The sequence below is a fragment of the Oncorhynchus clarkii genome, chromosome 26, assembly GCF_045791955.1.
Source record: "Oncorhynchus clarkii lewisi isolate Uvic-CL-2024 chromosome 26, UVic_Ocla_1.0, whole genome shotgun sequence".
Lineage (NCBI taxonomy): Eukaryota > Metazoa > Chordata > Actinopteri > Salmoniformes > Salmonidae > Oncorhynchus > Oncorhynchus clarkii.
In genome coordinates, this window is record NC_092172.1 from 20,876,739 (window position 1) to 21,020,917 (window position 144,179).

At 44.0% G+C, this 144,179-nt stretch overlaps 5 protein-coding genes across 5 annotated transcripts; 1 reads left to right on the plus strand and 4 right to left on the minus strand.

The window, feature by feature from the left end:
- Nucleotides 1-28,899: 28,899 nt before the first annotated feature.
- Nucleotides 28,900-35,098, minus strand: LOC139385136 (protein phosphatase 1 regulatory subunit 3E-like). The gene is made up of 2 exons (XM_071130213.1): nucleotides 30,036-35,098; nucleotides 28,900-29,807 (listed from the first exon to the last, which is right to left on the minus strand). Exon 1 carries the CDS (start codon nucleotides 34,748-34,750, stop codon nucleotides 33,827-33,829), a length of 924 nt encoding a protein of 307 aa, XP_070986314.1. The 5' UTR covers nucleotides 34,751-35,098; the 3' UTR covers nucleotides 28,900-29,807; nucleotides 30,036-33,826.
- Nucleotides 35,099-39,382: 4,284 nt separating this feature from the next.
- LOC139385043 (ATM interactor-like) lies at nucleotides 39,383-52,553 on the minus strand. Its single transcript, XM_071130081.1, has 4 exons — nucleotides 52,262-52,553; nucleotides 46,605-46,730; nucleotides 46,046-46,245; nucleotides 39,383-44,499 (listed from the first exon to the last, which is right to left on the minus strand). The coding sequence occupies exons 1-4, from the start codon at nucleotides 52,490-52,492 to the stop codon at nucleotides 42,720-42,722; spliced, it is 2,337 nt and encodes a 778-aa protein (XP_070986182.1). The 5' UTR covers nucleotides 52,493-52,553; the 3' UTR covers nucleotides 39,383-42,719.
- Nucleotides 52,554-52,866: 313 nt separating this feature from the next.
- LOC139384686 (centromere protein N-like) lies at nucleotides 52,867-56,336 on the minus strand. Its single transcript, XM_071129511.1, has 10 exons — nucleotides 56,033-56,336; nucleotides 55,801-55,846; nucleotides 55,645-55,704; nucleotides 55,408-55,481; nucleotides 55,094-55,267; nucleotides 54,876-54,977; nucleotides 54,707-54,761; nucleotides 54,458-54,567; nucleotides 54,248-54,371; nucleotides 52,867-53,156 (listed from the first exon to the last, which is right to left on the minus strand). The coding sequence occupies exons 1-10, from the start codon at nucleotides 56,201-56,203 to the stop codon at nucleotides 53,068-53,070; spliced, it is 1,005 nt and encodes a 334-aa protein (XP_070985612.1). The 5' UTR covers nucleotides 56,204-56,336; the 3' UTR covers nucleotides 52,867-53,067.
- Nucleotides 56,337-56,787: 451 nt separating this feature from the next.
- Nucleotides 56,788-62,891, plus strand: LOC139384885 (COX assembly mitochondrial protein 2 homolog). Its single transcript, XM_071129784.1, has 4 exons — nucleotides 56,788-57,133; nucleotides 57,773-57,884; nucleotides 62,254-62,325; nucleotides 62,424-62,891. Exons 2-4 carry the CDS (start codon nucleotides 57,804-57,806, stop codon nucleotides 62,505-62,507), a joined length of 237 nt encoding a protein of 78 aa, XP_070985885.1. The 5' UTR covers nucleotides 56,788-57,133; nucleotides 57,773-57,803; the 3' UTR covers nucleotides 62,508-62,891.
- Nucleotides 62,892-63,838: 947 nt separating this feature from the next.
- On the minus strand, nucleotides 63,839-102,229 carry LOC139385159 (chromodomain Y-like protein 2). The gene is made up of 7 exons (XM_071130244.1): nucleotides 102,004-102,229; nucleotides 90,868-91,534; nucleotides 78,141-78,358; nucleotides 69,015-69,187; nucleotides 68,356-68,566; nucleotides 68,050-68,193; nucleotides 63,839-67,196 (listed from the first exon to the last, which is right to left on the minus strand). The coding sequence occupies exons 1-7, from the start codon at nucleotides 102,025-102,027 to the stop codon at nucleotides 67,038-67,040; spliced, it is 1,596 nt and encodes a 531-aa protein (XP_070986345.1). The 5' UTR covers nucleotides 102,028-102,229; the 3' UTR covers nucleotides 63,839-67,037.
- Between the last annotated feature and the right edge of the window lie 41,950 nt (nucleotides 102,230-144,179).

A 144,179-nucleotide genomic window follows, 5' to 3' on the forward strand; every position in this document is an offset into this window, starting at 1 on the left:
AATGCACCCACAAAGACACACACACATACACACACACAAACAGAGAGAGAAAGACACTGCGTCTCTTCACACACATGTACACACACACATTCAGATAGCCGTATAGATCTGCTGACAGATGAGAATATGTAGTCAGTGTCTGTTGTCAGGTAAAGTCAATACTTAGAGTATGTACCGTACTGCAATAGATCTGTTGATGACTGTGCAGACGTGTTCCTATACAGGGTTTGCAGTAGATTGTTCTGCAAATAATTATTTATCAATGGAGGCATTTGGCACTTAAGACAGACTGCAATCATTTGTAATCAGTCATATCTAAGGTAAAGCTGAGGAGTGATAATGTGTTCACATTTTATAATGAAAAACAAATCAATGTTCAGTAATGGTTGTTATTTCCGTTGTGTTGGAATGGGAATATGAAAAATACAGTATATTCCTAGATATAAATGTAAACATATCAAATAAATTGACCCATTTGCATTAAACCTGAATGAGAACTCTCATCATCATCTTGTTTCCATGGAAATGAACTCATTGGTAATAGCCTACTGACTTCCATTGACTGTGAAACAACATTGCTTCCTCAGATGACTGCAATAACAGCTTGGCAGTGGGATCACACTCTGCAAGCCCAATGAAGGATTACAGCTGTGCACACTGCAGCTAAACCACTGACATGCTAGATAGGATAACACTGTTTGGCTTTCACCAATGGGTTTCTGTTCTGTTCAGGCTGTTGAGTTTGTCATAAAGCATGGCCCAGGTTCATTTACCTCTGTGCTGACTGAGATGGACTCTCTCACAGGAGTTATACGCTTGACAAACTGCTGGGGGGGGGTGAATACAGTTGGAAGCAACCAATCATTGGGCTTGGTTGGATAACAGACATTAATGCTGGAGATATCAATGTCGCCTGGATAGTTTGCCTGTGGAATCAGTTTAGAGAGCTGCAGTTGTGAAAGAGCAGCTGTTTGGTGATGTTGAGGTTATTCACTGTAAGCTAAAGGGTAAAACAGGAAGTGGGGGAGAAGACATGGTTTTTCCATTTGCAGATGTTCAGTAACTCAGAGTCTCTGTTTCACAACAGTGTGACAGAGCAGCATGCCAGGGCAATAAGCTCAGGGCGAAACCTCCCCTTATCCCCCCCAGAAATATCTGATGCAATACTCAAACGCAAACACTCAAACACACATGAGGACAGGGCAGAGGCATCACCTGCACCTCCTCGTGAGCTTTGTGCATCTTGGGAATCACTCTGAGATGCACACACTCTATCATATTCTTTGGAGGAAATTGTCATCACGAAGCACATTGATGCCACTGTTGCAATATTACTACAGAAGTAAGCATCTGCGTCTGGACACAGCATACTCGCCACTTATCAAGTACATAGTCATGCTGTCACAGCAACTTCAATTATTACTGCCACTTACAGTACTCTGCTATACCTCAGAACAGATCAAAGATCTGCAGTTACCACCATTAACACTCACTGTTCTAAGATCAGTGGTACTCTACAAAGAGCTAGACCAAGGCTGTGGTGTTGTGTCACTCTCTGCACCATGATATATCTGGAGCCCCCCGTCTGCCAGTCTGTTAGCCCGTCTTAGCCTCTGGGCTCAGGTGCTGGGTGAGATTACAGAGATATCCTCCTGGCTGATCTGTCTGTTCCCTCCCTAGGGCAGGCCAGCTGAAATAACACTGCACACAGACTACGCTATAGCCATCCTGAATCCCCATGAAGACACCGGAGCCAAAACCAGAAGCTCAGCATTCATCTCTAGCCAAAGACCATTCCCAAGTACTTCTAGCTCACATATGAGTTTCTAGGGACTGAATATTGTATTTTGTGAATTTGACAAGGCTATGCGTATAAGTAATACCATGCACATAATACTCTCACTGGCTGGAAGTGTAGCATTACATGTGCTATTTAAAATGCGCAGGCTGTATCCCATCTGCTCCTTATGATGGAGAGGTGACACATACACACATACACAACCAGATAGTTTGAGAGCTAAGCTGCCAGCATGACCCTCCATTGACCCTCTTACTGAATATAGATTCATAGATATGGAGGAGGTTACCGTAGCAACGGTGACATTCATTTAGCGAGAGAGAGGGAGATTATCTGTGTGTGTTCGCGTGTGCGTGGCCGTTCATGTATGACCTGAGTGTGTATGTGTCTTGGAATCAAAGATGTGACACCCCTGTGGCCATTAGAGATGCACCTGGGGACCTCTGGGGTTCAGTCACCACAGTGAGAGGGAGAGAGTGCAATCACAGTGCTCTGATTGTAAAAGACACCTGCCTGTGGACGTCTGTGTGATCTCTCCATGTAATGTGAATATCAGAGGACTAACCATCATATCTCTGATCTTTAGCAGGTAAGGTGTCTCTGCAGCATTGCTATTATGGTCATCATGGCCTACTGTTCATTGCCTCTCAATTTTTTTAATTTAGTTTTTTATTTAACTAGGCAAGTCAGTGAAGAACAAATTCTTATTTTCAATGACAGCCTAGGAACAGTGGGGTTAACTGCCTTGTTCAGGGGAAGAGTGACAGAATTTCACCTTGTCAGCTCAGGGATTTGATCTTGCAACCTTTCGGTTACTAGGCCAACACTCTAACCACTAGGCTACCTGCCAATCAAGGACAAATGAGCAGTGAACTGTTTACCAAAAATAAATATATCAATTGGTTTTATAGTATGCTTGGTAAGTGCTCATATACCAGGGAAACTGACCAGGGAAACTACAGTGATCTGGTGGCTCAGGTGTTGTACAGTAAGTGTGAAGTTGGATGTGTGATGTGGTCAGGGACATAGACCTATCTCTATGGTGATGTCACCACCGTTCACAGCCTTCCCCACATGCCTTGTTAAATTTGGAGAGAACAGAGAGCAGATGGAGCCACAGTAGGCAGGGGGAAAGAGAGGAGAGAGAGAAGGGGGCAGAAAGAGAGAGAGGAGAGAGAGAAAGAGAGAGAGAGAGGGGGGCAGAAAGAGAGAGAGGAGAGAGAGAAAGAGAGAGAGGGGGCGGAAAGAGAGAGAGGAGAGAGAGAGAGAGGGGGGCGGAAAGAGAGAGAGGAGAGAGAGAGAGAGGGGGGCGGAAAGAGAGAGAGGAGAGAGAGAAAGAGAGAGAGAGAGGGGGCAGAAAGAGAGAGAGGAGAGAGAGAAAGAGAGAGAGAGAGAGAGGGGGGCGGAAAGAGAGAGAGAGGAGAGAGAGAAGGGGGGGGGAGGGGGAGGGAGAGAGAGGCGGAGGGAGAGAGAGAGCGGGGGGAGGGAGAGAGAGAGAGAGAGAGGAGAGGAGAGAGAGAGAGCGGTGTTTCTGTTCTGTGTCTCTCCTCTTCTGTACAACATCTGCTGTGGTGAACAGGTGTTGCAGAGCTCCAGCTCCCCAGGCACCGCTCTGCTGTCTGATGGCCCAGCAGGGGAACACCTACAGAGGCTTTTATTGGTTGTCTTCCACCCCCTCCCCTTCTCTCTCTCTCTCTCTCTCTCTCTCTCTCTCTCTCTCTCTCTCTCTCTCTCTCTCTCTCTCTCTCTCTCTCTCTCTTGCACTTTCCCCTCTTTCTGTCTTTCTTTTCTCTCTCTCTCTCTCTCTCTCTCTCTCTCTCTCTCTCTCTCTCTCTCTCTCTCTCTCTCTCTTTCTCTCTTGCACTTTCCCCTCTTTCTGTCTTTCTTTCTCTCTCTCTCTCTCTCTCTCTCTCTCTCTCTCTCTCTCTTGCACTTTCCCCTCTTTCTGTCTTTCTTTCTCTCTCTCTCTCTCTCTCTCTCTCTCTCTCTCTCTTGCACTTTCCCCTCTTTCTGTCTTTCTTTTCTCTCTCTCTCTCTCTCTCTCTCTCTCTCTCTCTCTCTCTCTTTCTCTCTTGCACTTTCCCCTCTTTCTGTCTTTCTTTCTCTCTCTCTCTCTCTCTCTCTCTCTCTCTCTCTTTCACTATCCCCTCTGTCTGTCTTTCTTTCTCTCTCTCTCTCTCTCTCTCTCTCTCTCTCTCTCTCTCTCTTGCACTTTCCCCTCTTTCTGTCTTTCTCTCTCTCTCTCTCTCTCTCTCTCTCTCTCTCTCTCTCTCTCTCTCTCTCTCTCTCTCTCTCTCTCTCTCTCTCTCTCTCTCTCTTTCTCTCTTGCACTTTCCCCTCTTTCTGTCTTTCTTTCTCTCTCTCTCTCTCTCTCTCTCTCTCTCTCTCTCTTGCACTTTCCCCTCTTTCTGTCTTTCTTTCTCTTACCTACTCTCACCCCCTCTTGTTTTCCCACCTTTCTTTATTTGTGGTGGGGAAAAAAGAGAGGTTCAGGGAAGACATTTGGAGGCAGTGATGCTGTGTCTGATGACTAAGCCCAAGAGACCAGGGCTCTCGCCTGCTCCTCTCTCCCACTCTCAGGCACACATTCCTGGCTATAATGTTCTCCAATCCACTGACTGCTTAAGCATCTGAGACCCAACATACATTGCCACACTGGTGTGACATACAGTGCCAGAAAGTAGTTCAGTAGTAGTACAGTAGTACAGTTCAGAAAGTATTCACACCCCTTGACTTTTTCCACATTTTGTTGTGTTACATTCTGAATTTAAAATGGATTCCATTGAGATTTTTGGGGTCACTGATCTGCACACAATACCTCATTGTCAAAGTGGAATTATGTTTTTCGGAATTTTTACAAATTAATAAAACATTTTAAGTTGAAATTACTTGAGTTAATAAGTATTCAACCCCTTTATTATGCAAGCCTAAATAAGTTCAGGAGTAAAATGTGCTTAACAAGTCACATAATAAGTTGCATGGACTCGCTCTGCGTGCAATAATAGTGTTTAACATGATTTTGAAGGCTGTACAGAAGAAAAAATATTCCAAAACATGCATCCATAAGTAAAGGGGTATAAATACTTTCTGAAGGCATTATATGGACACGTGTGAAATATGCTAGCATTCTCAGGCTAACAAGAGTCATCCACAGGAGGTTGCTGGCACTTTAATTGGGGAGAACGGGCTCGTGGTAATGGCTGGAGCGGAATCAGTTCAACGGTATCAGACACATGGTTTCTATATGTTTGATGCCATTCCATTTGCTCCATTACAGCCATTATTATGAGCCATCCTCCCCTGGAGTCATCACAGGAACCTTCGAAGGAAAGGATCTACATCCGAATGACATTTGACACATTAAAAATAAAGAAGTTTAAGTTGTTTGCCATTCTTATACTGTATATTTGGTTTGTCTTTGAATCAGGTCCACAACATCTACTAGCCATTCAACTTCAACCCCAGTGAAAGGAGTGGATTGTGAATAAACTGATTTTACCAGGAGAGGGCAGCAGTGAGTGAACATCAGCATGCTAACCCTGGAGAATATTGTGACACACATGCAGGAACTTGCACTCACACACACCTAAAACAACAGAGAGTCTCAGACCAATGAGTCGCTCTGTCCCTTTTAATAGATCACATGCTTTACCTGAACAGATGGCATCAGGTTAACCATCTGAATAAGCAGCAGTGCCCTCGGTCACATCAGAGTTATTGGACACACACACACACACACACACACACACACACACACACACACACAGGGGAGTGTGTGCCAGTTGTGAGGTATGTGTTAAGATCCCCTCTTTTTAAATCTTATGAATGAATCATGTAGACTGGCTGTGATATGTGCAGCAGAGCTGTGTGTGGGCCACAGGCCAGAACACCACTGGTCACACTCACACTGCACGTGACCCAATCTGTGTGATAGGAGAGGGGAGAGAGGGAGGGAGAGATAGAGAGGGAGACAGAGAATGAGAGAAATGTGGGTGACAAACGGGGGTGGGGGGGTGGGGGGGGGGGGTGGGGGGGGCAAAACAGAGAGAGGGGGGGGGGGGGGGGGGGGGTATCGAGAGAAGAGATGGAGAGGTGTACTGTATATCTGCAGCCAGGCCGTGATACAAGTCAGTATTCACCATCCATGTCTGAGGACGTTGGGAGGTGATGTTGAAACCGGCCACCAGGGGCAACAGTGAGCGCTGTTACCTTCAAGTAGGTTTTGGTTTTGCTGGGCTGTTGTGGACAGGGATGGTGGAAAGCATCTGCCGCTGATTCCAAAGTTTGCAAGTTTGAATGTAGCGATAGAAAGTTGACGTTTGGAATAACTTCAAAATGTTAGATTTGTGAAACACGGATGGACGTCTAACTCTGACGTGAGACTGTGAGAGCTGGTAGCTGTTTCATTACTATTTCATGAGAACTGTCAGTGTGGAAGAGGTGAAAAAATGATTGCTGTCTATCAACAATGACAAGCCACCGTGGTCTGACAATCTGGATGGAAAATGACTGAGAATAATAGCAGACAATATTGCCACTCCTATTTGCCACATCTTCAATTTAAGCCTACTAGAGAGTGTGTGACCTCAGGCCTGGAGGGAAGCTAAAGTCATTCCGCTACCCAAGAATAGTAAAGCCCCCTTTACTGGCTCAAATAGCCAATCAATCAGCCTGTTACTAACCCTTAGTAAACTTCTGGAAAAAATTGTGTTTGACCAGATACAATGCTATTTCACAGTAAACAAATTGACAACAGAATTTCAGCATGCTTATAGGAAAGGACACTCAACAAGCACAGCATTTATACAAATGACTGATGATTGGCTGAGCGAAATTGATGATAAAATGATTGTGGGGGCTGTCTTGGTAGACTTCAGTGCAGCTTTTAACATTATTGATCATAGTCTGCTGCTGGGAAAACGTATGTGTTATGGCTTTACACACCCTGCTATAATGTGGATAAAGAGTTACTTGTCTAACAGAACACAGAGGGTGTTCTTTAATGGACGTCTCTCAAATATAATCCAATTAGAATCAGGAATTCTCCAGGGTAGCTGTTTAGGCCCCTTGCTTTTTTCAATTTTTACTAACGACATGCCACTGACTTTGAGTAAAGCCAGAGTGTCTATGTAAGCGGATGACTCAACACTATACACGTCAGCTACTACAGTGACTGAAATGACTGCAACATTCAACAAAGAGCTGCAGTTAGTTTCAGAGTGGGTGGCAAGGAATAAGTTAGCCCTAAATATTTCTAAAACTAAAAGCATTGTATTTGGAACAAAACCCTAAACCTTAACTAAATCTTGTAATAAATCATGTGGAAACTGAGCAGGTTGAGATGACTAAACTGCTTGGAGTAACCCTAGATTGTAAACTGTCATGGTCAAAACATATTGATGCAAGAGTAGCTAAGATGGGGAGAAGTCTGTCTATAATAAAGCGATGCTCTGCCTTCTTAACAACACTATCAACAAGGCAAGTCCTACAGGCCCTAGTTTTGTCGCACCTTGACAACTGTTCAGTCGCGTGGTCAGGTGCAACAAAAAGGGACTTAGGAAAATTGCAATTGGCTCAGAACAGGGCAGCACGGCTGGTTCAGAACAGGGCAGCACGGCTGGTTCAGAACAGGGCAGCACGGCTGGCTCAGAACAGGGCAGCACGGCTGGCCTTTGGATGTACACAGAGAGCTAATATTAATCATATGCATGTCAATCTCTCCTCGCTGAAAGTGGAGGAGAGATTGACTTCATTACTACTTTTATTTATAAGTATTGACATGTTGAATGACAGGCAGGCACCGAGCTGGCACACAGCTCGGACACCCATGCATGCCCCACAAGACATGCCACAAGAGGTCTCTTCACAGTCCCCAGAACAGACTATGGGAGGCACAGTACTACAAAGAGCCATGACTACATGGAACTCTATTCCACATCAAGTAACTGACACTTTATGGAACAGCGGGGACTGTGAAGCAACACAAACATTGGCACAGACACATGCATACACACACACACACACACACACACACACGATAACATACGCACTATACGTACACATGGATTTAGTACTGTAGATATGTGGTAGTGGTGGAGTAGGGGCCTGAGGGCACACAGTGTGTTGTGAAATCTGTCAATGTATTGTCATGTTTTAAAAAATGTATAAACTGCCTTAATTTTGCTGGACCCCAGGAAGAGTAGCTGCTGCTTTTGGGGATCCATAATAAACACAAATACAAACTGTTCTGAGTGCTCTGGACCTCAAGGCAACATGGGTCTCACATATCACTGCCTTCCAGCATAGGAGTGATACCAATAACACATGCAAACACACAAACACACAAACACACACACACACACACACACACACACACACACACACACACACACAATGCAATGAAATGGATGCATACACACACACACACACACGTGCACACCGTTCAAACATTCTCACACGCTAAGTCACAGTAATTTCCATGTTCTTCACGCACTGTTAGTGATCAGCGCATGATGAATAATTCCATGAGCATCAAGATGGAGGAGGGAATAAAGATATGAGTGTCCGTGGTGACAGCAGTCACATTTTGCTGAGTCACTCACATCTCATGCCCCAGACATCAGATGGGGGAGGGAATAAAGATATGAGTGTCCGTGGTGACAGCAGTCACATTTAGCTGAGTCACTCACGCCTCATGCCCCAGACATCAGATGGGGGAGTGCACTGGAGATTATGTCATCAACAAGATCTAGACTAAAGCAGACATCTCAGACTCACACGCACACTCACACGTGCACACACACTCACACACACGTGCACACACACACGTGCGCACACACAATAGTCCGGGTGGCCATTTGATTAATTGTTCAGGAGTCTTATGGCTTGTTAAGAAGCTGTTAAGAAGCCATACCAGGCGGTGATGCAACCGGTCAGGATGCTTTCGATTGTGCAGCTGTAGAACTTTTTGAAGATCTAGGGACCCATGCCAACTCTTTTCAATCTCCAGAGGGGAAAAAGGTGTTGTTGTACCTTCTTCAAGACTGTCTTGATGTGTTTGGACCATGATAGTTTGTTGGTGTTGTGGACACCAAGGAATTTGAAACTCTCGACCCGCTTCACTACAGCCCCGTCGATGTGAATGGGGACGTGTTCGGCCCTCCTTTTCCTGTAGTTCACGATCAGCTCCTTTGTCTTGCTCACGTTGCCCTGGTACCACACTGCCAGGTCTCTGACCTCCTCCCTATAGGCTCTCTCATCATTGTCGGTGATCAGGCCTAACACTGTTGTGTCTTCAGCAAACTTAATGATGGTGTTGGAGTCGTGCTTGGCCACTCAGTCGTGGGTGAACAGGGAGTACAGAAGGGGACTAATTACACACCCTGAGGGGCCCCCGTCTTGAGGATCAGCGTGGCGGATGTGTTGTTGCCTAACCTTACCACCTGGGGGTGGCCCGTCAGGAAGTCCAGGATCCAGTTGCAGAGGGAGGTATTTAGTCCCAGGGTCCTTAGCTTAGTGATAAGCTTTGTGGGAATTAGGGTGTTGAACGCTTAACTGTAGTCAATGAACAGCATTCTCACATACAGTACCAATCAAAAGTTTGGACACACCTACTCATTCAAGGGTTTTTCTTTATTTTTACTATTTTCTACATTGTAGAATAATAGTGGAAAAATTAAAACTATGAAATAACACATATGGAATCATGTAGTAACCAAAATTAATAAACAAACCAAAATATATTTTACATTTGAGATTCTTCAAAGTAGCCACCCTTTGCCTTGATGACAGCTTTGCACACTCTTGGCATTCTCTCTCTCTCTCTCTCTTACTCTCTCTCTCTCTTTCGCTCTCTGTCCCTCAGTGTTGGTAGAACTCTCCTGTGTACCCAGACATCAGCAGACGTTGTAAATAACTGGGCCTGGCACACTGCACTGGAGGAACAGTGCTGGAGTCACACTCATAAATAATGAATTGATATAGACAATTCTCACATCCTCCTGGTCCTTCCAGACACACGTACGCCTGCTCATAGGTACGTAGTTGAGTGCACTTATACACGTACTGACCACTTCCGTATTGAGCGAGTCACTAGTACTTTCTGCTTTAGTTTTTGCTTGTAAGCAGGAACCAGGAGGATAGAATTGTGTTCAGATTTGCCAAATGGAGGGCGAGGGAGAGCTTTGTATGCGTCTCTGTGTGTGGATTAAAGGTGGTCTAGAGTTTTTTTTCTCTCTGATTGCACATGTGACATGCTGGTGAAATGAGGGAAAATAGATGTTTGCAGTCCCCGGCCGCTAGGAGGTCCGCTTCTGGATGAGCATTTTCTTGTTTGCTTATGGTCTTAAACAGCTCGTTGAGTGTGGTCTTAATGCCAGCATCGGTTTGCGGTGGTAAATAGACGGCAATGAAAAATATAGATGAAAACTCTCTTGGTAGATAGTGTGGTGTACAGCTTATCATGAGGTACTCTACCTCAGCAATACCTCAAGACTTCCTTAATATTAGACATCTCACACCAGCTGCCATTGACAAATAGACACACACCCCCACCCCTCGTCTTACCAGACGTAGCTGTTCTGTCCTGCCGATGCACAGAAAACCCAGCCAAATGTGTATTATCCATATTGTCGTTCAGCCACGACTATGTGAAACATAAGATATTACAGTTTTTAATGTCCTGTTGGTAGGAGAGTCTTGAACATATATCATCCAGTTTATTCTCCAGTGATTGCACGTTGGCCAATAGAATGGATGGTAGAGGCGGGTTACCTACTCGCCGACCAATTCTATCTCCGGCCCATGTATTTCCATATTTGGGGATTTGGGCCTGGTCTCGGAGAAGCAGTATATTCTTCGCGTCGGACTCATTAAAGAAACATTCTTCTTCCAGTTCGAGGTGAGTAATCGCTGTTCTGATAGCCATAAGCTCCTTTTAGTCATAAGAGACGGTAGCAACAACATTATGTACAAAATAAGTTACAAACAATGTGAAAAAACACACAAAATAGCACAGTTGGTTAGGAGCCCGTAAAACAGCAGCCATCCCCTCCGGCGCCATTCTGTAATCTTTTGGGCAGTCTAAGAAAGCGCTGGTCTTCACATCCTATCTGAATAAGTAATATAATATTCCATTGGGGTGCCTGTGGCTGAAGGATAATTATAGGTATAGAGACAACCTTTGCCAGCCTGGGTGAGGGATGATGACGTCACTGATCTCTCCTCTGATTAACTTATCCTCTGATTAACTCCTCATGGTCTCGCTCTGGATAGGAGTGCGTGTTTGTGTGTGTATGTACAGTCATATGTGCATGTATGTGTGTGCATGTGTACGTGCATGCATCATGCACCCGTGTATACGTCCACTCAACTACGTACCTATGTGCAGGCGTACATGTGTCTGGAAGGACCAGGAGGATGTGAGAATAGTCTGGATCAATTCATTATTTATGAGTGTGACTCCAGCACTGTTCCTCCAGTGCAGTGTGCCAGGCCCAGTTATTTACAACGTCTGCTGATGTCTGGGTACACAGCCGCACTGAAGAGTTCAACCAACCCTGAGGGACAGAGAGAGAAAGAGAGAGAGGGAGAAAGAGATAGAGAGCTGTAACAAAGAACAAAGCAAAAATATATACATGATCAATTACAAATCTTAGAATCAGCTATTAAAGACTACCAGAACCCAGTGGATTCTCCAATTATCTTGAATTAACTACAGGACAATATACAAACCCTCCAACCCAAAAAGGCCTGTGGTGTTGATGGTATCCTACATGAAGTTATGTAATATACAGACCACAAATTCCAATTGGCTATATTTAAACTCTTTAACATGGCCTGGCATCTTCCCCGATATTTGTAACTAAGGACTGATAACCCCAATCCACAAAAGGGGACACATATTTGACCCCAATATGCGACAACAGCAACCTTGGGAAAATCCTCTGCATTATCATTAACAGCAGACTTGTACATTTCCTCAGTGAAAACAATGTACTGAGAAAATGCCAAATTGGCTTTTTACCAAATTACCATATGACAGACTGTAATGCTCCGGGTGTCGTGGGTGTGGAGTCAAACGCAGGAGACAGAGAGTGCAATGATGTGCTTCTTTAATAGCACCAACGCACCACAGGGTACTCACAATAGTAACGGCCCCAAACACAGGGAATGAAAATGTACAACTGAAAATGCACGACCAGGCACTAACACTACAACAGAGCCGAAGGTTTACAATGAATAATCCCGCACAACAACCAGGCGGGCCGGCTGTCTAATAAAGATAAACTAATCATTATAAACAGGTGCTACCAATAAACATACAAGGAGGGGGAGGAAAGACAATCAGTGGCAGCTAATAGGCCGGTGACGACGACCGCCGAGCGCCACCTGCCCGGGAATGGAAACCACCCTCGGTCGGACTCGTGACACAGACCACATATTCGCTCTTCACACCCTAATTGACAAACAAACACACCAAAACAAAGGCAAAGTCTTCTCATGCTTTGTTGATTTCAAAAAAGCCTTTGAATCAATTTGGCATGAGGGTCTGGTATAAATTGATGGAAAGTGGTGTTGGGGGTAAAACATATGACATTATAAAATCCATGTACACAAACAACAAGTGTGTAGTTAAAATTGTCAAAAGACACACATTTCTTTCCACAGAGCCGTGGGGTGAGACAGGGATGCAGCTTAAGCCCCACCCTCATGCAGCCGATTACAAAGAAACAGGAGAAAAACAAATAAAAGTTATAAGATGCTCAAGGGGAAGAACTAACTGCCCAGAATGAAAATAGCTGACCACTCCCTCCCACACTGTGTCATGACTCGTGCCATAATTTACTGACGAGGGAGAGGGAGAGTGAGGGGGAGATAGTCAGCGCAATATATCCTGGTGCAATATTTATAGCCAGGCTGCTGGGGCTAGAGGTGAAGACAGCATAATTACTTGAGGCTAAACAGGTCCCAGACTGTCGCAGTGAACTGTGTGTGTGTGTGTGTGTGTGTGTGTGTGTGTGTGTGTGTGTGTGTGTGTGTGTGTACGTGTGTGTGTGTGTGTGCGTGTGTGTGTGTACGTGTGTGTGTGTGTGTGTGTGCGTGTGCGCGTGTGTGTGTGTGTGTGTGTGTGTGTGTACGTGTGTGTGTGTGTGTGTGTGTGTGTCCATACATGCGTGCATGTTGGTCGAGACAGGAGGAATACCAGGTAGTGGTAAAGTCATGGTACCACAATGTCTACTGCTCTAATCCAGTTCTCCACAACAACAGTCTACATAGTTAACCGTCTACACACAGAGCCAAGCAAACTTTGACATTAGCAGATGACAGAGGATTCATAGCCACACCACAGACCTAATATGATTGGACCTGTTACGTGTCCTGACTTTGCAAGTGTTTGTGTTATATTAGTAGAATTGTGTCTCGTTGTTATTGCTTGAATGAGAGAGTATTACTGACTCACACAAATCACACAAGGACAGTTATCGAAGGCATTTCCTCTGGTATGAAACCATTTCCTTTCCTCTGGTATGAAACCATTTCCTTTCCATCTCACAACACTGACCCTGGATTTCACACTAAAGGACATTCTGTCATTTTTACCTCTGAATGTGGTGTTGACAACACCAGAGCTGTGAGTTTGATTTCCACATGGGCCACTGTTACTTCAGATGAAAAACATCTAAATGGCCACAAGATGAAAAACGATTGATGATTGCAATGACAAGCCTGCTTCCTCATGTCTTGTTGTTCTCTTTACAGGGGAGTTTTCACTGGCTTCAGAACTGGGCCTATCCATAAATAGAGTACTGGAATTGAATCCTGTGGAGGGGAGGATGCCTGGAATCACTAAAGGCTTAGAGTACAATGGGAACAGGAAGTACGTGTGCTCCCCTCCTCACTGAATAAGTGTGTGTGTGTGTGTGTGTGTGTGTGTGTGTGTGTGTGTGTGTGTGTGTGTGTGTGTGTGTGTGCGTGCGTGCGTGCGTGCGTGCGTGCGTGTGTGCAAGCATTATGTCTGAGTGCATGTTAGGTAACAGAGCCTGTGGTGCAGCCGAGGGAGTTACCTGTGTGTTTGTGTGTGTGTGTGTGTGGGGGGGGGGGGGGCAATAATGGAGCTCTACACAGAGGGCAGGCAGACACTCCCACTCCCCAAATAAACACCCTGACTCACTCCTCGTGATACACTTGCCTTTACAGTAGAATTATAGGAATATACAATTACTTTCAGCACTATTTTACATATTGCTTAGCTGACATTCATAAATAAAGAGTGTGCTTGTTCACATCTGGCACCTTGAATGACTGTGGTAAACTGATGAGGTTTACTGTAAACACTTTGGGGTATTAAAACAAATACTACATTTACCAATGAAGGAAAATACTTAAATGAGATGTCAGAGGCTGAGCAATAGCACAACCAATCACAATTACCAAGCTGTGAACCTAGAGGGGAGCGATGTAGAGAAGGAGGGATGACGAGACCAGACGGAGAGGGGGTGTGAGAATGATTCAGTTTGACTGCCGTCAATCCTTATACCCATCTGTGTGTGTGTGTGTGTGTGTGTGTGTGTGTGTGTGTGTGTGTGTGTGTGTGTGTGTGTGTGTGTGTGTGGTTGCGGTGAGATGGCGAGACAGAGAGGGGGCATCATTAGGAATGGTTAGAGAACAGCTGAAGATACCTCGTCAGTTGTACAACTGAATGCTTTCAACTGAAATGTGTCTTCCGCATTTAACACAACCCCTCTGAATCAGGAGACAGACATGCAAAGCTACTGAAAGATACTGAGCACGAAGAGGTTGAATGAGACATACAGTACATAATTGCAGTCTATTTAAAGATGGTCAGCTAGCTCAACGAGGACTCTGTAAACCAACATGTGCTTCCGAGGTCCTCTACGGACCAACTAACACATGAATGAACATCTGCTAGAGTAGCTACCATATGCACCATTCACTGTGCCTGACAAGCTTGCATGACACATACATAACCACAATGATACGAACTGAATTAGATTACCTCGACAAAACTGTGTGTGTCCAAATCATGTCTTGAACAGCAGACTGCCAACATACACTATACAAACAAAAGTATGTGGACACCCCTTCAAATGAGTGGATCCGGCTATTTCAGCCACATCTGTTGCTGACAGGTGTATACAATCGAGCACACCGCCATGAAATCTCCATAGACAAACATTTGCAGTAGAATGGCATTACTGAAGTGCTCAGTGACTTTCAACATGGTACTGTCATTGGATGCCACCTTTCCAACAAGTTTCTGCCCTGCTAGAGCTGCCCCGGTCAACTGTAAGTGCTTTTATTGTGAAGTGGAAATGTCTAGAAGCAACAACGGCTCAGCCACCAAGTGGTAGGCCACACAAGCTCACAGAACGGAACTGCCGGGTGCTGAAGTGCGTAGCACACAAAAATCATCTGTCCTCGGTTGCAACACTCACTACAGAGTTCCAAACTGCCTCTAGAAGCAACGTCAGCACAAGAACTGTTCGTCGGGAGCTTCATGAACTGGGTTTCCATGGCCGAGCATCCACACACAAGCCTAAGATCACCTTGCGCAATGCCAAGCGTCGGCTGGAGTGGTGTAAAGCTCGCCGCCATTGGAGCAGTGGAAACGTGTTCTCTGGAGTGATGAATCACGCTTCACCATCTGGCAGTCCGACGGACGAATCTGGGTTTTGCAGATGCCAGGAGAACGCTACCTGCCAGAATGCATAGTGCCAACTGTAAAGTTTGGTGGAGGAGGAATACTGGTCTGGGGTTGTTTTTCATGGTTCGGGCTAGGCCCATAGTTCCAATGAAGGGAAATCTTAATGCTACAGCATTCAATGACATTCTGTCACATATACTCCCTCTCCGGCCTCTAGGTCATCAGGCTGCTGATTATCCTGTCACATCGTCTCGCGCACCAGTTCCTCATGACACTCACCTGGACTCCATCACCTCCTTGCTTATCTTCCCTAAATCTGTCACTTCCCTTGGTTCTTTCCTCAGGTGTTATTGACTCTGTTTCATGTCAGTGCCTTGTTTGTGTTTCATGTTTATTGTTTTGTTTATTTATTAAAACACTCACTCCCTGTACTTGCTTCCCGACTCTCAGCGCACTCGTTATACATTCTAGACAATTCTGTGCTTCCAACTTTGTGGCAACAGTTTGGGGAAGGCCCTTTCCTGTTTCAGCATGACAATGCCCCCGTGCACAAAGCGAGGTCCAACTCTTTTGGGATGAATTGGAACGCCGACTGCGAGTCAGGCCTAACTGCCCAACATCATTGGCCGACCTCACTAATGCTCTTGTGACTGAATGGAAACAAGTCCCGCAGCAATGTTCCAACATCTATTGGAAAGCCTTCCCAGAAGAGTGGAGGCTGTTATAGCAGCAAAGGGAGGACCAACTCCAACTTTTGGTCATGTAGTGTACCATGACCACCTAACATGCACATACCTCTGGTGTGTGGGAGGAATCTTGACTCAGTAGTGAATCTTGACTGGGTAGCAAATGTCTGTTGTGATGCAGTTGCTAAGGCTTGATGATGAGTTGATGATTTGAATCAGGTGTGTAGTGGACAAAAACTAAAATGTGCTCCCATTTGGGTCCCCGGGACCAGGACTGCATAGGGATAGAGGTACACTCTAGATCTAGCTGTGGTGGGTTGGCCCAGTGTGCTGTAGGCAGCAGAGGTACTGAAGCTAGCGCTGAGTCAGCCATAATAACATGGGATCTCAATATATACTAAGCATGAATAATTCAACCAGGAGTCATGTGTTGCCATGGGCCTGGCTTGGCAGGATCATTAAACATTCACATGGATGAAAAAACACCTCTTCCTGCAGTAATCGCTCCTATTCAGGTGGCTGGGGTGTAGGGTCTATGCATATTACAGTGTATTCACATCCTGGTTAAAGATGAGCAAAAATGACCGTATAAAATACATCATATAAATACTGAGCTATATTGTATGCTTATAAGAAAAGGGGAAAGCAACATTATTTTATGCTAATACAATTCCTCAGAGAAATGTTTTTTTTTACCAATCGACGCCAAACCCAGCACTGGTGTGCGTGCAAAGCACCACATCCAATCCAAGTGCCAATGACGTTTAGCAAACTCCAGGCGTTTACATTTGTTCAATGACATGACAATAGAGCTCTTTGGCCATGCACATCAGTGGTGGGTGAGAATGCACGAGCAGAAAATAACCCAGTACCTACTGTAAAATATGGTGGTGGATCTTTGATGTTATGGGGCTATTTGGTTCTACTGTTGCTGGGGCCCTTGTTAAGATCAACGGCATCATGAACTTTACCCAGTACCAGGACATTTTTGCCAAAAACCTAGTTGCCTCTGCCAGGAGGCTGAAACTTAGCCCCAAGTGGATCTTCCAGCAAGACAATAACCCCAAGCCCACATCAAAATCCACAAAGAGACAGTTAATTGGCTACAAAATCCACATTTTGCAATGGCCATCTTCGTCTCCAGACGTGAAATCCATTGAAAACCTGTGGTTTCAATTGCAGAGGACAGTCCAGCAGACAAAGGATATCAAGGATCGGGAAGGATTCTGTATGGAGGAATGGTCTAAGATCCCTCCCAATGTGTTCTCCAACTAATAAAACATTTTAGAAAAAGGCTCAGTGCCATTATCCTTGCAAGGTGAGATATTGAAAGATACTGAAAACAGGGGTGTCAATAATTTTGACCCCTACCTTTTTTGAGAAAAACATTTGCATTAGTAATTGTATTAGTATAAATTCATATAATTTCCTTTTTTTGTTGTTCCACACAATAGACATTAGCATTAAGTATTAGTATTAGTATAGTATTTGAATAATTTATACTGTTTTTTTGCTCATCTTTATCAACTGTGTCAATCATTTCAGTCCCCACACTACATGCATCTGTGCTCTGCATGTTTAAGCAGTAAAGGCCTGTGAGTAACAATCATTTCAGACCCCACTCTACATGCATCTGTGCTCTGCATGTTTTAGCAGTAAAGGCCTGTGAGTAACAATCATTTCAGACCCCACTCTACATGCATCTGTGCTCTGCATGTTTTAGCAGTAAAGGCCTGTGAGTAACAATCATTTCAGACCCCACACTACATGCATCTGTGCTCTGCATGTTTTAGCAGTAAAGGCCTGTGAGTAACAATCATTTCAGACCCCACTCTACATGCATCTGTGCTCTGCATGTTTTAGCAGTAAAGGCCTACGAGTAACAATCATTTCAGACCCCACTCTACATGCATCTGTGCTCTGCATGTTTTAGCAGTAAAGGCCTGTGAGTAACAATCATTTCAGACCCCACTCTACATGCATCTGTGCTCTGCATGTTTTAGCAGTAAAGGCCTGTGAGTAACAATCATTTCAGACCCCACTCTACATGCATCTGTGCTCTGCATGTTTTAGCAGTAAAGGCCTGTGAGTAACAATCATTTCAGACCCCACTCTACATGCATCTGTGCTCTGCATGTTTTAGCAGTAAAGGTCTGCGAGTAACATTTGCATAACCATCTTTCAAGACAAACACTGAGAAAACCTTCCTAATTATGAGTTGCATGAAATGTATGAGCTTGACGATCATATCTTTTCACATATCTGTCTATTCAACTGCCTAGCATCTAAATATAGCACTGAGGCTGTGGTGGTGCGATAACGTCACACTGCAGGGAGGCACAATCATCAGATGGGCACATTAAGACAGTGGTTATGTCACGCAGCACATTACTTTACGTCTGATTACCGCCCCATGATGAGAGACTGATAAATGAGCGCACACGCATGCAAGCATGGACATACACACACGGTCACACACACAAGTCATACACACATGCGTCACACAACCACACACACACCCAGGCACGCACGTACGCACGCACGCACGCTCACACACACACACACACACACACACACACACACACACAGACTGATATAGTACTACATTTGAGCATTCCTCATATAAAAAAATGCAGAGCATTCTATCTTGGTTTAGGGCGATGTGTAATGTTTTATAAATGAAGCTATATCATTTCCAGAGCCTTTTAAAATGTATGACAAATAAACGTAAATTCATGTCACACACCAGAACCAGGATTGGAAACACCTGGAATAAGGTATACAAAGTGACCTGCTGGGCCTGTTGTGCAGCTGTAAACTATCAGATTCCCAGCAACATGACCCTGCTTAAGCACCACTCCACACTCCCCTTCCCATCTAACTGTGAGCCAGCACAGGTCACTCACCACTTTGGGGAGAAGGACTGCCTAACTAAGCATGGGGGGAAGCACAAGGGAACGTGCCATGAATGTGACACATACATGATACACCAACATACAGTAACGTTATAGACCAGGCCTAGATAATGGGTCATACTGTAGGATTACACAGGATTATCTTCTTCTGACACCCTGAAGGTTCAATAACAACAGTCACTATACAGTATATACATGTACCAACACAATCCAATAGTGCACATTCACACATTCAATTAGTTATGTTTAATGAAGAATGATAGATGTTGACATTGAGGTATTGGATTGAACCAATATTGTCAATCAATGGTTCAATTGTTTTAATGAAATCATTGGGCTCCCAAGTGGTGCAGCGGTCTAAGGCACTGCTTGTCAGTGCTAGAGGTGTCACTACAGACCCTGGTTTGATTCCAGGCTGTATCACAACCGGCTGTGATTGGGAGTCCCACAGTGTGGCACACAATTGGCTCAGCGTCGTTAGTGTTTGGCCGGGGTAGGCTGTCGTTGTAAATAAGAATTTATCTGACCTGCCTAGTTAAATAAAAAATGTAAAAATATTCATCCCATCTCCTTCTGATGTGATGAACCACATGACTGAACACTGCCAGGGTTAGAGGTAGGGTTAGGATCAACCCATTCTGTCATATCCATATAGTGGAAAGACACCTTACTGTACTTCATGCTCTGGTTCTACATCAGCTCTCTAAAAAGCTTGTTGCCAAGATGTTCGAAAGAGGAACTTGAATCTGTAATGACCTTATGTCCATGAAGTGAATGGGTGATTTTGGACGGCAGGCTCTCTGTTAATTAAATCCTCTTGAAGCTAGAGGGCACTATTTTTATGTTTGGAAAAATAACGTTCCCAAAGTAAACGGCCTATTTCTCATGACCAGATGGTAGAATATGCATATAATTGACAGATTAGGATAGAAAACACTCTAAAGTTTCCAAAACTGTAAAATATTGTCTGTGGGTATAACAGAACTGATATTGCAGGCGAAAGCCTGAGGATAATTCTATCAGGAAGAGCCTCTTATTTTGAAACCTCTGTGTTCCTATGCATGCCTGTCCTCCATTTAAAGGGATATCAACCAGCTTCCTTTTTCTGTGGCTTCCCTAAGGTGTCAACAGTCTTTAGACATAGTTTCAGGCTTTTATTTAGAAAAATGAGCGTGAAGGATCATATTGCGTAAGTGGAGAGGTGGGGGCTCTCAGAGTGAGATGGTGCGCAATTGAGTGAAGCGGCCATTGTTCCTCCCGCTGTTATGGAAAAAGCTACACACTCGGTTGATATATTATCGAATATATATTTTAAAAACTACCTGAGGAATGATTATAAAAAACGTTTGACATGTTTCTGTGGACATTATGAAGACTATTTGGAATTTCCGTCTGCGTTGTCGTGACCGCTCTGTCCTATGGATTTCTGGGTATAAAAATAATCTTTATGGAACAAAAGGAACATTTGCTGTGTAACTGGGAGTCTCGTGAGTGAAAACATCCGAAGATCATCAAAGGTAAACGGTTAATTTGATTGCTTTTCTGATTTTCGTGACCAAGCTTCCTGATGCTAAGTGTACATAATGCTATGCTAGGATATCGATAAACTTACACAAACCCTTGGATTGCTTTCGCTGTAAAGCATAATTTCAAAATCTGAGACGACAGGGTGATTAACTTCTTGAGAATACTTGACACGCAGACGTCCCAAGTATGCCCCTGGAAATGCAAATGCGCTACGCTAAATGCTAAATGTACTCGTTACAACTCAATCTTTGATCAAAATTCACAAGCAGGGTATTGAATTAAAGCTACACTCGTTGTGAACCTAGCCAGCAAGTCAGATTTTTAAAATGCTTTTCGGCGAAAGCATCAGAAGCTATTATCTGATAGCATGCACCCCCCAAAATGCCAGCTCGACACGTAAACAACAGATTTTGCGATAGCCGGCGCTACCCAAAACGCAGAAATAAAATATAAAACATTCATTACCTTAGACGAGCTTCTTTCTTGGCACTCCTATATGCCCCATAAACATCACTATTGGGTCTTTTTTTCGTTTAAATCGGTCCATATATACCCAAAATAGCTTTGTATGGAAGTTGTGTCATTCAGAAAAAATCATCGTTTTTAAACGCTGCGTAATTTTTTTAAATTAAAAAAGTCGACGATAAACTTTCACAAAACACTTCGAAATCCTTTTGTAATCCAACTTTAGGTATTAGTAAACGTTTATAATCTATCAAAATGATTACAGGGCGATGTCTCTTCAATAGGTCTTCACTTCAAAAACAATGCCGTCTGATCTCTCCCTCAACTGCATCCGGGTGAAGACTGGGAAAATGGAGGTCAGACAGAAGGATTTTCCAACAATTAATTCAATTGAAAATTAGGACAATGGCGCCATCGTGCGGAATTTGTATGAATTGCAGGCAGATTCCCATTAAATTCTGTTCTCTTTTAACAACTGGTGGAAGTGACTTATGGAAATTATTTTTTGCTTTCAGAGAGCAGTTTTTCTTGCGTTTTTCAATGAAACACACGATCTGTTATAGTCACAGCCGTGATTTAACCAGTTTTATAAACTTCAGAGTGTTTTCTATCCACACATACTAATCATATGCATATACTATATTCCTGGCATGAGTAGCAGGACGCTGAAAAGTTGCGCGATTTTTAACAGAATTTTCAAAAAAGGAGGGGGTAGAAGTAAGATTAACAAAAGGCTAAGCTGTGTTTCAAAATATTGTACTTGTGATTTCATGAATATGAATATTTTCTAGTAATATTATTTGACTGTTGCGCTATGCTATTCAGCGGTTGCAGACAAACATTATCCCGCTACAGGGATTGGTAGCGTCAAGAATATTTTATATACTCCCTGCTGCTGACTCAATGTGATTTTTTTGTGATTTCTATTCGGATTTCCATTAGATGTTGAAGAAGCAGCAGCTATTCTTCCTGAGGTCCACACAAAACATAGACCATGTCCCATCTGCTCCTGCTCCTCCCCTCCGGCATATGACGTCACCAGAGTACTAACCACTGGTCCTGGGATTCATCATTACGCACAGCTGACACTCATCATTACGCGCACCTGTTAATCATTATGATTCACACCTGGACTCCATTATCTTCATCATGCTTCCCCTTTATATGTCACTCTCCCATGTTCACCCACCAGTTGGTATTGTTCGTGTGTATCAGCCTTCTGCCTTATGTTAGTGTCATGTTCTTGGTTTTGTTGTTTCATTAAAACGTATCACCTGCTTCCGACTCACCGCCCCATCATTACAGAATACCAACTCAAAATATGGAAGCAGCACGACAACTGGACATCTCCCAGATAAACGATGAACAAGGTTACCTTCTTCGTCAACACCATGATCAGCTGGCTCAACTGGAGAAGGCCACGGAAGATGTTCTCCGCAGTCTACAACGTCTCAACAGCAGAGGATATTCTAGAACCAGTCTACCCAACAAGTCAGCACACCAGCCCATCCAGCAACCCGCTCAGGTCAGCGATGCCCGTCTATCCCTCCCGGAGAAATATGACGGGACACCATCCAAATGCCGTGGCTTCCTCCGTCAATGCTCCCTCTATTTCGCACATCAGATGGGAGCCCCCACCCCCTAGAGGTCTAAGGTTGCCATGGTTATTTCTCTGCTGACTGGGCAGGCATTGGAATGGGCTACGGCCGTCTGGGAGGGTTGAGAGGAGGAGCTTGAGTCTTATGAGGGGTTCATGGCTCTGTTTTAAATGTATTTTTGATTAAATATATTTTCGATCATGAGCTTCTGCTTCAGCTTCAGCAGGGGAATCAGACAGCTGCTGTGTATGCGCTTACCTTCCGGACAGTAGCAGCTTCCAGTGGATGGAATGAGCTGGCGCTCAGCAAGTTACTTAGAAGAGGTCTGCGCGAGAAGGTCCAGATGGAAATGGCCTGCCGAGATGACAACCCCACCTTGGACACACTCATTGCGATGGACATCTGTCTGGATATCCTCCTCCTGGAGTGTCTGTATCTTCATCGCTTCTCTCCCTTAGTGAGTGTTTAGTGAGTGTTTGGGATCAGAGCCTGAACCCATGGAGGTAGGGGTCACACGCCTTCCCCCAGCTGGGGCTCTGTCTGTACTGTGGCCAGGGAGGGCACAAGCGCCAGCGGTGTCCGTTACTTCAGAATCTGGGCTCCACTAGAGCAGAAGGACGGTCACGGGATGTTACATCCCCTGGACCAGGAGTGAGTATTCCATCTACTGCTCTTCCTGTTAGACTTTTTGTAGTACCCATCACTCTGGCTGACTGGCCCTCATGCCCTGTGGAACCATTCGTCATCCTCACCGACCATCGGAACCTTGACTACATACGGACAGCGATGAGACTGAATCCGCGCAAAGCCAGATGGGCCCTCTTCTTCACCAGGTTCGACTTCACGCTGACCTATTGCCCAGGTTCTATGAACATCAAAGCTGATGCACTGTCCAGTATCTACAATTCGTGAGAGGGTTCTGTCCAGAGGGCACCCATGCTCCCGAGTCGTGGGTCCAGTGGTTTGAGATGTAGATGTGGACATTCGCCAGGAATTGTCCTCCCACGCCCATCTATTTTCCCACAGGGATAAGGGATCGGCTGCAGACCTGGGCACACACATCTATGTTCCCACTGGGATAAGGGATCAGTTGCTGACCTGGGCACACACAGCTGTCGTCGCTGGACATCCAGGTATTTCTCGCACCATCCATTCCATCACTGAGAAATACTGGTGGCCCATCTTGGTGCAGGATGTTACGCGGTGTGTCAACTCCTGTTCCGTGTGTGCTCAAACCAAGTCCCTACCGGAATGCTCCAGCAGGGAAGCTCCTGCCGCTTCCCGTGCCTCAGCGACCTTGGTGCCATCTATCCATTGACTTTGTTACCTTCTCCCTTCTGAATGTTTCACCACCATTCTGGTGGTAGTGTATAGATGTGCCAAGTCATGTTGATTTATCCCTCTTCCTGGTGTTCCCACTGCTCTCCAGGTCGCTGAGGCACTCTCCCAGGAGATTTTCCGGCATTATGGCCTTCCGGAGGACATCGTCTCGGACCGTGGCCCCCAATTCACATCCTGAGTAAGGAAGGCCTTCTTGGAGAAGCTCGGGGTCATGATTAGCCTCATCCGGGTATCGGCCTCAATCTAACGGGCAGGTGGAGAAGATGAATCAGGAGCTAGGGAGGTTCCTGAGGAGTCACTGTCAGGACCGGCAGGATGAGTGGGCACATTTCCTTCCTTGGGCAGAGTACGCTCAGAACTCTCTATGTCACTACACCACTGGGTTGACCCCCCTTCCAGTGTGTTTTGGGTTGCCAGCCAGCCCTGGCCCCATGGACCCCAGGCCAGACAGCGGCTCCTGCGGTAGATGGCCGTCCATCGTCAGAAGGAAAAGGCAGACACTCACCACAGTAAGAACCCTGTGTTCCATCCTGGGTATTGCGATCGACTCTCTACCATGAACCTCCCACTCCACCTGTCTGGAGAAACTGAGTCCCCAGTTTGTGAGTTCAAGGTTCTCCGTGGGGTCAATGAGGTGACATGCAGGATACAATTACCCAGTCACTACCGTGTCTCACCCATGTTTTCATGTCTTCCTTCTCAGGCCGGTGGTTCCTGGTACCCTAGCTGAAGCTGTACCCCATGACACACCTCCACCCCCATGGACATCGAGGCGTACGCTGTCAGAACCCTACTGGACTCCTGATGTCGTGGGGGTCAGCTCCAGTATCTGGTGGACTGGGAGGGGTATGGCCCAGAGGAGCGGTATTGGGTTCCAGTGGAGGACATTCTGGACCCCAACATCTGTGATTTCCACCTTCGCCCACAGACCCGCTCCTCGGGGTCATCCCCCTGGTCGGTGTCATTCTGTGGCTGGAGCCGCACATCGGGGGGGGGGGGGTGCTGTCACATCTGCTCCTCCCCTCCAGCGCATGACGTCGCCACAGTACTAACCACCGGTCCTGGAATTCATCATTACGCACACCTGGCACTCATCATTGATTCACACCTGGACTCCATTACCTTCATCCCCTCCACTTTATATGTCACTCCCCCATGTTCACTCACCAGTTGGTATTGTTCTTGTGTATCAGCGTTCTGCCTTATGTTAGTGTCGTGTTCTAGGTTTTATTAAAACATTTCACCTGCTTCCGACTCATGACCCCATCATTACAGGCCATGACAAAATACCGAACACTAATGGACAAGAACAGCAACACACATTTATACTAAGAACACTACGACTAACGAATGGAACTTATTTAAAAAAGGATAAATACATGATTAATCTTAAACATTCAAGTGCTTTGCCATGTAGACACTTTTAGGCTGTTGCAGCTAAAGAATAATGTTTGTCTCTTCAGTACTCGTTGTTCCTTGATGTGCTTTATTGTATTTTTAAAAATAGATTGTACTTCTAGCCTGAGGTAGAAGAGAATAACATAGTCATTGCTCTATACAGTATTGTCTCCCAGCCTCTGTTTTGGACTTGGACTATGCAGAGACGCCTGATTGCTTTTCTTGTGGGTATATATGGGTTTTTGAGCTGAGTTAACAGGCTGAACAGATCATTTCATTACTTTCAGCACATCAATACTTCTTACAAAGAGCAGCACTGATGTAGTCACTGTCACCCACCCTGAGCCAGCTCCCCTCTGGAATACACCTCGACATGTTTAACATCAGAAGCTTCCATTAAAGAACTGTCTATCCATGATATGGCAGATATAGCTTTTTCAATAACATGATGGTCAATATCAAAGGCTGCACTGAAATCTAACTGTACAGCTCCCACAATCTTGTTATTATCAATTTCTTTCAGCCAATCATTAGCCATTTGTGTCAGTGCAGAACATGTTGAGTGTTCTTCCCTATAAGTGCAGCACACTTATAGTCAGTTAAATTGTTCAGAGAAACAGCATTGTATCTGGTCAACCAAACAAATCCATAAGTTTGCTAAGAACTGGCAGCAAGCTGATTGGTCGGCTGTTAGAACCAGCAAAGGGAGCTTTACCATTTTTGGGTAGCAGAATTACTTTTGCTTCCCTCCAGGTCTGTGGAAAAACACTCTCCAGACTCAGATTATAGAAGTGGCAATATACAGTAGTCTGCTACCGTCCTCTGTCGCTTTAATCTAGGTTGTCAATGTAGCCCCAACTGTTTGGCTGCTCTGTTTGTCTGGTTCTCTGACTACTTGTGTTCTGATGCTGTCCACCAGACACTGCTGACTGATACACACTGAGTCAGAGCAGGCTAGGCTGAAGTATAATAACATGATCAATCATATAGTGATAGTGATGAATGTTTGGCTTGGTTGACGATTGCCATAAAACAACGTTCTAAACTCAGTTTATTCACATCAACTCAAAGGGGTGAGCTGGAGGTTACCTGTGACAAATTAAACTAATGTGTTTTTTAAGCTATTTCAAAAAAGGACTATGTACCCAAACCGACCTCTACACCCATTCCACACACTTTTGGATGTCATCTAGAATCAGAACTGAGCTTTTCTAACTGCCCCTTTACATTTAGGAGAGAGGAGACTGCACGCACACACACACACACACACACACACACACACACACACACACACACACAGACACAGACACACACACACACACACACACACACACACACACACACACACACACAGGTAGAGTTGTTGTCTGGTAAGAAGCAAGACAGCTTGACTGTTTCCTCAGTGTATACCCCTTCTACCACCATTCTCCCTCTCTTCTCTCGCGTCCTCCCTCATCATTAGTTTGTGATTAGCAAAAATGACAGGGGCTGAGGCCTCAGTTCAATGTGTCCTCATTCCTATCTAACTGGGTCAGAGTCAAGGGAATCAAGGATGGATATGCTACCTTATTTTATGGCATAATTACAACTGTATTAACTTCCAGTATTAAGATCCTGTCCTATAGTCTTTTACTACTAAGATTCCATCCTATAGAGTATTTCACTATTAAGATTCCATCCTATAGTCTTTTACTATTAAGATTCCATCCTATAGAGTATTTTACTATTAAGATTCCATCCTATAGAGTATTTTACTATTAAGATTCCATCCTATAGAGTATTTTACTATTAAGATTCCATCCTATAGTATTTTACTACTAAGATTCCATCCTATAGAGTATTTCACTATTAAGATTCCATCCTATAGAGTATTTTACTATTAAGATTCCATCCTATAGTATTTCACTACTAAGATTCCATCCTATAGAGTATTTCACTATTAAGATTCCATCATATAGAGTATTTTACTGTTAAGATTCCATCCTATAGAGTATTTCACTACTAAGATTCCATCCTATAGAGTATTTCACTATTAAGATTCCATCCTATAGAGTATTTCACTACTAAGATTCCATCCTATAGAGTATTTCACTACTAAGATTCCATCCTATAGAGTATTTTACTACTAAGATTCCATCCTATAGAGTATTTTACTACTAAGATTCCATCCTATAGAGTATTTCACTACTAAGATTCCATCCTATAGAGTCTTTCACTACTAAGATTCCATCCTATAGAGTATTTCACTACTAAGATTCCATCCTATAGAGTATTTTACTACTAAGATTCCATCCTATAGAGTATTTCACTACTAAGATTCCATCCTATAGAGTCTTTCACTACTAAGATTCCATCCTATAGAGTATTTCACTACTAAGATTCCATCCTATAGAGTATTTTACTACTAAGATTCCATCCTATAGTCTTTCATCATTAAGATTCTGTCCTATAGAATGGTGCTCCAGAGCAATCAATTTTTTGAGAGGAAACTAGTCGATGGAGAGCTAAATGCAATCTATTGAACAGATCAATGACTAGCTAATGAAATGTCATGGTAATATCATACGGCTGTAACTGGAACTCTGTGTGCCCTTGCATATAAAATAGATACCCTATACCATGAAGACATTATAAGAATATGCCCATCCATCAAAATTGAAAAAGTCAAGGACACCAAGAGTACTTGTTCTCTGTTATACAGCCTACATGTTAGAGACAAAATTGTGCCTGAAGCCAACCCTCCTGATCACAAGAGATCCCTCAACCTGTCCTCCTGCCCCCCAAAAACACCCATCGAACCCCACTCCCACCGAGAACACTGAGGGGCATGCCAACAGAGCTGATCAATTCACAAGGACATGTGTCTCGTCATGACTGCGGCGAGGGGCTTGGGTGGCTGACCACCGCAGCGCAGCAAGACATGCTATGGCCTACAGGACTAAGGCCCTGTGTGGATTAGACGGTCGTCTGATAAATGAGCCAGTCAGCTCAGAGCAGCCAGACAGCAGTGGAGCATTCAGAGGAGAAAATGAGATATCTCATAATACAATCAAAATCCCACCCTGCAGGGAAATGAATCTGTAGAGCTTTGTATTAAACCTGTGTCATCTCAGAGGATACTGTGACATTGATTCTAGTTGACTTAATAAAGCTATTGTAATGAAACGTTAAGGTAAATGGTTATTATAAACTGGTTGGTTAGAGCACTGAATGCTGATTGGCTGACAGCCATGGTATATCAGACTGTATACCACGGGTATGACAAAACATGTATTTTTACAGCTCTAATTACGTCAGTAACTAGTTTATAATAGCAAGAAGGCACCTTGGGGGTTTGTGGTATATGGCCAGTATACGATGGCTAAGGGCTGTATCCAGGCACTCCACGTTGCGTCGTGCTTAAGAACAGCCCCTAGCCGTGGTATATTGGCCATATACCACACCCCCTCGTGTCTTATCGCTTAACTATACCATATCATATCATCATATAGAAAACTACAACACGTTTTCATTTCCCATCACAAAGGCCTTTATTGCCGTTGTTTTAATAAAATATAGGCTACATTACAAACTCACCATAAAAATAACAGGGGTACTTCTGCCGTGCATGCAAACAGGCAGACTACAGTGATAAACATTAGCGCCAAACAACACGCCAGACACCAAGACACAACAACACAGACAGATGATGGATTGCAGTACTAAGGTTTGCATAGGTTCAAAAGACAAATACTGATAACCTTATAGGTCAAACCAAGGGAAATTCACTTCCTCCACTCCACATATGAGTAAAGTGAACTTGATTTAACCTATTTCAGATGTATAACATTTCACAGTGAGAGAGAAAGCTGTGTATGAAACATGGAGAACATCTTGGTTAGTAGCATTTCACAGGAATACGTGTAAAGTCGGAAGAGGCATACCAAACCAAATCATGCCTCTTTTCTTAGCTTTTCTACTTTCCTACTATGAACTTTGAACTTTGAGCTTTGAACTATGCACTATGAACTTTGAGTAGCTCAATATTACAATCATTAGTCACTCCTTTCAGACGTTTCAGATACTCAAAAGTGTATGTTATCTTTAGTGGCATGCATGCAACTCTTTAGCCTAAAGACCCCCTCAGCTTAGCCCCAGTACATACTGTCCAGTATGATTTGACTGCTCGACCTATTAGCACATGTTGATCAACCTACCATAACATCCCTTCACAGCTTAGACCTCTTATGTGTTCATTTCAGTAGGAACTCTAAACATAAGGCAATAGAACCATCTTTAGTCACACCTTATACAATAACCCTATCATTCCTGGGACCACACCCGCATTTTGGCATAAGGTTCAGTGGCGTATCGGAGTTTTAAAGGACATTTCCTGAAATTCTATTTTGTTCAGATCGTTTTTAGATTGGATTGCTATTGTACATGTATATTTGGAGTTACTTTGTAGTTCTGAGTTGGGTATGCATCCACCGTTTGTACATGTATATTTGGAGTTACTTTGTAGTTCTGAGTTGGGTATGCATCCACCGTTTGTACATGTATATTTGGAGTTACTTTGTAGTTCTGAGTTGGGTATGCATCCACCGCTTGTACATGTATATTTGGAGTTACTTTGTAGTTCTGAGTTGGGTATGCATCCACCGCTTGTACATGTATATTTGGAGTTACTTTGTAGTTCTGAGTTGGGTATGCATCCACCGCTTGTAATCCTGTTTTTGAAATGATATTACACTCCACAATATGGTAGCAGAAAGACATTCAATATGCGACACATAAAAACAGATAAACATCAGCTAGTGATCATAAAATGTGGTTACATTGTGTTGACAAACCCCATACTGTCTGTTTCTGGAAGCCTATCATCCTTCCCCTATAAAACATCTTTACCTCCATGACATATTCACAAAGTTAAATGTTTGAAATGATTAAATGATTGAAACAATTCATGAGTGAAATCATACTGTACTACATGTACACTTATCGAGAGAATATTTACAGTTAACAGAAATCATAAGCAAAAGCTACATGAGGAAAAATAACCATTATATTTCATCAGATTTAAGAACATAAAACAATCTCTGACAAGGCGTGATATCTTGTTAACCACAGTAGTCTTTGTGGAGATACAGCTGCCATGTGTGGAACTCACTGACTGCACAGACCAGCATGTTTCTGAACACAGTGAGGCCAACCAGCTGTCAACCAATGGTCATGTCTCAACTCAAGACTGGGCTACACAATTAATTGAATTCATGTCGAAATCACATATTGACATGTGCAATATCCATATTGCAAAAGAACCATATCATATGCAATATTTTTTAAACGCATCTCAGCCTTGAGTAACTTCAGGTTTTAGAGTTAACGTTTTTTTCTCCTCTTGCGGCTGCGTCGCACACACACTAAGCCTCGCCCCCTGTCACTCAAACAGCGCAGTTCCTCCCCCTCACTGTTAGATGATTGACTATAAATTTGCATGTTGTTCCGTTTGGTCAATGCAGTCAACAAATTGTCCCAAAACAAGAACGATGCTGCTTTCCACTTGCATCTTAATATAATTCAATATATTTCTATAATTCCAACAGTTCATCCAAATATTTTGATCTTCATCACACTTCAAATCGCAATAGCCATATTTGTTAAAAATAAAAATCGCTGTTTTTGCCAATATCGTGCAGACCTAGAGGTCGGTTAATGTCATGGTGGACGTGAGACTATAAATTTGGTTATTTTGGTCCAACCAGGCTCTACGGAGTTCCCATGGAGATATTAGAAAGAGCCAACCTCTGGACTCTGGAAACCAAACCACTCTGCTAAATTGTATGAGTCATTTGGACATGCTCAGTGGTCAGTCTATTTTCCATTTTCAATCTCAAGGGTTGAATAGTCTGGCCAAGCTCCCTCCAAGTGCTGGTTCATGTACACAGGCTTTTCTTACTGACCACCATAGCCAGACAGTAACTAACTACATTAAATAACTACATCTGTTAGTCTCAGAGACGCATTCCATTTTCCAAACAGATACATCTCCAAGTTGCTGATCTCTCAGAGGTGTCCTAATAAAAACAAAATATTGATTCATTCCAAGCATTCATGTCACAGAAAACTCCCATAAATTATAACCCAAATAAATACAAACTCGAATGTAAACATGCTGTACATCCTGTACACAAATAGACAAACCATTTGTGTAATGTGGGCTGTTGAGTTACATAACCTAAGTTTAGTTTGCCATCCATCCATAATGAGGTCTCTCACCTCATGTCAGGGGTGTCAAAGACAACCAGGTGAGAGGAGTTCCTTATTAGTTATTGACCTTAATTCATCAATCAAGTACAAGGGTGGAGCAAAAACCAGCCGACACTCTGCCCTCAGTGGAAGGAGTTTAACACATGCATTATGTGATGCCAATGTGCCAACAAATGAGTTCAGCATGAAGCACCAGTGCAATAGCATCAACTGTACGATATGTACTCCTACCAAACACTGCTCTTTTCTATATCATCAGCCAAGTCTAACATTACGACTTTGAAATCAGTAAAAGTAGTTCAGATGCTGTCATCACCATAGTTCTACTGTAAAATACAACATTGCACAGTGGAAGTTATTTACAAAATACTGACAATGAAATGCTACTGTTTTACTGGACTGGGTGTGTTTTAAAAAATGGCATGAGTTTGACTATTTTGGTTCTACTGTATTTCATAAAAAAATAATGTTTTGTTTTGTTCAACCTGAATAAAAGGAGAAAAACCTGGATTTTTTTGGAAGATCGTCAGGTCCACACTCTAGAAACGATCTGAGGTAAATGTATCATTTTCAACAGCAACAGTTGCATTTCAGGTCCAACAAGGAACAGAAACAAAAGTCCAACAGTATCTGTCTCTGTCATTTATCATTGTGTAATAACACTTATAAAATGGAGTAATATCCATGTGGGTACTGTATGGGTGAGGCAGTGGTGACTGACTCTGCAGTGGACCTCAGGGTTAGAGCTATCCTCAACTATTGTTTACAAGACACCTGGTGAATTATTGTGACTGGTTGAGATCAAGAGTGTCACAACAGGAACGTTGTAAAATATCACCTGTAATGCCATTAAGTTTAGGCAGATCTGTGATTAGTGGTGCTGGAAATCAATTAGACACATGCAGACTGCACTGCAGAGAAAAATCTAGTATAAGATCCTGAACAAAATGTTCTGTACAATAGTTTTTTTTTGTCAAATATACATGTCCTCTAGTTTAAAATAATGCGTATAGCATATGCATTATTTGGCATTTGAGAGTGGTAAAGATCCACATGTTATTATGTTAAATGTTTGGGGGTTATACCAAAGCATCCTAATAGGCTAGCCTACTGCTAGACTGTAGGGCTCCACTCTGACCCACAGTCTACTCTCCTGCTATTGGTTATCATCCTCTGGAGAAAAAATGATGGTGCATTTATAACCAGCGAACAAGGCTCGTGGGATGATTTCCTTTTTCTAACATCATCTCGTTGAGCAGTGTTATAGAGAGGGTTTAATAATTTCCACAACATTTAAATATTCATGTTCAAATAGTTATAAAACTGAATACACCCAATATTGATCAGGATAAAAGCACAGCAGCGTTCCCAGTTAGTTATAAGGGGTATTATAAGGCATTTCCAAGAAGATGAAAAGATGAGGAATTGGTAAGATAAATTACAATTTGATATTTCCTTTGTTGGTCCAGTACGAATATTGTTGTGACTGGGCCTCGGCCTGCCCCATCCGCTGGTTTTCAGATGAGAGAGAATCGGATTGAAATCCGGCATGAAGGGTACACAGGGGGATGCACGTGAGCACAGTCCCATGCTATCGGAAATAAACAAAGATAAGACGTGCGGGAAGCTGTCTTAGAATTTTTCATAACCATTTTCCTCCGTTTTTTTATAAGCAGTCGTTGACAGTTAAGACATCGCACAAGATGTTTAATAAAATAGTCAAAGGAGGGGATGGAATCGAGCATCGCTGCGTTTTAGAGAGGGATAGTGATGTTTAAATGGGGTATATTCCTGGCACGTTTTCAATGGCACGTGTCATTACATAAGAGTATAGTTGTGCCACACCAAAGGGCACAGGACTACAAAGCTCCCAACACCAAGGCTAATTATCATACAGCAGATGTACCTCCCGCGCCGGACACATAATGAAGGGCTTGTCTTTCAATCCAGTCAAATCTGTCAAACATGATGACATGAAACAAAACCATTGTGACCGTGGTGGGGGGGGAAGTAAAAAATGACTGAGTTTACAGCTGGACACGGCGGTTGGATCATTAACACAATGTGTAGAATCTAAAGTCGATGGTAGCCCTATTCTTCCTTATGGTGAAGCAGTGCCCGTTGAGAGATTGCGTGCTTTACACACACAGTGCACCGGTGAGAACGCCAAGGGCGCATGCAGGTTAGATGAAGTGAATCCAGCCATCCTCCCACTCACGGGGTGGAGAAATCTTAAACCTGTGGCGTCGCACTTTGTAGTTGACCCCGTTATTATTGTCCCAATACTCATCTCCACCAACGCAGTATCTTATGGCAAACTGGAATGTGCCTCCGCTCTCCAGAAACGTTGTTGGGGTGATTATCTTAAAGGAGAATTTGTCTGTCACGCCGTTGCTTGATTCTGGGACATATGATGCCAGACTGTCCATGAAGGTTATCCAGTTGTTGATTGAGAACCTCAAATAGACACTTTTCTCGAAAGCCATGTTCAAAACCCGCACGACGCCCGACAGACTGAACTCGTCGGCTTCAGCACACTCCAACAACACTTTTACTTCTTTCACTTTCTCAGTAAAGCCTGGTAGGGTCCCGGGGTTCTTGAATTGCAGCTCCATAAAAATTGACTGGGTGGTCGGTGCCCTGGGGAACTTGTCAAAGGGGTTCAGGTGGAGGGGACCCCTGTCGAATGTGGCCATTATGCGCTCCGGCACATCGGGCATGTCTGTGTCATTGAAGTGCTTCACAGAGGTGAGCTCCAGACCCAGAGAGTCGGCGAAACGGACCTTTTTCTGGCTGCAGGGACTCCGGCTGCGGGAGATCTCAAGCTTCGCTCTCTCTATGGGGGTCGGCAGAGACTTGCACCTCCGGCGCAGGTTCGGACTCTGCGGGGGTTTGAGGAAGGATTCCCGGCCTCTTGGTCTCTCATCCACCACATGGTGCATCTCGATGGGCTCGCTGGTTCCGTTCAGCTCCATCCCCTCCACGTCTTCTAGTCTCGGGTCTGCTGCCAAGCTCCCGAACAACCCAGCTATGCAGCTGTAGTTCCTCGTGAGGCAGTTCTTGGGAGGCAGCATGACCACGACAGAGCGCACAGCCTCGGTTTCCATAAAGCGGGAGAGTCGCTGGTCTTTAGTCGAAGTCGTCGTGATCAGAGACACTGAGAAAGGAACACACCGTCAGGTGTAAGAGATAAACACACGTATAGGCGCCGTAGTACCACGTCAGACTGTGACACTGCGCATTTCTGAACCAATAAACCAAGCTTCTACAAGTGCAGCTAGAACAACGCACCACAAAAACCAGACATGCCTTCCTAACGTCACTTTAGATTTCATTCACAGGCATACAAATTCGTTCATTATGAAAGAATATGAAATATGGGATTCCCGTATCACTGGACATTTCCAGCAGCATGGCCCAGTTAATGTGTGTGTGGCTGAGCTTACAGTGCACATAAAACTAGGGGACCGAGTGAGAGACATGACATTACAGTCATCAGGTTTGTGCCTGGCTGGACCACGATGTTCCAAATAGCACGTCCCATTTCTTGCCTGACGACTCATCCTGCTATATCGATTGCTTCATGGGGAAGAAACGTGAGTGGGCGTGGCGTTTGGCCGGAGCGATGTGGATGGGCAGCTGGGCAGCTAGGCAACTCACGTCGGCCATGAGCCAAAAACGCATAACTTCCTTTCTCAGTTTTTTTTTATACCGAAACAGAGGTGAGTGCCCACTTTGTTATTGTTTCAATCAAGGACTCTAGCTTTGAGAGTATACTCTAGATACCTGTAAATAACTTACATAATGTAACTGAGTAGGCCTATGTAAAGGACGTCACACTGCTTGCGAGTACCACGGCCGTCAAGAAGCGTCAACAGTCGGTGCCACGCGAAAAGATAACTGCTGGCGCAAGTGGGGACAGTTCAGGTTGAAGATTTTCCCACATCCCCATGTGCTACAGCTACTGTAGCCATACTATGAAGCATTGGCCAATCTGAATCAGTGCTAGACTTGGGTAGGAGCTCACCGGAGCTCAGTACCAGCACCTCAAATGTTCTACTGCTCGAGCTCCTGTTCATTTTATAGAATATTAGCTCAAAAGTGTTGTGGAGCTCGTGCACCTAAATGTAAACAGTACTCTCACCTAAAATGAATACCTGAACCTATTTCAATCAAAGTCAAGCACTGATCTGAATCAAATTCACTTAGGCCCATGCCCACTATTTTATAGCCTTACGTTATACAATATATATTATAATACTGTTATAATGGGCTATTTTGGATCATATTGTAAAGGACAGTTTACTATAGATTACATACATTTTAGGTGTAGTCTTAATTATAGATATTGAATGAAATAGTCAGCAACATAGTGGACAGACACCATGCTGTAAATCAAGAATTGTAACAAGCAGCAAATCCAGGTCTAGAAATTGTTACATTTTCTTAGATAACATGGAAATTAGCAATAATCTGTCAACTGCAATTTGTTTTCTCACGCCATTTTCCTCATCGTTTCCCCTGCGTCACTTCTGAGCGCCCTGTTGTAGCGGAGTTGTCACGGCAACGACGTTCTATCTCTTCACCAAACACTTCGTGGGCCAAGCACATCTTTGATTTTGTTTCAGGGCGTCTCCTGCAAAACTGTAATAAATATTTGATGACTATTCTATGTGACTGCCTATTAAGTTGAATGTAAAAACCTCAAGGAGCAAATGCTTGGATGGTATTGCTGAGGAAAATGTCGAACTCGATCCCCTTTAATGGTAAGTTGTCTCTTTTACAGCCTTGCTTCTGGCTTCAGGTAACAGAACAACATTCCTACTTCAGTTGCTAACGTTAGTTTACCTAACGTTAACGTTAGTAGCTAGGCAGAAATGTGAGGTTCTCTTGCTAGCTAGCTAGAATGTTTATGAATCCATTTAATGGACAGGTTTTGTAAACAGGGTCAACACGTTTGTTAACACTGAGTTAACATGTCATACAGTTGAGTTAAAGGCTACATGTCTTCAGATATCTTACAAATAGTTTTGCTTACAATTAATTACAGGTTGCTTGCTGTTTGTGTATCTCCACTTTTACCAACGAGCCTACAAGATGAGTGCCGAATTAGGGATGCTTTTTCACTCTCAACAGATTTCACCCTGAAAGGCTCATCTTCGAATGGACAAATTCAAGGAATGGGATCAGGCGCCTGTAGAAGTGGCTGAAGACAGAAGTGTGGCAGTCGAGTACACATGATGGGACTAGAGCTGCCAACTACCCAACAGGGTGCCCTTTTGGATATCAGCGATGATACCTCATCCAAAGAGCAGGAGCCATTTGAGTTTATCTGTCTCTCCAGATGGGAGGAAGCTGTAAGTAATCACTGTGGTTACTCTTTTATTTTTTGGCTAGATTGTGAATGATATCCAGCCATGTCACATTAGGCACCAGATACACACTCCAATTACATGTGAGTTAAGACAAAGTGAAAGTGTCAGTATGTTTATTCACTGTTTATAACTACATTCAATCTCAGAAATCATCTTAAAAGGTAAAACCTAATTTTCTCTAAGTTGCAATACACTGATTAAAATGGAATTACGTTTCCCTTAATGCTGTTGTGTTCGTTGTTGAGACAGATCCGGGGCTGGGGCAGAACTACTCCACTTGGCTGCCTGGTTCAGATCCAGAGGAGAGGAAAGAGGGTCAAGACTGGAGACACAGACCACCACTGCCACCTGTGTGTGGACCTTGTGAAGTTCTCGGATCCCCTTGACTCTGTGTCCAGCGTAACCCACTCCCCTGAGTCCTTCTGGGATTCCTCCCTGGACTCATGGGAGAACCCCCCCCCCACAACCCTGGGAGACTTCTTGAACAGACTCCACAGTCAAACCTCTAACATCTCTTCAGAGGAGTCCCCACCAGAGTCCTTCAGGTACCTTCAGAAAGCCACACAGCAATTGACACTCCAAGACAAGATGGTGGAGGACAAAGCTGGGTGTGTGAGATCAGTGACTCACTGCTGGGCTCTGCCCCCTCCCAGGGTCACAACCACTCAGCCTCAGAGTGTCCCATGACGCTGATCATCAACAGCTTCACCATCCTACCACCCGTGAAGGCCTCCCAGTCCAAACACCCTAGGGTCACCAGCCAGCTCGAGGGAGGAGGCCGGCCCGGGGCGCAGTGCCTCAGACGGGGAGACCGCAGCGGCTGGGTCAGACGGTGTCACGCCTGCTTGGGAGAGCTGAGGTGGTGTGGAGAGCCAGCAGTCGCCACCTGTTGTCTGCTTTCAGCATCCCCATCCCCAAGAGATGTGCCATACCCTCAGCACTGTCAGATCCTCTACCCCGCGCCACCTACCCTGGAGAGCCAGCAGTCACCACCTGTTGTCTGCTTTCAGCATCCCCATCCCCAAGAGATGTGCCATACCCTCAGCACTGTCAGATCCTCTACCCCGCGCCACCTACCCCCTGGACAGACACCTCAGACAGGATCCCCGGACTAGCAGTGCTCACAGACTACTTTGGACTGAAGACCAAGATTCTGAAGCATGCAGAGCCCCAACTGCCCATTCTGTTTGGGAACAGGGTGCCCATCCCAGCCTCTGCACAGAGACTACTCTGAACAGAGACTGTTACTTTGCACTCCATACTCTCTCCCAACCCAAAAGCTCAGTCTTTGTGGGTTTGTGATTAAAAATAAGCTTTCTGTGAAATATCTTCATATCTTTTACATGACACTGATGACGAATTCAACTTGGTCGTTTTAAACTACATGGAATTGACATGAGTTTACAGATTGCTGTTAGTTCTATTTGATTTATAGGCTATACCACCTCAGCCTCATTGTATAACCAGTTTATTCATGTGTTACATCCGTGTCAAAAGGTAGCATTTGGTCCATCATCACACATGCCATCACTCTTAACATCAGCAATGCAAAGTAGTCCAGATTGCTAGAATTCATTGTGCAGACATGTTATGGTCATTTGTTACCACTGATTATTCAGCGTGAAATAACTTAACTGTTACATGAGCCTTCCTTAATTACAAACCCTCCACGTACCTGGACATATGGAGTGACTCATTTTAAAATGGAGTGATACATTCATTTGTGTGTGATTTCAGTTCTAGATTTTGCATGTGCTTTTATTGTGGTGCTCACACTTACCCAGCAACTGTGCCTACTACTCTATGATGCTGAGCTCTAGGTCAGTTTCTTGGATTCCTGAATGTTAAACTGCAGACATTATTCTCCTCAGTGTGACAAAACATGATCTGAGCCATTACCAAAGCATGCTAGTGCACTCTAATGGAATGAGCAGTCAGTGATTGTAGTGTTCCAACCCATGTGAAGATGTCATTGGTAGCCTATCGAATTACTTGCTAGATGTGAACCACACTGTGACTCTGAGGGGCTGTGACAGCATAGGTGTGTGGGCGGTGAGATTAGTATCATATTCCAAATGACTTACACAATTACAATCCTGTACTCAAATGGACTGAGCATAATACATGTATATAGTACATTAACTTGTACTGCCACACAACCCAGGTAAAAACTACCTGACATTTACCGAAAAATAGCACATTGAGTGTGTACAATATTGATTATTGTGTTGTAAGTCAAAAGTAGTATGTGATTTAACCAGTAATAAAATATTTGACTTGGCTTTATACAGCACTGCATTACTGTCCTTTGATTTGAAGTATACTGGAACTAAGCTAGTACAAACAATCAGCTATTACATCAACTCAAACAATCAACCCTTTATGAAGAGTTTATTATGAGCGTCTGCTGAATAGCACCAACAAAACAAACAGCGAGAGGCAACCTTTATCGACCCTCTACACATTCAGGCAACTGAAATACAACAGATAAGACCGCAAACAGAAATGCAACTGAAATAACTTACATTGGCACCAAAGACTGCATGCACTCCCTACTGAGAAAAACCAAAGCACTGAAGTCAACACCCCATGTAGCACGGTTAGGATCAATTCCATCTCAATTCCAATTTTCTTTCAAAATGAGGAAAATTGGGAATTGGAATTTGGTTTACTTTCTCAATTGCCTGGAATTAAAATGAAATTGACTTCAACCCTGCCATGTAGTCTACTGTACATGTTTATTTTTAAAGCAAGGCAGTTTCTCCCCTCAGCGCTATTATAATCAAGTTGAAGAACGATAAATGAAATAGAAGTAGTGTTTTCAGTACAGCACAATACATTGTTATGACATGTGGTTGAGTATGAAAGTCTGTTATAAACTGGAATGAAACAGTCCTGTTTCGATTACTTTAAGATGCAGTGCAAAAACGAAGCCATGTTGTGTAGTATGGGCACAGTGTCATGTAGGCTACATTCTGCCGTTTCTGGGTACACTTCTTCACATATTGATAGTGTACCACAGTAGGGCGAATGCTGCCTTGGAAAAAAATACTGCATTGCATTCTTAGAACCTAGATGTGTAACACAAAACAGGACTTCTAACATATCTTGCAACAAAATGTTTTTGAAAGTAGAGGTACAGGAAATAAACATACTCCACATGCAAATTAAAAGACACTTGAGTTTTCAAAGTATTCTTCCAAGACACCCTCCACAAATAAATATAATGTAAATGTTAAATAGATTTTGATCCTGAACTTCGTCCTATCTCTTAAAGCTGCTTAGTGCATCACTGACCAATGGAAACATAACAAAATACAATGAAAAAGACTTGGTTTAAGACACCAACATAACAAAATCCAACATGGACAAATACTCAAAACTTGAAGAGCTCTTGTAAAGTTCACATTCAATAAAAATGTCTCAACAAATGTGTTTCTTGAAATTTGAATGGGGTGCATGTGCAAATGAGGTAAAATAATGTAATGATACCAACAGCTAGCTTTGACCAATAAGGTAGGCTTTAGAGTATAGTTCAAGAAAATGTTGATAGAAATTGTAATTTTGTCAGTTTATGTTCAGTAACGTTTAGTGGGGTTGTTATACAGTACCTTCAGAAAGTATTCACACTCATTGCCCCCCCCCCCCCCAAATGGTGTTACAGCCTGAATTTAAACTGGATTAAATTGAGACTTGTCACTGGCCTTATCACAATACCCCATAATGTCAAAGTGGAATTATGTTTTAGGAAATTTGTACAAATTAACATATGAAATGAAAAGCTGAAATGTCGTGTCAGTAAGTATTCAACCCCTTTGTTATGGCAAGCCTAAATACATTGAGTAAAACTGTGCTTAACAAGTCACATAAGTTGCATGGACTCACACTGTGTACAATAAGTTTATAACATGATTTGTTTTTTAAATGACCACCTCATCTCTAACTTCCACACACAATTATCTGTAAGATCCCTCAGTCAAGCAGTGAATTTCAAACACAGATTCAACCACAAAGACCAGGGAGGTTTTCCAATGCCTCGCAAAGAAGGGCACCTATTGGTAGACGGGTCAAAATAAAGAAACCAGACATTGAATATCCCTTTGAGCATGGTGAAGTTATTAATTACACTTTGAATGGTGTATTCCTAACACAGTTGCAGGAGAGGAAGGAAACCGCACAGGTACTTCCACATGAGGCCAATGACTTTAAAACAGTTAAGAGTTTAATGGCTGTGATAGGAGAAAATGGAGGATGGCTCAACAACATTGTAGTTACTCCACAATACAAAACATGTGGCAAGGCAATTCACTTTTTATTCTGAATACAAAGTGTTATGTTTGGAGTACCACTCCACATATTTTCAAGCATAGTGGTGGCTGCATCATGTCATGGGTATGCCTGTAATCATTAAGGACTGGGGAGTTTTTCCAGATAAAAAAGAAGCGTAATGGAGCTAAGCACAGGCAAAATCCTAGAGGAAAACCCGATTCAGTCTGCTTTCTATCAGATACTGGGGGATTAATTCACCTTTTAGCAGGACAATAACCTACAACACGAGGCCAAATCTACACTGGAGTTGCTTACCAAGAAGACAATGAATGTTGCCGAATATCCGAGTTACAGTTTTGACTTAAATCTACTTGAAAAGCTATGGCAAGACCTAAAAAAGGTTGTCTAGCAATGATCAATAACCAATTTGACAGAGTTTGAAAAATACTGAAAATAATAAATAGGCAAATGTTGCACAATCCAGGTATGGAAATCTCAAAAGACTTACCCAGAAAGAGTTGTAATTGAAAGGCGATTCTAACATGTATTTACTCAGGGGGTTGAATACTTATTTAATGCAGAAATATTCATTATATTTTCCATAACTGCTCAATTTTTTGTTCCACTTAGTTCCACTTTGTAACAACAAAATGTGGAAAAAGTCAAGGGGTATGAATACTTTCTGAAGGCACTGTATATGGTGGACATACACAATCACAACGTAATCACAGTGACTAGAGAGTAGCTAGATCCTCATAGTGTTTCTCTACAGTGTTGTATCACTTCAGCACACTGTGCTGCTATACACTTACAACCAGCTAATGAATAAGTCAAAGACCATGACAGGCTAGTCTGCTGACGCGGTGACCCAGCTTATAGGTGGGTGGCCCTGTAACAATAGGGCAATTCTACAAGACTGCACTTCACAATCACATGTCAACAATGGTAGTGCGGCAACTATTTTAGAGTTTCACGAGTATATTTGTGCCACATCAAATCTGCCAGAAGCCATTCAATAGCAGAATGATTAAGGAAAGGCTCAACAGGCATTACATACTCTCTTACAGCAAACATTAGTGCTCAAATTTTAAAACATTGTAAACGGACTAAACTGGCTTTTCAGACAAAATATATATATTTAAGTAGTAAGACGCGCAAATAAACATGTAAACAAGGATGGGAAATCATATCCATGAACTATAATAAAGTGCTTTCGAGCTAGCATGAGGGAGATGTCTGGACATGTTATCCTAGACATGCTACCCCTCTGTAGAATGTCCTAAGACTTCAAGAAGGCTCACTTCTACACCTAAACCTCCAGTAGTAGAGGGACAAAGACTGTAGAGGATGATGAGTAGGATCCCAGGACCTCCTGGACAGAAACCAGAACCCCATTGCGTGGACTGAGGAGGTGTGTGGGGGGGGTGGTAATTCAGCTGTTGGGTTTCTCAGAGTGCTGAAAGAGAGCAAACAGCTCCTCACACGTCTGCGTCTCCACCGAGCTGAAGTGGGACTCCATGTTCCAGGCCATGTCAGCTGACAGGAAGTCGTCCATGACTGTCTGGGTCTCGTTGCTGGTCAGGAAGAGGTTTCCGAGGCCCTCAGAAGATGCGTCGGTCACCGTCTGAGTCTCCGTGCTGCTCAAGAGCCTGGCCTGGTCCCCCTGGGACACGGAGGGAAGGGTGTTGGAGTTTGGTGTTGGTGTAAGCGGTCGGTGGAGGTCGGTCTGCGTCTCAGTGTCAGAGGACTCTGTGCTCATGGAGAAGCTGGACTGGCGCAGAATGTTGCCCAGGGGCATGTGGCCTCCGGCTTTCAGCAGGAAGTTGAGGTCCGTCTGGGTCTGGGTGTCAAACATCTCCAGTTCCAGGTCGCTGGCCTGGCTCCGGCCCGGCCCCTCACTGTTTCCCAGGCCCTCCAGGAGGAGGAAGTCTGTCTGTGTTTGGATATCCAGGACCTCCAGGGGTGTGTCGGCCCCCAGACCGCTCAGCTCGCTCTCCTCCGTCTGGGTCTGGATGTGGGCCGCGTTCAGGAATTCCTCAAAGTCAAAATCGATGCCCGTGTGCTGTTCCTGAACAGAGCACAGACCTGACCCACAGCCTATTGAAGAATCCATCTGCGTCTGGTGACCGGACAGAGAGTGACCTGACAAGATATTCTCCAAGTCGTTGAACAGAGCCAAGGTGGTCTGGGTTTGGTTGTCCGCCACGCTGCCCGACTGGAGATCGTCTGTCTGCACGCCAAAGCACATGCCCCCTGCTGACTTGTCGTGGTCATAGAGACTGTTACCGGAAAGGGGGTCGTCTACACCGTGGGTTCTGAAGTGTCCGTCTGTCAGTGCCGTCTGTGTTGAGACACTGAGGGAGTAACTGTCGAAGAGGTCTGAGCACATGGCCTGGTCCATCTGAGCCCTCTCTTCTGACCCAGCCAGGACGAGTCTGGTCTGGGTCTGCTTGGTAATGTAGGGGGACTGGGATGGGGAGGAATAGGGGCAGGGCAGCTGGCTGAGGGTATCTGTCTGCGCCCCGATGGTGGTGGTGGCTTTGGCCTTAGAGGGGAACGTCTGGGTCTCTACACTGACCGGCAGCAGGACCTGAGCACTCACACTAATATCTGTCTGAGAACACGATGAGACCGACGACTCACCAAAGGGGTACATCTCCGTCCCCACCCTGACCCCCATAGGCATTCTGGACAAGTATGAGATGTCTGTCTGGATGTTGGTGGAGGTATTGCTCCCCCTGGTTCCTCCGGAGTCATTGCCAGAGCCCACTGACTCCAGACTTACTTGCACCCCCATGCTGACAGGCCCCAGACTGGAGCGGGAGACAGGCGTGCTGCCCCTGAAGCACAGGGTCTTAGGGTCTAGGTGAGGCACCATGGACTGGGGCATGAGATGGAGGGTGCTGAAGGAGCCCTGGCTGTCCACAGCCAGCACCACAGACCTCAGAACCCCACTCTCTGTGGAGGGGAGGAGGACGGGGAGATGGGCCAGCTGCATCACAGGGAAATTCACCAGAGCCACTTCGGGCTTGGGTAGAAGGAGTTTCTGGAGGTGTTTAGGGGGGTTGTTGTGGCAGACCCTGTCTGAAGGGAGGGAGTCCTCTGAGAGTTCTCTGTCTGTTTTTATGATCTGACACATGAATTCACTGGGCTTGACTTTTTCTGCTCCACTTATCTGTCTCTCCATCTTCCGCTTTTTCACTGGTGGATACCTGCAAACACCGGGCGGAGGAGAGAATACGTCAAGCAGACAAAACAGCAGTAGGTAGTTCTAAAGCTTTGACGAACACTAATAAAAGCAAGGTGCAGAGGCAGCATCGTTGTGCAGTCAAATTCAAGGTCTGTTCTCAAGCCACGTTGTGCATGCAGGCGTTTGTCCCAACATGATCTGTTATTGAATAATGACATGGTTTACTGGATAAACTGCATGACACTTGAAGACGTTGAGCCTCTCTGCCACCACGTGTCCACACCATCTTTAAATCCCCTCTAACAGCATGTCCAACCAAAGTCTTTTTTAATAGAAACCCATTTGAATGTAATGTGTAGACTAATGCTTTTAGGAGCATCCACTGCCGATTCAATGACACCACATGGAAGTGACTGCAATATGCAAGGAGGAAGGATAGCCTACCAACTGAACGTTGGTGCCTTGCACAACGCATGTCTCAATCTGTCCATCTGGCTTGTCAAAATCCTCTGTTTCAGTGTCTAATTATTTGTCCACTTGTCTGTACCTCCATCCTTGGTACAGTAGCTAGTTAGTCAAGCATTTTGGAGCCAACTACTGAAACAGGCAGTAGACTAGAGGAAGAGTAGGGAAGCACGATTATTTCATCTCTTGAATTCCTCCTTAGTGGACATTACCGTACATTCTATTTTAGGGAGATTCATGTAGCATAAAATCATCATTCTCCACTGAGTCATGTGCATGCAGCGGTGTGTCACAGACTGGCATGTGAACATTTTGTGGGTCTGTTCCAGTTGATACAATGCTAATTTGCTAGTGAGAGCATGAGCTCAAGATAGCCAGGCAGGAAGAGAAACAGGCGAAGTAGAGAGATCATTGAAAGACGACGTGAACCAACCTCCATGCGTTGCTAATGTGATTTATGGAGGATGTTTTTTGCTGGACAATGTCTTGGACAATGCTGATATATGTCGGCTTTTGTGTATTTTTTATTTTAAATTGGCCAAAACCCGTCAATAACTTGTTAATGGAAACACTGCCCTCTAGTATGATATCCAGTACACACAGTGAACAAAACATTAAGAACACCTTACACCTTTGCCCTCAGAACAGCCTCATTTCGCAGGACAAGGTGTCGAAAGCATTCCACAGGGATGTCGGCCCATGTTCACTACAATGCTTCCCACAGCTGTGTCAAGTTGGCTGAATGTCCTTTGGGTGGGGAACCATTCTTGATACACACAGGAAACTGTTGAGCGTGAAAATCCCAGCAACATTGCAGTTCTTAACACAAACCGGTGCGCCTGAAACCTACTACCATACCCCGTTCAAAATCACTTCAGTATTTTGTCTTGCCCAGTCACCCTCTGAATGGCACACATACACAATCCATGTCTCAATTGTGTCAAGGGTTAAAAATATATTTTTTAACCAGTCTCCCCCCGTTCATCTACATTCATCTACATTGATTGAAGTGGATTTAAAAGCTGTCAATAAGGAATCAGACTGACCAGGTGAAAGCTATGTCATGGAAAGAGTACATGTTCCTAATGTTTTGTACCCTCTACCTGTGTTCTGTGGGGACCTCGTGGCCGGTCCTGTAGATATGTGACAGTAGCGCTGCTCTGCTGGCGTAGGGGCAGCCACACGTGCAGCGGTAGGTCCTCCCACAGTCCTCTATGTGGCGCCTCAGGTCCCACTCTGTGCTGTAGCCGTTGTTGCACTTGGAACACTTGTGCTTCTTCTCTGCATGCATTTTCATAAAGTGCTGGATAGAGCAGAATATACATCGGGCTATGAGAGGAAGTTACTTGTTACATGAACTGGAAAAATACAATAAAGGAATGTATTATTCCCTTCTTGTTCACTCCAATTTCCTAGTTATACTTCAAAAGCCTCTCTATTGAGACATAATTATTAGACACACTTTCCAATAATTTACAATCCCCATCCACCATCAGAATCTCAGGGGAGATCCAAAGCAGGACCCGAAAGTGATTAGGGGAAAACCCAGGAGGAAATGTCTGTCTCAGTCTTTTCATTCATTAGACAATCCGCATGAGTCTGACTCAGCCAGGCTATCTCTGTCATTATACAGATCTTACACTGAGTGTAGGGATGTGGTACCTGTTTAACCAGGGAAAACTGGGAGAAGGGTCTGTTGGGGCCTCGTGGACAGCCCTCTATGGGACAACAGTAGAGCTTCTGGGAGCCCTTCATGTCCTTCCTGATGGTGGGGTTGACAAGACCGTCCTGTGGAGAGAGAAGATGAATGATTAGACTGATATTAAAGGCTTAAGATTTAGTGTCATCTGTCAGCAGTGAAATAATGTAGGCTAACCAACCACATTTAGAAAGGTAGGCCATCAGACAACTCTCAAGACCGCTGAGCTAAAGGCTAGGCATTAGTTATACTTTAGTTAGAGAGAGACTAAAATCCTCTCTCTCGAAAACATCCAGCCGATGGACACGCCAATTATCCTTTGTAGAAAACCATATGAATGTCAAATACACAGACAAAGGTGATCCAGATGGAGGGTCCACATCTATGACTTTAAAAAGGTTCAGATGAAAGTTATTAGTTTAACAGCACATCGAGTTTGTGCTTTCCAGTGTGCTACATCACTCCACACTCCTGGCAGTCTCCAGATAGCCGTGCCGAAGCAGCTGTCAGCAGCACATTGTATTAACTCAATGAACAACAGCATGATGCTTATGTAAGAGTACAGCAGACACAGAGCTTGGTATGACTCACAGGCCAGATAGACCTCAGCATCGACCCGTGTGTACAGCCTAACCATCATTACTAGCACTGCAGTATTTCACTGGCCAAGGTCACTGGCCAAGGTCACCTAGCAGGCTACATTGACTGTGTCATTGGTACAGTACTAGTAAAAGAGACGTTTTGATGGAAGTTAGGCTAATATACATAAACATCCTGCATAGTGCTAAAATGATCTGTCTTCACAGTAAACAGACACAGTGTATCTTATATTATTGTAAAGGTTACGTCAGAGGCATACAGTTCCGTATAGGCTACTTGCAGCAGCAGATGAGCAGGTTAACATTCAGACGGTCTGTTCTAGGCCAGAGCACAGTCCCTGAGCTGCTCTCCATGACACTATTATGTCCCTTCCCAGCAGACAGACCAGGCACAGTGCATTGCCAGACGGTGATACTGGCAGGCAGGACAGAGATAGCTTTGTTTGTCTGCTACAAGACAGCCTGGGTAGGGTCTGCTGAGCAGCATCGCTGCTAGGAAATGCAAACTAAAAACATGCGAGTTAAACATGTTAAGTGACTCACTGACACCTTGCATACAGCCATTACACAAGAAGTGTGACTAGTCTAACACTACAACCTGCCTAGTACAGAAAGCTATTATTTGAGTACGATTTGTAATGTTCGGAAGTGTGTTAAATCAAATTGATTGCCGTGTTACACACACATCCAGCAGTTGGCCAGCAAATTTGATACGGCAGTTCAGCCGAGTTAAGGCACAGTGAGTGTCCAGTGACAAACGTGTTATAACTAGAGGTCGACCGATTAATCGGAATGGCCGATTAATAAGGGCCAATATCAAGTTTTCATAACAATCGGAAATCTGTATTTTTGGACACCGATTTGGCCGATTTAAAAAAAAAAGTATAGGCAAGTCAGTTAAGAACACATTCTAATTTTCAATGACGGCCTGGGAATGGTGGGTTAACTGCCTTGTTCAGGGGCAGAACGACAGATTTTTACCTTATCAGCTCGGGGATTCAATCTTGCAACCTTACGGTTAACTAGCCCAACGCTCTAACCACCTGCCTTACATTGCACTCCACAAGGAGCCTGCCTGTTACGCGAATGCAGTAAGAAGCCATGGTAAGTTGCTAGCTAGCATTAAACTTATCTTTATAAAAAAAAATCAATCAATCATAATCACTAGTTAACTACACATGGTTGATGATATTACTAGTTTATCTAGCGTGTCCTGCGTTGCATATAATCGATGCGGTGCGCATTCGCGAAAAAGGACTGTCGTTGCTCCAACGTGTACCTAACCATAAATATCAATGCCTTTCTTAAAATCAATACACAAGTATATATTTTTAAACCTGCATATTTAGTTAATATTGCCTGCTAACATGAATTTATTTTAACTAGGGAAATTGTGTGACTTCTCTTGCAACAGAGTCAGGGTATATGCAGCAGTTTGGGCCGCCTGGCCCATTGCGAACTGTGTGAAGACTATTTCTTCCTAACAAAGACAGCCGACTTCGCCAAACGGGGGATGATTTAACAAAAGCGCATTTGCGAAATAAGCACAACCATTGCATGACTATACCTACCCATAAACATCAATGCCTTCCTTAAAATCAATACACAGAAGTATATATTTTTTAAACCTGCATATTTAGCTAAAAGAAATCCAGGTTAGCATGCAATATTAAAACCAGGTGAAATTGTGTCACTTCTGTGTTCATTGCACACAGAGTCAGGGTATATGCAGCAGTTTGGGCAGCCTGGCTCATTGCAAACTAATTTGCCAGAATTTTACATAATTATGACATACCATTGAAGGTTGTACAATGTAACAGGAATATTTAGACTTATGGATGCCACCCGTTAGATAAAATACAGAACGGTTCCGTATTTCACTGAAAGAATAAACGTTTTATTTTCGAGATGATAGTTTCCGGATTTTACCATATTAATGACCGAAGGCTCGTATTTCTGTGTGTTATCATGTTATAACTAAGTCTATGATTTGATAGAGCAGTATGACTGAGCGATGGTAGGCACCAGCAGGCTCGTAAGCATTCATTCCAACAGCACTTTCGTTTGTTTGCCAGCAGCTCTTCGTAATGCTTCAAGCATTTCGCTGTTTATGACTTCAAGCCTATCAACTCCCGAGATTAGGCTGGTGTAACCGATGTGAAATGGCTAGCTAGTTAGCGGGGTGCGCACTAATAGCGTTTCAAACATCACTCGCTCTGAGACTTGGAGTAGTTGTTCCCCTTGCTCTGCATGGGTAACGCTGCTTCGAGGGTGGCTGTTGTCGATGTGTTCCTGGTTCGAGCCCAGGTAGGGGTGAGGAGAGGGATGGAAGCTATACTGTTACACTAGCAATACTAAAGTGCCTATAAGAACATCCAATAGTCAAAGGTATATGAAATACAAATAATATAGAGAGAAATAGTCCTATAATTCCTATAATAACTACAACCTAAAACTTCTTACCTGGGAATATTGAAGACTCATGTTAAAAGGAACCACCAGCTTTCATATGTTCTCATGTTCTGAGCAAGGAACTTAAACGTTAGCTTTCTTACATAGCACATATTACACTGTTTTTGCATTATTTAAACCAAATTGAACATGTTTAATTATTTATTTGAGGCTAAATTGATTTTATTGATGTATTATATTAAGTTAAAATAAGTGTTCATTCAGTATTGTTGTAATTGTCATTATTAGAAATAAAAAAAATCGGCTGATTAATCGGTATCAGCTTTTTTTGGTCCTCCAATAATCGGTATCGGGTTTGAAAAATCATCATCGGTCGACCTCTAGTTATAACCCAAATCATCTCTCTTTCTGCATCAATGAATACAACAGAACAAGCCTGGCCAGTGCGTAACAGCGGAGGCACAGTAAGCAGACTGTGCTTTCCTGACTCTGGTTGAGTAGCGTTAGCCCATAACTACCTTTATTGTCTATTTATGAAGGTATCTTCTGGCCGGGGGAGTTCTGTTAAGAGCCCCGACGTGAGTTCTGAATCTTAATATGCATGGCTTGCGATACGATTTTGGAAACATAAGTAACAAATATTTCATATCAGTGAGAGATCGTTTAAAAAAACTAAAATGTTAAATTATTAAACATCTTTAAATGGTTAGTGTTCCCACGCGGCCATAGCGCCATGTTACAGCCCTTGTATACGGAACACTGATGCGACCACCTGTGATAACTAGCTATCTAGCCTGCTCGAACATCTGCGTGTAAGGTAACTGAGGAGGAAGTGTAGTTTGAGGGCGTATGGATCTGTGCAAACCTGCTACAGTAAATGTATTTTACTGAAAGAGTATTTCTAATTGAAATGAAAGATACGTTCCATATGTTTTGAAAACCGTATCGCAAGCGATGACTGACGTTTCTAAATATTAAAACAGAGCGTTGGGATTGTAGTCACATGCTCCCACCGGTACTTATAGCAGGGAACCTTTGTGATAAGGCAGAATGCTTTGGGTTCTCAAAAGCAAGGGTATAGTTGCCTCTACTGGCAGCCCTGTCACAAAGTCATAGACATCTAAGACTACGCTCACTTGACACCATTTTGTTCAGATTGACATTGTTTCCTTCATGAACTGCTGCATAATGTATCTTCTCCTCCATCTCTCATTCTCCTGCATTAGGCCCAGTTGAATTAGTTCAATATTGAGAACAGTTAGCACTTGAGGAGCATGAAGTGCTTTTCAGACCTAATTCAAATTCAAACATTCACCTTTTCTTTTTTTTCCAAAGAGCTCAGTCTGTAGCAAGACAAAAGACAGTTAGATCCCAGCAGAGAACAGCATTCATTTGGGGGAAACTGGAATCACTAGGACTCCCACAGGGCAGCAAGACTAGGCGAGGACAGTGCATACATTTCAGTTAAAGAGGAGGACCATTGTCTCCAAGACATTTACTGTAGCCAGTATTCATATTTAGGCTAAAGACAGTGTGACATTAGTCAGACTGATTTGATTGCACATCTTGGGCTTAGCCCATCTTCTTCAGCCATATAAATATTAATTCACTGAGGGTTATTTTAATTGCTCGAATTTCCATAATCTTCTAGAAAACCAAATGACTCTCAATAATATTACAACGTTAGGCTATGTGGGCATGGAGACAAGTATATTTACATGCACAATAATAATTCGATATTAAACTGAGTATGGCATTAGTCATTTAAACACCTTACGCCGATTTAAGATTAGCAGAGTAAGGTCATAATCGAAGTAAACCGATTAAAACACCTGGTTTTCGGAGCAACCTTCGAATTAAGGCACGTAAACAGTTTAATCGGCGTTCCAGCGGTGTATTTGATCTGCGCATGTGCCAGCACCCGTAGCGCAAGCCTCCCTCATGCGTGAGTTCGGAAAAACTGAAAGTGTGCATCTTTTCACAAACATTATATGTCCTAATTCAATATCAAATCGTATTCTCAAATTAACATGGCCACTGTGGTAGAACGTTTATTTTTATTGCCGATTTTTTGCATTTATCAAAAGTCCCATCATCAGCATAACTTCAGATGTGTTTATGTAAACCGGATTATTTCTGAAATCGTTGTTCTTGCAAAGCATGTAAACGTTTTAAACGAACTATTATATTAATCTGAATATCCACAATGTTCGTGTTATTGTGCGCATCTAACCGTGTGGGTTTGAACATATATTTGTATGGCTGACATGTAAAGGCAGTACAAGAAAGCTAGTTAACTTAACATTAGCCAGGATAATCAGTCTCATACAGCCATGATCCTAGCCTAGGATGATAGTTCAAATGCTTTAAGCAATGTTTCACAATAGTAACCAAATAACGTTATCAGCAATATACAGTTGTAGCTAGCCAACTTCAAAGAACTGGCCTCAAACAGTGCACGATGACTTGCCGTTTTCCCAATAAGCATGCCTCTAACTACCTAACGTAACTAGTTAGCGATACAAGCCTCATGAACGGAAAAATATACGTTTTGGAATATGTCAGTAGCCTCTTTGGTTAGCTTGCAAATAGGCTAACAAGCTAGCTACCTTTACTCTGTGGGACTTCACGAGATGCATGTTCAGGGCTGGCGTGTTCGGTAAAATCTTGCCACATCCTTCTACGGTGCATAGGATATTGGTCCGCACTTCTTTGGTGAGCTCCATGATAGACGGTTTGATAATCTCCCGCGTCGGTGCAGGGGGCTCTTCGGTGCATTTTTGACTGCCCGTGGAAGCGTTATCGTTTCGGTATGCTTTCCCGGACGCAGAGGCAGCCATGTTTCTGTTGACAAGTCACCAAACCAACTGCTCCTCAGGCAGCAGAAAAGCTGCTGCAAACAAGCCAGGAAAATATGGTCCGGAAAATACAAGGACGCGGCCACTTCCGGGAGACCTTTCTTAGCAACAGACAGCCACTCCCACACAAGCGTCCTGGCAACATCAGAGGGCTGGCAAGTGGCAATATTGTAGCTACTTCTGTGATATATTACATATTTGCTGTACACTACTCAAGTAACACAAAGTAAAAAAATCCGTCCAATAACATTTATTAGAGCACAGATTGTAGTATATTAACCGAGAAACAATAACAAAGATTATTCGTATCAACACTTGGGTGAAGGACTCTGAAAAATGCACTAAATTCATCAACATAATTGCAGAAATGTTTTATTTGTTCATATAAAATAAGTGAAACAAATTACATAAAACAAAACAGATTACATATGTCAATTTATTTATTCTGAAACAGAGTGAATGGGTGAACAATGTGTTCTAAAAAATATGTTGAAAATGTCAACATTCAATACAAATATACACTACTTGTTCTGGTAGATCTTATAGTTAAACTTGATTTAAACTCCTTTGTCTGTGATAACAAAATAGTTTCTCCCTTTCTGTGTGATAGATGAGAGAAGAGGGGTGACTGGAGTTGACGCCATACCTGTAAAACACAATCACAAGCAATTACTGAGGGGATTCGTTTTTGCCCACCCTGTTCACGGGGTAGGCCGAGTTTACACAGCGTTAAAAGTGATTGGATTCGGGGGGGGTTTTAAAACTGGGCAGTTTATCTGGCATGGTAAGCAGGTGCCCCGCACGAAACAAAAGTGACGTAACACATGGAGTAATGAGTTAGGATTTCATGTTCACCTGAACAAGTGTTTACTATTGATAAATCACTGTCTAACATCCCAAAGAAAGCTAGTTTGAAAATTTGAACATAAATTTTTATGGAAAAAAACATGTTGTACGTTTCCGAATGATCCATCATGCTGCCATGTTGACAATATGACCAGGTTGCGCATATTACTGTTAAATTTGGGCAGGGTACTCTGCCCTCACCGGTTTTAGCCGGTCATGTGACTGGCCATAGCCTGGTTCACCCCGGTTGAGTCTAATCGAATCTACTCACTCAAAAGCAGACCCTCCGAAAAGCACCAAACAACTCAGCACATCTGTCTGGAGAATGAGATGGACACAGTGAAAGTCTGTCATGGTTCCTCTGCCCCCTTGTGGCGATGGACAGAATTGAATAAAGAAGTGGAGCCATATATGAGCAGTTAACTAACTAAAACCACATCAAATAAAACGTTATAATGCTGAGCATACACCTGGAAGACTTGACTTCTCAACCTGAGGGTATGGAACAGAGTGCAGAGAGAGAGAGAGAGAGAGCAAAGGGCTCCCGAGAGAGCGCAAAGGGCTCCCGAGAGAGCGCAAAGGGCTCCCGAGAGAGCGCAAAGGGCTCCCGAGTGGCTTAATGGTCTAAGGCACTGCATCTCAGTGCTAGAGGAGTCACGACAGACCCTGGTTCAATTCCAGGCTGTATCACAACCGGCCATGATTGGGAGTCCCATAGGGAGGCGCACAATTGGCCCAGCGTCGTTAGTGTTTGGCCGGGGTAGGCCGTCATTGTAAATAAGTCTTAGTTAAATAAAGGTAAAACAAAAAACTAGAAGATGTGGCTCTTCCCATTGACAGAGATTAAAGGGGATATTAAACAGCCCAGCCCCAGACATATAGATACTGTACCTGAGGACACACAGTGCCTGAGTGACTCTAGGAGGTTGGTGCTGGCAAACTCCACCACTCCTCTGAAGGGCTCTTCTCTGCCTGTCAACGTTTTGTTAGAGTTATCTCGGAACTTGGTCTCCAGCTGAGAAGAGAGCAGAATACATAGTCACACACAGCACAGTAGGCACACGAGGAGAAAGTAAACAACTATAGTTCAACTTCTTGCACCTTGTAGACAGCTTTTTGCAGTTGAGGTAGTGTCCCATCGCCAAAGGCCTCACAGGCCATCTGAAGTCGGTTCTCTGTATTCTCAGCCTGTTCTTTCTCTATATTGGGGTCTAAAATGAGAAAATAGTTTGTGTTTCACTGACATTCTAAGTCAATATTCTATTGATATCTAATTTGTTGTGGTTGTCACCATGATTCGGTTCATGCATACATTACAATTGTATTTTATAAGCAGACAACAAAACATACTTCTAGGGACAGGATTCTTTTCCTGAAGAGGTTTTGGATTTTTGGTGGGGAACACCTATGAATGAAGGAAAAGGTGCAGAACACAGAATCTCTATAGTTAGTTCTATAGGCTTTCCTTTGTTAGCAGTAAGCAGTGGGATGGTCATGATAAAGGCTTTTACAGGCCTACCTGTTGGTACTGCCTCATCAGTAGGTCTCTGATGGCGGTGAGGTTCCGTCCACTGAGGTGAGCGTCCTTCATAGAGCCATATCTTGTGGCCAGAACTAAGGCCTGTATGACAGAACTCAGTCTGTGAAACAGGAGATACAGACCCTAGAAACAGAATTCTAAGCATTGCAACATGACGTTATGAATCCCCTCAGGGGCAATTAGGAAAGCATCCTTGCCTGGTTTAAAAGAGGCTTATACTTTGAAGTCAAGCCCGTCACAAAGACATAAGGGGTCTGAAGATGGTGGACAACATATGTGGGTTTAAGGTGGTAAGGCTTTGTGAAGTTGTCCCCCCAGGCAACACGTATCCATATGGCCTCATCTGTGTGTTTCTTTATTTTAATAGACACCTTGGAAGGAAAGACAAACACAGGCATTGACTGAGATGGCACATGCAAGCACAGCAATTGAGGGACATTACAAGCCATTTTAATGAATGTTCGTTCTGTCTTTTCTACCAAGCATATAAAAAGATGGAAGTCATACATACATGGCTGATGAGCTCTGTGAGGTTGGCCTTGAACTGTTCCTTGAACTGTGTCAGCTCAATAGATGGTGCATCCTCTGTGAAGAAAAATATACTGGAAATTAACAGTAATGCTGATTAGGATACCTCTAATACCTTGGAACTCTAATATTGATTAGGGTCCACTTTCAAAGGGAACTTTGTGAGTGTCAGTGAAAGCACTTATAAATGTACAGCAAGGTATTAGAGACTTTCATTTACCCTCTGCATCAAGGAGCTGGAAGCCATGCCACATTCCCTGGTTTGGATTCTCAATGATATCTGGAAAGCATTGGTGAAATGTATTATCTATTACTAAGTAGACCATTAGCTACTGAGGGGGGAATTAGTTAATTCACACGGTCAAATAACACTTACAGATCATTTCGAGTTCTGTGATGTGTTTCACTCTCAAGCCATTCTCCTGGGAAAGATACAAGTAGAATATATCAGAAAGGGTTGATTGTATAACAAAAATGTGGATTACACTTAGCCCATGATGAGCTGTTAAAGTGAGTTAGATTAAGCTAACAAGTTAGCTAAAGAGAACATCACTAGAACGCTAGTTAGATAGATAACGTTAACTATATAGTCAAGCAGTTACATTTACCTCACAGAGAGCCAGTAGATGTTCCGTCAACACCCATTTTGGTTGTGTGAAGTCCAGCGAATGCAGGTCCTCCCTTGATAGATGATCCCACTTGCCAAGCATTGTCTGGAGCATTTGAGAAGGGATTCGTCGCATCAGACGTTGTAATATATGCTTTGTAGAGTCATCCATGCTTAAAATCGATGTTTTAACCAATTAAACTCTTAAAACGCATTAGAAAGCAAGCTAACAGCAGACACGCAAATCCAAAACAAACCCGCAGAACGAGAGTCAACCAATCGGATTCATTTGGTGGGTCAAACTTCCTGTTTCGTCATTTCCTCTTCAGATAACGTTTTCCACATATGCACATGCTTTAAAGGTGTTTAGATGTTAGTAAATGTGGTTTAAGATTGTCCTAAATTAAACCAAAAACGTGTAAAAAAAAAAAAAATAGAAAACTGACATCTGGGATTTTGTTTCGTAAAAATGTATTCGTGTTCCACTGCAATATGCGATGGCGCCGTCTGCTGGAGAGGCATAGATGCACAGTGTTTAGGATGAATTACATATGATGATATAGCTATAATGCATACATACTACAATCGTACATAAATATGTAATATAATGTGTTTTATGTTCCAGTCTTGCAATGACTGGAGTTATTTGCTGTGTGAAATTGAGGGAATGCCCACCCACATGTGATCGACAATTAATGTGATTGGACCACCATCCAATGGGAGCGGGTGTTGATTTGCTACTGTAATGTCAATCAGAGTGTAGTCCTTTGCCTTTACGAAAGATTGAGATAAATGTATATAGCTACCATCATGTCTTCCTTTTATCAAATAAATAGCTAGGTTTACAATCGAATGCTATGTCTGAATTGTTAAACACATTTTTCAAGATTTGTACAGTAGCTAGCTAGATGTAAATACATCGACAGTAACCTGGCAGTAATAGGAGTTAAAACAAGGGGTTGAAAGAACGTTGCATTTGCCCTTTAGTGGTATTTCTCGCTACTACTAGCCACTTGCAGCTAGCGACATTTGGTCAACTTGCGATCAACGATATATTATATTCCCGGAAGATAGATATCTCAATGATATCCCAACTGAACTGGTAATATCTTTTTTCAATTAGCTACCTTATTCTATTCACAGCTTTAAGGTAATTCCATATTCCAGTATATTTTGTTAGCTAAGTTACTTACAGTACTAGTAGGACTATAGCTGGAACAGTCTAACTAGCTAGCTAGTATCATTCAATTGAACAATTTTTGTTTCTTTGGCCCCTTTGCTGCATACACATTTGAGTCTATTTCAACCGGTCTCTGAATATGTAGCAAAGTCCATCTCCATACAACCACAACTTTATGACTTAATAACGACGCTGCCACTGCTAGCCTACTTGTTACAGTAGTGGCTGAATCACAGCTTTGAGATGAATCAGGATGAAAGAATGGGCTCTTATCATTGTGTCTGGCATTCTGTCCTTCATTAACCCACACAGGCAATGCTATCCATGTCTTTACCTGTATTAGTTTTAACCTGCCTACCTGTGTTTTACACCTGTTTTCTCTCTCATTGCAGGTAAGTGTAAACAGAAAACGGATCATCCCCATGAGTTTGCAGGATGGAGAGGGACTATGATGGAGTATAATTTAGAGTAGACAGTCATTACACAAACCCAAATCGTTAAATAATAATTTTCAGTATACATTGTAGTCACAAACATGGTTGGTATTGTATGTCTTTCCAGTATTGTTGGAGTGGTAAGCCCTTAACTCAGAATGCACTCTGATCTGTCGCCTCACCTGCACACGGATGACTGCAACATACTGATAAACCTGCTGAAACAGTGTCACACGGAGGTAAGATATTGTATACTTGCCTGAGAACCATAGACTGGGTCATTACATGTCATTTCAGCAAGCCTTTACACCCACCATCTCAGATTGTTCTTAAATCATTTCTGTAGTAGAACCAGATAAGATTAGCATTCCTGAAATATTATTTGTTGAAATGTATTTGATCTCTGAGAAATTAAGCTAATTGATTACTCCTAAATAGGACCTTTTAATTTATAGGATTCACATAATATTCAACAAATATAGTACCCAACATTCAATTTGGATCAAACTTCTTCCTACCATTGCGTAAAGACATAAGGAATTCAAGAAAATGGTCAAAGCCACCGACCCACCACTCCCCAGGACAATCCCACCCCAACAACCAGTATACAGTATCAGTTTTGCTGGTCTCTTGTGGTTCTTATCAAAGGCCCAGTGCAGTCAAATACGTGATTCTCCTGTGTTTTATATATATTTACACACTAAGGGTTGGAATAATACTGTGAAATTGTCTACGTTTTCCCCTCCCCACTTAGACCACTTCCAGACAGTCCTAGCTAAATTCTTGCTTGAGAGATTGCTCTTTGCTAAGAAGCTATTTTTGTTTCATTTTGACCATTTTAATGGAAAACAACCATAGTAAGTTGCTTAATTGGTACCCAGAAGTGATTTGATATTGATATAAAAACATCTGTATTGTACCTTTAAATGGATCACAGCATTTTCTTTGAAACTTAGGGTTGAAAACCAATAGCGTTTGCTCATGGTTAAAATATATAGTGTGGTACAGCCAGTCCTCCATGAAAGCAATTCAGTTTGTCCTTCTTTTAACAACCTAATGCTTCAACCCAACTCTCCATGAATAGTCCAACAAATGGCAGCTTTCTGAGATGTAGCAATTCTCATATGAACACTTTTCCTACAAGCCCAAAACTTGGGTTAGTGAGTAAAATGTTATGAGAACCCTAATAAAAGAATACAATTATTAACCTTTGCATGGCAGTCATGTTTTTCAATACAATTATTAGAAAACATCTCTGAATGTAGTGTGATTAGTGACATTTACCATTAAACCCAACCCAATACCATTAGCAATGCAAAAACGCTATACAGTGTGTGTTTAGGACTTTTACCATTGATGACCATGAGACCATAATATTTAAATAATTAGAACTGCTGTAGCCTAATGGTTTGCTTGTTCGCCAGGTGTGGTCTAACTAACCCAGACCTTTTTTGAAGGGAATAAATCACACACACAGAGGGGCCGTTTCCTGGACACAAATTAAGCCTAAAAGAAGGCCAAACGGAATTGCTTTCATGGACGACTGGCTTTAATTGTGAGGATGACCATACAATTTATTTTCACCATCAGCAAAAGATATTGGTTTTCTACCCTAAGTTACAAAGAAAATATTGTGATCTATTTAATAAACACAAGAGACCAGCAAAATGGACAAAAGGTTGTGGTAGCAGTATCAGGAACAGTGGCATCTAGTGGTCAAAACCTGGTACTTTCACACTCATTTATGGTAAATAATTCAAGCGACTTCAATGGCTAATTTCTCTGAACGGGGAAAAAAAGAACATCACAGGGAATACATTTCAAAGGATGAAGAAGCAATACTCCAAGCAGCAGCTCCATACTACTTGTCAGACATAGAGAACTGATACTGTATACTGGTTGTTGGGGTGGGATTGGTGTGGAGGTCTGGGTGGATTTCTCATGAATTATGGTCCAAATCATAAGTTAGGTACTATACTGAAAAAATATATAAACGCAACATTGCACAGCCATAGGCCCTCCCACTTGGGAGCCAGGCCCAGCCAATCAGAATGAGTTTTTCACCACAAAAGGGGTTTATTACAGACAGAAATACTCCTCAGTTTCATCAGCTGTCTGGGTGGCTGGTCTCAGACGATGCCGCAGAAGCCGGATGTGGAGGTCCTGGGCTGGCGTGGTTAAACGTGGTCTGCGGTTGTGAGGCCAGTTGGACGTACTACCAAATTCTCTAAAACGACATTGGAGGCGGCTTATGGTAGAGAAATTAACATTGAATTCTCTGGCAACAGCTTTGGTGGACATTCCTGGACTTAGCATGCCAATTGTACACACCCTCAATTTGACATCTGTGGCATTGTTGTGTGACAAAACATCACATTTTAGAGTGGCCTTTTATTGTCCCCACACAAGGTACACCTGTGTAATGATCATTCTATTTAATCAGCTTCTTGATATGCAACATCTGTCAGGTGAAATGGATTATCTTGCCTAAGGAGAAATCCTCACTAACAGGAATGTAAACAAATATTATTTTTGTGTGTATGGAAAATGTCTGTGATCTTTTATTTCACCTCATGAAACATGGGACCAACATGCTGCGTTTATATTTTTGTTCAGCATATATTTATTGAAGATTATATGAATCCTATAAATTAAAATGGCCAATTAGGGTGCAATCAATTAGCTTAATATCTCAGAGATCAAATTATATTTCAACAAAGTAATGTTTCAGGAGTGTTAATCTAATACGTTTAACGACAGAAACAATTTCAGAACAATCTGAGATGGTGTCAAAATCCTATTTTTTGTGCTTTTTGTGGTGGAACGACTCAACAGCATCTTAAGAAAATGTCCCACATAGACCTCCAACTGAAAAATCTACTGTATTGCTCTACAATGTACAGTGCCTTGCGAAAGTATTCGGCCCCCTTGAACTTTGCGACCTTTTGCCACATTTCAGGCTTCAAACATAAAGATATAAAACTGTATTTTTTGTGAAGAATCAACAACAAGTGGGACACAATCATGAAGTGGAACGACATTTATTGGATATTTCAAACTTTTTTAACAAATCAAAAACTGAAAAATTGGGCGTGCAAAATTATTCAGCCCCTTTACTTTCAGTGCAGCAAACTCTCTCCAGAAGTTCAGTGAGGATCTCTGAATGATCCAATGTTGACCTAAATGACTAATGATGATAAATACAATCCACCTGTGTGGAATCAAGTCTCCGTATAAATGCACCTGCACTGTGATAGTCTCAGAGGTCCGTTAAAAGCGCAGAGAGCATCATGAAGAACAAGGAACACACCAGGCAGGTCCGAGATACTGTTGTGAAGAAGTTTAAAGCCGGATTTGGATACAAAAAGATTTCCCAAGCTTTAAACATCCCAAGGAGCACTGTGCAAGCGATAATATTGAAATGGAAGGAGTATCAGACCACTGCAAATCTACCAAGACCTGGCCGTCCCTCTAAACTTTCAGCTCATACAAGGAGAAGACTGATCAGAGATGCAGCCAAGAGGCCCATGATCACTCTGGATGAACTGCAGAGATCTACAGCTGAGGTGGGAGACTCTGTCCATAGGACAACAATCAGTCGTATATTGCACAAATCTGGCCTTTATGGAAGAGTGGCAAGAAGAAAGCCATTTCTTAAAGATATCCATAAAAAGTGTCGTTTAAAGTTTGCCACAAGCCACCTGGGAGACACACCAAACATGTGGAAGAAGGTGCTCTGATCAGATGAAACCAAAATTGAACTTTTTGGCAACAATGCAAAATGTTATGTTTGGCGTAAAAGCAACACAGCTGAACACACCATCCCCACTGTCAAACATGGTGGTGGCAGCATCATGGTTTGGGCCTGCTTTTCTTCAGCAGGGACAGGGAAGATGGTTAAAATTGATGGGAAGATGGATGGAGCCAAATACAGGACCATTCTGGAAGAAAACCTGATGGAGTCTGCAAAAGACCTGAGACTGGGACGGAGATTTGTCTTCCAACAAGACAATGATCCAAAACATAAAGCAAAATCTACAATGGAATGGTTCAAAAATAAACATATCCAGGTGTTAGAATGGCCAAGTCAAAGTCCAGACCTGAATCCAATCGAGAATCTGTGGAAAGAACTGAAAACTGCTGTTCACAAATGCTCTCCATCCAACCTCACTGAGCTCGAGCTGTTTTGCAAGGAGGAATGGGAAAAAATGTCAGTCTCTCGTTGTGCAAAACTGATAGAGACATACCCCAAGCGACTTACAGCTGTAATCGCAGCAAAAGGTGGCGCTACAAAGTATTAACTTAAGGGGGCTGAATAATTTTGCACGCCCAATTTTTCAGTTTTTGATTTGTTAAAAAAGTTTGAAATATCCAATAAATCTCGTTCCACTTCATGATTGTGTCCCACTTGTTGTTGATTCTTCACAAAAAAATACAGTTTTATATCTTTATGTTTGAAGCCTGAAATGTGGCAAAAGGTCGCAAAGTTCAAGGGGGCCGAATACTTTCGCAAGGCACTGTAACTGTTCTAAACTAATGTGTAGGAGCAGTCAAGAATAGCTACACTCTTACCTGTCAAAAAATATGGAATTAATGTCTCATCCTCAGCACAATGTCAAGAAGTTCTTTGGCCATTGCAATGATATGGACCGTGCCATGAGAGCTTGTTTGAAGGACGAGGTGAGGACTACCAGCAATTTGGTTTAAATTCTAAAGGGATGCCTCACCAGATGCCTACTATTGGTATTTTCAACAATGTTTCTCTTTCTGATCAACAGCGAATTGCAAAGAGGGAGAAAAGCAAACAACATGCTAAAGAGATGAGACAGAGGCTGAAAGACGGCCCTAAGGAAGACTTCTGAATGGCAGTACTGGCTGAGCCGATGCTCTAGGAAGGGCCACAGGAACTGGGTATTGGAGGACTTGGGATTTACTGGGGCCTACCATGAGAAGCCTACTTTACTGCTTGCATATCTGGCCACAAGAGGTCTCTCATAATGTTGGTTTCAGTATGTGTGTTGGGTGGGGTGGATTGTCATAGACAGTGGTGGATGATAATTTCGCTACTCAGTGATCAGAGCTCACGTGGGGTGGGGGGTGTCTGTTTTGAGGACTGCTATCATGGTTGATTACATATTTAAAGGACTTAACAAAATAATTGTTTTACATTGTCTGAGTTTCTGACTGGGGAATGACAATGATGAATGAACACTGGATTTCTATTGAATAAAGTTTACCAAAACACAGAATTGCCTTGATGTTATTTTCATTTGGGTAGTTAACCAATACTTTACTTATATGTGAAAGCTCCAAGCTCACATGACCTTTCATTCATTTATGAATGTGTCAGTGTCATATTCACAGCCTTATTCACCCAAGTCCTCAACAGATGCCTAAGCGGGTTGTTCATATCCAGTTCCCATTCAGCCTGAACAATCCACTGCATTTATTATCACAGTAGAGCAGGCCGTTTTGACTCACCTGAGGGCTATTCTCAGCTGTGGTTGATTGTTATTGGTCTGGCACTTCAGTCAAACGAATAGTCTGGCTCCCACCCAGTGTGTGTGTGTGTCAGAACACAGAGGGGAAGCATCTGGACATCCATAAGGTCAGTGGATCTTCCAGAGAAACACAATACAATGACCATCAGTTAGCACTAGCACAATGACCAGCAGTTAGCACTAGGAATAACATGCACTTTGTAAATGTTAAGTGATCATTAGATCTTAATTATGCAGAATGAAACGCTACAGAGACAGAGCCATGGTTGGTATTGCCTAAATCCTGAATGCATTCCACTAGGTAATTGTGTGGAACATTGTAATATTTCATTCAGAGCAAACATCCCCCCTCCTTTTCCTGTCCGGATGACTCACAGCGGTTCAGCATTAGGCCCCCAGTCATTTCTGGAAAGCAGAGTGAAATGCTGAAGAGGGTTATAGTGAGAGTGCCATAGAGGAGCAACCCATTCATGTTTATTTTATGTGGTGTGTTTCAATGGAGAGGAGCCCAAGGACAGATGGATGCTCTTTTAGTTTGGCCTACAATATATTTATCTGATCCAAATGATGTGTGCTTTTATCCAAACAAGGACATTGATACTATACAAATGCAGCAAACAAAAATATAGTTTGTAGGTGTGATAACTAAGTAGGAACAAAACAGTTTTTAAACACACAACAAAAACACCATGTTTAAATTAATGTCATAGTTTATTCAAAGCAGCTTGACCCCCAAACTCTCACAACGTATGGATACAGCATCCTACAGACAAAATATACAACTTCTAAGGCACCCCGAGGTGTGATTTTAGACTAGAGAAAGAGATGATAGGAGTTTACAAACCAAACCTAAACACATGGCTTACAGGGCCGGTCATAATATTCAAGGGTAAGTCCTCAACAAATTAATTATACATGTTTTACTTCATATTATTCAAATGCATCATTCAAACACAATGTTTCTCTATTTGGGTTCTGGGAGAGCAGCCTGGTCTCAGACTATACGTAACAAAGTAAATGTAAACCAAGATACAAAGTAGTATGATATTTTACGTTTTTTTTATGGTTAGATAAGACAGATGGTTACTTAAGGCAAAAAATGAGTTGGTTTGGGGTGGATGGGTTGGTGTATAACGTGAACGTCTAGCAACCTAAAGGTTGCGAGTTCGAATCTCATCATGACCAAGTTTAGCATTTTAGCTAATTAGTAACTATACTTGCAAATTTTTAGCTAGTTTGCAACTACTTAGCACGTTAGCTAACCCTTCCCTATCCTTAACCCTTTAACCTAACTCCTAAACATAACCCTAACCTTAATACTAACCCCTAACCCCAGCTAACATTAGCCAGATAGCTAATGTTACCCACCTAGCTAGAATTGGTAAAATATCATACGTTTAGCAAATCGTAATATATTGTACATTTTGCAAATTTGTAACATATCATACGAAACGGTTGATGGACATCCACAAATGAATACATACCATACGGAAGTAACAAAACATACTAAATGGAGTGTATGAATTTACGTACAGAATAATACAAAATGCTCTGAGACCAGGTTGGGGAGAGGTACAGGCAAAACTCAAATCTTGAATATATTAATATACATTTAATCTTACACTATACTTTAGCAATACACTGATCAACACGCAAATAATAAATTAATTAGGGAAATTGTTATTCAAATATAATTGGGAATGGTTGATTAGAAATTGATAGAGCTTTGATTTGTCAGTGCTGTCAATAGCAATATTACTGTTTCAGAGTTTGGCATAAAGTGGGTATCAACAGCCTTTCAAAATAATTATGCCACATGTAACCATTTTTTGTGTGTCTTTGTTGTGTCACCACTATCACACAGGGCAGATCTAGGGAAAAAAGCAATTTACTGAGAATATCTGGAACAGAAGATAAGAGAGAAAGAGATGCCTCTGGGGAAAGGGAAACATTATGGCACTGCCTCCCCAATGGGAACTTGAGCACTAACTTTAAATAAATACAAATAATGATTGTGCAAGATTTCTAACATTGCTTACTATGGCAATACAAAACATACCCTGAAATGTAAAGTATTTTGACAGGCAACACACGTATCTGCAATATTGTACATGCATATAGTTACACCATATAAGACCTACATGGTGCATATATGTATACAACTGCAAAAACCCACCACTTCCTGAATGATACAAAACAATTTCCACAAAACTACATTTCATTATTGGGTAAACCAAAAATAGATATCCATACATACAATATATGTAGATATACATTTCCCATTTCCTGAAGCCATCATCACATGCAGGTATTATCTGCTTCAGCTGCACTACTACTGCATCTTCACAACACAGACAGCCAACAGACGAAAAGTGCAGTGATTACTTTGGGACAAAACATAATCTTTCTGTGCTTTACAAAAATACACAATGTCTCACTAATAACCAATTGCAAGGTAATATCAAAATAATTATCTGTCCAAATATCATAGCTACACGTTTCACAATGTAATATACATGCCTTTATAATCAACAGGGTATCAAACCCTGGTCGTCTTCACGATTTAAGACTGCAGTAGCCCTCTGAGCTAAAGGCCGGGCATTAGCTCTGGGACCCAAAAGAAGTCTTCAGGTCTCAGGCAAGGTTAGTCAACACAGAAGAGTAGTTAAGCAAATCACTCCCGCTATACCTTTGCACTGTAATACATGTCATATATGTACCTTGAAGATAATGATGACGCTCCACATGTTGCTGCTGATATAATAATGATGACACACATGTCTCACCCTCTTACTCTCATTCTCTCTCTCTTTCCTCCCATTACCAGGGAGAGGTCTCCTGTTGATCTATCGACAGTCTCCACATTCTAATGAAAATATGCAATCAGACCGCTCTGGTTCTCTATGGGAGTGTTGGTCGTGGTCAAGGGCCCTTCTACACATTCACATTCAATCAGAGGTCAAACACCCCCTTACTGACAAACCAAATACATGCAATTGAATAAACACTTCCAAAAGAGCATCGCAAAATGACCTATATAAATCCAGAAAGAGTTCACTGTCAACACTGCCCATTCACAGTGACTTCCCACTTATGGGTGTGTATCATTGGGCATGACCTACCTCTAACTCTTCCCCAGTGGCCCTCCTATTACACCACACCTAATTCAATGGACAGGTTTCACTTCAATTATTATTTACTTCTTTGGCCAGGGTTACTGCATTGTAAAGTGAGAAGATATATGTTCCACTCTGACCTCAAGCATAGCTTTGATTTTCACTACACCTCAGAGCCCAGGAGGACACTTCACCTCAAAACAGAAAGACTAAAGCAAGATACAAAAAAAACAAACAGCAGACTAATAGAAAATATATACACATGGTATGCTTTTTTTGTATTTAGGATCAAATCTAAATACATTTTCAAATAAATAACTGAACAATGACATTAGCCATCAGATGAGCTCTTTTGCCTCCATGCACTCACACCACCGCTGTGCCTCCATTTTCCTGAAGAGCCTTGTTCACTGTCATGACTTCCTGTTCCAGGTCAATGCTTCCTCTGGAAGGGGTTAACTGAACTCCAAGCAGGCCAGTATGAATGCAGAATGAATCCTCTCCGGAAGTTGATGCTTTGCTCATCTTACAGGCAGGGACGTTGAGGGATGACCAAAGTAAAACAAACATTGATGGTGGTGCTCTGCAGGCCCAGATGTTGACGAGAGGAGATAAGGCCTCAGAGACTGGCAAACTACGCTCTGCTGGTTGTTAAAGAAGACTGTTGGTAATTGAAGATCAAAGCCCTATATCTTCAGGGATGTTGCTCAGTAGGTAACTGAAGACCAGATCTCGTGGCCCATAGATAGTTCTGCAGGTGTGTGGAGGTGAGAGGTCAGTTATCATACACCTTGCTCTGCAGGTAGCTGAAGAGCGCCTCCAGTCCCTTGGTGGAGCACCACAGCTGTTTGAGCATTTGACACTCTTTCTCATTCACCTCCTCCAGGACCGACTTCAGAATGCTCCGCACCAGGCATTTAGACTCTTCCAGAACCTTTCACACACAGGGACAAACAGAGAGTAAGAGGCGGCCTGCTTCATAGATAGAGGCCCTTAATTTTCACACCCTTGATCTAGCAGCATTGTACTGTATTAGTTACAAAACCCAAGCACATACATACAGTAGGGCAAAAAAGTATTTAGTCAGCCACCAATTGTGCAAGTTCTCCCACTTAAAAAGACGAGAGAGGCCTGTAATTTTCATCATAGGTACACTTCAACTATGACAGACAAAATGAGGGAAAACAAATCCAGAAAATCACATTGTAGGATTTTTAATGAATTTATTTGAACATTTCTGGTTTCTGTACCAAATATTAAGTTCTGATTTTCTGATGTATCAAATACTTATGTCATGCATTGATTTTCCCATGATGTCAAGCAAAGAGGCACAGAGTTTGAAGGTAGGCCTTGAAGTACATCCACAGGTACACCTCCAATTGACTCAATTGGCCATGACATAATATTCTGAAATTTTCCAAGCTGTTTAAAGACACAGTCAACTTAGTGTATGTAAACTTCTGACCCGCTGGATTTGTGATACAGTGAATTATAAGTGAAATAATCTGTCTGTAAACAATTGCTGGTCAAATTCCTTGTGTCTTGCACAAAGTAGATGTCCTAACCGACTTGCCAAAACTATAGTTTGTTAACAAGAAATGTGTGGAGTGGTTGAAAAATGAGTTTTACTTCAACTGTGTATTGCACGTTTCACTTATTTGTGGTTCGATAATATTATCTAAGAGTTTTATTCAATTTACAGACCAATGCTCCTGGCAGGCTCCTAGCGCAAGTCCTGGGATATATAAATTCAACTCTACATAACTATCTCTGTCAGAAAAGCTTACCATAGCACTGCAGGTGGACATCTCTTTCACACGCAGCATCACTTCCTGGTTGAACGTGGTTGGCCAGAAGACCTGGGACACCAGGCCCCGGCTGCAGGCTTCCTGTGCCGTGAGCTTCCTCCCACAGAACAGCATCTCATTGGTCTGTCAGGGTGAGAGGCGGGGACAGGGAGATATATATTTTATATATTTTTAAAGTGTACAACAATGTAATGTAGATGTAAAACATTGAATAATTAGTTGAATCGTGTTTTACTGCAGGGCTTGAACAAAAACCTGCACAGTGGACCAGGCAACCAGACTCACCAGAGCCACTCCCAGGATCTGGGGGAAGGTGTAGGAGGAGCAGCCAGAGGGGGTGAGGCGGAGGGCTGCACAGGGCGTTTGGAACCAGGCCCGCTCGCTGGCCCACACCACGTCACATAGGGGCAGGATAGCGGCCCCCAGGCCCAGGGCAGGCCCGTTGATGGCCACCACGATGGGCTTCTTAAAGTGGATAAACGCCAACACAAAGTCCCTGGGAGAGGAGACACAAAACAGTGAGTATAAACTATACAGTACAATATGATTGTGTCTTTGTGCTTATCCTGCTTTAGGCAAATCAGGGCAAGCAGATTTTCTTAGTTTAAAGTATGAAAAATGATCTGCCAGTGCACTAAGATCATTTGTCTTGGTAAGACATCTTATTAAGATCAAATATCTTGAAATAAGATCATTTCTTACCCCACTTGTATCAAGCCTTTTTATAGGTTAAAATAAGCAAAAAAGTATCTTCCAGTGCGCTAAGATAATTTACCTTGGTAAGACATCAAGTCAATGCACTCTAATGGTAGAGATGTCTAGGTAAGTGTGTAGGTGTGTGTGTGCTGTGTTCTCTGTTCCTGCTGTAGCCTTCTTTAGGTGGATAATGGCAATTGTGTGTTATTTCTGTGTATGTGTAGCTATAGCTTATGTTCCTCTCTTACCGTACAGCGTCAGCAATGCGGCTGCTCTCTTTCCTGCGGTCTGTGGAGAGGCGTCCTATCAGGTAGGACGGGTCCAGGCCACTACAGAAGATACTCCCCACAGCACTGAGCAGCAACAGCTTACTGTCATCAGCTGCTGCGTTCCCCAGAGCCCGACACACCTCCTTCATTATCTACACAGAGAGAGAGGGAGGAGAGAAAGTGAGAGAGGGAGTTAGGGTTGCGAGAGAGAGATAGAGGGGGAGGAAGAGAGAGTTCAATCTTCTATTAGACCAGAGCCCTACTGTACATTACCCCCATGATCTACAGACAAGTTAAGAGTGTGTACACGCAACAGGCCACGCAAGAGTAGCTGTAGGATACCTTCCTGCTAGAGACAGGTAAAACCGGTTATATCTAACTGAGCAATCAGATCAATATATAATGAACAAAAATAAACGCATCATGTAATAATTTCAAAGATTTTACTGAGTTACAGTTAATATAAGGAAATCAGTCATTTGAAATAAATTCATTAGGCCCTAATCTATGGATTTTACATGACTTGGTCACAGACACCTGTCATGACGTTGGCCTGGGGATAGGTTTATGACAGTCATAAATACCTCTCCCCCTTTTTCCTCTCTCTACCCTACTGATGTGAAATTTGAAAACCCCTTGGTTAACATAGAGATTCTGGGAACATCAGAAGGTGGGGGGAAATGAACTATATTCTGGTAATCCGACCAATGGAACATATGCGGTGGTACTTAATGAATATGATGTCAGTTCGGTTGTCATCTGAGACATTCTCATCAATGATAAGATGACAAACTCTACAGTGGAAAGTCTGCACATTATAGTTATCGGATTCACATGGAATTGTTGTTCAATTTAAATGTTTGAATATAAAATTATTGGTGAAAAGATTAAATGTAATTTTAGCTTCCAAATGAGAGATTTGGGTTTTCATAAGGTTAGGGCTCTGCTCAATAAGTGGCCCGCCCCTGTGAAGAGACATGGGTTATAAAACTTTTCAGACACACCCTTCTCGCTCCACTATATAAAGCCTTGACGAAAATATAACCTCCTGTTCCAAGTACGTGAGCTCTGTGTTAAAAGGACTAACATGTCAACTACAGAACTAAGCCAACCTCAGTGTGAGCTTTGGTTGCGAATGGTATGAACTTTGAACTCTTATTCACTACAGAAGTGATGCCTCCTAGCCGTTGAGTTAGCAACAGCAGCTGCAAACGCGGGCTAGGAAAGAACAGACAGAGTATTTTATAGAATAGCATGTCATATCACTTAATCCGGCATAGCCAAAGACACGACACAACTTAAAATAAAAGTAGGGGCGTTGATCAGAAAACCAGTCAGTATCTGGTGTGACCACCATTTGCATCATGTAACAGAGTTTATCAGGCTGTTGATTGTGGCCTGTGGAAAGTTGTCCCACTCCTTTTCAATTGCTTTATAATGTTGCTGGATATTGGTGGGAACTGAAACATGTTGTCGTGCACGTCAATCCAGAGCATCCCAGGAATTGTGTACAGATCCTTGCGACATGGGGACATGCATTATCATGCTGAAACATGAGGGAATGGTGGCAGATGAATGGCACGACAATGGGTCTCAAGTTCTCGTCACGTTAACTCAGTACATTCAAATTGCCATCGATAAAATGTAATGGTGTTTGTTGTCCGTAGCTTATGCCTGCCCATACCATAACCCCACAATGGGACACTGTTCACAACGTCACATCAGAAAGCCGCTCGCCCACAAGTCGCCGTGGTCTGCAGTTGAGGCCAGTTTCTCTAAAATGATGTTGGAGGTGGCTTATGGTAGATAAATGAACATTACATTCTCTGGCAACAACTTTGGTGGACATTCCTGCAGTCAGCATGCCAATTGCACACACCCTCAAAACTTGACATCTGTGGTATTGTGTTGTGTGACAAAACTACACATTTTAGAGTGGCCTTTTATTGTCCCCAGCACAAGGTGCACCTGTGTAATGATCATGCTGTTTAATCAGCTTCTTGATATGCAACACCTGTCAGGTGGATTGATTATCTTGGCAAAGGAGAAATGCTCATTAAAATGAATGTAAACAAATGTGTGCACAACATTTGAGAGAAATAAGCATTTTGTGCATTGGTTTCATGAATGTTAACATTAGAAGCCTCCTCCCTAAGTTTGTTTTATTCACTGCTTTAGCACACTCTGCCAACCCGGATGTCCTAGCCGTGTCTGAATCCTGGCTTAGGAAGGCCACAAAAAATCCTGACATTATAACATCCATCCCTAACTATAACATTTTCCGACAAGATAGAACTGCCAAAGGGGGCGGAGTTGCAATCTACTGCAGAGATAGCCTGCAGAGTTCTGTCATACTATCCAGGTCTGTGCCCAAACAATTTGAGCTTCTACTTCTAAAAATCCACCTTTCTAGAAACAAGTCTCTCACCGTTGCTGCTTGCTAAAGACCACCTTCAGCCCCCAGCTGTGCCCTGGACACCATATGTGAATTGATTGCCCCCATCTATCTTCAGAGCTTGTACTGTTAGGTGACCTAAACTGGAACATGCTTAACTCCCTGGCAGTCCTACAATCTAAACTAGATGCCCTCAATCTCACACAAATTATCAATGAACCTACCAGGTACAACCCCAAATCTGTAAACACGGGCACCCTCATAGATATCATCCTGACCAACCTGCCCTCTAAATACACCTCTGCTGTCTTCAACCAGTATCTCAGCAGTCACAGCCTCATTGAATGCGTCTATAATGGGTCTGCGGTCAAACGACCAACCCTCAACACTGTCAAACGCTCCCCAAAACACTTCAGTGAGCAGGCCTTTCTAATTGACCTGGCTCGGGTATCCTGGAAGGACATTCTCATTCCGTCAGTAGAGGATGCCTGGTTATTCTTTAAAAATGCTTTCCTCACCATCTTAAATAAGCATGCCCCATTCAAAAAATGTAGATCCAGGAACAGATATAGCCCTTGGTTAACTCCAGACCTAACTGCCCTTGACCAGCACAAAAACATCCAGTGGCATACTGCATTAGCATCGAATAGCCTCCGCGATATGCAACCTTTCAGGGAAGTCAGGAACCAATATACACAGGCAGTTAGGAAAGCAAAGGCTAGCTTTTTCAAACAGAAATTTGCATCCTGTAGCACAAACTCCAAAAAGTTCTGGGACACTGTAAAAGTCCATGGAGAATAAGAGCACCTCCTCCCAGCTGCCCACTGACTGGAGAACCTTCCAGTAGGACAACCATCTCTACAGCCCTCCACCAATCAGGCCTTCATGGTAGAGTGGTCAGATGAAAGCCATTCCTCAGTAAAAGGCACATGACCGCCCGCTTGGAGTTTGCCAAAAGGCACATGATGGACTCTCAGACCATGAGAAACAAGATTCTCTGATCTGAAGAAACTAAGATTGAACTCTTTGGCCTGAATGCCAAGCATCACTTCTGGAAGAAACCTGGCACCATCCCTATGGTGAATCGTGGTGGCAGCATCATGTTGTGGGGATGTTTTTCAGCGGCATGGACTGGGAGACTAGTCAGGATCGAGGGAAAGCTGAATAGAGTACAGAGAGATCCTTGATGAACACCTGCTCCAGAGCACTCAGGACCTCAGACTGGGGTGAAGGTTCACCTTTCAACAAGACAATGACCCTAAGCACACAGCCAAAACCATGCATGAGTGGCTTCGGGACAAGTCTCTGAATGTCCTTGAGTGGCCTCGCCAGAGCCGGACTTAAACCCGATCGAACATCTCTGGAGAGACCTGAAAATAGCTGTGCAGCGACACATCCAACCTGACAGAGCTGGAGAGGATCTGCAGATAAGATTGGGAGAATCCCCCCACAAATACAGGTGTGCCAATCTTGTAGCGTCATACCCAAAAAGACTGAATACACATGTAAATGTGATATTTCCATTTTTTTTATACATTTGCAGAAATGTCTAAAAACCAGTTTTTTCTTTCGATTTATGGAGGGAAAAAACTATTTAATCCACTTTAGAATAAGGCTGTAATGTAACAACATATGGAATAAGTCAAGCGGTCTGAATACTTTGTGAATGCACTGTATGTATCCTGATGATTCAACCCTCTACGCTAATCACTGCAACCCTAAATAAAGAGTTGCAGTCAGCTTTAGAATGGGTGGCCAGTAATAAACTATTCCTGAACATCTCTAAAACTAGAGAGCATTTTATTTGGTATAAATCATTCCCTAAATTTTAGACCTCAGCTGAATCTGATAAAGAATAATGGGTCTGCTGAGCAAGACTAAATGACTTGGTTTTACCTTGGATTGTACACTGTCATGGTCAAAACATTTTGGTTCAATGGTTGTAAAGATGGGGAGAGGTCTGCCAGTGATAATGCAATGCTCTGCTTTTTTGGATCCCCACTCCACAAAGCTCGCCTTGCCGGCTCTAGTTTTATCTTATCTTCCTTATTGCTCAGTCATATGGTCAGGTGCTGTAAAGAATGACCTAGAAAAACTGCAGCTGCCAGAACAGAGCAGCATGTCCTGTTCTTCACTGTAATCAGAGGACTAATATCAATACTATGCATGCCAGTCTCTCTTGGCTACAAGTAGGGGAGAGACTGACTGCAACACTTCTTTTTATAAGAAACACTGTGTTTAAAAAAATCCAAATTGGTTGCATGGTCAACACACACACTGCTCTGACACACACACTTACCCCACCAGACATGCCACTAGGGGTCTTATCACAGTCCCCAAATCCAGAACAAACGCAAGAAAACATAGAGTATTATATAGAGCCATGATTGCATGGAACTCCCTTTCATCTCAGATTGCACAAGTGAACAGCAAACCTGGTATAAAAAGGCAGCACTTCATGGCACAACGCCTCTCCCCTATTTGACCTAGATATTGTGTGTGTATGTACTGATGTAGGCTGTGTGTGATGTTTTAAATATATGTAGTTCTGTCCTTGAGCTGTTCTGTCTATTAATGTCTTTATTATGACATGATTTGTGTGGACCCCAGGAAGAGTAGCTGCTGCATTCGCAACAGCTAATGGGGATCCTAATAAAATACCAATTCAAATACCAAAGAAGTGGTTAGCTTGTATGAAGAGTTGAGGAAGGGCTGAAAGGGAGTTGTCACAAACAGAAATCATGAAAAACACTGCTTCATTAGATGTCAAAAGGGGTTTCCTTTGTCCCATTTCCAGTATTATTTCTTTCATAACTCCTATATCCCTCTGAGGAGGTTAAGTTGTACTAGCAGGAGGGTTACCTGCCTTTAGCGTGCTAACGCCGTGTCCCCTGGTGGACAGCTCTCTGTGGAGGTGTGCTTAGCCCGCTGACCTCAATCCACACAGACGCTGCATGGAGGGGAAAGACACACGGCCCAGAAGCCAAGCCTAGGGCAGCACACACACACACGCACACACATGAACACAAGTGCGAACACACATGCACACAGCACACACACAGACATGCATATATGCACACCCACACGCAAAGGACGCACAAGCACACGCTGACAAGTTAACACACACGTATTGCATACACATGCATTTTGCTTTTACAATATATATGCATGGTTCACCTTTACATTATTCATTCTACACTATACACACACAGTCTGTCCCTGATGCGGTGTAGTTTTCCTTCTCAGGGAGCTGACATGTAACATGGTTCTAGTCCAATTTGTTGTGGATGCCCCCCGCTGCTTCCTGGAAATGGCTCCCAGGCAGGGCCTGTGTACAGGGCGGGCTTCTGAATGACACTGTTTGGCTGCAGTGTCTTCACCACCGCTACAGACAGCCTACCATGCCAGCCCCACCCCCTTCCAGTTGTGTCAGTATCACTCTCCTGCCCTGTCCGTCTGTCCGCAGGTTTAATTGAGCCGGATAAATTAATCTGACATCGGCACACACACACAGGAGCAGGCACGCACACACACCACATCCGGCTGAAGTTCAGGAGGGTTTAGGAGATGTTAAATTGAGTTGACTGGGAGACTGGTTCATTTGGGTCAGGGGGTAATCAGTAGGATTGGACTATACCAGTATCGCGACACTCGTTAGTGTTCGTGGAAAGGAAACAAAACACGAAGCGGATTTAACTTCTTTAGAAAAACAGCCCTAATATTGGAAACCAACATTATTGTGTTGTTATCCAGAGCCAAATCTATTTATTTAACTATAGCACACTATTTTACATACAACAGGTTTTTAAAGGACCAAAGACTTTGATCTGCTTCGTGTTTTCATTTTTGCCATGGGAAAAAATATTGAGATACCGGTATTGTCCCTGCCCTAGTAATCAGATTACATGGGTTAAGGTCAGTGAGTGGGGTGATGGCAGTGTTATGGAGGCTCCAGACGACCTCAGGGTTCATGGAATAATGGTCTCCCCCAGTGGGGGTTCCACATAAATACTGCATAGACCGAGACTCAAATAAACGCAATGATTGACTAGTGCTCTATGACATCAATACATACATGCATGATATACAGTGCATTCGGTAAGTATTCAGACCCCTTGACTTTTTACACATTTTGTTAGGTTACAGCCTTATTCTAAAATTGATAAATACATTTTTTTCCTCAATCTACACACAATACCCCATAATGACAAAAAAAATGTTTTTAGACATTTTTACAAATGATTACAAATAAACTGAAATAAAACAATTACATAAGCATTCAGACCCTTTACTCAGTACATTGTTGAAGCTACTTTGGCAGTGTTTACAGCCTTGTGTCTTCTTGGGTATGACGCTACAACCTTGGCACACCTGTAGTTTCTCCCATTCTACTCTGCAGCTCCTCAAGCTCTGTCAGGTAGGATGTGTAGCGTCGCTGCACAGCTATTTTCAGGTCTCTCCAGAGATGTTCGATCGGGTTCAAGTCTGGGCTTTGGCTTGTCCCGAAGCCACTCCTGTGTTGTCTTGGTTGTGTACTCAGGATCGTTGTCCTGTTGGAAGGTGAACCTTCGCCCCAGTCGGAGGTCCTAAGCGCTCTGGAGCAGGTTTTCATCAAGGATCTCTCTGAAATTTGCTCCGTTCATCTTTCCATCGATCCTGACTAGTCTCCCAGTCACTGCCGCTGAAAAACATCCCCACAGCATGATGATGCCACCACCATGCTTCACGGTATGGATGGTGCCAGGTTTCCTCCAGACGTGACGCTTGGCATTCAGGCCAAAGAGTTAAATCTTGGTAACATCAGACCAGAGAATCTTGTTTCCTTTAGGTGCCTCTTGGCAAACTCCATGCAGGCTGTCGTGCCTTTTACTGAGGAGTGGCTTCCGTCTGGCCACTCCACCTTAAAAGTAATTGGCAACATCAAACGGTTTTGTGAAAAACGAGGCATCTGATTCAATGAAAGATTGAGTTGAATCAGTCTTTCTGCCCATAATTTCAATTAAAATCATACTTTGTCATTTATTTTGGTTTCATTATACAATTTATTCTTATTTTTGTTCAGTTGAGTCACACAATTTCTCAATTTACAATAAGTTTCCCAAATCAGATGTCCGGCCAGACTTATTCAACATAATTCCAAAATGTAGATTATGGGGTATTGTGTGTAGGCCAGTGACCAAATAAATCTCTGTATAATCCATTTTAAATTCAGGCTGTAACAACAAAATGTGAAAAAAGGGCGTGATTACTTTCTGAAGGCTCTGTTTGAATGTTAACGGACTCTAGCAAGTTATTGATTTCATAAACCTTATTTCAGAGGGCAAATGTTCTATGAAAAATACTGGGTTGCATATGACCATGTGTAAGATTACGACAAGCACACTCCAGAGCCAGTTAAATATGCATTTCCATATACAGAGTACTGGTCATCTACAGGCTTGGTAAAAGGAAAGAAAGTGTCCAAGAGGTGGGGAGAGGGTAAGAGAGTGATTGAGGGAGCGAGCACATGGAGAAGACGAGAGGTACTAAGAGTGAGACAGCTGTCGCTAAGTATCTGCTTGCAATAACATCTGTATGTGATCAATCAAATTTGCTTTGATTTACAATACAAACATATAATTATGTCATGGCCTACTGGGATGCACAGGGATGTGTCAGACTCATACATGACAGCATACAACTGCTTGCCATTAATAGCTTGATGCCTGGGGAAATAAGCAAATCAGCTGTCAGTCAAACGCACACAAAGACAGATAGAACATCTTCTCTTGGGAGATGTCTAAAGGGGGACCACTCAGCTCGGAAATGTATGGAATTATATCATAGAAGAGCAGTATGAAAATACAGCACTTGAGAGTGGATGAGTAAGACGTATTCCATCCTTAAGCAGAAGGTTTTTGTGCAAGGGAATCTTGCATATCACAAGAGCTCCTCTGGTAGCTCATGGCAGTTTTCTACAGTAACAGTCACCAATGACATAAGCTCTTTTGAGGGTGTGAAAATGTAAATTGAACGAACATTGGCCCTAGTTGTTGCAGCCATGTTGTGAGTTAGCCAGGACAAAGCCTCCAGTACCGTGGACAGCCAGAGCAGTAGAGGAACTAATTGGTCAATTAATACCAGCTTTTCAGCAATGGTAATGATCAGTTAAGGACCCGCTGATAACTGGGCACCAGTGTCATTTGAGAGGCAGTGGGGCTTCTCCCGTATCGACTCTCAACATTTTTTCACCACCACTAACGCTACGTAATGGATCGGCGTTTGAGCCACCCAGTACAGCTGTTTGAAGTGAAGAAAGTACTGCGGAGAACCACTGTGAAGGCATACTTTGACAAAAGACACATTTTACACAAACACAATCCATTCCCATTCTCAGTGTGTAATACAAATAGAAAAAAACTATTCTACGCTGAGTTTTATGTCAAGGCAATAAAAGGCTTTTGGCAGCCAAATGTAACACCATCGGAGAGGTATTCATTTCTCTGTCAGAATCTTCCTATTGAGATATCCTTAGAAATCACATAACACAATAGTCTGCGATGGGCCGTAATTCAGTCGAGTCACATTGTTACTCATTTACAATGTGAGGCAATGCATAGTGACATATACATTATGTCCGGTACAACAGTACATACAAGGGAAGAAAATACTAGGTACTGAATTATTCAAAAAGGCTTATGAGTCCTATTTCTGTGTGTCAAAGAATCTACCTCTGGTGTTAGTGCGTTGTTGTCAGACGTCTGGCTGGAGAGCAGCACGTGCGTGAAGCCCTCCTCCTTCCTGACGACAATGTCACGGAATCGACAGTTGGTCTCGTTCTGTCGCACGTTGTACCTCAGCCGCTTGTCGAACACGTAGCCTTTGTCCTCTCCAAGCTTCCTCTTCACAGAGCTGTGCAGATTCACCTCACCGTTGGAGAGTGTGGAGCCTGTTGGAACATATGGAGCAGAGTGAGTGATGGGCAGAGTGTGTGATGGGCAGAGTGTGTGATGGGCAGAGTGCGTGATGAGCTGAGTGTGTGATGGGCAGAGTGCGTGATGGGCAGAGTGCGTGATGGGCAGAGTGCGTGATGGGCAGAGTGCGTGATGGGCAGAGTGCGTGATGGGCAGAGTGCGTGATGAGCTGAGGATCCATCAGGAGTCAGAGCAGTGCCCCCTAATTTAGAGACTTTCCTGGAAAATGACATGGTGCATCTCAAGTAGAGGTCGACCGACTATGATTTTTCAACACCGATACCGTTAATTAGAGGACCAAAAGAAGCCGATACCGATTAATCGGACAATTTTAAATGTGTGTGTATATATATATATATATATATATATATATATATATATATATATATATTACAACAATGCTGAATGAACAATGAACACTTATTTTAACTTAATATAATACATAAATAAAATCTATTTAGCCTCAAATAAATAATGAAACATGTTCAATTTGGTTTAAAAGGAACCACCAGCTTTCATATGTTCTCATGTTCTGAGCAAGGAACTGAAACGTTAGCTTTCTTACATAGCACATATTGCACTTTTACGTTCTTCTCCAACACTTTGTTTTTGCATTATTTAAACCAAATTGAACATGTTTCATTATCTACTTGAGGCTAAATTGATTTTATTGATGTATTATATTAAGTTAAAATAAGTGTTCATTCAGTATTGTTGTAATTGTCATTATTACAAATACATAAAAAAATATATATTATAATTGTTTTAAATCGGCCGATTAATCGGTATCGGCTTTTTTGGTCCTCCAATAATCGGTATCGGTATTGAAAAATCATAATCGGTCGACCTCTATCATCTATATTGCTCTGTTTGCATGTCTTTTCAGACTCTTTCTTAAAATACTCCCTTGAAAGAGTGAGAAGGCTATATCAATTTTCTTTGTCATCAGGCAACATCCCCATTTTGCATGCTGCTCTCTTGTCAACGTATCATAACTATTGAATCAGACCCCATCTCGATTCTATTAGTCTCTAAGTCAATGAAAGAGGAATGACTGCAAATGAGCAGAGAGAATGGATTCACACCAAGGCCCCAGTCTGGGGTAAACTATGGCTGTGACAACATTCAAATGGAAGACCATGATCCTCAGAGAGAGACAATGTGACTCATTTTGTTTACAGGTCTACATAGAACAATTACTGAGCACTGCTGATCACAGAAGACCAAACAGGGACCAACATTTAGTTACTGACCAAGGCAAACATAACTTGACCCATTGAGAGATTAGCAACTACAATGATAATTAATTCTATTCCTACAAATATATTTTATCACAACAAATGTTTCTGATCTGACTTGACCATGGGAAAAAGAGCTAGTGTAATAAGGTGCGTACTGGTGGCAGAGAAGTCAGGCGCAGGAGAGCGGAAACTGATTACAATGGTGTCGTTTAATCAACATAAACCACCGTCAACAGAACAATACAATAAATGGGTCAAACAAAACCCTGTAATCACCAGCATACCATGTACAAGCACTGCAAGAAACAATTACGGACAAGTACATGGGGGGGACAGAGGGTTAAATACACAACATGGAATTGGAACCAGGTGTGATGGAAGACTAGACAAAACCAATGGAAAATCAAAAGTGGATCGGCAATGGATCGGTGACGTCGACCGCCGAACGCCGCCCGAACAAGGAGAGGGACCAACTTCGACGGAAGTCGTGACAGCTAGTGTAAATGCTGGCAAACCGTGTTCAAACCTTGGCTTGATCCCTCAGGGGTAGGTAGGCCTTTCAGAGTCCCCAGACCCCAGCCTGATGTTAGACTCCAAGGCTAGCTGTAAGCGTGACAGACATTTCTCCTCGGTTATCTTAGACATCATAGGTTATCACTCGACTAATAAACTATTACACTCGTTGCGATGGGACCATATTGAGGCAAATGTTTCTATGAAGGCAAGGTGACACTAATGAATCCGTATAGTGGAAGTATATAGATTGATGACATTAAAACGTCAACCCTGTCCTGCTTTCACGATAGACAGAGGTAGAGAGGATAATGCAAAGCATAAGGGACTGTAGCTAATTTGTGACCGACCACCTCGATTCGGTCTTATGTGGCAAAATTTGAAATTGTGTTTTTTATGTTGGACAAAAGTAGTGATTCACAGCTACAAAATGGTATATCATACACTGCAGATGAGGAACAACGGGAAAGTAATTCTGCTTTGAAAGTTAACTTCTTGACTCTACTTGAGACGCATATGTCTCAAGTAGGCACCTGGAAATGCAAATGCGCTACGCTAAATGCTAAATGTACTCGTTAAAACTCAAACCTTGATCAAAATTCACAAGCAGGGTATTGAATTAAAGCTACACTCGTTGTGAACCTAGCCAACAAGTCAGATTTTTAAAATGCTTTTCGGCGAAAGCATGAGAAGGTATTATCTGATAGCATGCACCACCTGAAAATGCCTGAATGCGACGTAAACAAAGACTCTGCTTATCCGACGCAGCACAAAACGCAGAAATAAAATATAAAACATTCATTACCTTTGACGAGCTTCTTTCTTGGCACTCCTATATGCCCCATAAACATCACTATTGGGTCTTTTTTTCGTTTAAATCGGTCCATATATACCCAAAATAGCTTTCTATGGAAGCTGTGTCATTCAGAAAAAAACATCGTTTTTAAACGCTGCGTAATTTTTTTAAATTAAAAAAGTCGACGATAAACTTTCACAAAACACTTCGAAATCCTTTTGTAATCCAACTTTAGGTATTAGTAAACGTTTATAATCTATCAAAATGATTACAGGGCGATGTATATTCAATAGCTCCTCGTGTGCAAATCAATGGCTTCCCATGTCCACATTAACAACATCCGGGTGGAGACTGGAAGAAACGGAAGCCAGATAGATGGATTTTCCAACAATAAATTCAATTGAAAATGACGACAATGGCGACATCGTGTGGAATTTGTATGAATTGCATGCAGGTCGATATTAAATTTTGTCCTCTTTTAACAACCCATGGAAGTGACTTATGGAAATTATTTTTAGCTTTCAGAGAGCAGTTTTTCTTGCGTTTTTCGATGAAACACACGATCTGTTATAGTCACAGCCGTGATTTAACCAGTTTTAGAAACTTCAGAGTGTTTTCTATCCACACATACTAATCATATGCATATACTATATTCCTGGCATGAGTAGCAGGACGCTGAAAAGTTGCGCGATTTTTAACAGAATGTTCGAAAAGGAGGGGGTAGAAGTAAGAGTTAAACTTGTAACCTCACTTTTGAGGAAATGTCCCTTGAATGTTTTAGTACACCTACTGTAGAGCTCTTCTTTGTCTACACCTATTCATTATCGTTCACACCCTCAACCTTTAGCCCCACCCATCTCTTTAGAGATTCACATGCGAGGCCATGTGCTAAACAGAGTGAGTAAGGTATTGTAGTAGAGACCCAAAGATTTCAAGACTAAAAGTGGTTAATGTAGTAGCCTACAATAAGGAAAAACTCCAGGTAACAATACCCTATGTAGTCCTTAGCCTATATACTAATCTGATTTTGGTGCAGGTAATGTTGTTGTTCACATTACCGTCTTTGGTAAACACACACTATATCAAACACAAAGGTGTAAACAGTACAGTGAAATGGTTACTTGTATATTTGCATAGTAGCAATATCAAAACAGAAAGTTTTCAGATAAAAATGTGGTATAAATATGTTATAATTATTAGATGATGCTTACTGAGACACCTAAATTGATGGGTCATGTGAAATAAATGCTTTAACCTCCCACCAGTCACATCTAGCTGGGATGGGTCACTATTTTCTAGACATGTACACATGTTTATGAAATGCAATAGATGGCCGTATTCACCCCCAGACACACCTGGCTAACTTGATGGGTCATGTAATCAGTCTTTTGTTTAGACATGTAGCTAGCTAGGTAAACAATGAATCATAATCCCAACCATACTACTAGCAATGCAAACTGATTGTCATAGCTAGCCACCATGCATGAAATGCTGTAGTATGTTTCTGCAGGTAGCTAAAGCTAACCAACTAACGGTGACTAACCCCATTCAGTACAAATTTGCGCAACCGCGACATTCAAACAAGGCTGCAATGAAAACTAATGGGACTGTAGCAACTGTGTTGACATCAAAATCTGGGGTGTGAACTACATATCTATTCAAGCGTTGATTGACATGGTAATAGTTCTATAGAGAAAAAAACTGACCCCTCCGACGCTGTACGTTAAATTGTGACGTGTCATGACATAACGTACAGCACACATAAAGCAACTAATTCTGTCTTACACCCTCTCTCCACCAGGTGTAGCACTTACCTCACCATTTAAAAACAAGAAAGGGACAGGGTAAGGGGAATACCTAGTCAATTTTTGCATCATCACTGCAAGCTATCATGACTCTCAAAAGCTGCTGTTTACTTCTGAAGATCACTTTAGCACCGCCCTAAAAACCCGATTCAAAATCGCCCCAAACCTTCAAATAGGTATGTAATGACACATTATATAAACTCTTCATAGTGTTTTATTTACATTTTAGAGGTGATAAGTTGGACAGATCAAGTGAAAAAAGCAGTTTCCCCACACGACATCTCACCTTCTCACTATCACGACATCTCACCCTCTCACTATCACGACATCTCACCTTCTCACTATCACGACATCTCACCTTCTCACTATCACGACATTTCACCTTCTCACTATCACGACATCTCACCTTCTCACTATCACGACATCTCACCTTCTCACTATCACGCAGCAGGTTTCACTTCCCCACCCGCCCCTTTTTTTTAAACAGACGGAGCTCATTGCCTTCTTGAATCATGAAGGTCTCGTCATTGATTTTGTTGGAAAGGGGAGAAGTTTGTCTTTACAATGGTATTGATATTACAGTTGATCTGGAAGTATTACGTTTTTGGGGCGTTAAAATAAGGTAAATTGTACGGACCAGCGCAATGTACAGAAGTGAGTTAGTTCACGTTAAGTTCATTGTTAGCTATTTAGCTAACATTAGGCTATGACTAGCAATGCAAAAGGCTTTCTGAGATACAAATAATATTACTACAAATAATATTACTACACAGATCATACACGCAACATTAGCCAGCGAGCCAGCAAGCTAACGTTAGCTAGCTAACAGTTCACTTGCAATGAAAACAACTGTTTTGACAAAATTAGAATAGTATAATATCTGAAAATGTAGCTAGACTCTTACCCGTAAACATGGATGAATTCTTCAAAGCATTCTGGAATCCCTTCAGCTGACTAAATAAGTTGTCCTGTCTTTCTGTTTTGTTTGTACAACTCTCGTTTGGTCCGCATTGTGTCAAGTCACTCCAGTTCACACTGACCGTGTGCAGAAAGTAGTCCATCGCAACTTTTTCCCACTGATCTTTGTCGATAGCACCTGATAAATTCAGGGCAGAAATGTTGTTTTGAGCAGTAGCAACTAGAGGTCGACCGATTATGATTTTTCAACGCCGATACCGATAATTAGAGGATCAAAAAAATCTGAAACCGATTAAAATCGGCCGATTTTTATATATATATCTATTTGTAATAATAATGACAATTACAACAATACTGAATTAACACTTTTATTTTAACTTAATATAATACATAAATAACATCAATTTAGTCTCAAATAAATAATGAAACATGTTCAACTTGGTTAAATAATACAAAAACAGTGTTGAAGAAAGTAAAAGTGCAATATGTAACATATAAAAAAGCTAACGTTTCAGTTCCTTGCTCAGAACATGAGAACATATGAAAGCTGGTGGTTCCTTTTAACATGAGTCGTCAATATTCCCAGGTAAGAAGTTTTAGGTTGTAGGTATTATAGGACTATTTCTCTCTATACCATTTGTATTTCATATACCTTTGACTATTGGATGTTCTAATAGGTACTTTAGTATTGCCAGCCTAATCTCAGGAATTTATAGGCTTGAAGTCATAAACAGCGCAATGCCTGAAGCTCAGCAAAGAGCTGCTGGCAAATGCAGGAAAGTGCTGTTTGAATGAATGCTAATGAGCCTGCTGCTGCCTACCACCACTCAGTCAGACTGCTTTATCAAATCATAGATTAATTATAATAACACACAGAAATACGAGCCTTAGTTAATTAATATGGTCAAATCCGGAAACTATCATTTCGAAAACAAATCTTTTATCTAATGGGTGGCATCCCTAAGTCTAAATATTTCTATTACATTGCACAACCTTCAATGTTATGTCATAATTATGTACAATTCTGGCAAATTAATTCCGGTGTTTGTTAGGAAGAAATGGTCTTCACACAGTTCGCAATGAGCCAGGCGGCCCAAACTGCTGCATATACCCATGACACTGCTTTCACAGAACACAAGAGAAGTGACACAATTACCCTAGTTAAAATAAATTCATGTTAGCAGGCAATATTAACTAAATATGCAGGTTTAAAAATATATGCTAGTGTATTGATTTTAAGAAAGGCATTGATGTTTATGGTTAGGTACACATTGGTGCAACGACAATGCTTTTTTCGCGAATGCGCTTGTTAACTTCTTGGTGACTGGGGGCAGTATTTTCACATCCAGATGAAATGCATGCCCAAATTCAACTGCCTGCTACTCATCCCCAGAAGATAAGATATGCATATTATTAGTATATTTGGATAGAAAACACTCTGAAGTTTCTAAAACTGTTTGAATCATGTCTGTGAGTATAACATGATTTATATTTTTATTTCTGAGTTTTGTGTCGCGCCTGCAGGGTTGAAAAAATGTTTTCTGTCTTTGTTTACGAAGGTGCTACCCTCAGATAATAGAATAGTTTGCTTTCGCCGGAAAGCCTTTTTGAAATTTGACATGTTGGCTGGATTCATGTGTAGCTTTAATTTGGTATCTTACATCATGATTTCATGAAAGTTTGATATTTATAGTAATTTATTTGAATTTGGCGCACTGCATTTTCACTGGCTTTTGGTCAGGTGGGACGCTAGCGTCCCACATATCCCAGAGAGGTTAACTCACCCGTTCGGCGAAGTAGGCTGTGATTCAATGATAAATTAACAGGCACTGCATTGATTATATGCAACCCAAGACAAGCTAGATAAACCAGTAATATCATCAACCATGTGTAGTTAACTAGTGATTATGTGAAGATTGATTGTTTTTATAAGATAAGTTTAATGCTAGCTAGCACCTTACCTTGGCTCCTTGCTGCACTCGCATAACAGGTGGTCAGCCTGCCACGCAGTCTCCTCGTGGAGTGCAATGTAATCGGCCACAATCGGTGTCCAAGAATGCTGATTACCGACTGTTATGAAAACTTGAAATCGGCCCTAACTAATCGGCCATTCCGATTAATCGGTTGACCTCTAGTTTGAATGAATGCTTACGAGCGTGCTCCTGCCTACCAACGCTCAGTCAGACTGCTCTATCAAATATCAAATCATAGACTTAATTATAATATAATAAACACACAGAAATACGAGCCTTAGGTCATTAATATGGTCAAATCCAGAAACTATCATTTTGAAAAGAAAATGTTTATTCTTTCAGTGAAATACGGAACCATCTAAATATTGCTGTTACATTGCAGAACCTTCAATGTTATGTCATAATTATGTAGCCAGGTGGCCCAAACTGCTGCATATACCCTGACTCTGCATTTATTGATCTCAAGAGAAGTGACACATTTTCCCTAGTTAATATTAACTGTCTAACATTAATTTATTTTAACTAAATATGCAGGTTTAAAAAATATATACTTGTGAATTGATTTTAAGAAAGGAATTGATGTTTATGGTTAGGTACATTTGTTCAACGATTGTGCTTTTTTCACGAATGCTCTTTTGTTAAATTGTCACCCTTTTGGCGAAGTTGAAGTAGGCTGTGATTTGATGATAAATTAACAGGCATCGCATTGATTATATGCAACGCAAGACAAGCTAGTTAAACTAGTAATATCATCAACCATGTGTAGTTAACTAGTGATTATGCTAAGATTGATTGTTTTTTATAAGATAAGTTTAATGCTAGCTAGCACCTTACCGTGGCTTCTTGCTGCACTCGCATAAACTGCCACACAGTCTCCTCGTGGATTGCAATGTAATCGGCCATAATCGGCGTCGAAAAATGCAGATTACCGATTGTTATGAAAACTTGAAATCTGCCCTAATTAAAAATCGGCCCTAATTAATAGGTCAACCTCTAGTAGCAACACTTTTTCAGTTCTCCAAGGATTATCTTCACATACTGAGCAGCTCATGTTATAGACAGAAGTATGCTACATGGCAGACCAATCCAAACTCATCTCTCGGCATGTCAAGCCCAGCCATTATCTCAGCCAATCATGGCTAGCGGGCAGGTTCCTGCCTTTTTCTGTGGCTAAACCAACTAGGCTCGTAATTTAACTATTGTATTTCTATTTACACATGGCTTACAAGTTTGTTATTAAGACACATGAAAGCTCACATAATCCGGGAGGCATTTCTGTCAAAAAAAGAATTTTATAAAAATAAAACGATTACATTCAAATGCCACTCCTGTGAAGTAGTGACGTACGACATAAGCCTAGCTTCCTGAAACAGGTCACATTTATGAGCCCATTGCTGTGTCTTTCAGCTGGGGTCTAAGTGACTCTGGATTGGAAAACAATAATCATCTGTGGAAAGACACAAAGGGTTTCTGTGGAAACACAGATTTTTTATGCTTTTTACCAGGGTTTCAGACAAATATGTGCCCTGCAAAAATCACTGTTCAAGTGTAATACAAGCATGCCTGCTTTTGGCTTTTCTTCGTATGTTTGACGCAAATCGAATCTTCCATTCCTCTCAATTAAAAAAAAAAAGGCTGTTGCGCAGCAACTCACTGCCTTCCTGAAAACAAACAATGTATACGAAATGTTTCAGCCTGGTTTTAGACCCCATCATAGCACTGAGACTGCACTTGGGAAGGTGGTAAATGACAATTTAATGGCATCAGACCAAGGCTCTGAATCTGTCCTCGTGCTCCTAGACTTTAAGTGCTGCTTTTGATACCATCGATCACCACATTATTTTGGAGAGATTGGAAACCCAAATTGGTCTACACGGACAAGTGCTGGCCTGGTTTAGATCTTATCTGTCGGAAAGATATCAGTTTGTCTCTGTGAATGGTTTGTCCTCTGACAAATCGACTGTACATTTCGGTGTTCCTCAAGGTTCCGTTTTAGGACCACTATTGTTTTCACTATATATTTTACCTCTTGGGGATGTCATTCGAAAACATAATGTTAACTTTCACTGCTATGCGGATGACACACAGCTGTACATTTCAATGAAACATGGTGAAGCCCCAAAATCGCCCTCGCTAGAAGCATGTGTTTCAGACATAAGGAAGTGGATGGCTGCAAACTTTCTACTTTTAAACTCGGACAAAACAGAGATGCTTGTTCTAGGTCCCAAGAAACAAAGAGATCTTTTGTTGAATCTGACAATTAATCTTGATTGTTGTACAGTCGTCTCAAATAAAACTGTGAAGGACCTCAGCGTTAATCTGGACCCTGATCTCTCTTTTGAAGAACATATCAAGACCATTTCAAGGACAGCTTTTTTCCATCTACGCAACATTGCAAAAATCAGAAACTTTCTGTCCAAAAAAACGATGTAGAAAAATGAATCCATGCTTCTGTTACTTCTAGGTTAGACTACTGCAATGCTCTACTTTCCGGCTACCCGGATAAAGCACTAAATAAACCTCAGTTAGTGCTAAATACGGCTGCTAGAATCCTGACTAGAACCCCCAAAATGTGATCATATTACTCCAGTGCTAGCCTCCCTACACTGGCTTCCTGTTAAAGCAAGGGCTGATTTCAAGATTTTACTGCTAACCTACAAAGCTTTACATGGGCTTGCTCCTACCTATCTTTCTGATTTGGTCCTGCCGTACATACCTACACCTACGCTACTGTCACAAGACGCAGGCCTCCTAATTGTCCCTAGAATTTCTACGCAAACAGCTGGAGGCAGGGTTTTCTCCTATAGAGCTCCATTTTTATGGAATGGTCTGCCTAACCATGTGAGAGACGCAGACTCAGTCTCAACCTTTAAGTCTTTACTGAAGACTCATCTCTTCAGTGGGTCATATGATTGAGTGTAGTCTGGCCAAGGAGTGTGAACGGAAAGGCACTGGAGCAACGAACCGCCCTTGCTGTCTCTGCCTGGCCGGTTCCCCTCTCTCCACTGGGATTCTCTGCCTCTAACCCTATTACAGGGGCTGAGTCACTGGCTTACTGGTGCTCTTTCATGCCGTCCCTAGGAGGGGTGAGTCACTTGAGTGGGTTGAGTCACTGACGTGATCTTCCTGTCTGGGTTGTCGCCCCCCTTGGGTTGTGCCGTGGCGGAGATCTTTGTGGGCTATACTCGGCCTTGTTTCAGGATGGTAAGTTGGTGGTTGAAGATATCCCGCTAGTGGTGTGGGGGCTGTGCTTTGGCAAAGTGGGTGGGGTTATATCCTTCCTGTTTGGCCCTGTCCGGGGGTATGATCGGATGGGGCCACAGTGTCTCCTGACCCCTCCTGTCTCAGCCTCCAGTATTTATGCTGCAGTAGTTTATGTGTCGGGGGGCTAGGATCAGTTTGTTATATCTGGAGTACTTCTCCTGTCTTATCCGGTGTCCTGTGTGAATTTAAGTATGCTCTCTCTAATTCTCTCTTTCTCTCGGAGGACCTGAGCCCTAGGACCATGTATCAGGACTACCTAGCATGATGACTCCTTGCTGTCCCCAGTCCACCTCGCTGTGCTGCTGCTCCAGTTTCAACTGTTCTGCCTGTGGCTATGGAACCCTGACATGTTCACCGGACGTGCTATCTGTCCCAGACCTGCTGTTTTCAACTCTCTAGCGACAGCAGGAGTGGTAGAGATACTCTTAATGATCGGCTATGAAAAGCCAACTGACATTTACTCCTGAGGTGCTGACTTGCTGCACCCTCGACAACTACTGTGATTATTATTATTTGACCATGCTGGTCATTTATGAACATTTGAACATCTTGGCCATGTTCTGTTATAATCTCCACCCGGCACAGCCAGAAGAGGCCACCCCTCATAGCCTGGTTCCTCTCTAGGTTTCCTCCTAGGTTTTGGCCTTTCTGGGGAGTTTTTCCTAGCCACTGCGCTTCTACACCTCCGCCACGGCACAACCCAAGGGGGGGGGGGGGGCGCCAACCCAGACAGGATGACCACATCAGTGAATCAACCCACTCAGGTGACGCACCCCCTCCAGGGACGGCATGAGAGAGCCCCAGTAAGCCAGCATTGCTTGCTGTTTGGGGTTTTAGGCTGGGTTTCTGTACAACACTTTGAGATATCAGCTGATGTACAAAGGGCTATATAAATACATTTGATTTGATCAATGGAGTGACTTTCCATGTCTTGTTCTAGTCAGATAAGCGAACATTATTCAACATCGTCACAGCTCTGCCGTGGCGAAGGGCTCCAGCTTATCCTGAGTCCTAATAGAGAACTAACAGCAACAATAAAATGCTTTACAGAACATGATTCACACCTAACATAAATATGAGGTTTACAATAGTACTGTGTTGTAAAGTGTAACACACTGTGGTAATGTGGCCATTAACTGCTTTCAGTATATCATCAGTATGCTGTAATGTGTTAAATTTGCCACCTGGCATTGATTTTCTTGGGTATTGGACTAAAACAAAATCATAAAATACTACCACTGACAAACATCCAGTCTATCCAGACAAATTTAGAAGAATCTAACTATAAATGTGATGACAAACAGCCTCCACACATTGTGATTTGACCCTGGCAGAGGTGGAAAGGACTTTATAAATATAATCATTAACTCAATGAGACTAGTCTTGGACTGTGACCCGGGAGTGAAATTCACTGTCCTTATCACCACTCTCAGTAGTACAATACTGAACCATAAGGCATGCATTCAACTATAGGTTACGGAGGCATCCTCTGGCTGTCTCATCTACATCTGGTACAATGCAGAGATACAACCTGGTTTACCAAATCCACTATGGCATGTAGCTAACTGTCCAGGATACAACGCATTTCCATTTCAAATGAATATTCCCATCCCGCTGGAATCACTGTAATTCAATAGAGAACAAAACTACATTGAATCGGAATTGAGTGAAAACGAAAAATGATATAACAATATAACAATGTAATTTCCACTGGGCTATTATGTAAGCCGACTGGCTGGCATATTGGCAAGATAGCAAGCTGACTGAACAAACCAGCATCACCTCAAGCTGTGATGTAAATGTTCCGTCTATCCCCCTGTCTATCAATCCTACTAGAAATCCTAGAGCACATGTTCATTCAATCAATAGCTAGGGGCACAAATGTTTTCTGGCCAGGTCACTTGTCCAGGACAAACTTATGACCCTGCTATCTATAATAAGGTGTATATATACCATTCAGAGCGCGGCACTTACCTAGTTCATTGACCAGTGGTGTCCCGGGGGTCTCCACGCCCCCCATCACCCTCTCCGTGTCATGGGTCAGTCTGTGTGTCCTGGCTGCTGCCCTGTACAGGACAGGGTCCATCTCTCCGTTCTGTAGTCCGTTATGAGGGGCCCTTACCGGGGGCACAAACTGCAGTCCCCCCGGAGGAGCCTTGTACGGCATAGCTTTGGTCATCCTGTGTGGAGAGACATGCTTCCCACCCCCTCCTCCTCCTCCGCTCACCTTCTTCTGCTTCTGAGAAGCTCCAGTACCAACCCCCAAACCCATGCCCTCCCTTACTCCTGCCCCAGGATTAACCCCGGCCCCTGGACTAACACCAGTCCTTTTCTTCTTACGTGCCTCTGCTCGTGCTCTCGGGGTGTCTGGGGCAGGAGGACGGGCGGATAGGAGGTGTGGTCCAACTCCCCCTGGGGGCCCTCCTGGCCTCCCTGGTCCCCCAGCCGTCCCGGGGGGCAGTTTAGGGGGTTTGGGTTGTTTGTGTTGGGTGTGCAGATGCAGGCCGTCGATGAACTCCTCACAGTGCAGCAGGTGGTGCTCGGGCTCCCAGGTGTCCTCCTTGCTGCCGTAACCCTTCCACCGGATCAGGTACTCCCACTTGCCCTTCTTGTTGCGCCGCTTGTCCATGATCCGCTCCACCTAGAGGGAGAAAATCAAGAAAGAGTCAGTATTTCAAATGACATGATCACAATTCAATGACATTATCCTTGCCTAATAAATACCTATCAGTTCCTTGGTGATTCATTCAAAAATGTGCACATGATACCATTTGTAATGATTTCAAATCAGATTCAAAAAGTACCACCTGTCACCATGACATTCTCTAGTAAGTATGTGTAATAGGGATGTAAATAAAGTCTGACCAGGTTAGAGCTCCACTTTGAATCTCTCCTCTTTAATGTTAGCATAACCAGTCTATCAGTGATTCTGTTCTGGAATTGCTGTGCTGATAGGCAAGCTCTCATCATGCGTTAGAGAGAGCGGTTATGGGAGATGTAGGAGAGGAACAATGGGAGCAGCACTGTGATCACACCAATACAGATGAACCAGATATCTGTTCTGTGGATGATGAGAGAGGATTGATCAGCAAGTCAGAGTGGTACATTTCAAGTTTTATAACTTCAATAATGTAAAACGGTGGAGCTGACAGACTGAGCATTTTGGCATAAGGGTAATAATTCTATAACTTTCTGACTGCCCCACTTTTGATTTGCATGAAACATTCCATGCATGTTTGCCCATGGTAGAAGTGGTCAGAAAATGACTTGCTTGACATAATTGCCAAAACATTCAGGAGATAAAAGGTGCTCAAAGTTGACCCCTTTTGCATACATGAGACATCCATGTTTTCATCACTGAAAAAAGATAAACAGCTGGGTTTGATATCATTTGAAAGCTTACAAACAGGGTTGTCAAACTCTTTAATAATCACTTATAGAGGTGAAAGTCATGTCGTGCCTATAAACAAGTGAGAAGTGTGACTCCAAACTGCTGTCTGAAAGCAATGGGCACTTTCTCATTCACTCGAGAGATTTCATTGTTTTAGAAACATGGAAAAAAATGTGTGATTATAATGCCTACACTACAGTCTAGTTTGTTCATTGTGTGACAGACAGGGTGCTTTGACATATTCTCAAATGCACAATAATTAGACTCAGGAGAGCTGGTAATGATGAAGACAATGTTTGGCAGCACTGAACAAGTCCATTACCAACGAGGAAGTGTTCAATGTTCAGCGACTATATCTGGAATACACAAATAATACAAAGCACAAACCTTAAAAGTATAGACTGACACAGACAGACTCAATAAGAACAGCACACACACAAACAGAAAGACCAACAATAGAAGTAATTCCATCCTGGCTCCGACACAGAAGGACTGGCACAGGAACGCAAATGTACTGATAAAGAGTAGATGTCAGTGGAATAGTACACACACACACACACACACACACACACACACACACACACACACACACACACACACACACACACACACACACACACACACACACACACACACACACACACACACACACACACACACACACACACACACACACACACACACACACTTCCCTGACTAAACAGAAGGATCTCTGAAGGGGAAGAATCTGTTTCAAAGCTGACCAAATCATTTGGTTTTGTCATATAGACACTTACTGTATAAGCTACAAAGAGAACCACAAAGCACTTCTTCTTCCTCAGCTCTATATTAAACACTACTCAAGCAGGCCAATAGTACCAACTCCAGAGAGCTGGGAACGTCAGGGCAGCATACCCCATCTCCATTCCAAAATAGAGTCAAACTTAACATCTCAGACTATTCTAGCACAGATAAAGACACACTGTTTATTCGAACTTCATGAACAACTTAGACATTATATGCAAATGTTGTGGACACCTCTTCAAATTTGTGGATTTGGCTATTTCAGCCACACCTGTTCCTGACAGGTGTATCAAACCTAGCACACAGCAATGCAATCTCCATAGACAAAGATTGCGCAGCCATGCAATCCATAGACTAACATTGGCAGAAGGATGGCCTTGCTGTAGAGCTCAGTTACTTTCAATGTGGCACCGTCATAGGATACCTCCTTTCCCAACAAGTCAGTTCGTCAAATTTCTGCCCTCTAGAGCTGCCCCGGTCAACTGTAAATGCTGTTATTGTGAAGTGAAAACGTTTTAGAGCAACAATGGCTCAGACGTAAAGTGTTAGGCCACACAAGCTCACAGAATAGGACTGGCGAGTGCTGGAGCACACAGCGCGCAAAAATCATCTGTCCTCAGTTGCAACACTCACTACCGAGTTCCAAACTGTCTCTGGAACCAATGTCAGCACAAGAACTGTTCGTTGGGATCTCATGAAATGGGTTTCCATGGCCGAGCAGCCGCACACAAGCCCAAGATCACCACCGCAATGCCAAGTGACGGCTGGAGTGGTGTAAAGCTCGCCGCCATTGGAGCAGTGGAAACGGGTTCTCTGAAGTGATAAATCACACTTCACCATCTGGCAGTCTGATGGACGAATCTGGGTTTGCTGATGCCAGGAGAACGCTACCTGCCCCAATGCATAGTGCCAACTGTAAAGTTTGGTGGAGGAGGAATAATGGACTAGGGATGTTTTTCATGGTCTAGGCCCCTTAGTTCCAGTGAAGGGAAATCTTAACGCTACAGCATACAATGGCATTCTAGACTATTTTTTGCCTCCAACTTTGTGGCAATAGTTTGGAGAAGGCCTTTTCCTGTTTCAGCATGACAATGCCCACATGCACAAAGTGAGGTCCATACAGAAATGGTTACTCGAGATCAGTGTGGAAGAACTTGACTGGCCTGCACAGAGCCCTGACCTCAACCCCATCAAACACCTTTGGGATGAATTGAAATCTGACTGCAAGTCAGCCTTATCGCCTAACATCAGTGCCCGACCTCACTAATGCTCTAGTGGCTGAATGGAAGCAAGTCCCCACAGCAATGTTCCAACATCTAGTGGAAAGCCTTCCCAGAAGAGTTGTTATAGCTGCAAAAGGAGGGACCAACTCCATATTAATGCCCATGATTCTGGAATGAGATGTCCAATGAGCAGGTGTCCACATACTTTTGGTCATGTAGTGTATGTTTCTCGGCTTCCGGGGAGAATTGATTCTTAAAAGTACATTTGTAACGTCTTGCTGGTGGGAGATACAGTAGGACCCACTGTGGGAAGAAGATAAGAACCCATAGGCTGACATGTAGGCTGTTATCATGGAGAACCCTTAAACATGACTGTGGATATTCATGGTCACACACACACACACACACACACACACACACACACACACACACACACACACACACACACACACACACACACACACACACACACACACACACACACACACACACACACACACACACACACACACACACACACACACACACACACGACATTTGACAGAGCCATTATGAATGACCACAGAATACAAATAGTCAAGGGGGAGCTTTCTCCATTCTACACACAGATACCCGGATGCATAATAAAGGTTATGTTCCCTGGGTCAAGGGTTATGACCCTTTCAGTGGTCTATATTATTCTCTATAACATTCTGTTTTCGGAGTATATTCATGTGTGTGTGTGTGTAGATGTGCGTGTGGTACAGGTGTTCTTCTGTTTGCCTGTTGCATGTCCACCCCCGGAGACCAAGCAAACAGAAACAAGCCTAATTGGTTGGCAGCAGCTCTCTCACGCCCTCCACCACATCATCTCAGGAGGGACCTTCCCCCTAGATCTCCTGTTCTCATAGAGGCAGTTGACAATGGCACTGGAGAAACTAGCAGCAGACCTTGATGCTTCAGGGACCTCACTGAGGTTCTCTGTAGCCATTCATGCTTTATTTCAATAACCATCATTACATGCTGCAGAAAAGCAATCTTTATTATCACATTAAGGAAGCCAAACACTGTAGAATTCAAGTGTGTTAATAGACATAACTCTATCTATGGTGTCCTCTTCCATCATCTGTGATGGCCTCTTTGTTTGCAAATGAATATACAGTACACTGATTGTCAGCTATTAACCTGAACTGTTGACCTAGGTTGTTCTCTGACAGTACAACATTAAAGATAGAAACCAAATTAGTATTGGAAAGGGGGCGGTTTTATAGAGAACAGAGTCTGTTTTATACTGCAATCCATTTCTTGATCCAGTCCTCCATTCATCACACAACCTCACATCTTGCCAAGAGTTGTTTTTCTTCAGCAGTTAACCTTGTACCAGATGGAAGTGCCCTGACATTTAGCCCCAGCCTTTCCTTGGTGTTTAGTTGTCTCATACACAATGCTGCGGATGACATGCTGTGGGAAGACAAGCAGACTCCCACACTAAGGAGCATGCAGACATCAGTCTGGCTACTATACTTTACCCTCCCCACTAGTTATGTAGCTGCCTGCCTCCAGTTCAAATGCTTCTCTCCTTTCCTTTAGAAAACATCCTCCCACCCACATGACTTCAATGGAGCTTGACTTAGCCCTAGCATCGAAGGTGGGAGGGGCAGCATGTGTGTGTTGGTGTGTGCCTGTGTATGTGTACAGAGGAGAGTTTAATGAAATGCCTTTTTAAAAGAAAAAAGGAGTAACAAAAAGTAGTGATTTACTCCCACACAGGAGAGAGCCAGCAGCGCAGAGCTCCACATGACATACACATCTGTGTAACACACACACAGCAAGCCGGAATGGCCGTCTGCCTCCCAGCAAGCCCATTAACACATAGTAGGACACTGAGCCCAAATGACCATCTGCCCATTACCAGACAGTGATGGGATGAGCAACAGGGACATAAATACAGAGCCGCTCCACATTGATACTATGCTGGCCTGTGTATAAAAAGATGTATATGTGTATAGAAAGTATTCAGACCCCTTCACTTTTTACACAATTTGTCACCTTACAGCCTTATTCTAAAATGTATTATAACACCCCTTCCCCCCTCAATTAGTGATTACAGCCTCAAGTCTTCTTGGGTATGACACTACAAGCTTGGCACACCTGTATTTGGGAAGTTTCTCCCATTCTTCTATGCATATTTTCAGGTCTCCCCAGAGATGTTTGATCGGGTTCAAGTCTGGGATCTGGCTGGGTCACTGAAGGACATTCAGAGATTTGCCACTCCTGCATTGTCTTGGCTGTGTGCTTTGGGTTGTTGTCCTGTTGGAAGGTGAACCTTCGACCCAGTCTGAGGTCCTGAACGCTCTGGAGCAGGTTTTCATCAAGGATCTCTCTGTACTTTGCTCAGTTCATATTTCTCCCGATCCTGACTAGTCTCCCGGTCCCTGCCGCTGAAAAACATCGCCACAGCATGATGCTGCCATCACAATGCTTCACCGTAGGGATGGTATTGGCTAGGTGATGAGCGGTGCCTGGTTTCCTCCAGATGTGACGCTTGGCATTCAGGCCAAAGAGTTCAATCTTGGTTTCATCAGACCAGAGAATCTTGTTTCTCATGGTCATAAAGTCCTTTAGGTGGCTTTTGGCAAACTCCAAGCAGACTGTCATGTGCCTTTTACTGAGGAGTGGTGGAGAGCTGCACAGATGGTTTTCCTTCTGGAAGGTTCTCCCATCTCCAGGTGCTCTGGACACAATTCTGTCTCGGAGCTCTAAGGACAATTCCTTCGACCTCATGGCTGGGTTTTTGCTCTGACATGCACTGTCAACTGTGGGACCTTTATATAGACAGGTGTGTGCCTTTCCAAATCATGTCCAATCAATTGAATTTACCACAGATGGACTCCAAGTTGTAGAAACATCTCAAGGATGATCAATGGAAACAGGATGTACCTGAGCTCAATTTCGAGTCTTATAGCAAAGGGTCTGAATGCTTATGTAAATAAGGTATGCTTTTTTACATTTTTAATACATTTGCAAAAATGTCTATGTTTTCGCTTTGTCATTCTGGGAATTTGTGTATTTTCTATTCATTCCATTTTAGAATAAGGCTGTAACGTAACAAAATGTGGAAAAAGTTAAAGGATCTGAATACTTTCCACTGTGTCATATTGAGCCTGAATGGTGTGTGTCCAGCTTGCTCATTACCAGAGAGAGGAGATATACTAAAGAGACGTGTGCTGTGGAGAGTCTTCACCTCATTCCCTGGAGCCAGCTGCTTCTTACAGCGCCATGGTGGCCCTGGCCAGTCTGCTCCTTCTGACAATGACCACCCCCAAGGGGGACAATCAGCAGGGGGCAGACGTTCAATCTCAGTAGCGCACACACACACACACACACACACGCATGCATGCACATACACAGACACAGACACACACACACACAGTTGGGCTGGTGTAATGAGACCGTAACATCCTCTTTCTCACTCTGACATAAGGGCCATTGTTAGTGGCCGGACCTGACATGTCACCCTGCTGGGTTCTTACTCCCAAATTGATTATTTCTGTATGCCTGTTCACCAACTATTTAATAGGAGTCACAAGCCAAGAAACACTGATTACGTGCACATTTGCAGACAAGTGGACATAAACACTAGAAACAAAAAAGAAACATACACAACTTCTATTCCATTTGCATTTCAACTAGGCTATCAGGAGAATGTTTAATGTTAAAGGCTTTAGGTGTGGATGTGGAGCTGTTGAGCTCCAGCAGTGACGAATGCTCCTGCCACCCGAGGTGCTGTGCACATTAGTATGACTTAACAACCTAAGATGGACGAGCAGCAGGGGTGTCATGAAGAGACAATTATGATGCTTACCGCCCCGCGCACTGTCACACTAACCAGATCAAAGCCGACTTCAGAGAGAGAGAGAGAGAGAGGAGGGGGAAAACACTCTCCTTCCTCAGGTTAGTAAAACACACAAGAGGAGTGGGTTGGAGGGGTTCAACAACACACACAATAGATGACTATGAGCTGGCAGGGAATCAGTGGAGGTGGAGATGCCTATCCTGAGCTGCCAAAAGCCTCAGTCTCCAGTTCACAGTACCCAGAGCCTGGGTATAGCAGGAACACACAGAGGTCAGCCAGGGCTGAGTACTGCAGTTCAAACAGTGTCAAAGGGGTTCATTTAGTCCTTCTAAATTAAAATGGACATTTCTGTTTGTTGGTAGTGAACACAGAATTCATGAAAGAAGCCAAATCTCAATTTAAGCAATGGTCAAAGAACACATTGTGAGTATACTGTCTCTGAGACAGCTTCAGTGTATTTGGCGACCCATTAAGTGCTGTGTATCTCCCATGCAATGCATAGTTTATTGCCCTCATGGCCCACGTTTCCCCCTGCGAGGTCAACCCGTTTCCTCCAGTCTCTCTCCACCGCTCCCAATGGCTAGTTACAACTACTTTAGTTTTGAACAAGAACTTGTGGTCGTGTGTTGTGCTGATAAAGGGTGCAGGGTGGTGCGGTCTGCACAACGTATCACTGGGGGCAAACTACCTGCCCTCCATGACACCTACAGCACCCCATGTCATAGGAAGGCCAAAAAGATCATCAAGGACAACAAAAACCCGAGACACTGCCTGTTCACCCGGCTACCATCCAGAAGGCGAGGTCAGTACAGGTGCATCAAAGATGGGACCGAGAGATTGAGAAACAGCTTCTATCTAAGGCCATCAGACTGCTAAACAGCAATCACTAACTTAGAGATGCTGCTGCCTAGACTGAGAACCAATCACTGGACACTTTAATAAATGGATCACTAGTCACTTTAAATAATGCCACTTTAATCATGTTTACATATCTTACATCACATGTATATACTGTATCTTATATCATCTACTGCACCTTGCCTGTGCCGCTCGGCCATCGCTCATCCATATATTTATATGTACATATTCTCATTCACCCCTTTAGATTTGTGTGTATTAGGTAGAGGATGGAAATTGTTAGATTACTTGTTAGATGTGTGTGTATTAGGGAATTGTTAGAATACTTAGATATTAGATATTACTGCACTGTCGGAATTAGAAGCACAAGCATTTCGCTACATTCGCATTAACATCTGCTAACCATGTGTATGTGACCAATAAAATTTGATTTGAACTTGAGCAATACTTAAATCACTTGTTGACTAATCAAAAGGTTCTAATTTAGCTCACTCCATGACCACTTTCATGACATTTTCTGGAGGCGTACAAATGTGATTTATTTCTATAACAGAATATTCATATTTCACTACATCATATCATGCATTTCTTGAAAACATAACACAAATTCCTAAATATAGCCTATCTATTGCTAATCCATAGGATTACTGCTGCTCAGTCACACAACAGAGGATTTAGCAGAACTGCAGGTGTTCTGAGACATTGGAGCATCTAGTGTAGGTGGCCACTTGAATAGACCAGACCATCTCAATCAATATGAGATAAGGAGAGGGAGAACATAAAATGAGTGTGTGTGAGTGAGTGAGAGAGAAAGAAAGTGTGTGTGTGTGTGTGGGGGGGGGGGGGGGCAGAGAGAAGCAGAGAAAGAGAGATGCAAAGAGAGATTAATGTTTGAGTGATGGTGCATAAGAAAGTAGCATAATTGTACAATCATAGGCCTATCATATTTCAAAGATATTCCTCTGAAAACTTTATGAAATTAAGTTGAGACATGATCTTGAAATATCAATAATTCTGAGCTCTTCAATGTTTCAAATATGATTCAGATAATTTTGATTCAACTTGCATTTAACTGGGTGTATAGGCCTAGATGTTGCAGTTCCTAATTGGAAAGTAAAAACTCCAGTTCAAATTCCTCTTCAGCACATCATAGTTTCTTAATGCTTCTAAACTAAGTGTATCATAGTCCTACAGTTTGTTAGGTAGCCTAAACACACCTTCACGTGTAACACACTTACAGGCCTACATTTCCTGAATACAATTCACGAGTCATACAGAGGGACACTATTGATAGTGAAGTCTTCCTCTCATACTTGTGTTACCACATGTGATTGAACCAGTTCACCTCACCTCAGTTCACCTCGCTTACTGGAATACACAGATTAAAATGAATGAATATGGATTCAAACACCTGAAGAGGAGTATTTGGTGGAAAGTGGATATGCACATTTCCAACTACGTCAGCAAACACAGGAAATGTAGGCTTTATGACAATGTTATGCCTAATGACTAAAAATAACGTGTTATTACTAATGGCTCAGGTGGTAGAGCATGGCGGTTGCTACGCCAGGGTTGTGGGTTCGATTCCCAAAGGGTCCAGTATGAAAATGTATTCACTCACTCCTGTAAGTCCCTCTGGATAAGAGTGTCTGCTAAATGACTCAAATGTAATGAATAAGAATTATAACCAATCTACCACTACAGCCTAACAAACACAGTCAGACGGGATCATTTCAGAAGACATTTAACTGACCAAACCATTTCTCAAACCAATAGTGAAACAATGTAACAGAGAATTCCTAGCCAATAAATCATATTAGAGCATACATTTTAGTTATGGCAACAAACCGCAGGAAATAGCTCACAGCTGAGAACAAGCACTAATGTCAACCTGTTCAACAGTTGATGGTGACATGCCACACAATAGGTCAAGTACAAGGCAACTTATTTACCTATCTGGTGATGACCAGGCAATCCAACTAGTTTATGACCTTGTAGTGCAACTGGTATAGGCCACCGTGAAAAGAAAGTGAAACATGGTCGCATGACATCACTCCTCCAATAAAGAAGAGTTGGAGTCAGCAACATTGTACAATAGGCCTACAACAAGCACAAGACTAGCATGGAAGACTGACCAAGTTGTTGGCAGCAATAAATCCAATCCATCCCCATCAAAGTCATGCCATCCCATTGGGCCAAAACTGGTTGAATCAACGATGTTTCCACATCATTTCAACTCCCCAAAAAGCAATGTGATGACGTTGAATCAACGTGGAAACTGATTGGATTTGCAAAAAGTCATCAACTCGAGGGCATCTTTTTTTAGCACAACTTTTAACCTAAATCCAACAAAAAAAGGCACCATGTCATTGATTTCACTTTAGTTGAAAACTCAACCAAATGTTGGCCTAAATCAAAACTAGACGTTGAACTGACGTGTGTGCCCAGTGGGATGTGCGCGTAAACATCGAGACCTTCTAGGCTATTCCATCCATCCATCACTCAACATTTGGCAAACTTTGCGCCCCGGAATTGTTGAGGCGCACATTTTGGCACAACAAATGCATCATCTAGTTAAACCACAATAACTCCATCGAAGCTTCTCCACTACATTGTTGTCACCTCCACTAAATGTTTGCTAGGCTAATAGTACATTGCCTATCCTCTGGCATGCGCACCTTCCTAACCATCACCCGCCTGGAGCAATTTAACGTGTCCGTTTAGTGCTCCTGTCACTTTATCGTGACTTTCAACAAGCGCGACCGATAGGGAGTTTATATTTTATGATCCTATCGCGAACTCGAACACTCACAACTCTATACAATTCACCCCATACAAAAGTCGCCGAGGCACATCGAAAAAAAGACGAGCCTCATCTTCTCGAGAGGATTGGTTAGTTTCGCCTGTCAAATGGTTTAGGACTTCGTTTTTTCTCCATTAACGAGGACCTCCCCTTACTTCCTAATTCCAGTGTTCGTCAATATTACTGAGTATTTCTTTTAGACATGGTTTCACAGTACCTCGTAAAGGTCTCCCGAAGCCATCCTGTGGTGCGGACTTCGGCGGCGCGGCGTTCTTGCTTGCCTTGTTGGCTTTTTTGGATCCTATTCGCTCGGTGTTTTGGCGAAAGCCCCGATAGACGGGTATTAGCGAGCAGCCTTGTTATTCTGAGCCAGCCGCAGTAGCAGATCATCAGACAGTGTCAATCGAGCCCGGCGCTCTGCGATGGATCGCTCTTCACTTAAAACAAACAACCAAGGGGAGATTGGGGCGGTGCTGTTTATTCAGTGCCGAGTGGATGACTGAAATTAGTCAACGTATGAACGTAATCATGTGTGAAATGCGCTCCAGTCCCCTGTGCTGTCTGCGCTGTAGAGGTAGCTCAATCTCCATGAACCAAATGGCTGATGTATAGACGTCTACTGTTGAGGGACACCAAATGATGAGTCCAATTTGCTTTCCTTTCCTGTCTGTCCAGTTGAATTGAGACGATCATTTGAAGAACTAATTGGTTTTATAATCAATTTCACCTAGCACATATATTATTGTGAGTAATGCGATGTAGTACATTTGTTTAGAGAACTGTCATTGCTCATTATAGTAGACATATTGCCCTCTTCCATTTTACTGCAATTTTTCACATTCAATGTTAAAATGACACGATGACCCTGACACTCACTGTAATGAATGTTCTCCATGTAATAACATAGTTGTTAACATTTATTTACCCTAAATGAGACAGGCCTACTTTTCCAATAGTGAATGGGTTACATTTACTCACCAGGTGTAAATTAAATGCAGAATAACATCGGCCTGCTCCTCTGAATACCTTCCTGTTTTAGTTGGTGCCTAAACTCAACTGGTTATTAATTTAATTAAGAATACGATTATCACTGCTTTTTCAATACTGACATAGTGTGGACAATTATTGACAGTTTACAGTTTAGTGGAAAGTGGATGACGGAAATAGATAGATCATTTTGATATTATTGCTCTATATTGATTGTAATCCGAGGGCCCTTTAGATACTCCTTACATACTTGGTGTCCTGTGATACCCATTTACTTGGCTGTGGTTTGCTTTCACATTAAACTCTTATTAAACGCTCAACACACATTTAGCCCCTACTCACCAGATATTTAGAGATACTTGGTTTCTCTCTAAGTAAGGCTGTATGTGTGTGTGTGTGTGTGTGTGTGTGTGTGTGTGTGTGTGTGTGTGTTTGTGTGTGTGTGTGTGTGTGTGTGTGTGTGGCTAACCACAAACCACACCCTTCAACCCCACCCCCAACAAATGGCCTCTAAGCCAACACAGCACGGTTGACGTGAAATTAGGGCTTGTGGAACTTCCTGTGACCCCACTTACTGTCCCCTATCTGCGTCTCTCTCTCCTACTGCAGTTCATACAGCCTCGTTCTGAATCATGGGTTTTCCCTGGCCATCTAATGACAGGCAAAATAAACCCTGGAGTTTCCTCAATGTTGTCAGTGGTTGACACCATTTTTAACGGTATAACAAACCCTCTCTTGGAGTATGAAACAAGTGCTGAACATTTGTGAGAATGATTTGTAGGGATGTTCCTGGTATGTTAAAACATTGACCTCAGACACGTTTTGCCTTTAAAACCAGGGACATCTCTGGCAGTAAGGGAATGAGGAAATGACAGAGGAGGAGGTGTAGTCTGAGTAGATTCCAGTTTGCTGTATGAGATCCCTTTTCCATTTGCTGAAAACCAAACTGTTTGGACTGTTTAGCCGGAGGTGCACCAACACAAAGTCTATCATATACTTCCAGCGGCTCTGCATTTCATTGTATTTGGCATGACTAGAAAAAGTGTTATGTGTAATGCAAGGCCAAAACTGAGAGAGGGTGAGAGAAGAATAAGAAATTACGTCCCTTAAAAAGTTGAATTCTCTGTATTTCTAGTTGTGAAATCACTATACGTTATTGGTATGATGGACACAAACGTCTCCCGTCTACAAAACTGCTGTAGACCTGTCATGTACAGTACTACTAAGATATAGTGGGGTTATAAATTATAAGTGCTCCTGATAAGTGCTACAATGCCGTATGACTGCATAATAACCCATCGTACCTGTTGACCATAAGTAACATGTTCCTGCTGCTTTGGCAAACGCCCATGTTTAGCCATGGCTATTTACAGACCATGACAAAGGGTTTATGCCCTTCACTGTTAGAATGACAACACAATTATCAGGCACAACGGAAGGTGTGCCCTTTTGAACACATGATGTCAGCTCTCTGTTTGCACTTTCACCTCATACCTTACTCCCAAATCATTTGTCACAGAAAGCAAAAAGAAGGAAGGGACAGAACTGAAATGACTCTACTCTACTTTGGATATACAGCAGTGAATGTAAGCCTCGGTGTCCTACCTTCTATATGTCACCAGACAAAGCCAGCAGGAAAGTAGTGGGTGTGTGTGTGGTTTGTGATCACTTCTAAATGTCATACATGCCAGTGTTTGTCTAATACAAAAAACAACCAGTGTGAATCCCATAGCAATGGTCATTTTCCATAGTCTATTTAGATTTTAAAACCCCATTTTACACTTCATCTATTCTAGAAAATCTGTACTTGTATGTTTTGCCATCAAGCCTTTCAAATCAGGGTGCTTATGTGGCGTGCTTCTTAGACAGAGGTTTTAACTATGCCTTTTGCCTTTGAGGTGTTCATACTATCAAAAAATCTGCTAACAAAGCCTCTATCTATCTCAATGAATCCCCCTGTAGTTTACACATCAAGGTTCAGCCTGTCTTTTCCAGCCCTTGAAGCCATTATAAACCAATAGTATTTTGTGTTTGAGCCACAGAGTCCTCACAGACATATTTGACCTTGTATCAGTTGGGAGTGATTACTCATTATTTGGCGATATTTAAGACATTGTCTTTCTCGAACTATCTGTCCTCCCAACAGACTTCACTCAGGTAATTGTTTGATTTGTGTCTTTTATCAACAATGTCAGGCAGTTCCTTAAGTCCACTGTTGTTCCATTGCATCAGCAAGATGGTGTCACCTCTACGCAACACATTTATCAGAACTATCACATATTGTTGTTGATGCCTTTCATAAACAACTGATGTGTGCAGAACACTTGCCCAGAGCAGTGAACATATGGCACATGATACAGTTGAATTCAGATGTTTACATACACTTAGGTTGGAGTCATTAAAACTCATTTTTCAACCACTCCACAAATTTCTTGTTAACAAACTATAGTTTTGGCAAGTCGGTTAGGACATCTACTTTGTTCATGACACAAGTCATTTTTCCAACAATTGTTTACAGACAGATTATTTCACTTATAATTCACTGTATCACAATTGCAGTGGGTCAGAAGTTTACATACACTAAATTGACTGTGCCTTTAAACAGCTTGGAAAATTCCAGAAAATGATGTCATTGGGGGTGGCAGCATCATGTTGTGTAGGTGCTTTGCTGCAGGAGGGGTTGGTGCACTTCACAGAATAGATGGCATCATGAGGCAGGAAAAGGATGTGAATATATGAATATATTGAAGCAACATCTCAAGACATCAGTCAGGAAGTTAAAGCTTGGTCGCAAATGGGTCTTCCAAATGGACAATGACCCCAAGCATACTTCCAAAGTTGTGGAAAAGGACTTAAGGACAACGAAGTCAAGGTATTGGAGTGGCCATCACAAACTATTGACATCATCCTATAGAAAATTTGTGGGTGTCACGCCCTGACCATAGTTTACTTTGTATTTTCTATGTTTTGGTTGGTCAGGGTGTGATCTGAGTGGGCATTCTATGTTACATGTCTAGTTTGTCCAGTTCTATGTTCGGCCTGATATGGTTCTCAATCAGAGGCAGGTGTTCGTCATTGTCTCTGATTGGGAACCATATTTAGGTAGCCTGGGTTTCACTGTGTGTTTGTGGGTGATTGTTCCTGTCCTATGTGTCCCTGTGTTCACACTATATAGGCTGTTAGGGTTTCGTTACGTTTTGTTTTGTAGTATTGTATTGGAGATTCGTGTTTCGTATTATTAATAAACATGGATCGTAAACCACACGCTGCATTTTGGTCCGACTCTCCTTCGTATGAAGACGAAACGCGTTACAGAATCACCCACCACCAACGGACCAAGCAGCGTGTCAACAGGCAGGAGCAGCGCGAGGAGAAGCGCAATAAGGATTTCTGGACATGGGAGGAAATCCTCGACGGGAGAGGACCCTGGGCTAAACCAGGGGAGTGTAGCCGCCCAAAGGTGCAGCAGGAGAAGAGGCAACAGGAGCAGCCCAAAGAGGAGGTATGGACATGGGAGGACGAATTAGAAGGAAGAGGACCCTGGGCTCAGCCAGGAGAATATCGCCGCCCCAAAGAAGAACTGGAGGCGGCGAAAGCTGAGAGGCGCAGATATGAGGAGGCAGCACGACGTAGCGGATGGAAGCCTGAGAGGCAGCCCCAAAAATTTCTTGGGGGGGGGCTAACAGGGAGTATGGCTATGCCAGGTAGGAGACCTGAGCAGACTCCCTGTGCTTACCGGGGGGCTAGAGAGACCGGACAGGCACCGTGTTATGCAGTGGTGCGCACGGTGTCTCCAGTGCGGGTGCATAGCCCGGTGCGGTATATTCCAGCTCCGCGTGTCTGCCGGGCTAGATTGAGCGTCGAGCCTAATGCCATGAAGCCGGCTCTACGCAGCTGGTCCCCAGTGCGTCTCCTTGGGCCGGCTTACATGGCACCAGCCTTGCGCTCGGTGTCTCCGGTTCGCCTGCATAGCCCAGTGCGGGCTATTCCACCTCGCCGCACTGGCAGGGCGACCGTGAGCATTCAACCAGGTAAGGTTGGGCAGGCTCGGTGCTCAAGAGCTCCAGTGCGCCTGCACGGTCCGGTTTTTCCAGTACCACCTCCACACCCCAGCCCTCCGGTAGCAGCTCCCCGCACCAGGCTTCCTGTGCGTGTCCTTGGCCCAGTACCACCAGTGCCAGTACCACGCATCAGGCCTACAGTGCGCCTCGCCTGTCCAGCGCTGTCGGAGCCCTCCTCCTCTCCAGCGCTGTCGGAGTCTCCCGCCTGTTTAGCGCTGTCAGAGCTTTCCGCCTCTACAGCGCTGCCGGAGTCTCCCGCCTGTTCAGAACTGCCAGTTAGCATAGAGCTGCCAGTTAGCATAGAGCTGCCAGTTAGCTTAGAGCTGCCAGTTAGCAAGGAGCTGCCAGTCTGCAAGGAGCTGCCAGTCTGCAAGGAGCTGCCAGTCTGCATAGAGCTGCCAGTCTGCATGGAGCTGCCAGTCTGCAAGGAGCCGCCAGAGCTGCCTGTCTGCAGGATGCCGCCAAAGCTGCCAGTCTGCAAGGAGCCGCCAGAGCTGCCAGTCTGCAAGGAGCCGCCAGAGCTGCCAGTTAGCATGGAGCAGCCAGGGCCGCCAGTCAGCATGGAGCAGCCAGGGCCGCCAGTCAGCATGGAGCAGCCAGGGCCGCCAGTCAGCATGGAGCAGCCAGGGCCGCCAGTCAGCATGGAGCAGCCAGTCAGCATGGAGCAGCCAGTCAGCATGGAGCAGCCAGAGCAGCCAGTCAGCATGGAGCAGCCAGAGCTGCCAGTCAGCATGGAGCAGCCAGTCAGCATGGAGCAGCCAGAGCTGCCAGTCAGCATGGAGCAGCCAGTCAGCATGGAGCAGCCAGAGCTACCAGTCATCATGGAGCAGCCAGTCAGCATGGAGCAGCCAGAGCTGCCAGTCGACCAGACTCTTCCAGAGCTGCCAGTCGACCAGACTCTTCCAGATCTGCCAGTCGTCCAGACTCTTCCAGATCTGCCAATCGTCCAGACTCTCTCAGATCTGCCAGTCGTCCAGATTCTCCCAGATCTGCCAGTCGACCAGATTCTCCCAGATCCGCCAGTCGACCAGATTTTCCCAGATCCGCCAGTCGACCAGATTTTCCCAGATCCGCCAGTCGACCAGATTTTCCCAGATCCGCCAGTCGACCAGATTCTCCCAGATCCGCCAGTCGACCAGATTCTCCCAGATCCGCCAGTCGACCAGATTCTCCCAGATCCGCCAGTCGACCAGATTCTCCCAGATCCGCCAGTCGACCAGATTCTCCCAGATCCGCCAGTCGACCAGATTCTCCCAGATCCGCCAGTCGACCAGATTCTCCCAGATCCGCCAGTCGACCAGATTCTCCCAGATCCGCCAGTCGACCAGATTCTCCCAGATCCGCCAGTCGACCAGATTCTCCCAGATCCGCCAGTCGACCAGGATCTGCTGAAACCGCCAGCCAGCCAGGTTCTGGTAGTTTCTACTACCTGCCTGGGCTTCCTCTCAGTGCTGAGCTTCTTCTCAGTGCTGAGCTTCCTCTCAGTGCTGAGCTACCCATCTGTCCCGAGTTACCTCTGTCCCGAGCTGTCCCTCTGTCCCATGTTATCATTGTGGTGGGTAACCTATTTAGGGACGTTTAGGAGGGGGATTAAAACTGTCATGGAGTGGGGTCCACGTCCAGCGCCAGAGCCGCCACCGCGGACAGATGCCCACCCAGACCCTCCCCTATAGGTTCAGGTTTTGCGGCCGGAGTCCGCACCTTGGGGGGGGGGTACTGTCACGCCCTGACCATAGTTTACTTTGTATTTTCTATGTTTTGGTTGGTCAGGGTGTGATCTGAGTGGGCATTCTATGTTACATGTCTAGTTTGTCCAGTTCTATGTTCGGCCTGATATGGTTCTCAATCAGAGGCAGGTGTTCGTCATTGTCTCTGATTGGGAACCATATTTAGGTAGCCTGGGTTTCACTGTGTGTTTGTGGGTGATTGTTCCTGTCCTATGTGTCCCTGTGTTCACACTATATAGGCTGTTAGGGTTTCGTTACGTTTTGTTTTGTAGTATTGTATTGGAGATTCGTGTTTCGTATTATTAATAAACATGGATCGTAAACCACACGCTGCATTTTGGTCCGACTCTCCTTCGTATGAAGACGAAACGCGTTACAGTGGGCAGAAGTGAAAAAGCATGTGTGAGCAAGGAGGTCTACAAACCTGACTCAGTTACACCAGCTCTGTCAGGAGGAATGGGCCAAAATTCACTCAATTTATTGTGGGAAGCTTGTGGAAGGCTACCCAAAATGTTTGACCCAAGTTAAACATTTAAAAGCAATGCTACCAAGTACTATTTGAGTGTATGTAAACTTTTGATCCACTGGGAATGTGATGAGATGTGACACATTCTGACATTTCATGTTCTTAAAATAAAGTGATGATCCTAACTGACCTAAGACAGGGAATTTTTACTAAGGTTAAATGTCAGGAATTGTGAAAAACTGAGTTTAAATGTATTTGGCTAAGGTGTATGTAAACTTCTGACTTCAACTGTACATATCTCAGAATAATCTGAAGTCACTCAGAGACTCAACTGTGTAATGGCACACCTGTTATCCTGTGACACAGTACCTGAGGTGTTTGAGAAAGGTACACAGCATAGAACCTTGAGAGGGTTTAAAAGGCTTATTGAGATTGTGTGTGTGTGTGTGTGTGTGTGTGTGTGTGTGAGAAGGCATCAACAATGAACAGTGTATGATATCCTATCAACCCTATAGGCCAGAAGATGATTGGGCAGAATCCCAAAATTGACCTCCAATCACACGGACGAGGAGAATGTCCCCTTTACTTTTATTACATCCTGTTCCAGGCTCTTCAACCAAGGCAGAGAGGCAGGGGGTATGCACCATACCATCCCTGATACCTCCATTCTGATGCAGGGGACAGGGCTGGCCCTAGCATTTTGGGGGCCCCTCACCTCGAGTACAACATATTTTATTGGACCCCCTCTTGACGGCAGAGAGAAAACAAACATTTTAGAATTTGTTTCCTGCAATTCTATTTTTTTTCCATGGGGCGTAGAGATAATGATGCAGTTTAACCCTTTACACTCACACCCATAGACAGGTTGAACATGGCAGATTTGGGCACTGATAAGCGCCTAAATTGAAACGCATTGGTCTGCACAGTAATATGCTATAAATGAAGTCAGAGCTCAGACTCTGTGGTTCACAGCGCTGTATGGGTTTTGACTGACAGCTGTTCTGAGCATGCACACATTTGTGACAAGAAGTTTCCCCCATCCCTCCCGGTAATTATCTGAGTGAGGGAAATGCTGTAAATTAAGAGTACTGTATTTTGAAAGATCAGACATTGACGATTAAAGTAAATACCACTTTAATGTCATACAAGCAAGCCAAATGTGCACTCCACATTTTGTCATCATTAAACTCATGTCATATACAGTCATAAAACTCATGTCAAAGGTGTATAGTCATTGTGAAGAAAACACAAGCAAAGCACGCATAACTCCTTTCTATACACACCAACATTACAATCTTTCTCTAAAGTTCCTTGTGAAAGCCTAACATTGCAAGATCATATTTTATAACTTAGCTAGTCATGTTGGCAATAGAAGACGCTTTCAAATGATGCCCACCTGACCCAGATTGTGATTTATAATGGACCGTTTTTGGATTGCGTAAACAACAGTAATTGTGTGTTGGCGGGGATGCAGGGCTGTGTTCCAAACAAAACAACTACAAGTGTGCTTGCTCTAGTTCCTCAACGGCACAGCTAGGAGAGCCCAAAAAAGAACCTTGTAGTTGGAGACTCTTCTTTGAGTCATAAAGTGCATTGAAATGACTTAGGAACTGTTAACACTTTGGAGAGATGTGTGGCTACTTGGAGACACCAGTTTCCTCTTACTCAAACCCTTATCACTTTCGTTGTTTTATGTTGCACCTACCCCACATTTTTCATTTTTCATATTCTTATCATGTTACTGAATGCATTCAGAGTATTTTCACATTTCGTTATCATACAGATGTGACAAATGTGTACAGTAAATGTAAAATGCACAGTGTAATCAACAGTGTAATGTTTGGAGTCGGTCTTGTGTCAGGTGAACTGTTGTGTCCTCAACTGGTCTAATAATATTCCCATAATCTCCAAACTGTTCCCTTTCAATTACTACCATGCTAAAGCATTAAAAGCAAGTTAAAATCGAGTTTGCTGCAATTCTACACATTTTTCCATGGGGCGGAGAGAAGATTTAGCAGTTTTATAGCTAATTTTAGATTTTTCCAAGACTTATGCCATATCTGAGTGAGAGTGACTAACAAAATCAAAGGGGGCCCCCTGGAGGTCAGGGCCCCTGACCCTGATTACTACAAGTTTAGACAGCTGGGTAGACTAATTGAGTGACTGTCAGTGACTGACATAATAAGAGAACAACTTCTGATGCACACCCACATTTTGAAATTGCACCTTGTGTATTCTACTATTCTAATTCTCAACAGTATGTTGAGACCCAGACTGAGTTCCTAAAAAATTATGTATTTTTGGGGGTTGGGGGCTTGCCTAGCGGCCACGGGGCCCTAAGCAGTTGCTAATGTCGGCCCTGACACGTGGTAATGTGTTTCAGCTCTAACAGGGTTAAAGCATAGTCATGTGGCAGGTAGCCAGGAGAGAGGAGCAGGGAGCACTGCATATGAATAAATAAAGCCTTCTAGAGAGAGAGAGGAAGAGTGTGAGTTAGTGAGGGTAGAGAAACAAGAGAGAAAAGAGAAAGAGAGACAGAGAGAGTAAGCAATAGAGACAATGACAAATAGTTAGGGAGAAACAGCAAGAGATAGACAGAGAAAGACAGAAAGAGTGAGAGTGAGACAAATTATTAAAGGACAAATGAAAAATGGCTGCCACGAGTAGTGTTCCAGAATTGGGGTTAAACAACATCCTGATGCTGAGTCGTTCTGGAGCAGCCTATGCTGGGGAACTACTTTTATTCATCATTGCCAATGTCTGGGGTAGGGATGTTCTCATTGCAGAAGAGCAGAATTAGTCTTCTGTCTAAAGCAATGCATTGGGTGGGGGCAAAATACAAACATAGAGCTGTCCCATTTCAATGCATTTGGAGAAAAAGGAAACTGGATTGGGTGAGCAACGCTCGCATAATGATCACCCTTGTTTGAGACCTGCAGATTTGCATTAGCAAATGCCCAGACTTTAGCTAGCATGCTAACACAGTCATATGGCAAATATACAACATAGTTTCAAACCTGATTGTTCACATACATTTTTGTTAGCATCACCAAATATGCTCTGTGTGTTTGACAGCAGCCCTACAGCACCATGTAAACACAGTTGGATAAACTAGCCCCTAACACTGATTTTAGGCCAGTGTTTGTATTTTCCCCTTTCCTCAAAGGTTACGATTCAAAGAGTGTAAGCTGACCTAGATCCTACATTAGTTCCTAAGGGCAACATCTAGTTGGAGTTATGTAAACACTACCAGGAAATGCCAACTTCCTCATTGAGTGCAGGAGTGTGTGCTGTGTACACACAGGCTCTGAACAGTATAGGGGCTATGTCACAAAGCAGCATCAATTAATTAGCCAGCTTTAACCACTTTATATTTCTGATTATCTAGATTCTCTAAATGTTCCATATTCAAATATTATTATCCAAACTTTTATTCAACATTAATCTGGGAATTAAAATCCAGTTTCATGGACCCTGATGAACCCAACTCCTGGCCCCCAAAAAATCAGCCTTTGTGGAGAATCTCTATTCAAAGTTTATAAAAGTTAGATGGCTAGCGTATTGATCCTATTGTGCAACACAGAAATACAACCCCTTTGGTCCCCTTGGTGCAGAAATACAATCTTTGTCACAGCCCAGAGCACAACACACTCAGCACTGCACACTGGAGCTGATGTTGTGATCTTTAGCCAGGGGAGGATAATGTGCAGGAACAGAAAGAGACCACAAGAGCATCTAGCTGGATCAGATGAAAATGGACAATTAGGAAAAAATGATATCAGTTCAGAGCAACTCCAGAGTCTATTTGAAGTTTGTATAGATGTTTGGTAGGAAATGTGTACCTAGTTGTACACTGGATAGGTCCTGAGAACACAGGACTGGACATAATACAGGAGTGTACATATGTACATATTTGACTATATTCATTTTACAATGTGAGTTCCATTCCCAAGTGAAGAGATGTTGAATACTAATTGCTGTATAAGGGAACATGAACAATGTAATCATGTACGTATGTCAATGTATGTCAAATATGTACGTTTTAAACATTATATGTTGAAAGCACTGTGTGTGTAACTAGTTCCACAGCCTTTTTTAGGTAATGCAAAAATAATCATTTCTAGTTGAATTAACATATGAGACAAATTGAGCAAACACATCATTTTAAGTTGACAGAATTTTGGCCTAAGTTTTTCTCATGTTGGAGCTAAGTTTGGACCTACTAAAAACGTCACGTTCAGGTGACACTTTGACTAAAGAGTTGAGTAAAGAAAGAAAAGGCTGTGGAATCAGTTACTTGATTACCTGGACTAACCGGTGCCCCCACACATTGACTCTGTTCCAGTACCCCCTGTAGAGCCTTGCTATTGTTATTTTACTGCTGCTCTTTAATTATTTGTTCCTTTTATTTCTTATTTTTGTAGGTATTTTTTCTTAAAACTGCATTGTTGGTTAAGGGCTTGTAAGTAAGCATTCTATTCGGCGCGTGTGACAAATCAAATTTGATTTGATTTATTAAGTTGAAACCACTAGATTTTTTTTCAAAGCGTGGTCACGCTGCACTATTCAGTATGAGAACTTTTATAACAGTGAGGATGGGAAAATATTGCCTGGCTACCCAGACTCCTTTCTCCCACAAAACTCTACGCCATGCCTACAGACGTTAGTTTCTTCTCCACATTGAGTCTGGATCTGAGTACCTCCCTGACCCTCACTGAATGCGAACACATTTGGGACAGTCTGATTTGTCCAGAAATCGGTGGGCTGGGCCAGAGCCAGAACACACATGAGTAAAGCGGTATTGGCTTTGATATGCTGATTGGTTAGAGACGATCTAATCACTGATTACTTTGTTTTATACAACTCCCCTCGTCACCACAAACAACTTTAATGACGGCAGTCTCAGAAAGTATTCAGACCCCTAGACTTTTTAAACATTTTGTTACTGTCACGTAATATCAAGGTGGGTGGAATCAGGCGCAGAGAGCAGGTTACAGTGAGTCGATAGATTTTATTCTCCGGAAACCAAACACGGTCAACCCAAATATACAGGGTGAAATAATCCAACACAGGATCAAAATATTATCGGAGAAAATAACACACACGTATTAACCCAAAATACATGAATCCAAAACAATCCCGCACAAAACAAGGGCGGGACAGCCTACTACATATAAGGACGTCAATTAAACTAAAATACACACAGGTGAAACTAATAAGACAAAACCAACAGACAAACGAAAAAGGGATCGGTGGTGGCTAGTAGGACGGTGACGACGACCGCCGAGCACCGCCCGAACAGGCAGGAGAGCCAACCTCGGCGGAAGTCGTGACAGTTACGTTACAGCCTTATTCTAAAATGGTTTCAATTATTTATTTTTCTCATCAAGTTACACACAATACCCCATAACGACAAAGCAAAAACAGATTTTTTGACATTGATTTACAAAAGTATTCAGACCCTTTGCTATGACTTGAAATTGAGGTCAGGTGCATCCTGTTTCCATTGATCATCCTTGAGAGGTTTCTACAACTTGATTGGAGTCCACCTGTGGTAAATTCAATTGATTGGATATGATTTGGAAAGGCACATACCTGTCTATATAAGGTCCCAAAGTTGATAGTGAATGTCAGAGCAAAACCAAGCCAGGAGGTCGAAGTAATTGTTGGAGGAGAAGCGCTTTGGTCAGGGAGGTGAAAACCCCCCCGATGGTCACTCTGACAGAGCTCTAGAGTTCCTCTGTGGAGATGGGAGAACCTTCCAGAAGGACAACCATCTCTGCAGCACTCCACCAATTAGGTCTTTATGGTAGAGTGGCCAGACAGAAGCCACTCCTCAGTAAAAGGCCCATGACAGCCACTTGGAGGTTGCCAAAAGGCACCGAAAGACTCTCAAACCATGAAAAACAAGATTCTCTGGTCTGATAAAACCAAGATTGAATGCCTGAATGCCAAGCGCCACGTCTGGAGGAAACCTGGCACCATCCCTACGGTGAAGCATGGTAGCAGCATCATGATGTGGGGATGTGTTTCAGCAGCAGGGACTGGGAGACTAGTCAGAATCGGGGGAAAGATGAACAGAGCAAAGTACAGAGAGACCCTTTATGAAAACCTGCACCTGTGGAAAAAAACTATTTAATACATTTTAGAATAAGGCTGTAACCTAACAAAATGTGGAAAAGGTCAAGGGGTCTGAATACTTTCTGAAGGCACTGTATATAGCGAATGAAAGAGCAATGGAAGAATTGTATGTAAGTCGTCAGGCAGGAAAATAAGCAGCAGCAAACTTATGTTAACATGAACAAAGACTTTTACAAAACAATAAACAGGACAATGAACGGACAGAAACATAAACTAGCTAATCATCAAATAATAAGTAAATGAAGTCTGAGCCAAGATTTATACCCATACTTTAATAACGCCTGACAGCAACAATGTAGCAACCTGGCCGAGTTAAGGCTATACATTTTCATCAAAGCCTCAACTTGGAAGATACCATTTTGCACTCATCAATTAAATGGTCATCAATATAGGCATTGATGCACATTGCATTTATTGGTAATGAAGTTAGTTACACAATTACCGCGAATACACACTTCTCAACTACAGTGTTTAAATCATGCTTAAAGCATGACATATAGCGGGGTACAGGGCCGTGTAGACCTTTCAGGGGGCATGTGCTCAAAATAGAAATGAAATACTTTCATAAATCATGTCTCGAAATTCATAACATAATACATTTTTGTTGTTGTTGCATAGGCCTATTTATTTCTGCAACAACACACTCACTTTTCATCATAAATTGTATGCAAGCTAGTAAGAGTGGCACCTAAAGACACCTAAAGGCACCTAAAGGAAAAGAGGGTGGGCTATCAGCTGATTATGGATGAGGATAGTTGATGTAAATCTGCTAGTTAGCTAGCTCAGTTAATTTTACAGTTAATGTCTTTCTGCCTCTCTCTGCTGTGTATCAGCCAACCAGACTGAATATTGATGATGGTGTAGGCTAAATCAAGTGTTATAAAGTGTTGATGAAGTGTAATGCTGCTGTGGCAGTATTGTTGATATTTAAACTAGTTAGCTAGCTAGCTACACACACTCCATTGGTAACCGCATCTTTCAAGCCATATTCGTTTGGATACCAGGCGCATGTTTTCCAGACTGGGAAAAAGGCACAACTGGGCGCACAGAGCTCTGTAGGCTTCAGGGCAGACCAACAGGTCCCCAATGGACGGGGTCGGGTCTGGCAAACTTGATGCAGGCAGTCGGTTCCGAACAAAAATGACCCCAATTTTTTTATTATTTATTATACTAATTATACCATCACCAAAGCCACTTTGGAGACTGGAAGGGCAAAGGGCACACTCCATTGCTCTGCACAGGTAGAGCCCTATCTTTCCATCTGCCTGTGACACAATACACCATTCCCTAGGGTTAGAGACCACGCAAACCATGTGATAATTGGCGCTTTGGAACAATTCTGAACGCAGCTCTGTTTGATTGACTTTTTTTTCTTTTTTTTTTTTCTCCCCAATTCCGTGGTATCCAATTGTTGTAGCTATTATCTTGTCTCATCGCTACAACTTCCGTACGGGCTCGGGAGAGACGAAGGTTGGAATGTCATGCGTCCTCCGATACACAACCCAACCAGCCGTACTGCTTCTTAACACAGCGCGCATCCAACCCGGAAGCCAGCCGCACCAATGTGTCGGAGGCGCACTGCGCCCGGCCCGCCACAGGAGTCGCTGGTGCGCATTGAGACAAGGAGATCCCTACCGACCAATCCCTCCCTAACCCGGACAACGCTAGGCCAATTGTGCGTCGCCCCACGGACCTCCCGGTCGCGGCCGGTTACGACAGAGCCTGGGCGCGAACCCAGGGACTCTGATGGCACAGCTGGCGCTGCAGTACAGCGCCCTTAACCACTGCGCCACCCGGGAGGCCCTGTTTGATTCACTTACCCGCAAGCAAGACAGAAATAAATTCCCCAAATGTCACCTCTTCAGCTGGAAAGAGTTCTAAACCTAAGTTCTAAACACAATCTCTCGCGATCTCATTACCCCAAAACATGTGCACTTGTCAGTGATTACATTTAAATTAACAAAAGGCATGACAAGACAAATTGACCTAGCGGAGCAACAAACAAATGCTTGGCGCCAAAACCAATTGAATGACTACGTAAGAGTACAAACTTAGAAAATATTGTTTTTGTATTTAGAGTTTTCTGACATCGGCCTACATACTGTCATCGGCAGCTAGCTGTTTAATGGTTTGGCAATGAGACACAGATAGAAACTTGACATGTCTGCCCTTGAACAAACACAGTGGTTTGGCCACAATGAGACAAAGATAGAGACTTGACATGTCTGCCCTTGAACAAACACAGTAGTTTGGCCACAATGAGACACAGATAGAGACTTGACATGTCTGCCCTTGAACAAACACAGTGGTTTGGCCACAATGAGACACAGATAGAGACTTGACATGTCTGCCCTTGAACAAACACAGTGGTTTGGCCACAATGAGACACAGATAGAGACTTGACATGTCTGCCCTTGAACAAACACAGTGGTTTGGCCACAATGAGACACAGATAGAGACTTGACATGTCTGCCCTTGAACAAACACAGTGGTTTGGTCACAATGAGACACAGATAAAGACTTGACATGTCTGCCCTTGAACAAACACAGTGGTTTGGCCACAATGAGACACAGATAGAGACTTGACATGTCTGCCCTTGAACAAACACAGTGGTTTGGCCACAATGAGACACAGATAGAGACTTGACATGTCTGCCCTTGAACAAACACAGTGGTTTGGCCACAATGAGACACAGATAGAGACTTGACATGTCTGCCCTTGAACAAACACAGTGGTTTGGCCACAATGAGACACAGATAGAGACTTGACATGTCTGCCCTTGAACAAACACAGTGGTTTGGCCACAATGAGACACAGATAGAGACTTGACATGTCTGCCCTTGAACAAACACAGTGGTTTGGCCACAATGAGACACAGATAGAGACTTGACATGTCTGCCCTTGAACAAGCACAGTGGTTTGCTGAACACAAAATATAACTTATATTCTCCCTTTAACTGAATAAATATGAAATCAATAATTCATCTCTATTGATGTATTTTATTGCTTGTGTCTGCACCTTGACTTGTAAGCGGACTGGCTTCATGACGTCTGTATGGTTGCTCTGCTGTAGTTAAGGTAGCTCTGGAGAACCCAAGGCCATGCAACCACGTGTTCTCATTTGTACAATTGACCACAGTGGGGTCAATGTGTACAGCTGTCCCGACCCTCAGACCAACTGTAAATAATCATCGCCAGGGCCGACCCTACAGCCATGATTAACTACACAGCGATACTTTGCCTAGTCCCGCTAGTTTCACCCATCATGTGGGTGCTAGCAAGCCGACAGCATTGTACGAAGTGCTAGGTATCAACAGCCAATCCAGTAGGGTCTGGAAGCTATGGTGAGCTTCGATTGGTCAATTGTGCCGCAATATAGCTGAGCATTTGCATAAAGCTCAGCTTTCCCCAACTTCAGTCCCGCCCTGTTCACTCTCTCTTAACCTTACTCGCATCGCCTAACGCTCCCCTGCCCACTCAGCGTCTCATCTCTTTCCCTCCATTGAAATGCATGGCTACTGATGTTTCATCGCATGACGTCGTCCATAGTCAATATGGAATATTGGACTCTTACATGAGAATGATAAAGGACTCTTCTTAGTATATGTCCCATTATGGCATCAGTGAGTGCACAGGCAGTGTCATTGAGGCCACCTCAATGACGCTTTCACCTACTTCTATGATTGGTAAACAAACTGAAAGGAGGCATACTGCCACCAGGAGTGTGTTTCTGAACAGGTATAAAGCCAAGGTTGGTGATTTAATGCCACCTGCAGTTATTGAATGTTTGCTCACGAGCATAGTTCATTGGCTGATCCCTCCTCATGACCCAGATTTAATTATTTGAGCCTTCCTTAACCCATTGGAAGTCCCACCCAGTTTACTACTTCAAAATTGTGAAAGTCCCCAATGGCACTGCCCATGATAAAACAGACTTTTAAATCGTCTATCTAGCCACTAAGCGACATAAGCGACTGCTTAGGGTCCTGTGGTCGCTAACAGGCCCCCAAACCCAATTTAAAATGTTTGTCTTAACTTACTGTTGAGAGTTAGAATACTAGAATACACAAGGTGCTATTTAAACGTGGTTGTGCATCAGAACTTTTTCTCTTGTTATGTTATGTAAACAGGTTACATATACAGTGGGGAGAACAAGTATTTGATACACTGCCGATTTTGCAGGTTTTCCTACTTACAAAGCATGTAGAGGTCTGTAATTTTTTTTTATCATAGGTACACAACTGTGAGAGACGGAATCTAAAACAAAAATCCAGAAAATCACATTGTATGATTTTTAAGTAATTCATTAGCATTTTTTTGCATGACATAAGTATTTGATACATCAGAAAAGCAGAACTTAATATTTGGTACAGAAACCTTTGTTTGCAATTACAGAGATCATACGTTTCCTGTAGTTCTTGACCAGGTTTGCACACACTGCAGCAGGGATTTTGGCCCACTCCTCCATACAGACCTTCTCCAGATCCTTCAGGCTTCGGGGCTGCCGCTGGGCAATACGGACTTTCAGCTCCCTCCAAAGATGTTCTATTGGGTTCAGGTCTGGAGACTGGCCACTCCAAGACCTTGAGATGCTTCTTACGGAGCCGCTCCTTAGTTGCCCTGGCTGTGTGTTTCGGGTCGTTGTCATGCTGGAAGACCCAGCCATGACCCATCTTCAATGCTCTTACTGAGGGAAGGAGGTTGTTGGCCAAGATCTCGTGATACATGGCCCCATCCATCCTCCCCTCAATACGGTGCAGTCGTCCTGTCCCCTTTGCAGAAAAGCATCCCCAAAGAATGAAGTTTCCACCTCCATGCTTCACGGTTGGGATGGTGTTCTTGGGGTTGTACTCATCCTTCTTCTTCCTCCAAGCACGGCGAGTGGAGTTTAGTCCAAAAAGCTCTATTTTTGTCTCATCAGACCACATGACCTTCTCCCATTCCTCCTCTGGATCATCCAGATGGTCATTGGCAAACATCAGACGGGCCTGGACATGCGCTGACTTGAGCAGGGGGACCTTGCGTGCGCTGCAGGATTTTAATCCATGACGGCGTAGTGTGTTACTAATGGTTTTCTTTGAGACTGTGGTCCCAGCTCTCTTCAGGTCATTGACCAGGTCCTGCTGTGTAGTTCTGGGCTGATCCCTCACCTTCCTCATGATCATTGATGCCTCACAAGGTGAGATCTTGCATGGAGCCCCATACCGAGGGTGATTGACCGTCATCTTGAACTTCTTCCATTTTCTAATAATTGCGTTAACAGTTGTTGCCTTCTCACCAAGCTGCTTGCCTATTGTCCTGTAACCCATCCCAGCCTTGTGCATGTCTACAATTTTACCCCTGATGTCCTTACACAGCTCTCTGGTCTTGGCCATTGTGGAGAGGTTGGAGTCTGTTTGATTGAGTGTGTGGACAGGTGTCTTTTATAGAGGTAACAAGTTCAAACAGGTGCAGTTAATACAGGTAATGAGTGGAGAACAGGAGGGATCCTTAATGAAAAACTAACAGGTCTGTGAGAGCCGGAATTCTTACTGGTTGGTAGGTGATCAAATACTTATGTCATGCAATAAAATGCAAATTAATTACTTAAAAATCATACAATGTGATTTTCTGGATTTTTGTTTTAGATTCCGTCTCTCAAAGTTGAACTGTACCTATGATAAAAATTACAGACCTCTACATGCTTTGTAAGTAGGAAAACCTGCAATATCGGCAGTGTATCAAATACTTGTTCTCCCCACTGTATATATTTTTTTGATTGGTAAGTTAGTCTAGCCAGCTATCTAAACTTGTAGTTATCATGGTCAAATTACCATCCGGACACGCAGAGCACTTGCCCAGGGGTCCTGACTTCCAAGGGCCCACATAGAGGGCTCACTCACATCATATTAACATGGCATAAGTCATGACAAAATGTGTAGAATTGCAGCAACCTTGCTTTAAAACTGCAAAAGAAAATCTACGCCCAATGGCAAAATATGTAGAATTGCAGGAAAAATTATTCTCCACCAATAAGTTGGGACCACTAAACCTTTGACTGGGAGGTGGGGGGCCCCCCCAACAAAATGTTGCTTAAGGCCCACAAAAGGCTAGGGCTGGCCCTGATCACTGCATACAATATTGTTTTCGAAACCCCAGAAACTCAACTTTCATATCACCCCCAAATAATTTTATAAATACAAAAGATGTGCTTATTGTGCGCTGTTTTAACACAGATTCCCACTGAGGTGTTTTACATTGTAAAACATACGTTGTCTCAAAGCTGTTACAAATAAAAACGAAGGAAAAAACTGCCAAAAAATAAGTGTATATTTTGTATTTGTGCATTTATTTTTGGATAAAAATTAAGTTGAGTGTTCAAGGTTTCCAATCGCAATCAAAGAACAATTGTTTCTAGATATGCGTTTCACAGTTGACCAAATCACCTCAGCTAAGGGATGTGGAATGACTCATGAGAAGGCCTATAGTTAGGGCTAATGTTAGCAGAGGCAATTGTAAGACAGGGCTTGTCCAGCAGTCTTGGTCAAATGCAGGCCATATCACTTTTAGACGTGCTGCAATCAAAGTCCCCCTCCCCCACCCATTCTTTCTTTAGACAATCTAAAATATTTAAGCAATACTGATAATAGTGAACATTCATCTTACCCCAAGGATACTACTTGCTGAATAGAATGTGACTTTAGGCAGACAATGTCCTTCAGCTCAAATGTGTGCCTGATTTGCATTTAATTGTGTAAACATTTGCATGGCTGATTAAACTCCTAATCTAATTTTGCTGTTCATGTCCTGCAAAATATCACACATCACTTTTCTATGCCCTGGGAAATTTCACTGGGTGTTTCCTTCTTATATTGGAGGTATTTAAAGAGGGCTTGTGGCAATAGATGAAATGAGAGGATAGATATGGACATACAGATGGAGAGGAGAGGGGAGGACACCTTGACGAGGTGAGAGGATCCTAGAGCATAGATGGATACGATTGAAAGGTTGAATGAAGGCTAGAGAAGCCTGACAACACTAAGGAAGAGGACAGTTTGAGAGAAGAGAGAGAGGATAGGGAAGTAGGGAGGACGAGAGGACACAGAAGAGGAGGAGAGGAGGGGAGGAAACCTTAGAAGTCATGAAACATTCAGGCTTTTACGGCTGTTTGTCTTCATCTCTAGTTCATCTCGAAGGCAATTAATGGCCAGTTCATAATGCATGAATTCACTCTGAGTCCTCATCTAGCGCTTCAAATAAAAGGACTATACAGACTCCATTGACCAGTCAATAAAACAGAAATGCCACTGTCATGACGTTGGCCTGGGGGGTAGGTTTATGACAGTCATAAATACCTCTTCCCCCCTTTTTCCTCTCTCTACCCTACTGAGGTTACATTTGCAAAACCCTTGGTTAACATAGAAATTCTGGGAACATCAGAAGGTGGGGGGAAATGAACTATATTCTGGTAATCCGAACAATTGAACATATGCGGTGGTACTTAATGAATATGATGTCAGTTCGGTTGTCATCTGAGACATTCTCATCAATGATAAGATGACATAAACTCTACAGTGGAAAGTCTACACATCAGAGTTATCGGATTCACATGGAATTGTTGTTCAATTTAAATGTTTGAATATGAAATTATTCGTGATGGGATGAAATGTGATTTTAGCTTCTAAAATGTGAGATTTGGGTCTTCATAAGATATGGCTCTGCTCAGTCAGTGGCCCGCCCCTGTGAAGGGACATGGGCTATAAAAAAAATAAAACACGCCCTCCTCTATCTTCCTATATATGCCCTTGACGACAATATAACTTCCTGTTCCGATGATGTGAGGACGACGGTCCGATGTCAGAATGTTTCATATAATAACTACAGAACGAAGCCAACATCAGCGTGAGCTTGGTTGCGAATGGTATGAACTTTGAACTCTTATTCACTACAGAAGTGATACCTCCTAGCCGTTGAGTTAGCAACAGCAGATGCAACGAGGGTTAGGAAGGAACAGACAGAGTATCCCGTCTATCACCCAACAACGTTACTACAACGTATCCAATAGACAACCAGAGACATTCTTCAAAGGACAAAGGACTTGGTTGGGCAACACGGCCTTCCATCTACCACCAACCTACCGAAGCGCAGCTCAGAGTAAATATTTATTGCATTTTCCTTTTCCAAATGGGCGGTAATTTAGAATGCATCAGATACTGTATTTACGATAGCACAGCTTCTCCCTGTGTCCCTCAGTCTTCCCGCTCTTTCACTCAAATCCAGCCCTTTTCCTTTGTGTAACAAGCTGTTATATCTGTTCCGCACGCTAGGGACTTTTTCCTTTATGATGTAAATTGTAATCAAGTTATGATTTAATTATGTGTATGTGTAATTCTGTGTGATTAGTTAGGTATTTAGTAAATAAATGATTAAACCCAATTTTGTATTGCTGATTCAAATTGTTAGCCAGGGTTCGTGCAGATAACCAAGAATTTACAACTTTCAGATGAGACTGAATTAAGATGACAATTAATATTGACTGCTATTGATGTAAAATATTACTAGGTCTTTAAGAGTTTAATCGGAAGATAACAGCTCTATAAATATTATTTTGTGGTGCCCGACTCTAGTTGATTACATTTATATGATTAGCTCAATCAGGTTATATTAATTACGGAGAAATTATTTTATAGAATAGCATGTCATACCACTTAATCCGGCATAGCCAAAGACACGACACCACACTGTACCAGTACTCACCTAACTTTTCACAAGCATGTCATTGTAGGAGAGATCTTACAAGACCCCGGTGTTGTGACCCACATAACCCAATGAATGAATTAAGATTACATCATTATGATAATAATGCATTTTTTAATAGTGAATCCACTGTTAAATGGTCTGTACCTTTCATATAAAAAGGTTTCGCCCAAGAAGCTTATAAAGCGGTTAGCCTGGTCGTGTAATCTGATGGGCCGAGAGGTGTCCATAGGCCTGCAGGGTGTTTGTTCAGGTACTAAATCAGTCAGCACTCAAATAATAGAAGGCAACAAATGGATTGAGCATCTATTTCAATCAGAACCGAACCGTATATTCCCAATCAAACTTTAATCACCTGCTGATCCAGGCAGCACGTTTCTGCCAAAATACATTTTGTATGTAAACGTCTGCCGAAAGCTGCAGGTCAGTAAAAGTTGGGAGGCTGGGCTGGTAATTAATTGAAGGGCATTGATGCTTTTCATATATTCTGTAGTGCGGAGGTCCTGCCAGCCAGGTCCATATCATATTCATCTCCAGTGCTGAGGCTGAGAAAATGAACCCCGATCAACACATCTCCTCTGACACTGTCTGGTGTCAAACTTGCGTGTAAAGCTGGTGTAAAGTGGCGTAAAGCTTGCCGATATTGTACAATGGAACAGTGGAAATGCGTTCTCTGGGCTGATAAATCACGGTTTACCATCTGCCAGTCTGACTGTCAAATCTGGGTTTGGCGGATACGCTACCTGCACCAATGCATAGTGTCAACTGTAATGTTTGGTGGAGGAGGAATAATGGTCTGGGGCTGATTTGCTGCACCTTAGTTCCAGTGAAGGGAAATCTTAACGCTACAGCGTACAATGACATTCTAGATGATTCTGTTCTTCCAACTTTGTGGCAACAGTTTGGGGAAGTCCCTTTCCTGTTTCAGCATGACAATGCAAACATATCCATCCCACAACAGGACTTGAGACTTGAGGTGAATGAGAGGAGGACATCAAGGACCCTCCTTTACTTAAGGACAAGTTGACTGAAATGGTACATCACGGCACTGTTCAGTTGATCACTCACTAGATGGCGTTGTTGTATTATAGAAAAAACGTTGCTACACTGCTACCTCTCCTACAGACCACCACATTAAACTGTTGGTAGATGTTTCCCTGTCTTCATGCACATATTTAGTATCAGTTAACCATCCCCCAATCGTAACCATAACTATAGGAGGTAGAAATGTAAATCTGACCTTAGATCAGTGAAGAAGTACAACTTCATCCTACTACGATACGCTTTCAATCATTTCTCTAACAGACCAGCATTTCTATGATGGACGCTCAACATTCTTAATCACATGTTAATGCAGCAGCAGGAACATTAGTCCAGCTGAATCAGGTGACGTCATTATTAATCAGAACAGATAGCATCATCACATTCTTCTCATCTAATGGTCTTTAGACTAACCTGTACCCCCGCACATTGACTTGGTACCGGTACCCCCTGTATATAGCCTCGCTATTGTTTAGTCATTTTCTTGTGTTACTTTTTGACTATTATTTTTTTCACTTTAGTTTATTTATTAAATATATTCTTAACTCTGTTTCTTGAACTGCATTGTTGGTTAAGGGCTTGTTTGTCAGCATTTCACGGTAAGGTCTAAACCTGTTTAATTTGGCACATTTTATTTGAGACAGATGCATCTGATTGAAGGATTGCCAGTGTCATGTCCTAATTGGAAATCACATGACATCTTTGACATCTTTGCAGTTGGGTGAATTAGCTTGTAGATAGGAGAAATTAGACCTAAAGAGTGATGTGTGTTTTTCCACTCCTCTCACAAGCCACTCTAATCTGTTATGAAGATGAAACTCCCTTTTTAGTTTGTAATTAAACTTGTAGCTAAACTTGTAATGCAATGACATCTAGATATTAGAGTATAACAAATTATTTTCTATTTCATAACATAGTCAATTATGAGGTGTTTGGTGGCCCCATCATCATAGGAGTTTGGTGAATGAGATGACTGTTTCTCTTCTCACCCTGCAGAGGGCAGACAAATCCTTCACAAAGAATTTATGGAGCCAAATTAGTCACTCTATCTACATCCGTGCTAACATACTGTACACACACTGTTTCCATCTAAGGACTTTAGTACAATATGACTGGTGAATTTGTTTACCAGCACTTTAGAGCACGGGAATATTTAAATAATTTGAGCACATTCTGTATTTGTTGGTCATCTGTATTCAGCAGCAACAGTATCCTGATTTAAATTTGGATAATGTCTCACCTCCTTAAGCATGAACTATGACCTGAACTGAGATGGGGAACAGTAAAATAATACAATAAAACAATATTATGATTCTATTTCCAATTAGCGACTGGCGTCACTGCTGTTGCACCAGGGTTCAGGGCTGCTGTAGCCACCTCACCTTTCCCGGCCCCTCCTCTCCACAACACTAAATATTAATTATTCAGCTACAATTAGCAAGATGTCAATAGTAATTGCCACCAGTGCACTGCTCCTCTGACATTCAAACGGCATAATTGTGAACCGTGTTTATGCCTCGCACATGCTAATCTCACCCGGTTTTAATCAAGGCAAGCTACTGAGTACACAGACATAAAGAAACTTGTATGCACGTGCAAGCGCTCACACAAACTTGTTTTTCTATCCTCGTGGGGACCTAACATTGATTTCCATACAAAATCCTATTTTCTCTCACTCCTAACCCTTACCCTTACCCTTACCTTAACCCCTAAACCTAACCCAACCCCTAAACTTGTGACGTGGGAAATGTCCCCACGAGGGAGAATTTTCTTTGTTTTACAATCCTTGTGGGGACTTTTGGGGATCTGCACACACAAACACACACACACACACACACACACACACACACACACACACACACACACACACACACACACACACACACACACACACACACACACACACACACACACACACAGACAGAGACACACAGAGACACAGAGACACACACAGAGACACAGAGACACACAGAGACAGACAGACACACAACGCATGCCCGCCCACACTGCATTTATGAGAGAACAAGTAGATCTACAGTATTAGATGAAATATAGAACAAATGTAACATTATCTAACAGGGAAATAATCCAAGGAGGCATTTCCTGCTGCATTGTTTCTTCTGTGGTATTTACTGGCAGATCCACCCCTACCCACTTCTTCTGTAGTATACTGGCAGTTCCACCCCTACCCACTTCTTCTGTGGTATTTACTGGCAGATCCACCCCTACCCACTTCTTCTGTAGTATACTGGCAGTTCCACCCCTACCCACTTCTTCTGTAGTATTTACTGGCAGTTCCACCCCTACCCACTTTTTCTGCAGTTTACTGGCTGATCCACACCTACCCACTTCTTCTGTAGTATTTACGGGCAGTTCCACCCCTACCCACTTCTTCTGCAGTTTACTGGCAGTTCCACCCCTACCCACTTCTTCTGCAGTTTACTGGCAGTTCCACCCCTACCCACTTCTTCTGTGGTATTTACTGGCAGTTCAGACCCTACCCACTTCGTCTGCAGTTTACTGGCAGTTCCACCCCTACCCACTTCTTCTGCAGTTTACTGGCAGTTCCACCCCTACCCACTTGTTCTGTAGTATTTACTGGCAGTTCCACCCATACCCACTTCGTCTGCAGTTTACTGGCAGTTCCACCCCATACCCACTTCTTCTGTAGTATTTACTGGCAGTTCCACCCCTACCCACTTCTTCTGTAGTATTTACTGGCAGTTCCACCCCTACCCACTTATTCTGTAGTATTTACTGGCAGTTCAACACCTACCCACTTCTTCTGCAGTTTACTGGCAGTTCCACCCCTACCCACTTCTTCTGTAGTATTTACTGGCAGTTCCACCCCTACCCACTTCTTCTGCAGTTTACTGGCAGTTCCACCCCTACCCACTTCTTCTGCAGTTTACTGGCAGTTTCACCCCTACCCACTTCTTCTGCAGTTTACTGGCAGTTCCACCCCTACCCACTTCTTCTGTAGTATTTACTGGCAGTTCCACCCCTACCCACTTCGTCTGCAGTTTACTGGCAGTTCCACCCCTACCCACTTCTTCTGCAGTTTACTGGCAGTTCCATCCCTACCCACTTCTTCTGTGGTATTTACTGGCAGTTCCACCCCTACCCACTTATTCTGCAGTTTACTGGCAGTTCCACCCCTACCCACTTCTTCTGTGGTATTTACTGGCAGTTCCACCCCTACACACTTCTTCTGCAGTTTACTGGCAGTTCCACCCCTACCCACTTCTTCTGCAATTTACTGGCAGTTCCACCCCTACCCACTTCTTCTGTAGTATTTACTGGCAGTTCCACCCCTACCCACTTCGTCTGCAGTTTACTGGCAGTTCCACCCCTACCCACTTCTTCTGTAGTATTTACGGGCAGTTCCACCCCTACCCACTTCTTCTGTAGTATTTACTGGCAGTTCCACCCCTACCCACTTATTCTGCAGTTTCCTGGCAGTTCCACCCCTACCCACTTATTCTGCAGTTTACTGGCAGATCCACCCCTACCCACTTCTTCTGTAGTATTTACTGGCAGATCCACCCCTACCCACTTATTCTGTAGTATTTACTGGCAGTTCCACCCCTACCCACTTCTTCTGTAGTATTTACTGGCAGTTCCACCCCTACCCACTTCTTCTGCAGTTTACTGGCAGTTCCACCCCTACCCACTTCTTCTGTAGTATTTACTGGCAGTTCCACCCCTACCCACTTCTTCTGTAGTATTTACTGGCAGTTCCACCCCAACCCACTTCGTCTGCAGTTTACTGGCAGTTCCACCCCTACCCACTTCTCCTGTAGTATTTATTGGCAGTTCCACCCATACCCACTTCTTCTGCAGTTCACTGGCAGTTCAACACCTACCCACTTCTTCTGCAGTTTACTGGCAGTTCCACCCCTACCCACTTCTTCTGTAGTATTTACTGGCCATTCCACCCCTACCCACTTCTTCTGCAGTTTACTGGCAGTTCCACCCCTACCCACTTCTTCTGCAGTTTACTGGCAGTTTCACCCCTACCCACTTCTTCTGCAGTTTACTGGCAGTTCCACCCCTACCCACTTCTTCTGTAGTATTTACTGGCAGTTCCACCCCTACCCACTTCGTCTGCAGTTTACTGGCAGTTCCACCCCTACCCACTTCTTCTGCAGTTTACTGGCAGTTCCACCCCTACCCACTTCTTCTGTGGTATTTACTGGCAGTTCCACCCCTACCCACTTCTTCTGCAGTTTACTGACAGTTCCACCCCTACCCACTTCTTCTGTGGTATTTACTGGCAGTTCCACCCCTACACACTTCTTCTGCAGTTTACTGGCAGTTCCACCCCTACCCACTTCTTCTGCAGTTTACTGGCAGTTCCACCCCTACCCACTTCTTCTGCAGTTTACTGGCAGTTCCACCCCTACCCACTTCTTCTGTAGTATTTACTGGCAGTTCCACCCCTACCCACTTCGTCTGCAGTTTACTGGCAGTTCCACCCCTACCCACTTCTTCTGTAGTATTTACGGGCAGTTCCACCCCTACCCACTTCTTCTGTAGTATTTACTGGCAGTTCCACCCCTACCCACTTATTCTGCAGTTTACTGGCAGTTCCACCCCTACCCACTTATTCTGCAGTTTAATGGCAGATCCACCCCTACCCACTTCTTCTGTAGTATTTACTGGCAGATCCACCCCTACCCACTTATTCTGTAGTATTTACTGGCAGATCCACCCCTACCCACTTCTTCTGCAGTTTACTGGCAGTTCCACCCATACCCACTTCGTCTGCAGTTTACTGGCAGTTCCACCCCTACCCACTTCTTCTGTAGTATTTACTGGCAGTTCCACCCCTACCCACTTCTTCTGCAGTTTACTGGCAGTTCCACCCCTACCCACTTCTTCTGCAGTTTACTGGCAGTTCCACCCCTACCCACTTCTTCTGTAGTATTTACTGGCAGTTCCACCCCTACCCACTTATTCTGTAGTATTTACTGTCAGTTCCACCCCTACCCACTTCGTCTGCAGTTTACTGGCAGTTCCACCCCTACCCACTTCGTCTGCAGTTTACTGGCAGATCCACCCCTACCCACTTCTTCTGTAGTTTTTACTGGCAGATCCACCCCTACCCACTTCTTCTGCAGTTTACTGGCAGATACACCCCTACCCACTTCTTCTGCAGTTTGCTGGCAGATCCAGCCCCCTCTCTCTCTCTCTCCCCCTCTCTCTCTCTCGCTCTCTCTCTGGCTGATGTCTACCATTCATCCCCATTAGTGATCCTGTGTCTTCTCCTCACCCCTAATTCCTTTACATTGGCCTAAGTGACTGTTACTTACCTGCCTCTGTCGTCCCTTCGTCCATAATTCCCTTCCATTGGCCTAACTGTTATTTACTGAGCTGGAAGCCTAGGCCTGCTCTGTGGTTTTCCTCATAACGTTCTGAATGATAAGGATGGGCGTAGTGTCTGCTACTGAGAGACATTGGTATGATAAGACTATGGAACTATGTACTTGAATTATGCCTTTTGTACACAGACTTTAGACTGACACATGCACAGTTGTGTCTGAGTTTCCACTGAATGTGCATCTGTGTGTGCAACACAGCCAACAGTATGATGTATGATGACCTCTGCGTATTTACATGTCTCTATTCCATTTCATGGTAGGCCTGTGTGTATTTATAAACCAGCTCTATTTATCTCCTCACCTCAATCGATCTCTGTCTGTTAAGGTAGTCCAGAATAGGGGCTCATTTATTGTACTTTGTCCCTCTGTCATGAACAACAGCCTCATCTCCTGTGGTTTGATGCCTCAGCAGGCAACATACTGGTGCCTCCATGCTCCTGGCAGATAACCATCAACAACATTATGGTGAAAACATTTTTTTCCCGTTTCGATCACATGTTTTAGAAGTGTTTGAAATAGATATCCATTAAAATATCAATAATAAAAGGTTTACTTTGACAATATAGATTCACCATATAATTTGATATTGAACATCTTTGTAAACCATTTTGAAACGATGTTCATAGACTCAGCACTGAGACCCAGTATACAATATTGCCTGTGAACATCTCTGTTACTCTGAGTGATTTGCTAGGTGGTGTGCTGGTTTGATTTATTTAAGATTTAATTAGATTTTTTTCAGGACACCCCTCAGCCCCTCATGCCCCTCCTCCTTCCCACATTGGCCCACTCCCCTTTGGCTGACACATGGAAATGTCCCACACTCCAAAACCATGATCTGCATTCAATATGGGTTTTGAATTTGGTTGAAAACTCCGGGGCTGGACTTGGAAAGACTAACCTTGGACTAAGAGGAAGGAAATGGCAGATGGATTTGAGGTGAAGTTATTAAATGACAAGAGGAGAGATGTGTGTTTATAAAGTGTTCGCTTTTACATGTGTGTGAAACATGTGATTTACACACATACTGTATGAGAGGAGTGGTATGTAAACTATGGAACACATCTTCTTTCTTTGTGGTTTCTTCTCTCATCTCTTCTTCTTGTGATTCCCTGTCATTATTCCTGTCCCTGTCTTGTCTGTGTAAGTTAATAGTTAGAGAAATGGAGTTGGATTTCTTGATGATGTATATTTAATCTCCTTTTGATTAATTTGTTTATCAGGCCTGTAACAAAACCTCCACATGCTTGGTTAGTCAAATGATCGAACCTCGACGTTCCTCAGAGGACAACACCGAGCAGCCAACCATTATTAACATGCAAGAAAATTACATCCAAGCCCAGTGATCAATACTGATTATCTTCTCCATATAACTGAAGTGGTGACGATGTGGGATAGAGAATACATAAACTACAAGCTGGATTGTAACATATGCTGTATTTACACAATTCTAAGTAACGCTTTAGGGCTTTGTCCAAATAGCATTATCATACGGCGTAGCACACACACACACACACGCACACGCACACGCACACGCACACGCACACGCACATGCAAACGCACACACACACACACACACACACACACACACACGCACACGCACACGCACACGCACACGCACACGCACACGCACACGCACACGCACACGCACACGCACACGCACACGCACACACACACACACACACACACACACACACACACACTGGGTGGTGGAGGAGTATTGATGGTGGTGATAAAGATATGTAATAATATCATAAAGAGAGAGAAGACAAGGTGCTGTAAGTGGAAATAGGCTAGACAGTGTAACCAGTAATCAGAGCAGTGGGGTGAAAAACTACATGGGATGGCAGGTGTGTGTGAGTGAGAGACAGAGAGGACGTGGTGGATAAAGGGTGGAGGTTGTGAAGTCTAAGGAGGAGAGGAGGATGGAGAGAACAGGAGGAGGAGGGGTGGGGCTAGAGGTCACCTCTGAAGGGGACAGGGCCTTTGTAGACTGATTACAAACCGTATGTCTCAATTTCTCACGACAGCACCATGAACTTTAATTCAGCTGGGGTAACTTCAGTGTCATGGGATGGAATATAAAGCTCCCATGGGTTAATGTTGTCTCCCTCAAAATATATCATGTAGAGAACAAAATGTTGAGGCCAAATAAAAACGTACCACGATGTACCGATGTTTCCCATACATATAGTGGAACTCTCAACAGCTCCTTCTCTTCATCTTCTCCATCTCTCCATCACTCCTTCTCTCCATCCTGTGGTGTGGTAGGTTGGGTTTTAGCTCATTGTGTTGTGGAGAGTCTGACTGTGGACCTGTTCGTCTGCAGCCATTCAGTGTTTTTTGTTGTAAAGTTCCATTTCCTCCCTGAGATCCAAGAGTGTCAAGACCCTGGCACTGGAGAGACGTCTTTTTTAAAGACATATTATATAAGAACATGATCCATGGGTCCAATATGGCTTCATGGAAGAGGGTTTGGCCTTAACATATCCGGCTCATGTAACCTTATATAATGCTCTTTATTTCATATTGAATGCAAGACAAATAGTTTTAAAGGTTGAGAGTTTGAGGTGGACATAACGCATAATCACATTTTAAATGTGAACTAACGAGAATAATAATCATTAGCGGTGTAACGGTTCACCAAACCCACAGTAGGTACTTATTGCGGTTTTGGGGTCATGGTTCGGTTTCAGTACAGTGGGAAAATGAAATGCCAACATTTACTGTAGTTTGTTTTGGATTATTGAAGAAAATAGAAGGTGTTGGTATTCCTGATTCCATATGATCATGAGTCATATAATCCCTGATGAGAGTCCAACCAGGAATAACAACACTTTGTATTTTCTTCAATGAAAACACACAGTTACTCATCAACAACAGTAAGATAAAGTGCAATATGCGTGTGCAATCAGTATGGAACATGGCTCAGACCTGTATAGACCTATCATGCTTTCTTACAAAGAGAATAATATGCACACTTGTGTGACTCTCATAAAGGGGGCGTGCCTGTACCTCTAGTTTCCCCCTCCAGGGTAATGTGATGGACTGTCACTGATACGTAGCTCTCTGTAGCCCTGCTGGTCCATCCATCTGCAGCAAGCGCTACTCAGGGTGCGTTGGCCAATTCATTGACATCTTTGGCTTTAGCTTGCTTAGAGCGGGTACTACGTGTTAGCTGTAATGGGTGTTCGAGGGTGACGTTCGTAACGTGGCCCGAGCACCTTCACAAGGTGCTGTCACCCACTATTCTTCTCAACCACTGAGAATGGGCGCATATCCGCGGCTATAAACATACCTATCACTCTTGTAATTTCTTTGGCCCAGTCACAATCGGCTGCAAAGGACTGCTCGAATGCAGAAGGGAGAAGAGGTCATGTTGTTTTTATACGTTTCCGTCTTGTCCCGGTGGCAGGAATACTGGGATGATGTCTGCGTAAATGTTTCAAAATGTTTGAGGTGTTGGCTGCTGCGTAGGCTATTCTCGTTAAACAGTGGTGATATACCCTCTCTGTCCATCGCCGTTCACCTACTGGGACCAAAATGTTAAACAATGATGGAGAATCCTCCTGGTTTGTCCACCCCACCAATCGCTGTGTACAGTTCTAGTTCCTGGCTGCGCTTCACAAAAGGACGTATTAAGATTTGACTTCTGATTACAACGTGTTTGTGCTCTCTTTGTTTTCATGGAAATGCCTGAAATGTTTTACTCAACAGGCATACAAAAAAGCATGGAAAGCAGCTTGTTTTGATTTGTTCTATATTTATTTGATGTGTTCATTCAGGTTCACAGTGCGGACCGAACTGAGGTCTCAGTATGAACGGTTCGGTATGAATACCTGTACCATTACACCCTTAATACAAACTCATCATATTTTGCACTCACTCCTCTCCTGGGAGTTCATAATCAGATAAGTAACCCTTGGAAATCAACTTCAATCAAAGGCTTGGCCATGTGTGCTGTTCTAGAGATGTGTGCTGTTCTCTCCTCTCAATGGACAGACGTCTTTTCCACTGAGAGACACAGAGAGGAGCAACAACAGGGGAAGAGGGGCATTAGCAGAGGGCAGAGGAGAGGATAGGAGGAGACCGAACAGAAGGGATACTCAGAAATGAAGTGTTCTTCTGAAACAGACAGAAAAAGCTCCATGAGGAAAACCTAAACCCAAACACGTTGTGCAGAAAGGATGTGTACGTTCATGTTCAGATGAAAGGAGGAAAGAAAAGAGCAGATATGAGTGGGAAGAGGGAAGAGTAGAAGATATGAGTGTTACACAAGTGAAGAGAACATAGTTAGCTGGGTAGAAGATAAAAGGGAAGAGGAGAGAGGGGTGGAATGGACGAGGAATAATGGAGAAGAGGAACAGTGGTTTAAAAACAAAGAAGATGAGAGAGAGTAGAAGAGAGAAGGGTAGGACCCGCACCTCTGCCCAGCTCCTGGAGTTTGGCTTGGCGCCTCCTCCACTGGTGGTTTCCAACATCAGCTCTCTCTCTCTCTCTCTCTCTCTCTCTCTCTCTCTCTCTCTCTCTCTCTCTCTCTCTCTCTCTCTCTCTCTCTCTCTCTCTCTTCCCTTCTTCCCACTGGGAGGGGCAGGGGCCAGCAGGGGCCACACTCACACACACAAACACACACACACACACACACACACACACACACACACACACACACACACACACACACACACACACACACACACACACACACACACACACACACACACACACACACACAGTCTGGCTGTTTGCTCTGTGTCTTGAGGAGATCTCTTGCTGGGTTCACAACTCCTCATTACAGTGGTAACGCTGAAATCTCATGTGCTCCCCTCTACTTACATGAGCTGGTAGGACTTCCCATCTGTGTGTTAGCATGATGCTCTGAGGACCACACCTTTTCTTTAAACTGTACTGAGGACAACATTTCAGTCTGGTGTTAATACCTAATGGTCAGAGTCAGAGATACATCCAGAGCATGATATAATCACATTTCACAAGGCGTAAGCCCTAATCGCCAGGCGCCAGATTTCTATGCCAGTGGTGGGAAATCCTGTTTGGTTCAATGACCGTACTGATGAACATGGGAGAAGGGGGACAGCCCAGGGTCGTCCCGTCATGACTTTGGCATGTCTTGCTTATGTAAGGGAACCGCCACAGAGTAGTAGCACATGGGTGTATTGTGGGCACTGTGGGCATTAACAGTAAGCAGATGTGCATGGTGGAAAACCACTGTTGTGTCAGTTTAAGTCAGGATATCATTTGATGCTTAGGCATGACTGTCAATTCATCTTGCTTATCATGTTAAGTCCGCAAAGTGAGCATGGCTGTTTGTCATTTCATCGTTGAAGATTACAGGCCTCACTCTTGTCAACTACTCACAGAAGTCTCAGACTGTGGTAGCCCTTTATCCAGGACCATTCCCTCTCAGTCTTAAGTGTACAACAGGGTTACGTTAGGAGTGTCCTCACTGGTGCAACATGAAACAACTCTAAACCAAGTGGGATGGACAACAATGGTCAATGGCCTGTCCTCCATACAGAAGCCAAGGTGGGTTAAGTCAAGTAGGTAAAGGAGGGGATCATCCAGTGGATGAGAGGGGCAGCCTGTGTGATTGGAGAGTTAATGGGAACCAGATGTCAGCCATAGCTGAAGACCCTAATATCTCCCCCTCTGAGATCAGGCAAACATTAACACCTCATCATGCAGTGTTAATGTGGCTCAAATAGAATGACTAACACGGAGACACGAAGACAGGCAGGCTAACAGCAGCCATGGCACTCAGGCCTGGGTTAGTGTACTGTGTGTAGGGACAGGAGTTGGTCCTGGTCATATGACTAAGGCCCAGAGTTATTTCCGGTCAACTCACATTGTCAGTAAAAACCTGGAACTAGCTGTTTTCCCTTTTCAGGATGTCCAACAAGTAAATATAGGCCTTGCACTCTATACAACAGAGTAAGATTATCTTGACCTTTCTTGACCTCTGTTGAACTACTGACCCCATTCACTTTATGTTAGTATTGTCACTGACAGGCTTACCGTAAAATGTCATAACAGCTATCAGAAATAAGTAGATTATGAATGGGAATCAATTCCATAATACTGTATCTAATAAAACCAAGACGACCACAATATATCTCTTTGAGGTAAGGTTTATATTTATTAAGGAAAGTAAGTTTTACGACTGCACACTACTCTGGCCAATGCCTGTGGGCATACACGCACACTAATAATTAAGGGATGTGTCATGAGGGATGTGGGATGTGTCATGAGCAGCTTAACAGCTGACCTCTGATCCCTTCAATCACAGCCAGTTCGGACTTAGAGAAAGAGAGAGGGTCATTGATAAGGCAACACGGAATCAGTTTCCTCTGGAATCAAAACATGCCCAGATCCCTTAGCCACAATCTCTGCATCAGATTGGGAAATGTTTCAAAGAGACAGAGAACCAGTTCAAGTGTCAAAGGTTGAGTCTAGAGAAGAAGAGGACTATTTATTAGTGAAATAATCATTGTCTCTGTCTGCTACACCTCTTACAGGTCTTATTTGAAAGGGAGGTTGTTGTCAATAACCCACCATACACTGTACATTAGTCATATGTGTTTTATATACGTATGATTGTTTGTAGCAGTGTGGTTATAAATGACCGGTTCTTAGCGTACATTTGAGCACACACCCATCCATAACCAGCATGACGAATAGATATTTGCTCATATTTCACCCAACAGGGAGACATAGAGAACAGCTCACGCTATCCCTGTAATAGCAAATGTGAATGATGGTGTTGAAATGTTGCCTGTTGGCTAGAGAATATGAGTTATGAAGGCCTGGAAGTCTCTCCTCACTCCAGGGAAGTGGAGGGATTCAGGAATTCTTTGACATACATGAAATTGGCCGCTGTAATGAGGGGGGGATGGAGGGAGGGAAGAGGGGGAGGGAGAGAGGGAGGAGGGGGAGGGAGAGAGGGAGGGAGAGAGGGGGGGAGGGAGGGAGGGAGGGAGGGAGGGAGGGAGGGAGAGAGGGAGGGAGAGGGGGGGGGGGGGAGGGAGGGAGGAGGGGGAGGGAGGGAGGGAGGAGGGGGAGGGAGGGAGGGAGGAGGGGGAGGGAGGGAGGAGGGGGAGGGAGGGAGGGAGGAGGGGGAGGGAGGGAGGGAGGAGGGGAGGGAGGAGAGGGAGGGAGGGAGGGGGGGGAGGGGGAGGGAAAGAGGGAGGGATGAGGGGGAGGGAAGGAGGGAGGTGGAGGGAGGGAGGGAGGAGGGGGAGGGAGAGAGTGAGAGAGGAGGGGAGGGAGAGAGGGAGAGAGGAGGGGAGGGAGGGAGGAGGGGGAGGGAGGGAGGAGCGGGAGGGTGGGAGGGAGGGAGGAGGGGAGTGAGGGAGGAGGGGGAGGGAGAGAGGGAGGGAGGAGGGGGAGGGAGGGAGGAGGGGGAGGGAGAGAGGGAGGGAGAGAGGGAGGGAGGGAGGGAGGGAGGAGGGGAGGGAGGGAGGGAGGAGGGGGAGGGAGGGAGGGAGGGAGGAGGGGGAGGGAGAGAGGGAGGGGGAGGGAGGGAGGGACGGAAGAGGGGGAGGGAGGGAGGGAGGAGGGGGAGGGAGGGAGGGAGGAGGGGGAGTGAGGGAGGGAGGAGGGGGAGGGAGAGAGGGAGGAGGGGAGGGAGAGAGGGAGAGAGGAGGGGAGGGAGGGAGGAAGGGGAGGGAGAGAGGGAGGGAGGAGGGGGGGAGTGAGGGAGGGAGGAGGGGAGTGAGGGAAGAGGGGGAGGGAGGAGGGGAAGGGAGAGAGGGAGGGAGGAGGGGGAGGGAGAGAGGGAGAGTGGAGGGGAGGGAGAGGGAGGGGGGGAGGAGGGGGAGAGAGGGAGGGGGAGGGAGGGAGAGAGGCAGGGGGGAGGGAGAGCTTTGACCTTTTGCAAGTCAGATTACTTTCTATGTGTACTATACAGTAATGTCGTTATTCTAGAATGTTCCCCACACATTTACAAATATTAGTCTTTAGCCTAGGGAGCGGTACTATTGGCTTTGGTAGAGAAACTTCCTTCCTTGACAAACAAAATCATTTCACTGTGCCTGTTTTTATTTGGATATGACTTGAGTTTTTATAAAACAAATATGAGTTAATCATATATGTTTCAGTCTCATGAAATGGCTAACTTTCAAATTTGCTTGGCAAGAGCTTTTTATTTTATTACAAGGTCTTTGAAAAACTACATACGAACTCGAAGATTTATTTGATGATGAATTCATGGTGGGGGAAAGTTGCCAAGAAATGAATTAAATCAACAACAAAAAAAATCAAAAATCAAATCAAATCAAATCAAATGTTATTTGTCACATACACATGGTTAGCCGAAGTTAATGCGAGTGTAGCGAAATGCTTGTGCTTCTAGTTCCGACAATGCAGTAATAACCAACAAGTAATCTAGCTAACAATTCCAAAACTACTACCTTATAGACACAAGTGTAAAGGGATAAAGAATATGTACATAAAGATATATGAATGAGTGATGGTACAGAACGGCATAGGCAAGATGCAGTAGATGGTATCGAGTACAGTATATACATATGAGATGAGTATGTAAACAAAGTGGCATAGTTTAAAGTGGATAGTGATACATGTATTACATAAAGATGCAGTAGATGATATAGAGTACAGTATATACGTAGACATATGAGATGAATAATGTAGGGTATGTAAACATTATATTAAGTAGCATTGTTTAAAGTGGCTAGTGGTATATTTTACATCAATTCCCATTATTAAAGTGGCTGGAGTTGAGTCAGTGTGTTGGCAGTAGCCACTCAATGTTAATGGTGGCTGTTTAACAGTCTGATGGCCTTGAGATAGAAGCTGTTTTTCAGTCTCTCGGTCCCAGCTTTGATGCACCTGTAGTGACCACGCCTTCTGGATGATAGCGGGGTGAACAGGCAGTGGCTCGGGTGGTTGTTGTCCTTGATGATCTTTATGGCCTTCCTGTGACATCGGGTGGTGTAACAAACTACTACAAAAACTGTTTCAAATGTGTATGCTATTTTGCTGTGAAAGTGGTACCCTATCACACCCTGATCTGTTTCACCTGTCTTTGTGATTGTCTCCACCCTCCTTCAGGTGTCGTCCATCTTCCCCATTATCCCCTGTGTATTTATACCTGTGTTCTCTGTTTGTCTGTTGCCAGTTCATCTTGTTTGTCAAGTCAACCAGCATCTTTGTGTCTCAGCTCCTGCTTTTCCCAGTCTCTCTTTTTCTCGCCTTCCAGGTTTTGACCCACGTCTGCCCTGACTCTGAGCCTGCTTGCCTGACCACTCTGCCTGCCCCTGACTCTGAGCCTGCTTGCTTGACCACTCTGCCTGCCCCTTACTCTGAGCATGCTTGCCTGACCACTCTGCCTGCCCCTGACTCTGAGCCTGCTTGCCTGACCACTCTGCCTGCCCCTGACTCTGAGCCTGCTTGCCTGACCACTCTGCCTGCCCCTTACTCTGAGCCTGCTTGCCTGACCACTCTGCCTGCCCCTGACTCTGAGCCTGCTTGCCTGACCACTCTGCCTGCCCCTGACTCTGAGCCTGCTTGCCTGACCACTCTGCCTGCCCCTGACTCTGAGCCTGCTTGCCTGACCACTCTGCCTGCCCCTTACTCTGAGCCTGCTTGCCTGACCACTCTGCCTGCCCCTGACTCTGAGCCTGCTTGCCTGACCACTCTGCCTGCCCCTGACTCTGAGCCTGCTTGCCTGACCACTCTGCCTGCCCCTGACTCTGAGCCTGCTTGCCTGACCACTCTGCCTGCCCCTTACTCTGAGCCTGCTTGCCTGACCACTCTGCCTGCCCCTGACTCTGAGCCTGCTTGCCTGACCACTCTGCCTGCCCCTGACTCTGAGCCTGCTTGCCTGACCACTCTGCCTGCCCCTGACTCTGAGCCTGCTTGCCTGACCACTCTGCCTGCCCCTTACTCTGAGCCTGCTTGCCTGACCACTCTGCCTGCCCCTGACGCTGAGCCTGCCTGCCTGACCACTCTGCCTGCCTGACCACTCTGCCTGCCCCTGACTCTGAGCCTGCTTGCCTGACCACTCTGCCTGCCCCTTACTCTGAGCCTGCTTGCCTGACCACTCTGCCTGCCCCTGACTCTGAGCCTGCTTGCCTGACCACTCTGCCTGCCCCTGACTCTGAGCCTGCTTGCCTGACCACTCTGCCTGCCCCTGACTCTGAGCCTGCTTGCCTGACCACTCTGCCTGCCCCTTACTCTGAGCCTGCTTGCCTGACCACTCTGCCTGCCCCTGACTCTGAGCCTGCTTGCCTGACCACTCTGCCTGCCCCTGACTCTGAGCCTGCTTGCCTGACCACTCTGCCTGCCCCTGACTCTGAGCCTGCTTGCCTGACCACTCTGCCTGCCCCTTACTCTGAGCCTGCTTGCCTGACCACTCTGCCTGCCCCTTACTCTGAGCCTGCTTGCCTGACCACTCTGCCTGCCCCTGACCCTGAGCCTGCTTGCCTGACCACTCTGCCTGCCCCTGACCCTGAGCCTGCTTGCCTGACCACTCTGCCTGCCCCTGACCCTGAGCCTGCTTGCCTGACCACTCTGCCTGCCCCTGACCCTGAGCCTGCCTGCCTGACCACTCTGCCTGTCCCTGACCCTGAGCCTGCTTGCCTGACCACTCTGCCTGCCCCTAACCCTGAGCCTGCCTGCCTGACCACTCTGCCTGCCCCTGACCCTGAGCCTGCTTGCCTGAACACTCTGCCTGCCCCTGACCCTGAGCCTGCCTGCCTGACCACTCTGCCTGCCCCTGACCCTGAGCCTGCTTGCCTGACCACTCTGCCTGCCCCTGACCCTGAGCCTGCTTGCCTGACCACTCTGCCTGCCCCTGACCCTGAGCCTGCTTGCCTGACCACTCTGCCTGCCCCTGACCCTGAGCCTGCTTGCCTGACCACTCTGCCTGCCCCTGACCCTGAGCCTGCCTGCCTGACCACTCTGTCTGCCCCTGACTCTGAGCCTGCCTGCCTGACCACTCTGCCTGCCCCTGACTCTGAGCCTGCCTGCCTGACTACTCTGCCTGCCCCTGACCCTGAGCCTGCTTGCCTGACCACTCTGCCTGCCCCTGACTCTGAGCCTGCTTGCCTGACCACTCTGCCTGCCCCTTACTCTGAGCCTGCCTGCCTGACCACTCTGCCTGCCCCTGACTCTGAGCCTGCTTGCCTGACCACTCTGCCTGCCCCTGACTCTGAGCCTGCTTGCCTGACCACTCTGCCTGCCCCTGACTCTGAGCCTGCCTGCCTGACTAGTCTGCCTGCCCCTGACCCTGAGCCTGCTTGCCTGACCACTCTGCCTGCCCCTGACTCTGAGCCTGCTTGCCTGACCACTCTGCCTGCCCCTGACCCTGAGCCTGCTTGCCTGACCACTCTGCCTGCGCCTGACCCTGAGCCTGCCTGCCTGACCACTCTGCCTGCCCCTGACCCTGAGCCTGCTTGCCTGACCACTCTGCCTGCCCCTGACCCTGAGCCTGCTTGCCTGACCACTCTGCCTGCCCCTGACCCTGAGCCTGCTTGCCTGACCACTCTGCCTGCCCCTGACTCTGAGCCTGCTTGCCTGACCACTCTGCCTGCCCCTGACTCTGAGCCTGCTTGCCTGACCACTCTGCCTGCCCCTGACTCTGAGCCTGCTTGCCTGACCACTCTGCCTGCCCCTGACCCTGAGCCTGCTTGCCTGACCACTCTGCCTGCCCCTGACCCTGAGCCTGCTTGCCTGACCACTCTGCCTGCCCCTGACTCTGAGCCTGCTTGCCTGACCACTCTGCCTGCCCCTGACTCTGAGCCTGCTTGCCTGACCACTCTGCCTGCGCCTGACCCTGAGCCTGCCTGCCTGACCACTCTGCCTGCCCCTGACCCTGAGCCTGCTTGCCTGACCACTCTGCCTGCCCCTGACCCTGAGCCTGCTTGCCTGACCACTCTGCCTGACCCTGAGCCTGCCTGCCTGACCACTCTGCCTGCCCCTGACCCTGAGCCTGCTTGCCTGACCACTCTGCCTGCCCCTGACCCTGAGCCTGCTTGCCTGACCACTCTGCCTGTGCCTGACCCTGAGCCTGCCTGCCTGACCACTCTGCCTGCCCCTGACCCTGAGCCTGCTTGCCTGACCACTCTGCCTGCGCCTGACCCTGAGCCTGCCTGCCTGACCACTCTGCCTGCCCCTGACCCTGAGCCTGCTTGCCTGACCACTCTGCCTGCCCCTGACCCTGAGCCTGCCTGCCTGACCACTCTGCCTGCCCCTGACCCTGAGCCTGCTTGCCTGACCACTCTGCCTGCCCCTGACTCTGAGCCTGCTTGCCTGACCACTCTGCCTGCCCCTGACCCTGAGCCTGCCTGCCTGACCACTCTGCCTGCCCCTGACCCTGAGCCTGCCTGCCTGACCACTCTGCCTGCCCCTGACTCTGAGCCTGCTTGCCTGACCACTCTGCCTGCCCCTGACTCTGAGCCTGCTTGCCTGACCACTCTGCCTGCCCCTGACCCTGAGCCTGCTTGCCTGACCACTCTGCCTGCCCCTGACTCTGAGCCTGCTTGCCTGACCACTCTGCCTGCCCCTGACCCTGAGCCTGCTTGCCTGACCACTCTGCCTGCCCCTGACCCTGAGCCTGCTTGCCTGACCACTCTGACTGCCCCTGACTCTGAGCCTGCTTGCCTGACCACTCTGCCTGCCCCTGACCCTGAGCCTGCTTGCCTGACCACTCTGCCTGCGCCTGACCCTGAGCCTGCCTGCCTGACCACTCTGCCTGCCCCTGACCCTGAGCCTGCTTGCCTGACCACTCTGCCTGCCCCTGACCCTGAGCCTGCTTGCCTGACCACTCTGCCTGCGCCTGACCCTGAGCCTGCCTGCCTTACCACTCTGCCTGCCCCTGACCCTGAGCCTGCTTGCCTGACCACTCTGCCTGCGCCTGACCCTGAGCCTGCCTGCCTGACCACTCTGCCTGCCCCTGACCCTGAGCCTGCTTGCCTGACCACTCTGCCTGCCCCTGACCCTGAGCCTGCTTGCCTGACCACTCTGCCTGCCCCTGACCCTGAGCCTGCCTGCCTGACCACTCTGCCTGCCCCTGACCCTGAGCCTGCTTGCCTGACCACTCTGCCTGCGCCTGACCCTGAGCCTGCCTGCCTGACCACTCTGCCTGCCCCTGACCCTGAGCCTGCTTGCCTGACCACTCTGCCTGCCCCTGACCCTGAGCCTGCTTGCCTGACCACTCTGCCTGCGCCTGACCCTGAGCCTGCCTGCCTGACCACTCTGCCTGCCCCTGACCCTGAGCCTGCTTGCCTGACCACTCTGCCTGCGCCTGACCCTGAGCCTGCCTGCCTGACCACTCTGCCTGCCCCTGACCCTGAGCCTGCTTGCCTGACCACTCTGCCTGCCCCTGACCCTGAGCCTGCTTGCCTGACCACTCTGCCTGCCCCTGACTCTGAGCCTGCTTGCCTGACCACTCTGCCTGCCCCTGACCCTGAGCCTGCTTGCCTGACCACTCTGCCTGCGCCTGACCCTGAGCCTGCCTGCCTGACCACTCTGCCTGCCCCTGACCCTGAGCCTGCTTGCCTGACCACTCTGCCTGCCCCTGACCCTGAGCCTGCTTGCCTGACCACTCTGCCTGCCCCTGACCCTGAGCCTGCCTGCCTGACCACTCTGCCTGCCCCTGACCCTGAGCCTGCTTGCCTGACCACTCTGCCTGCCCCTGACCCTGAGCCTGCTTGCCTGACCACTCTGCCTGCCCCTGACCCTGAGCCTGCTTGCCTGACCACTCTGCCTGCCCCTGACCCTGAGCCTGCCTGCTGTCCGGTACCGTTGACCCACCTCTGGTTTAATGAACCCTGCCTGCCCCTGACCCTGAGCCTGCCTGCTGTCCGGTACCGTT

What these genes read in the sequence shown, in the direction of transcription:
- LOC139385136 (XM_071130213.1), bottom strand. Translation starts at nt 34,750, where the DNA reads ATGGAAACCGAGGCTGTGCGCTCTGTCGTGGTCATGCTGCCTCCCAAG.
- LOC139385043 (XM_071130081.1), bottom strand. Translation starts at nt 52,492, where the DNA reads ATGGCTGCCTCTGCGTCCGGGAAAGCATACCGAAACGATAACGCTTCC. An exon ending in TGAAGTCCCACAGAGTAAAG is followed by an intron (nt 46,731 to 52,261) that starts GTAGCTAGCTTG and finishes CTCTCTCCACAG; the next exon opens with GACGGTCTTGTCAACCCCAC. An exon ending in AGTTTTCCCTGGTTAAACAG is followed by an intron (nt 46,246 to 46,604) that starts GTACCACATCCC and finishes TGCTCTATCCAG; the next exon opens with CACTTTATGAAAATGCATGC.
- LOC139384686 (XM_071129511.1), bottom strand. Translation starts at nt 56,203, where the DNA reads ATGGATGACTCTACAAAGCATATATTACAACGTCTGATGCGACGAATC. An exon ending in CACAGAACTCGAAATGATCT is followed by an intron (nt 55,705 to 55,800) that starts GTAAGTGTTATT and finishes AATGCTTTCCAG; the next exon opens with ATATCATTGAGAATCCAAAC. An exon ending in CCAGCTCCTTGATGCAGAGG is followed by an intron (nt 55,482 to 55,644) that starts GTAAATGAAAGT and finishes TTTTCTTCACAG; the next exon opens with AGGATGCACCATCTATTGAG.
- LOC139384885 (XM_071129784.1), top strand. Translation starts at nt 57,804, where the DNA reads ATGCACTCTGATCTGTCGCCTCACCTGCACACGGATGACTGCAACATA. An exon ending in TGAAACAGTGTCACACGGAG is followed by an intron (nt 57,885 to 62,253) that starts GTAAGATATTGT and finishes TCTCATCCTCAG; the next exon opens with CACAATGTCAAGAAGTTCTT. An exon ending in GAGCTTGTTTGAAGGACGAG is followed by an intron (nt 62,326 to 62,423) that starts GTGAGGACTACC and finishes TCTGATCAACAG; the next exon opens with CGAATTGCAAAGAGGGAGAA.
- LOC139385159 (XM_071130244.1), bottom strand. Translation starts at nt 102,027, where the DNA reads ATGGCTTCGGGAGACCTTTACGAG. An exon ending in AGATCCTGGGAGTGGCTCTG is followed by an intron (nt 68,194 to 68,355) that starts GTGAGTCTGGTT and finishes TCACCCTGACAG; the next exon opens with ACCAATGAGATGCTGTTCTG. An exon ending in TGTCCACCTGCAGTGCTATG is followed by an intron (nt 67,197 to 68,049) that starts GTAAGCTTTTCT and finishes TGTGTGTGAAAG; the next exon opens with GTTCTGGAAGAGTCTAAATG.